This window comes from Dendrobates tinctorius, unplaced genomic scaffold (assembly GCF_039654945.1).
Source record: "Dendrobates tinctorius isolate UK_male_01 unplaced genomic scaffold, ASM3965494v1 ptg000103l, whole genome shotgun sequence".
In the NCBI taxonomy this organism is placed as follows: Eukaryota; Metazoa; Chordata; class Amphibia; order Anura; family Dendrobatidae; genus Dendrobates; species Dendrobates tinctorius.
The window spans coordinates 6,613,689-6,757,867 of record NW_027361771.1 but is presented as its reverse complement, the minus strand read 5'-3'; the positions used below and the strand labels follow the sequence as shown (position 1 = coordinate 6,757,867).

General features: G+C 44.6%; 1 protein-coding gene across 2 annotated transcripts; it reads right to left on the bottom strand.

Moving 5' to 3' along the window:
• Positions 1–25,341: 25,341 nt before the first annotated feature.
• CASKIN2 (CASK interacting protein 2) lies at positions 25,342–95,640 on the bottom strand. 2 transcript variants are annotated; one of them, XM_073587999.1, is made up of 21 exons: positions 95,407–95,640; positions 91,703–92,329; positions 60,195–60,246; positions 47,991–48,088; positions 47,766–47,911; positions 46,030–46,125; positions 44,316–44,446; positions 44,097–44,205; positions 42,723–42,831; positions 42,528–42,622; positions 42,327–42,444; positions 42,111–42,230; positions 41,904–42,022; positions 41,768–41,813; positions 41,525–41,598; positions 39,492–39,602; positions 39,304–39,405; positions 38,758–38,896; positions 37,174–38,658; positions 28,787–29,030; positions 25,342–25,985 (listed from the first exon to the last, which is right to left on the bottom strand). In XM_073587999.1, the coding sequence occupies exons 2-21, from the start codon at positions 91,794–91,796 to the stop codon at positions 25,895–25,897; spliced, it is 3,579 nt and encodes a 1,192-aa protein (XP_073444100.1). In that variant the 5' UTR covers positions 91,797–92,329; positions 95,407–95,640; the 3' UTR covers positions 25,342–25,894. The 2 variants fall into 2 exon arrangements, with proteins under 2 accessions (XP_073444100.1, XP_073444101.1); XM_073588000.1 differs by having other exon boundaries at positions 91,977–92,329.
• Positions 95,641–144,179: the final 48,539 nt, after the last annotated feature.

Below are 144,179 nucleotides of genomic sequence, written 5' to 3'. Positions count from 1 at the left end.
AACACCCAGACAGCGTGCCTGCTGCCGGGGTGTTATTGTGGTACCATCCATGGAGAGGGAAATGTCAGATTTAGGGAGGTTAGTAGACGGCGGGAGCAGAAGAAGTTCAGTTTTAGAGAGGTTGAGTTTCAGATAGAGAGTGGACATGATATTGGAGACTGCGGACAGACAGTCACTGGCGTTCTGAAGTACAGCGGGGGTGAGGTCGGGGGAAGATGTGTATAGTTGTGTGTCATCAGCATGAAGATGGTACTGAAAGCCAAATCTGCTGATGGTCTGTCCAATTGGGGCCGTGTAAAAATGAAAAGGACTCAGATATAGAACTATTTACAATGACACGAGCCTTAGGTTTCATATATAATGTACTAACCCATTTTAGAAACCTGTCGCCAAACCCATATTTCTGTAAACATGAACATAGGAAGGGCCACTCAAGGGAGTCGAAAGCCTTGGCCGCATCCAGCGATGCCAATGCCCATTGATTATCTGGTACCAGGGAGCTATATTGGACCACCGACTGGACTCGTCTAATATTAATAGAAGTGCTTTTACCAGGCATGAAGCCAGTTTGATCAGGATGTATAAGTTCTAATATAATCGGATTCAACCTGGTAGCTAAAATTTTCGTAAAAATCTTATAGTCCACATTCACTAATGATATGGGGCGATAAGATCCACAGTCTAATGGGTCCTTCCCCTCTTTTTTAAGTACTATTATGTTAGCTTCATAGAAGGACTCTGGCATAGACCCTCCCTCCCAAATCCCTTGGAACACCATCAACAACAGTGGCGCTAATATCTCCCGGTATTTCCTATATAATTCAATGGAAAACCCATCAGGTCCAGGGGCCTTCCCAGACGCCATGCCCATTATGGCATTCTCCATCTCCTCCAGAGTAAATTTAGCATCCTTAAAGGTCCGCTGGGATGGGCTTAGACTGGGAAATGTGATATCCGACAGGTATTCCAAACACCCCTGACTATCAACATCACTTCTAGAGTTGTACAGTGATCTATAATAGTTATTGGAGCAGCTCAGTATTTCTTCAGTTGAAGACACCAGAGTACCATCTAAGCTACGGATCTGTAATATTGTGTTGGTAGTGTTGTGCTGACGTACCAAATAGGCCAAGAATTTACTTGCCTGGTTCCCCAGCTCAAAATAAGATTGACGGGCAAAAAATAATTTACGTTTGGACCTGGCGTCTATGTGTTGAGTATATAATCTTTGAGCAGCCAGCCACTCCACCCTATTGCCACCAGTCTGATCAGATATGTAGGTGGCCTCCGAGTCTCTCAATCTCTGCTCCACCTCATCATCCTCCCTCAATGTCACCTGTTTTATATAAGAGATCGTAGAGGATAAGCAGCCCCTCAAGTATGCCTTAAGGGCATCCCAAAATAAGTTAACATTCCGGGGTTCAGGGTGGGATGAAATTAAGCAATGTAATTGATCGATCGTTCTATCAGGTGATTCTATCAACTTCAGCCAAAAGGGGTTTAATTTCCATGCCATCTTGTTGCTGAGTGGTCCGTATTCAAGTTTAAGAACGACAGGGCTATGATCTGAAATCCCCCTACTGCCATGTTCTATACTATCTACCCTCATTATTAGACCACTGGATCCAAATATGTAATCTATACGTGACAAGGAGCGCTTGGTGGATGAATGGCAAGAATATTCCCTCTTCTCAGGATGTCGCGTTCTCCATAGATCCAGCCATCCACTGCCCTCCATGAATTGTGATAGTTGGGATATAACCGTTGGGATATAACCTGTGGGAGAGACTCCCCCTGCCCTTCATCACTCAATCTCAGCCTGTCAAGACGATTATTCATGACCTGGTTAAAATCCCGGTTCCAGCGAGTGATCAACTAGCTCAAAATATAAGTATAAGTATAGCAGCGGACCAGTCATGTATAAACTAGAAAGATAAAACTAATCTACTTTATTTCAAACTTATTAAAAAGGACTATAGTCCCTATTAAAAATGCACATGTACAAAGACACAAACAACAACAAGACACAAAAAAAACGCTCTTAGAGATGCGGACAATAAGATACCCAAACTTTAGTCGGATTTTCTAGTCTAAATGTCTTCATAGAAATCTCCTATTCAAAGACAATTAAGCTGAATCTCTCCTTTATATAGCTTTTTCCGTTTGAAATAGTTTGGGACTGACAACAACACTCCTCTGTAAGTTCTGTGATGTTGTAAACTGTCTATGGTCTGTCTAGTGTCCAGAAATCATTATGGTAATTGAAAATCCACATCTACCGTTATTGCTCGTAATGATCATAGACAAGTTATAATAGTGACAACCTGTAAAGTATAAGTGGCATAACGTGCAATCTGAGATTCTTAACTCTATGTAAACATATTCATTGCTCATATAGCATGCACTTCATCACTTTTTTCATAGTCTCAGAATTTGCATATATATCACATATCATGGAGAGGTCTCACCCATAACCATTTCAGTGATGAGTTCCTCCATGCACATAACGCTCCCTTCTCCCGTCACTGTTCTCCAGATCATCAGGGGAGTTTCTGGGTAAGGCTCAATGCCTCCATATTCAAAAAAAATGCCATCACTGAGGCTGCTCACTTGTTTGCTTTTTATATCATGCGCTCCTTTGAACATCCCTGCCTCCTGCAGGTGGGCGGATAATTGTCAGTGACCACTTCCTGTTTTTCGGTTTCTATGGGGAAGTATCCAGCGCTTGCGCGCTTCCTACATACCTCTCATTCAATCCTACTACGCAAGTGCGCCCAGTACTTCCTGTAATCGGGCTGTCACACAAAAACATCCACACATCGAGGTCGCGCACCGCGCATGTGCGCTCCCTAAGTAGCGTTCAGCTAATCAAATAGGTTGCGTAGTAACGCACGGCATCCACATACCAAAGGTGCGCACCACGCCTGCGCGCCTCCAGTATAACATCTCCTATGCAAAGTTCACTTTGCTCCACTGCGCAAGTGCGCCCAGTACCTCCCATCATCGGGTCATCATGCCTGAGCACCCATGCATCGGGGGAGTATCGCGCATGCGCGCTCCCTATGAAACATTCCAAAGACCATATTTAGTTAGATAGCGTAGTCACTCCTCTCGCGCTCTCATGTCCATATATCAATGGTATATACTGCGCCTACGCACTCCCCACATAACGTTCAGCAGCTCTTATTCAATCAAGTCAATTATATGGTATCTGTTTCTTTTTCCCGCAATCTTATATTCACATATTCTTATATTTACAGCTTTTATTCAATCAGGTCAATTATATGGTATCTGTTTCTTTTTCCCGCAATCTTATATTCACATGGTTAGCGTAGTTTGACATTGTATGGCGCGCATATGTACAATACAGTTTAACAATAACCATTACACCCGCGCCCACTCTACATCTCTAAGGGATCCCAGAGAGAAATAAAATAAATTATGCGGAGCATATTTTCACAAAACTGCATATTTTCTTTAAAGTAGGATACTTCTTGGATCACCGAGTGGCCACCCCATACTTGATTTCCATATTTTTATATACGGTTAGCAGTCAGCTTAGACAATCATGAATATCCCCCCAGATATTGTTCATTTATTTTTCAATCTATTAGAGTATATCAGGAGTATTAAACTTTATCATAACCTCCTTTTTTTTAACAACCAACATAGATCACCTGGGACAATGTACAGTACTTGACATAATTTTGACACATTCAACTTGATTCAGAAAAGAACTTCTTGCCTTCTCCTTTTTCCTTTATTTAGTAGTCTTTGTTTAAAAAAAAAAAAAAAAAAATGGTTATTCAATTTCTAACTGCATCATGGAGGGATAAAGTATGTATCATTTTTCTCAAAACCCCTATACAGGGATCTGGTTTTATGTGGAGCACAATGGAGAGTAACCTCTGGGTAAACACTCGAGTCACATGGTAGAAAAAAATCATGTCGGAGAAAGGGGGGGGGTCTACAAATAAGCCGCGAAGGATAGTTGGTCATTTAGGCCTGTTGGTTGGAGAGTCTTCAGCCAAAAGATCCATTTACATTCCTTCTGGAGAATTAATTTATCCCAATCTCCTCCTCTACAGGGATAAGGGACTTTTTCAATCCCCATAAATTGAATTTTCTTATAATATCCTTGGTGTACCCTATTAATGTGGTTCGCTATTGCTGTATCTCTTCGATTCACCACATCCCCAATGTGTTCACGGATCCTTTTCCTGAACTCCCTCCTTGTTTTCCCCACATACTCCATCCCACATGTGCATGTTGCCTTATAAATCACCCCCGTAGTGCGGCAATTGATGAACTGTTGTGTCGTTATTCGTACTCCTAAAGATCTTCCCTTGTGTTACTGACTGACATGCTAAGCAACTCCCGCATTTATAGCACCCTTTGACCTCCCTTTCCAACCATGTATGTGCCGAGGCCTCTCTAAAGTGACTATGCACTAGACTAGTCTGTCTTTCAAGGATCTGTTCTTTTTGTATGTCACTTGAGGTCTAGGGCCTAGAGTCTTCTCAATATCAGCATCCATTTTAATGACTGGCCAATGTCTTTCTAGGATTTCTTTAAATTTCGCCGACCCGGTTGAAAATTTAGTGATAAATCGTGTGACCTCTTTATCTTCATTTTTTTCTACAGTACCTTCCTTAATAGCGGTGCGCACCCTCGATGTGTGGATGTTTTTGTTTGACAGCCCGATTACAGGAAGTACTGGGCGCACTTGCGTAGTAGGATTGAATGAGGGGCATGTAGGAAGCGCGCAAGCGCTGTATACTTCCCCATAGAAACCGAAAAACAGGAAGTGGTCACTGACAATTATCCGCCCACCTGCAGGAGGCAGGGATATTCAAAGGAGCGCATGATAGAAAAAGCAAACAAGTTAGCAGCCTCAGTGATGGCATTTTTTTGAATATGGAGGCATTGAGCCTTACCCAGAAACTCCCCTGATGATCTGGAGAACAGTCAAACGCGTAGGGAGAAGGGAGCGTTATGTGCATGGAGGAACTCATCACTGAAATGGTTATGGGTGAGACGTCGTAGGTAAGTATCACACATAGCGATATCGCTAGCAATATCGCTATAACCTCACAAGTTATAGCGATATTGCTAGAGATATCACTTACTGTGACATGCCCTTAAGAGCGTTTTTTTGTGTCTTGTTGTTTGTGTCTTTGTACATGTGCATTTTTAATAGGGACTATAGTCCTTTTTAATAAGTTTTGAAATAAAGTAGATTAGTTTTATCCTTCTAGTTTATACATGACTGGTCCGCTGCTATACTTATACTGGTTGAAATCCCCCATGCATATGACATCTGCGTCTGGATAGTTCAGGGCGAAACCCATCACCTTCTGGAGAATAGACATATTGGCTGGAGGGGGATTGTAAATACATAGAATAACATATTGTCTGGAACTAATAAGTGCATGCACAAATACAAAACGTCCCTCAGGATCCCTTCGGGCCTCCCTGGCCTCCCATCTAATGTCCTTATGTATCAATAGCGAGACCCCCCTTGAATAACTGGTATGAAATGAGTGGATATACCATTGTGCCCACGGTTTCTGCACACACCGAGCAGTATCCCTGGTCAGGTGCGTCTCCACCAAGGCCACAATGTGCGGACGGCATTGCCTAATCTGCGAGAATACCTTGATTTTCTTTCGGGGGGGGTCTTAATGCCCCTCACATTCCAGGTCATACATATTATTTCAGACCCCATTTTTGTCTCTCTGAATATGGTGTATGCTAGTACCCGAGCAGAGATTGGAAACATCACATAAAAAACAGGGTTGCCACTGACTGCGACTACTACCTAAAAAACTATTAAAAGTGAGACTATTAAAAGGAAAAAACCAAAACATTAGTCTACTAATATAGGAGCAGAGTCCCACGCCCCTATTAAAAAAGAATAAGGGGATACCATCACTGAACTCAGTGTCCGGTATTGTTGTTGAACTGGATACCCGCCGATGAAGCCCCAACTGGGCCTCTAATTGAAGGATTCAAATTGGCAGCGAGTACATCAGGATTCCTTTGCAGGGGATCCCCCATGGGACCGCAGTCACTCAGTCGCTTCCGCTGGATCCATAAAAAACATAGATGAGCCCCCGTGTACAACCAGGTAGATCATGGAATACACGATGTTCCTCTCTCTGAGCCGCCTCTTAATTTCGATGAATTGTGCCCGCTGCTTCTGAAGTTCCATGGAGAAATCCGGGAAAATGGAAATCACAGCATTATCAAATTTGATGGGGCTTTTTTTCCGTGCGAGACGCAGAATGGTGTCTCTGTCTTTACAGTTGAGGAGACGTGCCAAGAAGGGTCTAGGTGGGGCTCCCGGAGGAAGGGGTTTTGTAGGGACCCTATGCGCTCTTTCGACGGCGAATACTGGAGAAAATTCATCCCCCAGAGAGGCCTTAAGCCAGCCTTCCAGAAATTGCTCAGGATGTTGACCCTCTGAACGCTCCGGAAGTCCAATGACACGGATGTTATTTCGACGCATCCTGTTCTTCAGATAGTCCGCTTTTTGCTTCCAGGCGTTCATAGAGCCTGCCACCTTTGTCAACTTGACCTCCATAGAGGCGATGGTGTCTTCTACCTGGGATACTCTCGTCTCCACTTCCGTAACACATCCCCGCATAGCTTGCATGTCCTGTCGAAGTCGCAACACCTCAGTGTACACGTCTTCTATCTTCTCCGTCAGAGAAGTCCTAGTTAAGGAGATGACTTGCATTAGCTGTTCAGACGCCTGTTTGAGGGTCAGTTCTTCCTGCTCATTCTCCTCCTCGCCCCCAGGGGGACGGCTTTTTCGCTGAGCTTGTGAAGGGTTATTTTTGGGAACCCGTACATTTTCAGAGGGGTCGGGTCTGGCATATTCTTTTAATTTTTCTGCTGCTGCTGATCCTTTAGATCGACTCATAATCAGTGAAAGTGCAGCGGAACAGGACAACAAGAGGTGCAGGCTCTGGGGACTTTCACCCAATTATATGCACAGCAGGGCTTGTAAAAAGAGATATATCTCAGAAGCAACTCCTATGTAGGGGGAGTCACATGGATCAGGAAGGGCAGTGTCTGGTGCTGCAGCAGCAGCAAGGTTTGTCACAGCCAGGGGGGGATAGAGACCACAGCCCCCGCAGAGACAGCAGTAGTGGGGGGTACAGAAGTCCCCACAGAAGTGGCGCCAGCAGAACAGTGAATCTATTAATGAAAGGGAGGAACGCAGGGCCCAATTTTTCGAGGCACTCACCGCGAGTCCCTTGTGTCCTCAGGATGTGAGTCACTGTCCGGTAGCACTGTGGCAATGGAAGCTGGACACCGCAGCTCTTACTGATAGAGCGCGCTCTAAGATGGCTGCCGCCTCGTGCAGGCCCTGCCGCCCGCTCCGGCCCCCCCCGGCTTTCAGCTCACCAGAGCTACCTCACGTCTCCCAGCGGGGTCCACCGGGGTCCCTGGCATCCAGATGTCACGAATGCTGACAGGTGTGTTGCAATTATGAGACCACAGACGCAGGATGGAAGCAGGATTTTCAGGAGCTGTCTGTGTGCCTCCTTCTTCCTCGGCTACATAGCCACGCCCCCTCACTCAAATGCACATTTGATGGAAGGAAATGGCTGTGATGTTTGTTCAGGTTAACCAAAATTAACTTTATAATAAATCAATACATTAATAGTTAGAATATCAATAAATAAACCCCAAATCAACCAATCCACCCAGAAAACTGGGCGATTTTCCCAAATGCCATGACTCAGCCGAGACATGCCCCCCCGCAAAAAAAAAACAAAAAAACCACAGCACAGCCATTTCTCAATCATTGACTGGAAATCCAAATTAAAAATGTCCAACTCAATATCTGAAAAATGGACCATATCACGCCTGTAAAACCTTCTAGATCCACATGTCAGAAAGAAAAACCATTAACCAAAGACCTAAAACTCTCCATTCCTATGTTCACTCTTCTCTGAATCTTCTAGAAAAAATAGTTTAGGCCAGGACCAGATTAATCTAGGAATGATCTTGGAGACAAAAAAACAAGCATGAGGGAACTCTAGCTTTAGGCAGGAAAGATCCTTCCTCATTAAAGATAAAAGATCCAAGGTTTTAATTTTTCCAAGATCATTCCCACTCAAATGAAAAATATTAAGGAAAATGAATAGATAATTTCTTGAGTTCCAAAACTAAAATTTATCCACGTCATTCCCTTCATACTGTGCCCAAAAACTTGTAGCGAAGAGGAATTAAAGGACAGGTTCTCGGTATAAGACCTTTGGCTAGCTCTCTTCTGTGCACAGAATATAAAAGAATGTCCAACAATCCAAACTACCAGGGGACCTGAAAGTGAATGTTAGAATTAATAATCATAGAGATCATGGCGCACGTATAATTCAAAATTTTCGGGATTCCCATCTACCTAACTTCATAATTTTTCCAGCACAAAGCCCCAACCTTGAAGCTTCCATAGCTGCTCCAATCCGAATGGGATGTAATTTTAAGCCCGTCTTTTCCTAAACTAGATAAACATTTCTTAAGAACAGAATTAAATTGATAAATGGTAGCTGGTTCCTTACTAGCATGAATAAATAACGGGCCTATGGCATTAGGCCTCCTCCCCAACCATCTTCTTGTATTAGCAACTGGGCAAATGAGTCAGGAATAGGATCTAGCTTTATTCTTGAGCCCCTACCAATTTGATCAGTTTTAGATTTCCTTATAATAACATATGAGAATCCTTAAACAGAAACAGAACATCAGAAACCATTAACCCAGAGGTTCAGATTTTTTTTGCCGAAATTAAGTCGCCTACCCTAACTGCTGCAAAAAAGGCTAGGTAAAAAGCAAAGCTAAATAAATACGTCTCATTTAAATTAGTGCATACTGTATTTTAAGATAAACAGATCCCTCAATAAAGAAAAAGATATAGGGCATCTAGAGTCCGCTTTGTAATTGCCTCCCTTACACCCTTTTAACAACTGTTTTATCAGGAATAAACCAGTTAGAGGGGGCTTACCAATTATCTTCAAAAAGAAAGACACACCCGCCAAGGACTTCGATAAGGCTGAGTATGATAGGCCTTTATTAAGAACTCAGCAAACTTCAACGCTGTCACAGGACTAGATACCGCAAAGTCAAAATTGTTCATTAGGCAGAAATTAACCCACAGTTGCCATGCAGCCAAATAGTTGGCCCATGATCTAATCAGCTAAGGATTTTTCAATGAAATGAGGAATCAACCCCAAATTATGTCCCAAACATGAGGGGGGCAAGCTATTGCTTCGTCGTCGGCGTCTAATGCCTGTTGGTGATATACCAACCACTGGCAGTGACAAAGATATTATACTTCCAACAGTTCAAAACTATCTGATAATCCTAGATGTTTCTAGAAGAGAGGATATTTAAAAAGTAAGACCTTGGTTAGCTGAAAAAACTAAAACTCTCGCATTCTGTATTAGTGAGCCCCATAAATAAACACCCCAAAAAATTGAAAAAAAGTTCAAGGACTGAGAGATTTTTAATTACATTATTGGATACCCATTTTTCTGGCCAATGATGAACTGACCAATGAGAGGAAAACAAGATTCCATAGCTTTTGGACACATCGGTTGAAAATAAAAAAGGTAAAGGATCTACTAAAATAATGGGGCTCTGCCAGCAAGATCTACCATTGAAAAATGAGAGAAATTCAAGCCAAGTTTTAACATCCTCTTTTAAATCCGAGCAGATCCTGATACGAGAACCAGGAGACAAATCATAAAGGCGCTTAGCAAAAAAGCAACCCATTGGAATAATTCGTAGCGCAAAATTTAATAAACCTAAGAGATTGAAGTTCCTTTTCTTTGATAAAAAAACCCAATAACCCCTATTTGCGTGCAGAAGTACTAGTTTGAAAGTCATTCTTGTCCATAACCCTACTGATAAGGAACAGGATAATTGGCCTAGTTCTATTGTTCCTAAGGGCAATTACAGTTACAGGTGTGGACATTGTCCTTTTTGCACATACCATATTACAGACCGCTGTTTGCACATTGGTGCCGTAACGCATCGGGTTTGTGATTTAATTTTTTGTAAGTCTACTCCTGTGGTGTATGTTATCTTTTGTCCCTGCAGGTTTTTCTACATAGGGAAGACAATACGACCTCTCTGTTAGATTTAGGGAGCACTACAATTCGATTATTACAGGAAAAGGTGTTCCTAATTTGATTGATCACAACAGGGAGAAACATGGGGGGAACCCCAGAGTTTTGTCTTTTGCTGGCATAGAGAGGGTCGTGTTGCCACCCCAGGGGGGTGATTTGCATTAAAATCTTTTAAAGAGAGAAGCGAGGTGGATCATGCGCACCCGTGCACTTGAATCCACCGATTTAAATGAAAGAATCGATATGTCCATTTTCATAGTAACATAGTTATTAAGGTTGAAGGGAGACTTTAAGTCCATCTAGTTCAACCCATATCCTGTCCTAACCTGCCCTAACATGTTGATCCAGAGGAAGGCAAAAAAAACCCATGTGGCAAACAGTAAGCTTCACATTGGGGGAAAAAATTCCTTCCGACTCCACATACGGCAATCAGACTAGCTCCCTGGATCAACGCAATATTAAGGAAACTAGTGTATATACGCTGTAATATTATACTTTTCAAGAAAGGCATCCAGTCCCTTCTTAAATTTTATTAGGGAATCACTCATTACAACATCGTATGGCAGAGAGTTCCATAGTCTCACTGCTCTTACAGTAAAGAATCCGCGTCTGTGATTATGCTTAAACCAGAGGATGCCCCCTTGTCCACGTCACAGGTCTAAGAGTAAAAAGATCATTAGAAAGGTCTTTGTACTGTCCCCGCATATATTTATACATTGTAATAAGAGCACCTCTAAGCCTTCTATTCTCCAAACTAAACCCCAAGTGTAATAACCGGTCTTGGTATTGCAGACCCCCTAGTTCCCTAATAACCTTGGTCGCTCTTCTCTGCACCCGCTCCAGTTCAGCTATGTCTTTCTTATACACCGGAGACCAGAACTGTACACAGTATTCTAAGTGTGGTCGCACTAGTGACTTATATAGAGGTAAAATTATGTTCTCCTCATGAGCATCTATGCCTCTTTTAATGCATCCCATTATTTTATTTGCCTTTGCAGCAGCTGCCTGACACTGGCCACTAAATGCAAGTTTGTCGTCCACCCATACACCCAGGTCTTTTCAGTGACAGTTTTGCCCAGTGTTTTACAGTTAAGCACATAATTATACATCTTGTTCGTTCTACCCAAGTGCATGACCTTACATTTATCCCCATTAAAGCTCATTTGCCATTTATCAGCCCAAGCTTCTAGTTTACATAAATCCTCCTGTAATATAAAATTGTCCTCCTCTGTATTGATTACCCTGCAGAGTTGAGTGTCATCTGCAAATATTGAAATTCTACTCTCTATGCCCCCTACAAGGTCATTAATAAATATGTTAAAAAGAAGCGGGCCCAAAACTGACCCCTGTGGTACCCCACTGCTAACCGTGACCCAGTCCGAGTGTGCTCCATTAATAACCACCCTTTGTTTCCTATCCCTGAGCCAGCTCTTAACCCACCTACACAAATTTTCCCCTATCCCCATTGTTCTCATTTTATGTATCAACCTTTTGTGTGGCACCGTATCAAAAGCTTTTGAAAAGTCCATGTACACCACGTCCACTGCATTCCCTTGGTCCAGTCTGGAACTTAACTTTTCATAAAAGCTTATCAGATTAGTCGGACAGGAACGGTCCCTTGTAAACCCATGTTGATATTGGGTCATGAGGTTATTCTTCTCCAGATACTCCAGTATAGTATCTCTTAGAAAACCCTCCCGGATTTTTCCCACAGTTGAGGTTAAACTTACTGGCCTATAATTTCCGAGTTCAGTTTTTGTCCCCTTTTTGAATATTGGCACCACATTTGCTATACGCCAGTCCTGTGGTACAGACCCTGTTATTATGGAATCTTTAAAGATTAAAAATAATGGTCTATCTATGACTGTGCTTAATTCCTGCAGTACTCGGGGGTGTATCCCATCCGGGCCCGGGGATTTGTCAATTTTAGTGATTTTTAGACACCGCCGTATTTCCTGCTTGGTTAAAAAGGAGACATTTAATGGAGAATTTTCCTCTGAATCTCCGTATATACTCACGTATAAGCCGAGATTTTCAGCCCATTTTTTGGGGCTGAAAGTCCCCTTCTCGGCTTATATACGAGTCATATACACCAAGGGGTCGGCGGGGAGAGGGAGCGGGGGTATCAGATCATAATTACCCCCGGCACATCTCTGCAGCCCCCCCCGCTTCTCCCATGGTCTCCCTTCAGTGGTCACGTGCTATCGCTCATTAAACTTATGAATATGTGCATATTCATGACTTTAATGCTTTAATGAGCGGTGCCACGTGACCGCTGAAGGGAGACCGTGGGAGAAGCGGGGGGGCTCCAGAGACCGGCCCACGAGGGGGTATGTATATGCAGTATTCACCTGTCCCCGGTCCATCGCTGCTCGCCACTGTCTGCCGCGTCCTCTGTCAGTGATGTTCAGGCAGCAGAGGGCGCAATAATGTAGTTAGTGCGCGCTGTGCCCTCTGCTGCCTGAACTGTCACTGACAGAGAACGAGGCAGACAGCGGTGAGCAGCGATGGAATGGGGACAGGTGAATATCTCAGGCGCCAGGTCCTGAGCCAGCAGCAACACCAGCACCTGGCCCCCATAGCACGCTAGTGTCCCCACCTGCTCAGGACCCGACACCTGGCCCCCAGGGACAAGAGGTATGTCATTTTTTTTTTTTATTTGCAGCAGCATGAGACAATCTTTGAAGCATCTTTTGGGGCATATTCTATGGAGCATCTTATTGGGCATTTTATGGGGGCATAATCTATGGAGCATCTTATGGGGGCATAATCTATGGAGCAGCATATGGGGGGCATAATCTTTGATGCATCTTATGGGGGCATAATCTATGGAGCATTTTATGCGGCATCTTATGGGGGCATAATCTATGGGGAATCTTATGGGGGCATAATCCATGGGGCATCTTATGGGGGCATAATCTATGGGGAATCTTATGGGGGCATAATCTATGGGGAATCTTATGGGGGCATAATCCATGGGGCATCTTATGGGGGCATAATCTATGGGGCATCTTATGGGGGCATAATCTATGGGGCATCTTATGGGGGCATAATCTATGGGGAATCTTATGGGGGCATAATCTATGGGGCATCTTATGGTGGCATAATCCCCCGCAGAAGGAACAATAGTAGCGAAACCTGCAATTATTGAGCCATTTGCAAGATGTTTCGTTAAACGCAATTCAAATGCCCTTCTTATTATTAAAATTGTTGACAGGTTGTTTTACAAATGAGTGTTTCTGTTGGAGCATCAAATTGACCCAAATACCAATATCCTTAACACTCCACATAACGTTTGGATGAACGGCCAATTTTTGTCTAAAAGTCTCATCAAAACTAAGCCAGGCCATGCCTCCAAAGTTAGGATAGGCTTCCAACATAATGTTGATTTGCTGAAAAAGTCCACTACATAAATTAGGGAACTTTTCACTGAGCACAGCAGAGTAAATGGAAAATGCCTGGAGCCAATTAATAAAAGATTTCTATCATCTGAATCAGACTTATCCTCTTTCTTTTTAGATCTACCCAGCCTCTATGTAGCAGAGCCGATCGGGCTTTGGCAGCTTCTAGTCTCATATGAAGACTACTGAATCATGCCAAAAGTAAAAAAAATAAAATCTTTAAAAATATTAAAAAAATAAAAGTTCAAATCACCCCCCCTTTTGCCCCATTCAAAATAAAGCAAAAATATAATCAAACATACACATATTTGGTATTGCCGCGTTCAGAATCGCCCGATCAATAAAAAAAAAAGATTAACCTGATTGCTAAACGGTGTATTGAGAAAAAAGTCAAAACGCCAGAATTGTTTTTTTGGTCGCCGCGACATTGCATTAAGATGCAATAACGGGCGATCAAAAGATCGTGTCTGCACCAAAATGGTATAATTAAAAACGTCAGCTCGGCACGCAAAAAATAAGCTCTCACCCAACATGAGATCACGAAAAATGGAGACGCTACGGGTATCAAAAAATGGCGCAATTTTTTTTATTTTTCGCAAAGTTTGGAATTTTTTTTCACCACTTAGATAAAAAGAACCTAAACATGTTTGGTGTCTATGAACTTGTAATGACCTGGAGAATCATAATGGCAGGTCAGTTTTAGCATTTAGTGAACCTAGTAAAAAAAAGCCAAACAAAAAACAAATGTGGGATTGCACTGTTTTTTGCAATTTCACCAAACTTGGATTTTTTTTTCCTGTTTTCTAGTACACGACATGGTAAAACCAATGATGTCGTTCAAAAGTACAACTAGTCCAGCAAAAAATAAGCCCTCACATGGCCATATTGATAGAAAAAAAAAAAAGATATGGCTTTCGGCAGGAGGGGAGCGAAACCCAAAAGGGCAAAACCGAATAAAGTTCCTGGGGTTAAATATTTTCTTCTCATAAAAGTATAAAAACTGTAGGGAGAGACAAAAGGAAAAAAGGGTGAGAATCACATAGGGGTAATAAAATTTGTCAAAAATAAGACAGGAGGCATGCTGCATAGATTAGATAACAAATATATATATGCACACTATGAAATTCCAAATGAAGTATGTGAATGTAATATATATAATATATCTCATTATATACAGATAGCTAGCTGTGCAAGTGAGGCATGGAAGGTCATAGAAACTATATTGGGGCAAGCCTATAATTATATATGTATAGGTATACCACCACACAGCAAGCAAAATTGTAACAGCAATAGTGGTTTAAGACATACCAGAATAGCAGAAGAACCTCAGAAGTGATATACCCACCTCGACGCGCATTTCGGCGATGCCTTAGTCTGGGGGGTTCCATCATCGCAAGTAGAGGAGGTTTAAAAATGCAGCACAGGCCAATGTGCGATGGGCCCAGCCTTGATTGAAAAATGCGCAGTGAGATGGAGTTGGAAGTTCGCCACTGTACACGTGGTTGTCTCACACTGGTAACACCTTCATTCATTTAAAATAATCTCTGGAGGCAGATTTTCATGCAGATCACTGTCCCACCTATAGATCTTAACATATTTAAAAAAAAAATGATTTCTCTGGTCTAAAACATCGGATTGCAGCTATCAAGGCATCATTTTATTCAACTTTCTAATGACCTACATGCCCATATAGATGACCTAGGAGGGTTGATCCTACTGACCGATTCCCTGAAAGTAATCAATAGCTTGTAAAATCACCTTTATCAGTAGGAACTTGATGCATTCGTTTTCTATATTATTTTAGCACTCTCCCATTGTTGTGGAGAAATTATGGCGCACTCAGCCAGGATTTTTGGACCACTGCAACACCTCCTATCCAGTTTCATCCATTCTGAAGTAGATTTGCTAGTGTGATTGGGATTACTGTCCTGTTACATGAACCAGTTTCAGTTTTTGACTTTGGAATACTTTTGATATAGAGAGGAGTTTATCATCAACTCAATGACAAGGGGCATGGTCATGGGCTGTAAAATAACCCCAAATTATCAATTTCTTTGAGCATTGCACAGTCTGACCTTGAAATGAATTTTTTGTGACACACTCCTGGGAAAATTGTCATTTAGTGTCAAGATCCCATGTGGTCTTGGTAAGGAAGGGGGTAACATCAGTATGTCTGGTGGTGTAGGACAGATAAGTAATTTTACATATCTGGTATCCAGTTACTTTTCAACATTAAACAGGAAGATTTTAAGGGATTCAGAAAGAGAATTGGAGGGATCCAATGGCTGGATATCCTTAAGGACAAAAATGTACAGGAAGGATGGGAAATCTTGAAAAATGAAATTCTCAAAGCACAATTGTTAACAATTCCGAAAAGAGGGAAGAATAGGAAGCATTTAAGGAAACCAGGATGGATGAACACAGAACTTAAGCACATGCTAAAAAGGAAGGAAGAAATGTTTATGAAATGGAAAGAGGGAGGCACATCTAAAGAACAATATAATGCTGCCTGCAGAACTTGCAGGTCACAAATCAGATTATCTAAAGCTGACAATGAATTGAGGCTTGCAAGAGACGTCAAAAGCAATAATAAAGGATTTTGGGATATGTCAAAAGTAAGAGAAAAGTCAAAGATGCTATAAGATTTTTACAGGATGAAAATGATGAAATGGCAAGACAGGATGTTGAGAAGGCCGAACTTTTAAATTCCTATTTTGCATTTGTTTTCTCTCAGAAAGGAAATGTAACATCAACTGTTCTTCACTGTCCTATTAAGGGAATAGAAGAATCCAGGATATCTATAAACAGAAATATAGTGAGGAAACACTTAGCTAACCTAAATGAATTCAAATCTCCACGTCCAGATGAATTACACCCCAGAGTACTGAAGGAGATAGCAGAAGAAATTTTTGAACCCCTCTCCATAATCTTTGAAAATTCTTGGAGAACAGAAGTCCCAGAAGACTGGAGAAGAGCAAATGTTGTTCCGATCTTCAAAAAGGGGAAGAAGGTGGACCCAGGCAACTATAGGTCAGTGAGTCTGACTTCTATACCAGGAAAGATCTTTGAACAAAATATTAAATAGCATGTATGTAAGTACCTGGATAAGAATGAAGTGATTAAACAGAGTCAGCATGGGTTTGTAACTAATAAGTCATGTCAGACTAACTTAATTTCCTTCTATGACAGAATCACTGATTTGGTGGATCAGGGAAATGCTGTAGATATAGTATATCTTGACTTCAGCAAAGCATTTGACAAAGTATCTCACACAATCCTTATTGAAAAAAATGGCTAAGTATGGAATGGACAAGGCAACTGTGGATTCATAACTGGCTTAGTGATCGGACCCAAAGAGTGGTCATAAATGGCTGCACATCCAGTTGGAAGAATGTCTCAAGTGGGGTACCACAGGGCTCTGTCCTGGGCCCTGTATTGTTCAACATCTTTATCAACGATTTAGATGAAGGAATTGAGGGTAAACTGACTAGATTTGCTGATGACACAAAGCTTGGAGGGATAGCGAATACTAGAGAAGAGCGAGGATTCAAAAAGATATAAATAAACTGGACCAGTGCGCAGCAACTAACAGAATGGTTTGTAACAGGGAAAAATGCAAAGTACTATATCTTGGCAATAAAAATGAAAAAAGCATATACAGAATGGGAGGAATAGGGGTAAGCAACAGTAAGCAACAGTACATGTGAAAAAGACTTGGGTATACTAATAGATCACATACTGAATATGAGTCAACAGTGTGATGCAGCAGCAAAAAGTTAAATGCAATTCTAGGATGTATTAACAGAAGCATACAGTCTAGATCACGTGAAGTCATTATTGCCCTCTACTCCTCTTTGGTTAGACCTCATCTGGAATACTGTGTCTAGTTTTGGGCACCACATTTTAAAAAAGACTTCAACAAACTGGAGCAAGTTCAGAAAAGAGCGACCAGAATGGTGACCGGTCTGCAAACCCTGTCTTATGAGGAAAGGTTACAGGATTTGGGAATCTTTAGCTTGCAAAAGAGAAGACTGAAAGAAAACTTAATAGCTGTCTACAAATATCCCAAGGGCTGTCACACTGCAGAAGGATCATCTTTATTCTCATTTGCACAAGAAAAGACTAGAAGCAATGGGATGAAACTGAATGGGAGGAGACACAGATTAGATATTAGAAAATACTTTTTGACAGAGTGATCAATGATTGGAACAGGCTGCCACGAGAGGTGGTGAGTTCTCCTTCTACAGAAGTTTTCAAACAGAGGCTGGACAGACATCTACCAGATGGCCCAGGAGGTCCCTTCCAACTCTACGATTCTATGATTCTGCCAATCAAGGGGACAGGGAAGCAAGTATTTGCTAATAGAAACATGTCAGTGTTAATTGTGCCTTACAAAAGTTATATTGAATGATTTATACAAGCAAAATTAAACTAAGAGTGGCATAATACATGGATTTTATCCAGCGTCGGACTGGAACACCTTGGGCCCACCAGAGAAAATCATTCTTGGGGCCCACTATGTAGCTGCATAGAGTTAAATACCAGACCACCAATTGTGCGGTAAAACACGCTAATATCCGGGTATAATATAAGGCAGTACAGGTCTTAGTTATGTAGCAGGAGTTGGGGTAGCCCCCTCATAGAATATAAAGCAGCCCCCTCATAGAATATAATGTAGACCCCTCATAGAATATAATGCAGCCATCTCATAGAATATAATACTGCCCCCCTCATAGGGTATAATGCACCCCCTCATAGGGTATAATACTGCCCCCCTCATAGGGTATAATAATGCACCCCGTCATAGGGAATAATGCTGCCCTCCTCATAGGGTATAATGCTGCCTCCTCATAGGGTATAATGCTGCCCCCTCATAGGGTATAATACTGCCCCCCTCATAGGGAATAATGCACCCCCTCATAGGGTATAATGCTATATAGATATAGAGTTAGATAGATATAGATAGAAAGATAGATGTAGAAATAGATAGATATAGAGATAGATAGTAGATAATGGATAGAAAGTAGATAATGGATAGATATAGATAGAAAGATTCATAGAGATAGATATAAAGATAGATCTAGAAATAAATATAGATAGATAGGTAGATAGATATAGAGATAGATAGAAAATAGATAATGGATAGATAGATATAGAGATAGATAGCTATAGATAGAAAGATATAGAGATAGATAGATATATAGATAGAGATGGATAATAGATAGAGATAGATAATAGAGATATACAGATATAATAATAATAAATAATAATAATAATAATAATGTAGACATATATAGATAGATATAGAGATAAATATATATAGATAGATGGCTATAGATATAGAGATAGATATAGAGATAATAGATATAGAGATAGATAGATATAGAGATAGATATAGAGACAGATAGATATAGAAAGATAGATATAGAGATAGAGATAATAGCTAGATATAGAGATATGTATAGAGATAGATAGATATAGAGTTAGAAAGATAGATAGATACAGTATAGAGAGAGATATAGAGATAGATGGATAGATATAGATAATAGAGATAATAGATAGATATAGAGATAGATATAGAGATAGATGGATAGATCAATAGATAAATAAAGAGAGAGATAGAGATAGATAGATAATGAGATATAGAGATAGATATAGAGATATAGTGTTAGATAGAAAGATAGATATAGAGATAGATAGATATAGAGATAGATATGGATATAGAGATAACAGATAGATATAGAGATAGATAGATATAGAGATAGATAGATATAGAGATAATGTATAGATAGATAGATATAGAGATAATATATAGATAGCTATAGAGAGATAGATATAGAGAGAAACAGATATAGATATAGAGATAGATATAGAGATAGATAGGTAGATAGATATAGAGATAGATAGATAGATATAGATATAAAGATAGATAGAGATAGAGAGAGCGGTAGATAGAGAGAGATAGATAGATACAGAGATCGATAAATAGATAGATAGATATAGATAATAGATAGATAGATAAAGATAGATAATAAATATAGAGATAACAGATAGATATAGAGATAGAGTAAGATAGAAAGATATAGAGATAGGTAGATATAGATAATAGAGATAGCTAGATAGACATAATAGATAGATATAGATAGATATAGAGATGGATAGAAAGATAGATATAGAGATAGAAAGATAGATATAGAGATAGAGCGATAGATAGATAGAGATAGATAATAGATAGAGATAAATAGATAGATAGATAGAGATAGAAAGATAGATAGATATACAGAGAGATAGATATAGAGATAGAGATAAATAGATATAGAGAGAAATAGATATAGAGATAATAGATATATATAGAGATAGATAGATATAGATATAGAGAGAGATAGATACAGAGAAAAGATATAGAGATAAATAGATAGAGAAAGATAGATAGATATATAGAGATAGAAAGATAGATATAGAGATAGAGCGATAGATAGATATACAGAGATATAGATATAGAGATAGATAGAGATATATAGATAGATAGATAGATAGATATAGAGAGAAATAGATATAGATATAGAGATAGATATAGAGATAGATAGAGATAGATATAGATATAAAGATAGATATAGAGATAGAGCGATAGATAGCGAGAGATATAGATATAGAGATAGATAGATACAGAGAAAAGATATAGAGATAGATAATGGATAGATAAAGATAGGTATAGAGATAGATAGATATAGATATTAGATAGAGATATATAGATAAAGATAGATAGATAATAAATATAGAGATAATAGATAGAGATAGAGTAAGATAGATTGATATAGAGATAGACATAATAGATAGATATAGAGATATATATAGAAAGATATAGAGATAGATAGATATAGAGATAGATGTAGAGATAGAAAGATAGATATAAAGATAGAGCGATAGATAGAGATAGATATAGAAATAGATAGATATAGATAATAGATAGATATAGAGATAGATATAGATAATAGATAGAGATAGAAAGATAGATAGATATAAGAGAGATAGAGAGATAGATAGATAAATAGAAAGAGAGAGACAGATAGAGAGAGCGAGAGAGATATATAAAAAAAAAAAAAAAAACAATACTCACCTCTCCTCCTCGCTCCCACGCTGATCCCGGCTTCAGTGTCAGGAGCTGCCCCCTCTGCCAGACACACAGCGGGTGCGCGATGTAGTGACGTCATCGCGCACTGGCTGTGAGTCAGGAGCAGAGAGGACTGAGGGCGGCGCCGGCCCTGATTTACAGCTGTAGTCTGCAGAGCGGCTTACTGGGCTGGGGGCGGGGCCTCTGGGGGTGGAGACCTGAAATGATATTCACTGCTTCGCAGTGAATATTCATTTCTCTTTAGCAGCGGGGACAGGGGCTCCTGCCTCCTGACACCCGCTGCTGCTCCGCTGGCAGGGGCCCCCATAGCAGCTGCATGGTGTGCGATACACCACTGGCTGGGGGCCCCTGGAGCAGCGGGGGCCCTAGGCAACTGCTGGCCCTGTATGCCAGCAGGTGCCAGGGCCCACCAGATGCCAGGGCCCACCGGAGAATCCACCGGTTCTCCGGTGGGCCAGTCCGACGCTGATTTTATCATTATGCTGTGTTGACATTAAATTTTCCTCCCCATTCAGTCCTCTGTCAGCGGCTTTCATCTGAAAAATGGCATTTCAACAGGGGCAGGCAATTAATTTTCCATCGGGGGTCACACGAGAGACAGTGACTGTTGTGGATGCCCAAACCAATAAGCTGACATTAATTCTGATTAATATTAACTATTATTTATTTTATATTAATTGTATCACTTAATATTGAGCAGAACTAAAGGAAACCTGTCAGCAGGATTGTGCACAGTAACCTACAGACAGTGTGAGGTCAGCGCTGTTCCACTGATTACAATCATACCTAGTACAGTCCCTCCTATCGAGCTTAGACGCGGAAAAAGCATTTGACAGCTTAAATTGGTCTTTTATGTTTGAGACTTTAAGGACCTTTGGAATTTCGGGCCCCTTCATGACAGCTATTAGTGCATTATATAGTTCCCCCTCGGCTTCAATTAAATTGCCCTTTCACACTTCTCATTCGTTTACCATCTCAAATGGTACTCACCCCTGTTATATGTCCTGTGCATAGAACCCCTTGCAGAATTAATACGAAAAAACCCTAATATATCGGGAATTGATGTTGGGAACAAAGTGTTTTAAGATTTCTTTATTTGCAGATGATGTTCTTTTAACTAACTAAATTACACCTAACACTACCTAATCTCTTGAAAGATCTCAAGAAACATGGGGACCTGTCGGGCTATAAATTGAGCACATCTAAAACGGAGGCCCTGCCATTGAATATCCCTTCAGATGTATTGGGCCAATTTAAATTAAACTTCAAGTTTAGATGGAAGTCTGAGGCTATTAGATATTTAGGGGTTAATCTGTCTTCTTATAGCAATTTATATGCATGTAATTTTCCATCACTTATGGTTGAGCTGAGACTGATGGTTGGGTGGATGCCACTCTCGCGCGCATTGATAGGCCGTATAGCTTGCGTCAAAATGTCTCTCCTTCCTAAGCTGCTGTATTACTTTGAAACTCTACCACTTAAGGTTCCCATGAAAGACCCTACATGCGTCCATAATGAGGTTCATTTGGAATGATAAGCGCCATCGAATATCTAAGCGTGTCCTTGTCTCCTATAAGTCACAAGGGGGTCTTTCGGTCCCGGATGTTGTAAAATATTATTGGGTGGCCCACTTGCGTAGGATCCCCTCTTGGACTTCGTTATGGGCTTACAATGAGTGGATAGAGATAGAAAAATTATGGATGGCCCCTGTCCACCCGAATTCGTTATTGTGGTCAACTTCATCCACAAAAATAACAATTTCCTTGTTGGGCCCTATGCAGTTCACGAGGGAGGTGTGGACTGCTTGCATGAAAAAGTTCTCCCTGACCTCCCCTAATTCACCTATGATTTCTTTTATATATCAGCCTTTGGTGCCAAATAGTCTGGACTCTATAATGATCCACCCGTAGATTTCTGCAAGATTGCTCAAGTTTGCGGATTTGGTTGACGGGGACACATTGGAGCTCCTTCCATTTGATATCAAGTCTGAATTTGCGATTTGTAACAAAGAATTCTTTCAGTATCTGCAAATTAGACATTTTGCCTTATTGCCTTTTGGCGGCTTGAGTGTCTATGCCTACTGATTTTGAGAGAATCTGCAGAAAGGGCACATCAACTAGAGGATTAATTTTGGATATTTACAGAATACTGATCTCTCCTCAAGACGGCCAGCAACTTAAACACCCTTACAGGTGTAGATGGGAATCTATCTTGGGGAGAAGTATATCGTCCCAGTTTTTGCAGACCATATGGGAAAAGGCGTCCAAAACTTCTATATGTACTCTCTACAAGGAAAATCAGTATAAACCACTAATGTTTTGGTACCATACCCGATTTGCTCCACAGATTGAATCCTCAACTCTCAAATTTGTGCTGGCGTTGTGGGCACCCAATTCCACATTTTCTGGTCTTGTACCGAGATTGTGGGCTTTTGGGATGAGGTGAGAACCCTGATAAATAAGGTCCTTTATGTGGAGGTGGGGCTTGATCCGGCTATCTGCTTAATGTTCCTCCTAAAGGGATGAGGAAAAACTCAGCCTGTTTGCTACTTCATATACTTACTGCAGCTAGGTGTCCGATTGCCCTCAACAGAAAACAACCCTCTCCTCCATCTCAGCAGCACTTATTGAATAGAATAGCAGACATTCACAGAAAGGAGTACATGACGGCTTTGATGGGGGCGAGAGTGGACAGCTTCGATTCTATTTGGGCCCCTTGGGATTATTTCTGGGCTCAGAGAAATGGCTGAGGATTATCCTGCTCCCACTATTACCCTATGATGTCTGCATCCCTTCCCCTTTTCTTATGTGTATGTCTTGTGTATATATGGGATTCATTAGTATTATTGTTTTTACTGTTTTACCTTAATTTAATCCTTTAACAGGATTCTCAGTACATGCGGTGTCTCAGGCCTAGAGACTGTATTATATTATTCTTGTACAATATGCCTTCACTTTGGAGGCACCCCGGGCTTAATTTGCTTTTTTCTTTTCTTTGTATGATGGTACTATTTTCTCATTGGTTGTTCAGACTGGTGTCCAATTGTTAAACTAAAAATTTTTCTCAATAAAAATTTACAGTTAAAAAAAATGATACCTGGGTGATTAAATCTGTCTTGTGGTTGTTAAATCTTTTCAGTTTTGAGTTAATTATATGCTCGTACTCTGGGGCGGCCTGGGGGAGGTGTCTTCATGTGGTGCTCTGCTTAGAAATTCATCTGTATGGCTTCTGACAGGTCACTGACCCTTCACTAACCTGACCCCTATTTTACATACTGTATATAATATGTTTTGGGAAAAAAAAAAAAAGCTTGCGCTGTAGCATGATCACATGTTTAATGTCAATTTATTTTATTTGGTGATTTAATTCAGACAAAAAAATTTCAAAATGGCGCTGGCCACTCCTGCGCAGTAGTATCTATCGACGATACATTAGATGCTACTGTGCAGGTGGCGCCATTTTGCTAGAGGAAAAAAAATTTTTTTTGTCTCCATCAAGATGCCGATGCTACTGTGCAGCCGCCAAATTGCTTCATACAGAATTATGGGTACCACATAGTACTCCATACCGAATAATGTGCTCCATATAAAATGAGCCCCATATATTGCTCCATACAGTATTATGGGCACCACATAGTGCTCCACAGAGAATGAGCACCATATATTGTTCCATACAGAATAACGAGCCTCATATATTGCTCCATACAGAATAACGAGCCTCATATATTGCTCTATACATTATTATGGGCACCACATAGTAGTACTCCATACAGAATGAGCCTCATTTATTGCTTCATACAGAATAATGAGCCTCATATATTGCGCCATACAGTATAAGCCCTATATATTGCGACATATAGAATGTGCCCTGTATAGTTCTCTATACAGAATAATGATCCATATAGAATGGGCCCCACATATTGTTCCATACAGTATATGAATGGCACCATATAATGCTCCAGTATATGATGGGCTCCATATATTGCTCCAAACAGAAAGGGCCCTATAAAATGCTCCATATGTAATTGGCCCCATAAGATGCTCCATATGTAATTGCCTCCATAAAATGCTCCATATATAATTGGCCCTATATTCTGCTCCATACAGTAAAAAAAAAAATTAAAATTAAAAACGCACCTCTCCTTGCTGGCTACTGCTCTGCTCTGGACACCTCAGCATCTGTCTTCCAACTCTCCGCAATGTGAATGATCAGGCAGAGGACGCACAGACGTGATGTCATTGCACACTCTGACATGAATGTCACAGTTAGAGGATGCGGAAGATGCCGCAGCGGTGGAACAGGGAGAAGTGAGTATCACGTGTACCGAAGCCCAAAGTAAGTGAGAGAAGGAAAGGAGCCACTTGCAGGCGCTGGGCCCCCATAGCGTGCTGGTGTCCCCAACGGGTGCGCCGGGTGCTGGCACCGGCCCTACCTGCATCAGTATTATTTCACCACTATAGAAGAATACTTGGCCACTTTACCATTTTTGGTTCAATACATAGCACTACAATGAAATAATCCATTTGTGTATCTTATATAGAAATTCTAGTAGCAAATACAATATAATTTGATAATGATCTGCAGTCATGAGTATTTTGCACCCAATTTGTATATGTATAGTGTATTGTAAAACATTCCCAGAGGTCGCACAAACTAGATACCATATGCATCAACTGCCATAAAGATTTATCTACAACATTTCATAATAAAACATGATACAGATTTCAAAAGGTGCATCAACAGTATATAAAAAATATTATATAACAAATAGCATTAACATATTCCGGTTAGTAAATATATATTTATAGATGTTTATACATACACATATATAAAATTACTTTAAAATAGACTTTTCTTACAAAAAAAAAATCAATCATTTACAGTTTCAATTTAGCAAAAGGAGAGTAATACAGTTTCATCAAACTGAAATGGATATGGCAGTGCAGAAACAAGCTCTGGGCAGGGGCTTTACGTTGTTTGATATGGTCATTTTATAAATCTGCAGTACGGGTGATCCAGAACTAGAAAAACCTCTCATATCAAGGCCCTGCCAATAAGAAACGTGTGTAGGGGGAAATCAATGCTGCTGCAGAAGTCCAAACCAAACTCTTTGACAGTGACTGATGTGCAATAGGTGGAGCCACAGTTGATAGCCAAGGTTAGTGGAGTTGTGCCATCATGCAGTCCCAGCTAAAGTGCCAAAAATACGTGTCTAGGTCTCCTCAATCCAACATGGCTTCCAACTGCTCTGCAAGGTCATCGAACATTGTACTGATGTCATCTAAGATGTTCTTCGTCAGAGGAGCTGGGTCACTACCAGAAGTAAGACGACATCCCAGTTATGCACTGATAGTTTTAAGTTCAAAGAAACACAAATCAACTACTCACCATCTCTTTATATTGTTACATTCAATGTGCATAATAATTACTTGGTATTTAGTAGGGCAAAATGACATGATAGATCCCCTTTAAACTGTCCCCAATGCCAAAGAGATCATGTAATGTGCATCCCCATCATGTTTCTGTAAAACCAAATGCCCTTGGATATACATAAAACACACTTTTAATCTTTAATTACCTTTAATATAAATCCTCGGGTTCCAGTCACGTTCACAGGGCCACTAATGATGGCCATCTAAGTTTGATTGATGGCCTGGACTGCCCTGGTGTCATGGCCCTTTCCAAAGAAATACCACACCTGCGGGCTGACAGCAAGCTTCTTGGGTATGCGCAATGAAGCTGGGTTTGTCTCTCCAGCTTAATTTTTGATCTGCACAAGCTCCGAAAAGAGCTTGTACTCAGAGGCTTCATGCATGACTTGGGCATGCTTTGAGTGCTCACGGTAATAGCATCTTTTGGAGTGTGGACATAAAAAAATTGAAACTGGGGAGTATACCCAGGTTCAATGTGCAAGAAGAGACAGCTTTCAGAGTTCAGGCTGAATTACAAATGAATTAATAAGATAAAGGCACAATATTTAAGAGATATTAAAGCAGGACATGATGCCTCCTAAAGATAAGCCAAGGAAATCCAACTACACTTTTTGAGATGGAGAGGCAGTGGGATTGTTCTGTTAGTTATCTGGAGTAAGTCATAAAACCAGGTGTTAAATTTAATCCTGTTAAAGAATTGAGCATCTTTATCAGTTTGAATTTCCAAATGCTTCTCTCGGCTGTCCTTAAAAAAAAAAAAACGTTTAGCGTTAAGACTTTTAAATCCATCATACAGTGTCCAGGTCCAGAGAAATGTTTTCCCACGGGCGAGTCCATTTCATTCCCGATTGAGTGTCTGTGTAGATTCATCCTTTGCATGGCTTCCCTAATACAGATACCTCCAGAGCACCTTGTACATTGAGTCATGTACATTACATTGGAGGATGTACAAGAAAAGAAATCCATGACGTTACAGTCCCGATTTGTGTTTGTATGCAGATTGTATTTGTGGGTAATATAATATGTGGATACAAGTCCTGAATTTATTATTGTTACATGGGAATGTGCCCATCAATGATGGTGATGAGAGGACACTTCAGACAAGGAGATTCCTTAAGTTCGGGGGCTGTTTGTAGGAAAGAAGTGGTAGTTCTGGGAATATTTCTTTCAGTCTTTGGTCTCTGTGGAACACGGGTTGTAATATCTCTTAAATATTGTGCTCTTGTCTTATTGAAGACATTTGTAAACAAGCCTGAAGAAGGAGCCTCTGTACTCTGAAAGTCTGCAAATATATTTTTTCTGGTTAGCCAATAAAAGGTATCACTCAGAATACTTTTGTCATTTTTAGGCATAGTTTACATGGATTTTTTCTGGCTAACACGGTACAACAATATCATTTTTTATTATAAATGATTGTATAGGCCAGTGATGTTGAGGTACTCCATGCCCTTACACTGTGGTCACTACTAAGGCACGTTACATTACAAGTGCGGCATTGTGGGCAGTTTAGAAGGGCAAGTTCTTTTTAAAGATGTACTCTCAAAAAATCAAGTTATACCCTATCTGACCACTTGGACCCCCAGCGATACCATGGTTAAGCCTCTGGAGCCCAGTCTTGAAGAGAGTGGTGTGAATTGACAACCTCAGCACCATTTACTGTCTATGTGACTAAGAGAAATACCCAAGCGCTGTTCTAGGCAGTCCCATAGTGAAAGATGGGAGTATCTATTTGCAGGACTCCGGGTACACTGGCCAGGTCCGTATTTTGTGACTGCTGGACAGGAGGCTGCGCTTTTGAGTAGCCAGAACTGGTTCATCATGATCACTTGCAGCATGACACACACACGACTTTGCGCCAAATCAAAGGAGGGGTGGTGAATGATAGGAAAGGAGATTCGCAAGAGTCCTCTGGTCACAGAGTGCCGACTTGGCAGATGGACTCGAATAAATTAATACATCTCTACCCTAGATAATGAATAGAGTGGAATCAGAGAATGCACACCTCCACTGCATTCAGGACTCATTTTTGGGATAGCTGGGTGTCAGACCTCCAGCAATCAGCAAGTTATCCTCTATCCTTTTAATAGAGGATAGTTCTGTTTTTTCTTTGTGTGGTGAAAATGCTTTATAGGGAACCTGTTCTGTAAAAACAAAACAAATAAAACGTTATTAACCTGCAGATATGGGGTGAATAGTGTTTTGATGCTGCACGGCGCCCGCACTTAGAGCCCCGCTGCTAGGAGGAAATTAAATGTTTTCCTCCCAGCAGCCCCAAGCTTTCAGTCACTACTCAGTGCATAGTGAGCGGAAGCTATAGCCATGCCGCCTCTAATAATGAACTGCATGTCAGTCAGTCGGGACATGGTTACAGCCGCCGCTCACTGTGCACTGAGTGGTGACTGAAGCCACACCAGCCCACCCCTATGACTGAAATCCGGGGACACCAGGAGGAATAAAGTTAAATTTTCTGCTGGCAGCATGGCTCTTGGTGTGGGCGCCGAGCATCTTCAGAACATTATTAACCTGCAGACTAACCCCATATCTGCAGGTTAATAGCTGTTTTATACATAATTGGTTCCCTTTAAGATATGTATTAATCTGTCAATTGTGGAATTTTCTAGCAATACATTCTAACCTACAATCATGGAGACAACCCCTCATGTTCACTGTAGCATGAATTACCTGATACTTTTTTCTATAGGTTCACGCTCAGCTTGGGTTTTCTGAAGTGAGGTGGTATATCTCAATGGCACAAGCTGTGAGTGGTCCTGGTTCTGTGGAGACACCTTATTCCATTCCCTAATGACAGTGCAAGATTCGTTTGCCCACACAATGGAATTTGTATTTGGAGGTGGACCATTTTTTCCCCATGAAGGCTTCTGTAACACCTGTTCTGGCCCCGATATCACCAAGTGCGCTTGAGAACCTATAAAACATAAAAAGAGAGACAGTTCCTGAAGGTTATAATAGCAATTGGAAGCTACATATAAACAATAAAAGTCCTTAAAACATATAATCCTAAAACAAGGAGACTAATGTAACAAAACCACATGCCATATAGGTAAATCAATATAGATATTGTGCATTGGCACTATCTGGACATTTTGTAAATCATAGCTCACCGACTCATCAAGCGAGTTAAATTATGTAAAGCAAACAAAAATGGAAGCGACCCAAGATATAGATCATAAATAATAATAATAATAATAATCTTTATTTATATAGCGCCAACATATTCCGCAGCGCTTTACAGTTTAACAGTTTCAAAACACAAGTCATAAGTAACAACGTTAACAATACAACAATTAAAGCAAAATAAGAATAAGTAAGACGACCCTGCTCGTGAGAGCTTACAATCTACAATGAGGTGGAGGAGATACAAAGTACAGGTGTGTATTTACAATTGTGTATTTACAATGAAGGTCCAGCAATCTTGAGGGAGTGATAAATCATGTAAGACCATCACTGCCCACCAACATGTTGTCTACCAAATTGTATTTCCACACTGATAAAAATGCACCCAAGGTTTGTCACACGCTGGATAAAGTGACCCTCCACTTTTGGAATATTCTGACATTTCATAGAGACCCTGGCTAGGGTTCATAGCCCTGTAAAGCAGGTTAACTACAATCTCGGGTTAAAGGATTGTTCCCGTCTTCTAAGATGAGTACTTTTACAAAGTGTTAAAAAATAAACTTTGCAATTTTTTTTTTTATTATTTTTTGCTCCATTATCCCCAAATCTTTATTTTTTCTATTTAATTGTTTACTGCTCATTTTTTAGGAAATTGGCTGCCGCAGTAGCCAAACATGCGCAGCGCCTACAAGCGCTTTCATAGTAAGCCTTTAAGCACTGCACACATTTTCTCTATTTTTTCGAGCCAAACAGGACTAAGAATTTGGGAAATGAACAATGTATGTATGTGGAAGACAGGATTTAAAAAAATAAATAAATTACCGTATTTTTCGGACTATATGACGCACTTTTTTTCCCGCCACAAATAGTCCAGATTTACTGGCTGTGACGGTGATGCGGAGGTGGGGGAGCGGCATCGGCCGAGCAGCGGGCCACAGAGGCAGGAGCCGGCGTGGAGAGAGGTGAATATTCATTTCTCTTAAGTGGCGGCACACATGACCGTCCGGCAGGAAGGCTCCAGCTGATGCCGTTACGGAAGAGCAATGAATACTCAACTGCTCTCTGCGCAGACAGTCCTGGCGTGTAGAGAAGTGTATTACGGCAGCTGCCCTTTGGCTTGCAAGCTTCTCTGCCATGCTCTGCTTACAAGCATAAAACAGCTGATGGCACCAGAACAAGATGCTGCAAGTCAGCGCCGGGAAGGTAAGTGGAATGGCTTGTTTTTTTTTCTGATGGGGCCATGCATACCAGGATGGGGGTGGGGGCAATGCATACCAGGACCGGATGGGGGTCAATCATACCAGGTTAAGGATGAGGCCCTGCATACCAGGATAGGGATGGGGCCAAGCAAACTAGGATGAGATGGGGGCCCTGCATACCAGGATAGGGATGAGGGCGATCATTCCTGCCAGGATATGGATGAGGGGGGCCATGCACACCAGGAAAGAGATGAGGGGGGCCATGCATACCAGGAAAGTGATGAGGGGGCCAAGTGTATCATGATGGGTATGAGGGGGCCATATATACCATGATAGGGATATTAAGTACAGAACTGACCACATTTTTTGCTTCAATTTTCTTTCCTAATTTCCTCCTCTATAACCTAGTAGCATCTTAGGGTCCGGAGCGTCTTATAGTCCGAAAATTACGGTAAATCAGTTGTCTCACAAAAAAGAAATGGTACATAAACAAAATTGCACTCGGTCTTTATAAAACAAAAACAGCAAGGTTCAAAGATGGCAATGAGGGTTGCGCCGTCCGATGCATACAGTAAAGGGAAGGTAGTGCTTTTTGACTGGGGATTTACCATTTAACTCAATAGGAACGTATTACAATGTGGTAAAAAATAATTTTCATAATCAAAAGCCTTAAAGAGGTAGTCACACAAGCAAATTACATTTTAATCACTAGATCGTGGAATAAAAATAAGTTCCACAGTTGAATGTGCTAAAAAAAAACAATGCTGAGATAATCTTATAAATGTGCCCCTGCTGTGTACTATGTAATGTGTCTCACTGTACAGGAACATGATCTGATCATACCACAGCTCCTGGGCAGGGGAGGAAGCAAAAACAGCAAAAACAGGATTTTGGATGCTTACCGTAAAATCTGTTTCTCGGAGCCTTCATTGGGGGACACAGGAACCATGGGGTGTATGTTGCTGCCACTAGAAGGCTGACACTATGCACATAAAAAAGTTAGCTCCTCCTCCGCAGTATACACCCCACCGATTGCCGATTTAATTCAGCGAGCAATAGTCGCCTTGAAGGCCGGCAGGCCCTTTCGTGCACCATCTGGAATGACGAAAAGGGAGTCCATCTTCCGGAACGCATCCGTTCTAGCCAAATAGACCCTTGTCGCCCTGACCAGGTCTAAACTTGTTCAAAGAGCATTACCGGGGATGAATTGGAGCCAGGCAAAATGAAGGTAGAATGATGTCTTCATTCAGGTGGAAAGTAGACACCACCTTCTGAAGGAAGGAAGGCGGAGGCCGCAGTACCACCTTATCCTGGTGAATCACCAAGAAAGTGGGTCGACAAGAAAGGACCGCCAATTCCAAGATGGGCCGGATGGAAGTAATGGCCACGAGAAAGGCCACTTTCCAGGAAAGAAAAGATAGAGAGACTTCCCTGAGAGGCTCAAAAGGTGGACCTTGTAGGGCTTCTAGGACTAGATTGAGATCCCAGGGATCCACGGGAGCTCGATACGGCAGTGTTGCATGAGCTGCCCCCTGCAGAAAAGTTCTGACCTGCGGGCGAGAGGATAAGGTCTTTTGGAAAAGAATGGAAAGTGCCGAAACTTGACCCTTTAGAGAACTAAGGGCAAGACCAGCGTCCAGACTCGCCTGGAGAAATGCCAGAACCGAAGGAAGCGAAAATGACATAGGCGGAATCTGATTGGACTCGCACCAACCAAAATAAAACAATAGAGAATAGAAAAGCCGATGTTTGTCCGCGCTAGACCACAAGGAACCAACCGAAAATGCAAGCAAACCTTTATTCACATTCAAGCCACTGCATCCCGGGATCTGCAGCAGCCTAAACTTCCTTAGGTGGTTGTGACCCTTCACAACCACATCAGGTGAGTGGATTACCTTTGTTAAACACGCTGGTGTCCCTCATTTACCGCCTGAGTGCGCTCTTTTTATTTTTTCCAACCAAAATAGGCCTTCCATGTTCGATATTATATTCTAGAAGACGATGGCTTCCTTGCACAGATCATGGTGAGTAACCCGATCTGAAAAGCCTGACCCCTTCAGAACTGAGGTCTCAACGGCCACGCCGTCAAATTGAGCGACTGAGAATTGGGGTGGCAAATCGGACCCTGGGACAACAGATCTGGTCTGTCTGGAAGCCTTCAGGGAGCGTCCGTGAGAAGGTTGACGATGTCTGTGAACCAAGACCTTCTGGGCCAATCGGGCACGATTAGGATGACTGGCACCCCTTCTGCCTTGATCTTCTTCAACACTTTGGGGAGAAGAGGAAGGGGAGGGAACAGATAGGGGAGCACGAACTGTGACCAAGGAATGGTCAGAGCATCGGCACCCACCGCGAGGGGATCGCGGGCCCTGGCTGAGAAAGTCGGTGGCCCTGCTCTCCACGCCGGGAATATGTACCGCGGATATTGCTGGAACTGACATCTCTGCCCAGTGCAGGATTTTGGACACCTCGACCAACGCGTCCCTCCCTGGTGGTTGACATATGCCACTGCTGTGGCATTGTCCGTCTGAATCCGATCTGGCAGACCCTTGAGCAGTTTGTCTCATGGACAGAAAAATTGCCTGTATATCTAGGACGTTGATCGGGAGAGCAGCATCCTGCGTCGACCAACGACCCTGGACGGTCAGATGGCGAAACACCGCACACCAGCTGAGAAGGCTGGCGTCAGTTGTCACCACTTGCCAATGTACCGGAAGGAAGGACCGTCCCTGGGAGATGAGAGGTGATGTTAGCCACCAATTGAGGGACAGCTTGACCCGAAAGGAGAGTCGAATTGGGCGATCAAGGGAGGAGACAGATCTGTTCCACTGCGACAGAATGGCCTGCTGAAGTGGTCTTGAATGAAATTGGGCGAAGGGAATCGCTTCCGACATCGCCACAATCCTCCCTAGGACCCTCACGGCTGATCGGAGAGAAGTGAGCCGGGGGCCCTGAAGCAAGCGAATCTCCCACCGAAGAGTTACTCTCTTCTCCTTGGGAAGGAAAACTCTTGCGTGACGGGTGTCGAAAAGTATGCCTAGGAACACATGACGTTGTGTTGGGACCAGGCAGGACTTCTTTCTGTTGATGATCCACCCGAATCGGGAAAGGGTGTCGCGAACGATGTTCAGACTTTCGTGAGCCTGGGGCAAGGACGGAGCTTTGATGAGGATGTTGTCGAGGTACGGAAAGAGCACAAGACCTCTGATCCTCAAGATGGCCATCAACGCTGCCATGATTTTTGTAAAAACCCTGGGAGCGGTAGCGAGACCGAAAGGCAGGGCGATAAACTGGAAATGCTCCTGATGTATCACGAAGCGCAGGAATCTCCGATGTCCCGGGAAGATAGGGACATGTCTATGGAGCACAGAAATTCCTGTGCCTCCATGGAAGCGATTACTGAACGAAGGGACTCCATCCTGAAATGTCGCAAACGGACCCTTTTGTTCAGTAATTTTAGATCCAGAATGGGCTGAACCGTACCGCCTTTTTTCGGCACTACAAACAGATTGGAGTAGAAACCTGTGAAGCGCTCCTCTTCTGGTACGGGAACAATCATCCCCGAACTGAGGAGAGAGGAGATGGCTGCAAAGAAACCTGGAACCAAGGCAGGGTCTCTCGGAGGTCGGGATTCGAAGAAAGGATCCCGAGGGCGCGAAACAAATTCTATCTTGTATCCTGAGGATACAACTTCCCTGACCCAGGCGTCTTCCACCGAGGCGAGCCAGACATCCCTGAAGGCAAGAAGGCGGAAGCCCAGCCGGAGGGATGCACCGGGATTCTAATGATCGTCATGCAGAGGAAGATCTTCCAGGTCTGGACCTGGTGGATCTACCTTGGGAGGAATTGGAGCGCCAGGAAGGAGTGGGCCTAAAGGAAACTTTTCCTCTCTTGGCGCGCTTGTGGTCTCTGCTGTTAAGAAGGCGCCTCTGTTGTTGTGAAATGACGAAAAGGCCGAAATGCCCGAAACTGACGTTTCGGAGGAGGCCGACGAGGTTTGGACTGGGGAAGAAGGGAGCTTGTGCACCGAATTGCCACTACGTTGCTAGACGCCTGGGCTGCGCAAGATACGGCATCTAGGGAGGCAGAGACCAAATGTTCGCCTGCGTGAGAAATCTGGTCGGCGAGATCCGCCAGCTGCTCTGGCTGGACTCCGGCCAGAATGCCCTGACGGAGATCCTTAGCCCATTTGGCTATGGCCTTTGAAACCCAAGTAGAAGTAGAAGCAAAAGCCGGGCTTAGAGCAGATGCCACCACTTCGAAAGCTGACTTCGCAAAAGATTCTATGATTCTGTCATTAGGATCTCCCAAGGATGCACCACCAGAAATCGGAAGGACCGTGTTGTGAGATAGTCTGGAAACCGGCGGATTCATGGAAGAAGTTGACCATTCTGCGGTGAGCTCCGGCGAGAAAGGATATAAACACGCCAAGGTGTTTTCCTCTTTGAAAGCACCTGGTTGGATTTTCTCTTTTCCTGGTCAGAAGTTTCTGGACTTCCGAATGAGGAGCGAAGACCTTGGAAGGAGGTTTAGACAGTCTGAACGAAACCCCCTGATCTGCGCGTTCCGCGGAAGAATCTTTGATATTGAATGTCTGGTTGATATCTCCAATGAGGCTCTGGACCATATCCCTCATGTCAGCAATTTGGTCCAAGTCCAGTTCCAAAGCATCCTCAGAGGGCGCATCCGAAAAAACTTTGCCTGGCTCAGGAGAGGAAGATCGGGAAGAGGGCCGCTGGAGCGGGCTATGGGGCGAAACGCAATGGGAAGAGGAACCGGACTGGTGCTCCTGTCTGGATCTTTTGCAGCTAATATTGGCAGGCTCAGACGGAGCTTCCTGTGACCTGCTGGGTCCTGCGGGAGCCTGCAGGGGCAACTTATCATGTACGGACGCCAGGGTCTGACACCCCCTGGTGAGATCCGCCACAGATTGTGACAGAGAGGAAGCCCACCCAGGGATAGGGGCCTCACTCTCGCTTGGAACAACAGGGGGATCCTGGGCGGTGGGTTCAATGGGGTTGCTGCATTCCTGAAAGAGGGGAGAGGACTGACCTGATGGAAATTTGCGATTACAAGAAGAACATGCAAAGTGACTGACCACCGCAGAGGAAGAGGAGGTGGTAGGAGGGCGAGAACAAAGAGGTTTAGAAATAGACATGGTGAGCTAACCCACTAACAGTGCCAGACGGTTAGGGGACACAAGAGCCGTGGAGGGTGTCAGTCTGCAGAGCAGAGCTACTCACGGAATCGGTGTCCTGAAGCGACTTCCAGCTATGGTGCTGCGCAGCTTGCTTTGGTCTGCGAGTCCTACAGGCAGGAAAAAGGTGACCGGCTCACAGGCTGAGGAAAAATGGCGGCAGCCTGAGGAAAAACGCTCCCTCCTGAAGCAGTGGGCGGTCATTAGCTCACTGTGGGTTTGGAAAGGAGGGGGGGGGGAGCGAACCGTTCTTTCAGGGGTACCAAGATGGCGCTGTCAAACTCCTATAGGAGGTTTTGGCGGGGCCATGCACCGCCTCCCGTCTCTGAATGGAGCGGTGGGCGGCGCAGGACGGGCGGGAAAAAGCCCGCCCGAAGAAAGGGGGCGTGGCCACGCATCAGGACAAGGCCCGAATAGAAGCCGGGGCCTGGATTAGAGCCGGCGGCCGCCGGAGGGCGCAGGGCGGCCTCACTGGAAACGCAAAATCGCGGCGGTAAGCCCCAGCTCGACCCCAGGAAGAGGATTTGCTCCGCACAGCAAAAACAGGAAGCCCTACACGTATTTTCCTGCACTCCTTTCCACCACAGTGGGGGGAAGAACTACTAAGGGCCCAGCCTGAGGAGTCGGGGAGGGGTATACTTACCCTCCGTAGTCTTCTCCTAAAGGGGTACCTGAGGAAGAAATGAGGTACCTCTTATCCCGGGGAAAAATCAGGACGTCCATGTGAAAAAGACTTCCTTGTGGACGTCCGTGTCTCCATTGATCAACAGGCTCTGGTGGGCGAGTGGGTAGGAGACGGGGCTAGGATCGGTCTGGGGTGCCTGGACACGCATCCGTGTTAGGGCTCTTGATCCTGCTGTGTAGACGTATGAGGATACGGGGTGGCAGTACATGCTGTACTCAGTCTCTTTGTGGGAGTACAGATGTGACTATTCACTCTGTATCCCTCCGGAAAACCTGAAAGGGAACGACGCACACTGAGGTAGATAAGGGTCTAATGAAAGACCCGTGTCCACCTCCTACTGACACTAAGCTAAACTGATTAATTGAGCGCCAGTCGGTGGGGTGTATACTGCGGAGAAGGAGCTAACTTTATGTGCATAGTGTCAGCCTTCTAGCGGAAGCAGCGTACACCCCATGGTTCCTGTGTACCCCAATGAAGCGATGGAGAAAAAGTATATAGGCATTACAGCACGGGATCACAGCAGATTCTTTTTGTGAGGTAAATCATTTCACTTTCTTCTAGGTAAAGCGTTTAAAAAACAGAAAATCAGCTGTGATCCCAGGTTGTCCTGTCTGTATACCCTCTTTTTTCCCCTGCCCAGGAGCTGTGGTATGATCAGACAATGTCAATGTACGGTCAGACACAGCCATTACACAGTACATAGCAGGGGCACAATTCAGCACAGGATTTTTTTTTTTTTTAACATATCTTATTGTGGAACTTATTACTATTCCAAGATTTATTAAAATGAATTTTGTATGTTGGAAAACTCCATTAAATCTTATTAAGCATTTCATAGCATTTCTGACATTACCTATTTTTTCTACTATTTCCCTTTCCTTCTCAATTTCTTCTTGAGGTTTGTCTCTTCTTTCCAAGCCTAGAGAACCTTTCTCAATCTTGGCTACTCTGTTCACAACAGAATCTGGCGCTGGAGGACCACATAAAGTGCTTGCTTTGGCTGGTACAGGGGAAGTTGGACTCTTGAGATCTGCTTCTTCATGGCTGCCTGTTTCTTTGTCTTTGATCTTTGGCCTTCTCTTCACTGTATCTGATTCAGTGAGGTTGAATTCCAGCTCCACATTTACTTTGGAGCCATGAGTCTCAGTAAGAAATTTAGCATCAAGATTTGGCTTAGGACTGATAAGGGGTTTGACTCCTATAGAAACCTCTTTTTTTGTGTCAGGAATCGGAGATACTTCACAGTTGGCTTGTGAATGCACAGGAGTTTGTGACTGTACCGCTGAGAACAGTTCTGCTGCTGTAACAAACTCTGCCTTGGTTGATGGTGGTTTAGGCCTTTGTTTGATGGTAAGGTTTCCCTCCTCAGCAAAAGGAATGCTCTCACTTGAGCTATGCTGTGATGAGATAGTTTCCTCTTTTCTCTCATCTTCTTGTCTTACTGCAAGTGGCAACGATAATCTCCCCTCCACTCCGGCGGCTGATTCACTCACTGTTCTTCTTCGAGCCCCAGAATTCTCCAAGACTTCAGTTTTAGAAAACTCTGTTGGTTTAAATTCCAGCTGTCCCTCCAAACTTGCCGCTATGCTTTTCACAGAGTTATTTCCAATAGTAGTGCCGCCATCCACACTAGACATGGAACTTAGTCTCTTAGGAGGTGGTGGAGGTGGTCCCTTCCTGCGTGCCCGTACAGCAAAGGATTGACTCCGCAGGACTTTCTTTACTGGCTGCCCATTTGTGAGGGAGCTACGACCTGGACGACGAGTAAGTGTAGCATAAGAACTCAGCGTTGCTGATCCTGAAGTTGTTGTCTTCTCATCCTCCTCTGGTTCTCCATCTGACAAAGCATAGCGGCATTCGCTCAATGAACGTTTTTTCATAGAGGGCTTGGGAGGAGGCACAGGAGGCTCTGGACGGACAGAGCAACCATTTGCAATACTTTGTAATTGGTCCATTCCCTCTGGCAAGTTCCTTTCCGGTAAATTAGAGTCCAAAACTTTAAAGTTAGTGAGTACTGGAGCTTGGAGAGTCATAGAGTCTTGAGAGTGACCTGAGCCCTGCGAACGAGAACTAATACTCTCCTGACTATATGAACGCCTTCCCGTACACAGCATCTCTCCGCCATGAGTTAATGCATTTTGGAGTTCCTGGCTTAACTCCACATTTTTAAAGGTCTGTAGCTTTGGGGTAACTGTTGGTTCTCCATTTTCAAGTTGCTCTACAACAGGAACAGATGGCAATGAACCTGATATTCTAGACCTCAACGTGCCCCCACTTATGTATCCCTTTTGGATATCAAGCAAGCGTTTGACTCCCAGAAGCAACTTCTTTTGGTGACCTGAGAAATATAATAAAAATAATTTTAGTAATGCATCCGTTACTGTATGAACACAGAACCAGCGTGAGCCAACTAAAAATAACGTCATGTTTCTTTTACCTAGTCTATGAATTCCAATCTCCTGCAGGTCCTCCCATGTCAGTTCTGTCACACTAGTCAGAGATTCGTATCCATTCTCTGACAGCTGCTTGTGGTACTCAGGAAGTCCCAACTGAGAAAGCCAATCCCACAGGTCTACCTAAATAACAAAATGAGAAGAGATACTTCCATTACATAGAACAAGCAGTACGTCTTAAAATGATGGTTTGAGTGGGTATGGGCCCTTCTGCATCATAGGCTGCCCTTGTTTTTCCAGCCTTTATTTAAATATTTGATGTCTTCTGACAGATAGTTTGGAAATAAGTTGGGTTACGCCGCAGATTGGGCACCCCTAATCTAAATTAATTCCATGCATTTGTTTTGAACATTCCTAAGGCCCAGTTTCAAAAATGCTAATGGGGTTCTCGCCCCCAGGGCCTGTAAAAGGCTTTTTGTGGCTTTGGTATAGCTCACGATTTAAAATCTAATTTCTGTAAAAATGATTGTTGTTACAAAACAAAGTTTAAATAAAAAGTGGTGACTAGGAAGACTACAGGGAATTCTCACTGGTGTTTTTTGAGAAAGTCCATCTGCAACGCTCAGTCTGCTGATCTCAGTAGAAATTTTCTTTCTGTGCCCAGGTTTTGTTACACCAATTGCGGTGAGATCCTATAGGATAAAAGGACATCATGAAGTATTTAAAGAATGATGGCTGTGTTTTGTATGTGAACCTATTAGTGCTTAATCGCCCTCACCTCTGGGGTCATGCGACTGATTGTCGAAAGATCATAGCCTGCGGACAAAAAGTTCCCTACATACATGTCCAGCTGGAAGCTGCGAAGCCAGCAATATATAAGCTCTGCGTCCTACAGAATAATCAGACAAAAGGGTTATAATGTATATAGTATGCGTAGCAAAACGGTCTATCATCTAATAAAACTCACAACTGGCAATAAGAGGTTTCTCAGAACTAATTTCTGAATATTTTAAACTTTGTCCCATATATAATTTTTATATAGGTTGGGTAACTTTGCAAATACATTAACCCCTTAATGACAGCCAATACGTCTTTTAACTGACCTCATATATAAGAGAATAGCATCTCCATACAGGTGACAATCCAGCAGCTGTCCGCTGTACACTATAGCTGACAACTTGCTGAATCACAAAAAAAATCAGTGTTGACGCCGTCCATATCTGCTTAACCCCTTAGCTGCTGCTGTCAAAAGTGACTACATCAAATAAATGGATAATAGATTGTGGGGGCTTCCGCATTAATCTAATTGACACACCGAGATCATGATTGTGTGGTCCTGATGTTTGCCATAGCAGTTCATGGCCAAATAGCGGCCCTAGAGTCTCCCAGCTATAGCGGCCAGTTCAGAAGTTAGTGACACTTAGGTGGTAAACAAACACTTTTTCACTCCGGCTATACCACTTTGCATTAATTCCTGAAAATCACCTCAAGGTTTATCTATCTGACAGCAGTTTTCAATGTGTCGGGGGTGCTGTTTTTAAAATGGTATGTTTGGGGTTTCCCAATATATAGCACCCCTAAAGTCACTTCAAACATTGATAGGTTCCTCAAAAAAATAAATTTTGTAAATTTCCTTGAAAAAATGTAAAATTATTGCTACATTTTTAAACCTCCTAAAAGGCTAACAAAATAAATTAGCGTTTTAAAAATGGTGCTGATGTAAGGCAGACATGTGGGAAATTATTAGTTATTTCTTAATGTTTTTGTGTGGTATGACCATCTGGATTAAAGTGATAATCATTCAAAGTTTGAAAATTGCAATTTTTTTACATTTGTCAAATTTCTGATTTTTTTTTTATAAATAAGCACAAAACACATCAATTTAAATTTACTATTATCAAATTTGCCACAAAAAAACAGTCTCAAAATCACTGGGATTTGTTGAAGCGTTCCAGAGTTATCACCATATAAACTGACAATGGTCAGAATTTAAAAAATTGGCCCCGTCACTAAGGGGTTAAATGACCCATCTGATTCTAATCCTGAGTGACAGCCTGTATAATAGCCCAGAGCAGCATTCTCATCTTCCTTGTTGCTTCTGGAATCAGACACCACACCGCCAAACAACTAAAGCAGTTCAGCTTAACTTCCCAGTGCAAAGGATTCTGGGAGAAATAGATTTTCTGTGTCACACCGTATGGAGCTTCATTTAAAGACTACACTTCCCTAAGGGCTGGGCATCCGAACAAGCTCTGGACAGTAGTGATGAGAGAGTATACTCATTGCTCGGGTTTTCCTGGTCATGTTCGGGTCTCCACAGAGTATTTTGGCGTGCTCAGAGATTTAGTTTTCCTCGTTTCAGCGGCATGATTTGCGACTTGCAGACAGGCTGAATACATGTGGGAATTCCCTAACAAACAGACATTCCTCACATGTATTCAAGCTGTCTAGCAGCCACAAATCATGCAGCTGAGACACGAAATCTAAGTCTCCAAGCACGCCAAAATACAAGTATACTCGCTCATCTCTACTGGACAGCAATGAACGTGAAGGGAATGCCAGGAGGTTTTAAACATAAAGCCTGAAAATGTGAGAAAAATCATAATGCAAATTTTGTGGGAGGACTAAATAATACGTAAAGCAATGCGTTTACCAATTACTAATTGTTTCATTTTTATTTTTTTTTTTTAAGATAATTTCAAAACGGATATTGCAAAATTGCAGTAAACATTTAAATAAAATAAAACACATTGTTTACTGTAATGTGAGCTTTTGACATAAAAATACTATACTTTTACCACGACCACATACCTTTCCTTGCAAGTATGATCCTGGCTCTTTCTCCGCCACATGAACAGAATGCATCTTATGACTTGGAGTGGTGCCTGAAATTCAAGAGGTGCCATTTAATATATTAAGGGCATGATGCTTAGATAAAAAAAAATATATATAATGATGATGATAATTTGTATTATTTATTATTATTATTATTATTATTATGATTCTGAATATTATATACAACCTCAAAACACTTAAGATCAAGCTGATCCTCACCAACAAGTACTCTGTTATGGTGATCGTCGTAGCCATGATGTAGGTTCTGAAAAGAAGACAACCCAAGTGTCTAATGAATAGGAGGAAGAAACGAAGCAACAGAAATTTAAAAGCAAATATTGTTCATAAGAGTTACCTGGGCATTCTCTATGAGAAGAGTGGAGCTCAGACCACTGCTTTCACAGCTCTGGCCACTTCCAGCACTGCGTACGCTGCCCAGACTACCCTCACTGCCCACACTGTGACGGTCACCAGCTAGAATTGCACAAGGAAGAAAAATGATCAACATCATTTAATATGAACATGATGAAAAGAACAAAATTCTACTGACACCATTACTTACCTCCACTGTAATCGGAGGTCATACCAATGCTGGTTATTGTACTGTACTGACTGTGCTGGTGTAGTAGTGGCTTTGCTAAACGCTGCTGAGAAGTTGTGGTATTACGAGAAATAGTGGAGCCTAATAAAGACAAATTAGGAACATAGAATAAAGAAATCTAGAAAAAGTCTAATTCCTTCTAAAATATTTCTTCTGTAGATTGTTGTGATTTCTCACCAAGCCTCTTAGTGATGACCTCGACAATTGCTGGAGGAAAGAATCCCACTCTATCGGTTCCCTTCTGTGCGTCATGAATGTGACCTTTCCATCTGCCATCTGGATGTTGCTCCAATACCTGGAGTCAAAATACGTTGTTACAAAAACTAAAAGGAATATATTTACTATTAAAAAACAACAATACAAAAATGTAGTCACTACCGTAATGAGGTCTCCAGCCCGGATATTCAGAGCAGTTGGATCATGAGCATTCCAGAAATCCTTCAGGGCCCGAACTTTAAGTATCCCAGATGCCTCTGAAATGAAGAGTGTACATTGTTTTATGACACTCAATTATTTAAATGATTCCTCTAGTTTAATTCCACCATGTCACACGCTTATGACTTGCACAATTACCTCGAAGAAGCTGTTTTATGTCTGTACTTGCATGAGTGGTGGTGAATTGATTTACAATGTCCAAAGCAGTCTGATTGTACGTGTTTCGGATATTTACATCAATGCCGTTCTAGAAAGGAAAGATATAGAGGAGCTTACTCATTAAAAACAAATTATAACCCTGCAATGGGCAGTCTGGTGGATCAGTTGGCACTGCAGCCTTGCAGCACTCAGGTCCTGGGTTCAAATCCGACCAAGGGCAACAAGGTGCGCAATGCAAGATGTTTTTATGTTCTCCCATGTTTCCTCTGGGTTCTCCAATTTCCTCCCACGTTCCAAAGACACACTGATAGGGAATTTAGACTGTGAGCCCCAATAGGGACATAATGAGAATATCTGTAGAGCACTGTGGAATTAATGGTGCTACCTAAGAGAGTAAAATAAACAAATACAGGTGTTGGGTTAGGCTAAGTTCACACGTAGCGGAATTCCCGCGAGAATTCCGGAATTCCATTCCGCGGGAAAATCGCATTTTAAATTCCCGCGATTTTCCAGTGGAAAAACTAGCGTTTTGCAAGAGTAATTAGCTTGCAGAATGCTAGCATTTTCCAAGCGATCTGTAGCATCACTTGAAGAACTGATAGACAGGTTGGTCACACTCGTCAACCAAAGTGTTTGACGAGTGTAACCAACTTTTTACTATTGAGGCTGCCTATGCAGCATCAGTAGTAAAAATATCTAATGATAAATTTAAAAAAATCGGGTAATATTCACCTTCCGACGTCCCACGGCCTCCGCAATGCTCCAACAGGTCCCGTTCCCAGTGATGCATTGCGGCAATGACCTTTGATGACGTCGCTGTCTCGCGAGATCGCTACATGATCGCGAGACGCGACGTCAGCAAAGGTCATCGCAATGCATTACTGGGAACGGGAGCTGCCGCGTGTATCGCTGAAGCCTGGGGATGCTGCGCGGGACGTCGGAAGGTGAATATAACCCGATTTTTTTATTTTAATTCTATTTTTACAGGCATATGGTACACACAGCCCGGAGGACAGTCTCCTCTCCTCCGGACCGTGGCTACCATCTTCAAATGTTCTGCTTACTTTTCGCATGGTGGGCACAGTCACATGTGGAAAGTAAGCAGAACAATGCATTCCTATGTGGGCGGAATCACCGCGATTTAGCAAATTAATGAACATGCTGCGGATTTTTCCACGAAGCGATTACACTGCGGGAAAATCCGCAGCATTAGCACAGCATTGCGGAATCCCATAGGATTGCATGGGATGCTGGGTTTTTTTTTGCGTTTTCGCGGCAAAATCGTGCGGTAAAAACCGACGCGAAAAAACCTGAACGTGTGAACGCAGCCTTAAACTTCCCAACATTTCCTACCTCTATAAGCAGCTTCACAACTTCAGTCTTTCCACATAGTGATGCCTCATGTAGAGCACTGCCCATCTTTGTCACTTTGTTAACCTCAATGCCAGATTTAAGGAGCAATCTGAAAAAAATTGTCAATATATGGTTAATATTCAGGCCAACAATAAGAAGCGGTTTGCTAAATCATTTTGTGCCTACCATTGCAACTAACAAATTCACCAATCAACCCACCTGATGACTTCCCGGTGGCCATTTTTTGCTGCCAAGTGCAGCGGTGTGGTAAAATTAGGGTCTGTGGGATCTTTGGATATGCCCTCCAACAAAGAGACACACAGATGGCTATTCAGGAGCAGCTGTACCACCTAAGGAATCAATTAAAGGAGACAATACATTAACTACAGTTGAAAGTGAGATGTAGGCTGTGTGCCCACGTAGCGATTTTTAAGCGCTTTTGCCGCGATTTTCGGCAACGCGAGACCAACGTTATCACAGGTCTCGCAAGGCATTACTGGAAACGCTGAGGCCGGGAATGCAGCGCGGGACGCCGGAAGGTAAATATACCCCGATTTTTTAATTTTTTTTAGCATTTTAACCAGGGCTGTGGAGTCGGAGTCGTGGAGTCGGTGCTCATTTTGGTGGAGTCGGAGTCGGTGTAAAATGGACCGACTCCAACTCCTAAAATATATAATAAATTGGGTACAGTAATTCAATGCAGGATGTGCTGAATATTTTTTCATAGGAGTTTGGGAAAGTTATGAAATGTCCTATAAATGGCTGTTATATTCCTGATCTAAGGCTACATTCACACACAGCGTTTTTCCTGTGTTTTTTGAGGATACGTTTTTCAGCTGCAAAAGCTGATCATCTTTTTAAAAAACTGCATCACCTGAAAGGTTTTTGAGCTCATAGATAATGTTTTCAATAGCAAAAGCAGATTAGAAATCTGCTCTATCCATTTATCCATATCTGTCTATCCATATCGTATCTGTACCAAAAAGAATGAAAACCGGGTAGTACACCAATATATATTCTGTTCTATCTAAATATCTTGATTATTGGATCATAAAAATGATTAAATGTCTGAGGTTCACATTGTACTACAATAAATTTTTCACTTAAATATAAGCAATATGTGTCGGAGTCGGAGTCGTGGAGTCGGAGTTGGAGTCAGAGTCGGTGTAAGGGAAATTGAGGAGTCGGAGTCGGAGTCACAGGTTTGGCTTACCGACTCCACAGCCCTGATTTTAACATTCTATCTTTTACTATTGATGCCGCATAGGCGGCCTCAATAGTAAAAAGCTGCTCACACTCGTCAAACACTATGTTTGACGAGTGTGACCAACCTGTCAATCACTTTCCAAGCGATGCTTCAAATCGCTTGGAAAGTGCTTGAGAAAATCGCAACAAAATCGCGAACAGAATCGCGGTAAAATCGGGTTGAAATCGAGCGGGAAAAAAATGCACGATTTCTGGGAAGGAGTCCGGTTTTTAGTGTGTGTTTTAACACGCAACGTGGGCACATAGCCTAAAGGAATGGAGGATAATGTAGTGATTCTCAGACTAGTTTCTGAGGAACTCCACTGTTCCACCAAATCGAACTCAACAATTTCTGGAAATATCTTGCAGCCAGGCTAATCTTCACAGAGAAACAGCTAGGTTCTGTAGATAGAGAACCCAATGGACAGCCCTAACCCAATATTACACTTAGTGAAGAACCCTAGAGTTGGTTGATATTTCTATACTATAAAAATGTATCTTGGATACTATACTATAAGAAGGGGGGATTGATTGATCATTCTGCATAAACCATCACCCAACTCAAAGCCTGACAAAACTTTACCGTATTGTCTAAAGTTTTAGGTGTTAAAATCACAGCTTTAAAAGGAAGCACAGACATAGAAATGAAAAAAGAGAGAAAATAAACAATTGCTATGAACGGTCATACCTTTACTCTCCCAAATTCACAAGCCAGATCCAACGGTGTCTTCTTGGATTTATTGACATGGCATGGATTTGACTGGTGCTGCAAAAGGGTTTCAGACTGGTAGCAAAGAAATAAAAAAAAAACGTAAAAGCACAATGCTACTAAAAATCCTGAAAATTAAAAAAAGTGTTTGCATTTATATCATTTATATTCAAAAGCCAACTCAACATCATTCAGAAGCAGGGTGTGATATGGGGCACCAACACAGGGATTTCAAAAATTCTCTTTCCTAAAAAGTGGCTACTCTGTTGCTTACCAAGATTAAAGGGGAACTCACTAACTAGGCTGCCTGCTGCAGTTTTGATTAAAAAAATGCAAACAAAAAAAAACACTTTCATCTGCTGCAGATCCAGCAGTTCCCTAAATGCTGAGCTCCATAAAACCCCGCCCACACCACTGATTGGCAGCTTTCTGTGTACACACTGACAACTTATTTGGAAAAGTGCATGTTACATTTTAAGAAGCATTTCCCTTCCCTCTCTTAATGATACCATTGGAACACTAATTATTTCTTGTAATAATTAGCATGTTGTACATACATGTAAAAAAAAGCAATAACAGTGGTCACCACCACCTATAATACAGACAGATTCCTAAAAAATCCTGTAATATTAAAGGGGTGAACTAAAATACAAATTAATTTTCACCCTAAATGCCTATATATTTAATACCATAATCTAAACCATTTGCTAATATACATTAATTACAAATTTCCTATCCGTCCCTAACTACACTATGTAACAAATTTTCTTCCCCGCCTCCCCCACTTCCTTTTTTAGGATGCTTTTATTTGAGAATCCCAGTGCATGCTTGGATACTGAAATGGAGCGTCATCAAGAGACAGAAGCTGCGGTCCCCTCCCTGAAACGAAGCGCCATCAAAGACTTTTGCTTCATTTGCTGGGATAGTCCCTGATGTGTACAATGACAACGTGCTCTCTCACCGGCTCAGATCAGCAGTAATGAACCAGCAACAGAGCGCACTGTCAGTGTGGGTTGTCAGAATACCCGGCATGCGGAGACCAGCGCTGACCCCACAGGCGATGTCACTGGTCTCTGCACACCGGGTATTCTGACAATGCATTGAGAGTGTGCTCTGTTGCCAGCTTGTAACTGCTGATCTGAGCCAGCAAGAGAGCTCTCATTGTGCACATTACACATCGGCCAGCGGCTAGCCTGCCCCTGAAACAAAGGTCCCTGATGATGCTTCATTTCAGGGAGGGGTCAGAAGTTGAGGAAGTGACCATAGCCTCTGTCCCCCTGGTGATGCTTTGTTTGAATATCCCAGCATGCACTGAGATTCTTAAATAAAGAGTCATCAATTAGAAAAAAAAGAAAAGCAGTTAGATAGTGTAGTTAGGGAAGAATAGGACATTATTAATGTATATTATAAAATAGTTCAGACTGGGGCATTAAAAAGGGACTTGGGATGAAAATTAATTTGTATTTCAGACCACCTCTTTAAAGCTTGGAGGAAATACATGGAAGACTGGGAGAAAAGGTACCATACATCAGTTATACATTATAGACTAATTATAGTCACTTTACAGGAGATTGCTACAATTGCCTGCAATATAGCATAGTCCTTTTTGCGCAGCTGACCCAAGTTACACTTTAATAAACCTCTGGAATATTTATAATAAAAGAGCCAAGGGAATTTAGCTGACATTTTGATGGAGAAGAATGAGTGTGACTTACTACTTCATAGTGTCCATACTGAGCAGCCAAGTGCAAGGGAATCTGTCCATCATTGGAAGCAGCATTGACGCTGGCAGCTGCTCGGAGAAGGAGCCGCACCGGCTCAGGCTGGCCCTGCCATGCCGCGTAGTGTAAGGGACGCATTCCTGGAGAGAAATGAATGCCTTTATTAGAAGGGCAGCCGGCTTTCAAATATCGCAGAAGATACACTTGCTTCACACTCACCATTGCCATCCTTGATGTCCACAGCTGCCTGTGTTTCTAGAAGTAGCAGCAATAACTCAGAGTTGCCACTAAGAGCTGCATGATGCAAAGCGGAAAACCTGGCGACACAAAAGAGGCCGGCAGCTGACTAAAAATGGAGCATTACCAATCAGCAAAATATGAGCCTTTACTGGCATTTCCCTAAACGAGGACAGAAAAGTTCATTCTATACAGACTTAGTTGCCACAAAGAAGGTTCCACAACTGAGTTACTCTACTGTTTCTTTAGAAAGGGTCAACGGCTTTACTATCCTTGTAGTCCCTGGGATACAAACTAAATAGGTTCTGTAGGTTTGTTCATAACAAACATTTAAATGCAAGTTGGAACAGGAGCAACAAAAAATAAAAAATAATACCCCTTCACAGACCTCTCCGGCCACCCAGTCTGGTCCTCTTCTGTTTGCCCTTAGCGCACTGCATCTACAGCCTCTTCACTATTTTCCCACACTTCTGTGTTCAAGCCTCGAAGGTCACTGCATGTTGTAACTGTGACGCGCAGTGACTTCCAACACCTGGAAGTCCTGACCTATAGTGAAGAGACCAGAGATGCAGAGCGCCAAGGTGGAAAGAAGATGACAACACCAGGCAGTGAGCAAAGGGATGGCCCAAGAGGTGAGTGATTAGACATTTTTTCCTTTTACATCCAACAATGGTAGCTATGAAGGGAAATATTGTATTTATTATTCATGTATATTCTATTGAATTCTAATTTAGGAGGTCTAACCTGACCATTTTTACCCTACAATATTTCTCATTCACATACTCATACCCAAGTTGTTCTAACCCACTTTTCAGTCTCAACACTTGTTTCGGCTTAAAATGCCCAATAGATGGGCAGGTGAGGTCATTGTTCAGCCCCATCAGCCATGGCAACTCATCAGGACCATCTTCCTTCAGAAAACACTCATATGACGTGGCTGCTTTTTGACCTTGGTATATAAGGTGCTAGACTGCCAGGTCAGAGTTGCTCGAGCAAGAGTTCAGGTGTCATCAGACACAAGAACATCTATTCTAACATCTAATGCTACAGCGCAGGTGTCATGAGGAAGCCACAGAGATTCCTGGGGAAGCCACAGATAAGTTGGCAAAACACACGGGGTTCTTTTTCCCCCTCATCACATTACTGCCTCTCACATGTTCATTATACATTTCATTTAATGTGGATTCTTTCATGACGACCATACGAGTGACGCTCACCCTTGCCATCTCTTGTAGACTTTTTTTTGGGCGTTACGAATGTCTCCTTACGGGCATGTTGGGCCATATGACTATGCACACTTGTTATTTTGCATTTATCCTGGTTTCCCTGTGATTTTCAACTTTCAGGTGAATGAGGGTAGGAGTCAGCCTTATTTTGCCACGCTAGGTATATAGTTTGCTTTCCAGCTTTAAGTGTTTTTAATTCAGCGTGTATGGTAAATGTAATAAAACTCATTTTTACGCTGATCCCTAAGTATCCGCATATTTCTTTTCCTTCAGTACTTTGAAGAATAATCTCAGGTATTGTAAGATTTGGTTTGGATGTGCTGGTTTCCTTTCTGGACCGACATCTCTCGTAAGATGCAATGGTACAATAGTAATCTTATGACTAGACATGTTGGGTAAAAGTGGTGATAACAGTAGATCCTCAAAAATAAAAGTGTGTAACTTGAGCTCTCATTCAATTTTAGAAGAAAACCACATTCACATTTTCCCTTATTCTTCCAGCTTTACATCAAATATACCATATGAACAATTACCGTATATACTCGTGTATAAGCCGAGATTTTCAGACCATTTTTTTGGGCTAAAAGTCCCCCCCCCCCTCCTCTCGGCTTATACACGGGTCATAGATCATACTTACCTGTCCTGCCACAGTCTCTGCAGCCTTGCTCGCTTAAAACTCATGAATATGTGCATATTCTTGAGTGTAATGAGCGGAACCACGTGACCGCTGAAGACAGGAAGGGAGACAGTGGAGAAGCGAGCGAGGCTGCAGAGACCGCGGCAGGATGGGTGAGTATAGCGATATTCTCCTGTCCCCCGGTCCATCGCTGCTCACCGCTGTCTCTGCTGCATCCTGTGTCAGTGACGTTTAGGCAGCAGGGGGCGCGGTGACGTGGTTAGTGCGCGCCGCCCCTCTGCTGGCTGAACAGTCACTGACACAAGAAGCGGCAGACAGCGGCGATGGACCCAGGAGACGCGAGTATGGCTTCTTTTTTTTTTGCAGCATATGGGGGCATATTCTATGGAGCAGCATATGGGGACATAGTCTATGGGGCAGCATATAGGGGCATAGTCTATGGGGCAGCATATTCTATCGGGCAGCATATGGGGGCATAGTCTATAGGGCAGCATATGGAGGCATATTCTATGGAGCAGCATATGGGGGCATATTCTATGGAGCAGCATATGGGGGCATAGTCAATGGATTTCACCCTCGGCTTATACACGAGTCAATAAGTTTTCCCAGTTTTTTGTGGCAAAATTAGGGGGTCGGCTTATACATGGGTCGGCTTATACACGAGTATATACAGTATATACATTTTCACCTTTTGCGTAAAATACTTTTTTCCCCACGATTTTGTTACGTATTTTCCCCATTAGTACGGGTGAAATAGGCTGCAAGAATTGACATTATGCAGATTTTAACCCCTTTATGACCGGAGCTTTTTTTACTTTTTCGTTTTTCGCTCCCCTTCTTCCCAGAGCCATAACTTTTTTATTTTTCCATCAATATGGCCATGTGAGCGCTTACTTTTTGCGGGACGAGTTGTACTTTTGAACGACACCATTGGTTTTACCATGTAGTATAAAACCTGCTGCAAATCTGTAAGGAAAAAATAAGCAGCGTGTGCATGAGACCACAGATCTCATTCACTTTGCTTGTGCAGTAAAACCTTGCATATATTTTGTGTACACATAGTAACTGGGGAGAGTCACAGACTGAATAATTTATATTATTGGGAGTCAGAGATTATAGGTAATGGGAGACACAGTGCTGCTTATCACGTTATATTTTTAATAGTGTGTGGCTAATAGTATATTAACCCCTTTACCCCCGAGGGTGGTTTGCACGTTCATGGCCGGGCCAATTTTTACAATTCTGACCACTGTCCCTTTATGAGGTAATAACTCTGGAACGCTTCCACGGATCCCGGTGATTCTGTCATTGTTTTCTTGTGATATATTGTACTTCATGATAGTGGTAGAATTTCTTTGATATGAGTTGCGTTTATTTGTGAAAAAAAACGGAAATTTGGTGAAAATTTTCAAAATTTCGCAGTTTTACAACTTTGAATTTTTATGCCCTTAAATCACACAGATCTTTCGCACATGTTTACTTTACATCAGCACAATTTTGGAACAAATTTTTTTTTTTTTTTGTTAGGAAGTTATAATTAAAAGTTGACCAGCAATTTCACATTCAAGAAGTTTATTAACCCTTCTGGCGCTTCACAGGAATTTTTGTAATGTTTTTTAAAAAAAATGAACATAACTTTTTTTCACAAAAAATTTACTTCAGATCCAAATTTTTTTTTTCTCCCAAGGGTAACAGGAGAAACTGGACCCCAAAAGTTATTGTGCAATTTGTCCTGAGTACTCTGATATGTGGGGAGAACCACTGTTTGGGCGCATGGCAGAGCTCAGAAGGGAAGGAGCGCCGTTTGACTTTTCAATGCAAAATTGGCTGGAATTAAGATCGGACGCCACGTTGTGTTTGGAGAGCCCCTTATGTGTCTAAACAGTGGAAATCCCCAACAAATGACACCATTTTGGAAACTAGACCCCCCAAGGAACTTATCTAGATGTGTGGTGAGAACTTTGAACCCCCAAGTGTTTCACTAAAGTTTATAATGCCTGGCCGTGAAAAAAAAACAATTTTTCCACAAAAATTTTTTTCTTTAGGCCCCAATTTTTTATTTTCCCAAGGGTAACAGAAGAAATTGGACCCCAAAAGTTGTTTTCCAAATTGTCCTGAGTACGTTGGTACCCAATTTGTGGGAGAAAACTACTGTTTGGGCACATGTCGGGGCTCAGAAGGGAAGTAGTGACGTTTTGCAATGCAGACTTTGATGGCATGGTCTGCGGGCGTCATGTCGTGACTGCAGAGCCCCTGATGTAGAAACCCCTCACAAGTGACCCCATTTTAGAAACTAGACCCCCCCCAAGAAACTTATCTAGATGTGCCAATGCTACTTTTTGGAACTAATCTACTGTTTTCTGGTATGTGAATTTTATAAGTGACCCCGAATCTCACTGCAGCTCAGCCTGGCTGGGAACAGAGCCCAGTGACCGGATGTAACTGCGGTGATTTCAGTGAGATTCCCGCTAGCACAGTGAACGCTCACAGTGTTAGCAGGGACCTCACCGGATCTCACCGCAGCTCAGCCTGGCTGGGAACAGTGAGCCCAGTGACCGAAGGTAACCTCTATGACGTCACTCCTGGTTACTGATGCGGCGTTCCCAGCAGCACATTCACCAGTGGTTCTCCGCGTGGACGGTTGCATCTAGTCACTGTCCAGGTTGAAAACTAAATGTTTTTATGTTTGGCAGCTGTCACAAAAGACGCTTTTCATTGCAAAACAATAGTTTTTGCATCACCACGTCTTGAGAGCTTTAATTTTTCCATATTTTGGCCCAAAGAGTCATGTGAGGTCTTGTTTTTTTGCAGGACGAGCTGACTCTTTTTATTGGTACCATTTTCGGGCACATGATAATCTTTTGATTGCTTTCTATTACGATTTCGGTTTCTATTCCGATTTTTGGGAGACAGAATGAGCAAAAACCTGCAATTCATGAATTTTTTTTTTGGGGGGGAGGTGTTAATACCGTTCCATGTATGGTAAAATTGATAAGACAGTTTTATTCTTCGGGTCAGTACGATTACAGCGATAAATCATTTACATCATTTTTGTATGTTTTGGCGCTTTTATACAATAAAAACTTTATAGAAAAAAATTATTTTTGCATCGCTTTATTCTGAGAGCTATAACTTTTTTATTTTTCCGTTGATGGAGCTGTATGGGGGCTTGTTTTTGGCGGGACAAGATGATGTTTTCAACAATACCATGTTTATTTATATCTGTCTTTTTGATTGTGTGTTATTCCGCTTTTTGTTCGGCGGTATGATGGTAAAGCATTGTTTTTTGCCTTTTGTTAATGGTGTTCACTAACGGGGTTAACTAATGGGACAGTTTAAAAGGTCGGGTCGTTACCGATGTGGCAATACCAAATATGTGTAGTTTTCTTTTTTGTTTCATTCAAATATTTATTTTGAGCTAGAATATATATTGATTTTTTTTATTATTTTAGATTTTTTTTTTAATATTTTTACAATTATTTAAAAAAAAATTTTTTTTCACTTTATCCTAACTTTTTTTACTTTGTCCCACTATGGGACAATCATTTTTTGCAGGATGATCAATTCTATAGCATATAGATGAAGCAGCATCTGCATGCCATATAAGCTGTCAACGCTGCACTGACAGAGAAACTTGTTGATCATGCACTGCGCATGATCAGCAAGTTTTCTTAGCTCTGGTGACCCGGCTCACCATGGCAACGATCGGGACCCTGCATCACGCCGCAGGGTCTCCGATCCAAAGGCAGAGGGGCTCTCAGTCCCTGTACCGGCTCCCAAATGCTGCCATCTTGTTAGATCGCAGTATTTCGGGGCTTAAAGTGCCGGGAGCGATCCCCCTCGTGAGCATGCCCGATCTCTTAGACGTACTATTCCGTCCATGGTCAAATTGTGCCAGGTCACATGGACGGAACAGTACGACTGATGTCAGAATGGGGTTAATGGTGGGGTACATATCTGTATTTGGGGGGAGACACATGTATGTATACAATGTATGTGACTTTGTTATTTTCAGGGCCATGAAGATCATCGTGACAAGACGTGACGTGGCTGGGAGATGTCGACATGAAGGTCTGGCCAGATGGAGAAACAAGAGAAAACGGCTCTAAATAGACAAGGCATCAGCGTTAAGTGCTTGGATGGAGATATTATTCTGTATCTGTTCTTTGTGTTTTGGAGTGATAATGTTATCTGTAAAATCCCTTATTCTACATTCTCACATTGGTGTGAAATATCCATGTGCTTCCAGGTTCTTTTATCGGATGGCACACGGGCTTGTAGAGTTTTATAGGTTTATTCAGATACATGAAAATCACGGCTCTGAGAAGGACATCCGTGTGGGTCAGAGAATATTCTGTTCTGATACGATTTTGAGCATCAGAATAGGACATGCTCAAATGTCTGTAAAAGCGGGCAGCACACCAACACTGCACACATATACAGGCATGTAGCCTTATTAAGAATAGCACAGTCTCTTAGTATATAGTGTACTCACTTATTAAGCATAGCACAGTCCTTTAATATATAGTGTACTCACTTATTATGTATAGCACTGTCTTTTAGTATATAGTGTACTCACACAGTCACTTAGTATACAGTGTACTCACTTATAATTATATATAACACTGTCCTTAGGTACATAGTTTCCTCTTTTATTATGTATCACACCTTCCCTTATTGCGTACCATCCTCTCTCGTTATATATGGTGCTGTCCCTTATTATATAGCTTCCTCTGCTGTTATGTACAGTGCTGTCTCTTACATAGCTTATTCTTGTTATTTTTGTTATTCACAGTGCCCTCTCTTATTGCATAGTTCCCTCTCTTGTTAGATATAAAATGACTGCGGATAGAGCAGTCGGTGACCAGACGACCAGTTCAGCAGCCTCCTCCATTAGAAAAGAAGCTTTCCCATGCTCCATCAGCCGTCATTGCATTATATATCTAACAAGACAGGATGATCTATTTAATCTGATACGTAAGGGAGATATATATATATATATTTTTTTCTCTTTGTTGCCATAAAAAGTGGGGGGTCCCAGACACATTTCTTGCACAGGGGCCCCAAGCTGTCAGTGTCCGCCCCTGACTTTGGTTGATCATCATAGGTTGCAGTAAAGCCAGTTATAGGCGGTTTTAGGGTATGTGCACACGTTGCGGATTTTCATGCGGATCCGCAGCATTTTTGGAGATGCCGAATTGCATCAAATCCGCAGTGTAGTGCACAATCAATGCAAGTGAATTGTAAAATAAGAATTGCTGTGCACATGCTGCGGAAAAATCCACACAGATTTGCAGCAGGTTTTTTTCTGCAGCATGTCAACTTTCTTTGCGGATCCGCAGCAGCGTTTTCCAGTCTGGCATATAGTCTCTCTCTCCTCCAGAAACACAAGAAAGAAATTTCAACCAAATCCGCACAGCACAAATGCATTAACCCCTTCCCGACATCCGACGGTATATCCCGTCCATGGGACCTGGGCCCCTATGCCCATGGACGGGATAGTACGTCGGGCGCGCTCAGCGGCGCCCACGTGGTGAGCGCCGCTGATCGCGGCCGGGTGTCAGCTGATTATCACAGCTGACACCCGGCACAATGTGTCAGGGGCGGTCACGGACCGCCCCCGACACGTTAACCCCTTGCACACCGCGATCAAACATGATCGCGGTGTACCGGGAGTTAAAGGGAAGCATCGGCAGGGAGGGGGCTCCCTCCGTGCTTCCCTGAGCCCCCCACGGCAGCGCAATGTGCAGCGCTGCTGCGGGGGGCTCCTTTCCTCCAGGCCCCCGAATCCAAGATAGCGACGGGGGCCTTCGGGGGCCTGAGGAAGCTGGCTTCCTCAGTGCCTGCAAAGCGCAGGCATGAGGAAGCCTTCTGCAGTGCCTGTGTCAGATCGCTGATCTGTCACAGTGATCTGTGATGTGACAGATCAGCGATCTGTCACAGGACAGTGATGTCCCACCTGGGACTATTTAATAAAGTAAAAAAAAAAAAAAAAAAAGTGTAAAAATAATTTAAAAAAAAAAAAAAAAAAAAAAAAAAAAAAAAAAAAAAAATCGCCAAATAAATTAGAAAAAAAAATAAAAAATATTCCCCCAATAAATCCATTGTTTGGAAATAATAAAAAAAAACAAACAATAAAAGTACACATATTAGGTATCGCCGCGTCCGTAACGACCCGCCCTATAAAACTGTCCCATTAGTTAACCCCTTTAGCGAACCCCTTAAAAAATAAAAATAAAAAACAAAGCAAAAAATAATGATTTATTATCATACTGCCAAACAAAAAGTGTAATAACGCGCGATCAAAAAGACGCATATAAATATCCATGGTACCGCTGAAAACGTCATCTTGTCCCACAAAAAACGAGCCGCCACACAGCATCATCAGCGAAAAAATAAAAAAGTTATAGCTCGCAGAATAAAGCGATGCAAAAATAATTATTTTTTATATAAAATAGTTTTCATTGCATAATACCGACAAAAACATAAAAAAACGACCTAAATGAGGTATCGCTGTAACCGTACTGGCCCGAAGAATAAAACCGCTTTATCAATTTTACCGCACGCGGAACGGTGTAAACGCACCCCCCCAAAAGAAATTCATGAAACGCTGGTTTTTCTTCATTCTCCGTCCCAAAAATCGGAATAAAAAGCGATCAAAAAATTTCACGTGCCCGAAAATGGTACCAATAAAAACGTCAACTCGTCCCGCAAAAAATAAGACCTCACATGACCCGGTGGGTCAAAATACGGAAAAATTATAGCTCTCAATATGTGGTGATGCAAAAACTATTTTTACAATAAAAAGCGTCTTTTAGCGTGCGACAGCTGCCAAAAATAAAAACCGCCATAAATAGTAAATCAAACCCCCCGTTATCACCCCCTTAGTTAGGGAAAAATAATAAAATAAAAAAAATGTATTTATTTCAATTTTTCCATTAGGGTTAGGGCTAGGGTTAGGGCTAGGGGTGTGTTGGGGTAGGGTTAGGGCTAGGGTTAGGGTAGGGTTAGGGCTAGGGTTAGGGGCATGTTGGGGTTCGGGTTGGAGTTAGAATTGGGGGTTTCCACTGTTTGGGCACATCAGGGGCTCTCCAAATGCAACATGGCGTCTGATCTCAATTCCAGCCAATTCTGAGTTGAAAAAGTCAAATGGTGCTCCTTCCCTTCCAAGCTCTGCCATGCGCCCAAACAGTGTTTTACCCCCACATGTAGGGTATCAGCCTACTCAGGACAAATTGCAAAACAATTTTTGGGGTCCAATTTCTCCTGTTACCCTTAGGAAAATAAAAAATTGGGGGCAAAAATATCATTTTTGTGGAAAAAAATGATTTTTTTATTTTCACGTCCGAGTGTTATAAACTTCTGTGAAGCACTTGGGGGTTCAAAGTGCTCACCACACATCTAGATAAGTTCCGTGGGGGGTCTAGTGTCCAAAATGGGGTCACTTGTGGGGAGTTTCAATAGTTTAGGTACATCAGGGGCTCTCCAAACGCACATGACACCCGCAGACCATTCCATCAAAGTCTGCATTCCAAAACGTCACTACTTCCCTTCCGAGCCCCGACGTGTGCCCATACAGTAGTTTTATCCCACTTATGGGGTATCAGCATACTCAGGACAAATTGGACAACAACTTTTAAGGTCCAATTTCTCCTGGTACCTTCGGGAAAATAAAAAAATGGTGACTAAAAGATCACGTTTGTGGAAAAAATACGAATTTTTTATTTTCACGCCCGGGCGTTATAAACTTCTGTGAAGCACTGGGGGGTTCAAAGTGCTCACCACACATCTAGATAAGTTCCTTGGGGGGGTCTAGTTTACAAAATGGTGTCATTTGTGGGGGGTTTCCACTGTTTAGGTACATTAGGGGCTCTCCAAAGGCAACATGACACCCGCAGACCATTCCATCAAAGTCTGCATTCCAAAACGTCACTACTTCCCTTCCGAGCCCCGACGTGTGCCCATACAGTAGTTTTCTCCCACATATGGGGTATCAGCATACTCAGGACAAATTGGACAACAACTTTTGGGGTCCAATTTCTCCTGGTACCCTTGGGAAAATAAAAAAATGGTGACTAAAAGATCATGTTTGTGGAAAAAATACGAATTTTTTATTTTCACGCCCGGGCGTTATAAACTTCTGTGAAGCACTGGGGGGGTCAAAGTGCTCACCACACATCTAGATAAGTTCCTTAGGGGGTCTAGTTTCCAAAATGGTGTCATTTGTGGGGGGTTTCCACTGTTTTGGTACATCAGGAGTTTTCCAAACGCGACATGGTGTCCGATCTCAATTCCAGCCAAAAACGTCAAATGGCGCTGCTTCCCTTCCGAGCTCTGCCATGCGCCCAAATAGTGGTTTACCCCCACATGTCGGGTATCAGTGTACTCAGGACAAATTGCACAATAATTTTTAGGGTCCTGTTACCCTTGGAAAAATAAGAAATGAGGGTGAAAAGATCATTTTTGTGGAAAAAATATGATTTTTTAATTGTATGGCTTTATGTTATAAACTTCTGTGAAGCCCATGGGGGTTCAAAGTTGTCACCACACATCTAGATAAGTTCCTTAGGGGGTCTAGTTTCCAAAATGGTGTCATTTGTGGGGGGTTTCCACTGTTTTGGTACATCAGGGGTTTTCCAAACGCGACATGGTGTCCGATCTCAATTCCAGCCAAAAACGTCAAATGGCGCTGCTTCCCTTCCGAGCTCTGCCATGCGCCCAAATAGTGGTTTACCCCCACATGTGGGGTATCAGCGTACTCAGGACAAATTGCACAATAACTTTTAGGGCCCTGTTACCCTTGGGAAAATAAAAATTGGGGTGAAAAGATCATTTTTGTGGAAAAAATATGATTTTTTAATTGTACCGCTGTACGTTATAAACTTTTGTAAAGCCCTTGTGGGTTCAAAGTTCTCACCACATATCTAGATAAGTTCCTTGGGGGGGTCTAGTTTCCAAAATGGTGTCACTTGTAGGGGGTTTCCACTGTTTAGGTACATCAGGGACTCTCCAAATGTGACATGGCGTCCGATCTGAATTCCAGCCAATTTTGCATTGAAAAAGTCAAACGGCGCTCCTTCCATTCTGAGCTCTGCCATGCGCCGAAACAGTCGTTCCCCCCCACATATCAGGTATCTGCGTACTCAGGACAAATTGCACAATAACTTTTGCAGTCCAATTTCTCCTGTTACCCTTGGTAAAATAAAAAAAATTGAACCTGAATTATTTTTTTTATGAAAAAAAGTTAGATGTTCATTTTTTTTTAAATATTCAAAAAAATTCCTGTGACGCACCTAAAGGGTTAATAAACTTCTTGAATGTGGTTTTGAGCACCTTAAGGGGTGCAGTTTTTAGAATGGTGTCACTTTTGGGTATTTTCTATCATATAGACCCCTCAAAGTGGCTTCAAATGTGATGTGGTCCTAAAAATAAAATGGTGTTGTAAAAATGAGAAATCGCTGGTCAACTTTTAACCCTTATAACTTCCTAACAAAAAAAAATTTTGGTTCCAAAATTGTGCTGATGTAAAGTAAACATGTGGGAAATGTTAGTTATCAAGTTTTTTGTGTGCCGTATCTCTGTGATTTAAGGGCATAAAAATTCAAGGTTGGAAAATTGCAAAATTTTCTAAATTTTCGCCAAATTTCCGTTTTTCTCACAAATAAACGCAAGTTATTTGAATGAAATTTTACCACTAACATGAAGTACAATATGTCACGAGAAAACAATGTCAGAATCACCGGGATCCATGGAAGCGTTTCAGAGTTATTACCTCATAAAGGTACAGTGGTCAGAATTGTAAAAATTGGCCCGGTCATGAACGTGCAAACCACCCTTGGGGGTGAAGGGGTTAAAATCCGCAAGAAATCCGCATCAATTCCACATGAAAACCGCAAGAGATTTTCCCTGCGTTTTCTGCCAAGAGATGTGGATTCTCTGCAGAAAATTCCGCAGGCTAATCCGCAACGTGTGCACATACCCTTACACTTCAAACTTTTATGTGCTTACTTTATACTGTCAGACTCTCTTTAATCTGATAAGTTGGGACCCCCATTCGGTGACATTCCAAGCAACGGGACCCCCAGTGATAAGCAACTTATCGGCCCTCCTGTGGATAAGTAATCAATTGTGATAGATATGCTGTAAATGGGTTTTTGCTACTGAGAAAAGGTCCATCAAGGTTCTCCTAGGCAGAAATATGAACAAAATTTACAGCCCCCACCTTAATAGAATTGAAAGCATTCTTGTAATGAATCTGTGCAGGTCCAGACACACTGACATGACAACCCAAGACAGAGGAAAGTAACAGAAGTGTATACTCACCCATCACTGTCCTGATAATTGATGTTTAACCTCTTGGTCGATCCGAGAAGTTCTGTAAGAAAAGGCCAACTGGTTATTATCTATTGCTCAATGAAACTGCGCACACACATAATTAAGAAAGTAGGTCAGCCTAGAAACCACTGCAGTTTGGAGAAGAGGCCCTGGACAGACACCAAGTCCTAAAATCCTCTAATAGGATAACTTACTAGGTCTGGAAGAAGCAGCGCAGAGCAGGACTTGTCCCATATGGCTTCCTCCAGAGGCCTGATCTTCTATAGGATTATTCTATAATGTCTATAGTGTCTCTGCTCTATTACAGGCTGCGACGTCTTACATATTCTTACAGACTATTTTCTCTCTGTTCCAGTTCTCTCTAATTCTGCCTGGGTTTTAGAGAGAAGGGATTTTTGTTCTTGTTCACAACCCACAGAAATCACTGACATTTTGCACACACAGACTGAATTGTATCTGCTGTTTGCAGACAAGAATGAAGGTCTATTGCCATGCTCTGCATGCTTGTGGTCAATCGCACAAACACTGCGGCCATGCATAGCTATGTCCTGCAGGGTCTGGTTGGAAAAGTGGGGTTTGGGAAAAAAAAGAAAAAATGATGGGGCTCACTGGCTCTACTGTGGATGATTCATTCAGTAAAAGCGTGTCACGCAGCTATTAAATGACTCCAGGGCTGGGACCGGAAAGAGTTCATAGAGCTGCGCTGTGCAGGAATTGTGGTCACACCAAGAGTTTTCCATCTCTATAGCAGGATGTGATCTAAAAGCTGCTGCTAAGACAATTGAAAAGGAGAGGTGTCACTTCCACAGGCCCCTGTAATGTCACACTAAAGTCAATGTCCGGGACATTTTTGGTGAAGGGCGCTACCCTGGCTTCATAAGCGTACAAGGGTTTAAAAGTGCATGTACACAGATTACCGTGAACGAACATTACTAGCAAACGATAATCTAGTAGTGTAAAGTCTGCCGATCACCAGAGGAATGAGCAAAATGTTTGTTCGTTGAGTGAAATTATTTTTAAGCTTGCTTAAAGAGGTTGTCCACTACTTGGACAACAACTTCTGAATCCCTAGGTTTTCCACTAGTAAAATAATACTTAAGCCACATTCACACTGAGTATTTGGTAAATAATTTTTCTCCGTATTTGTTAGCCAACACTAACAACGCATGAGCCGACTATGGCAACACACTTGTATCATATGCGCAAGCGGCGCTGAAATTCGACCTCTAGTGACCACAATATCACTGACAGGTGGAATGGGGATGCAGCTGCTTGCACCTATGTGCAATGTGTTCTTTTGTGGCGCTTGCTTTCAATGAGACCATTTATCTAGTAACCGGATACTTGGTGATGTCAGATAAAATGGATCCTTTATATAGTGGGTGTTTTGCCTAAATGTAACCACCACCAGCAGGATATTCTTTATGGATCCTTGAATCCCAGAACTCCTGCGGAACCATCATCCAGAGAGGATACAAGATTGACATGTGGATTGCCAAGTACCTTGGCACAGGTTACACATTTCAGTGAAGGGTATTTAGATATTAGATTGATATGTGGGTTAAAAAGCATATTGACACATGCATGTTAGTATGCTGCTTTGTGTTTATACTATGCCAACTACCCATTACAATTTGTATATAGAATATTTATCTATCCTGCAAAATTATAGTGATTTTATATAGTTGATTCATTGGAATCCCTATTCCATTTGTCCCTTTAATTGTTGGTTACTATTTGATACTACATATAAGGCCGGGGTCAGACTCAGAAATACATAAAAATACATGCAGCCGCACACTCTGCTCCCGAGCGCCGGCCATTAACGTGCGAGACTCATCCGAGTTTCTCACGTGTGATCCCGGCATTATGGTCCTATTCATCTCTCCCATTACTTGTCTCTCTAAGTAATTCTTGACTATTGATGGTACATCTGGTACTATCAGTATTCTTTTAATTTTTGGTACTGGTTCCTCCCAACACCCTATACTTTCCATTTGTATCATCTGATAATATACACTGCTCAAAAAAATAAAGGGAACACTTAAACAACAGAATATAACTCCAAGTAAATCAAACTTCTGTGAAATCAAACTGTCCACTTAGGAAGCAACACTGCCTGACAATCAATTTCACATGCTGTTGTGCAAATGGAAATTATTGGCAATTGTCAAGACACCCTCAATAAAGGAGTGGTTCTGCAGGTGGGGACCACAGACCACATCTCAGTACCAATGCTTTCTGGCTGATGTTTTGGTCACTTTTGAATGTTGGTTGTGCTTTCACACTCGTGGTAGCTTAAGACGGACTCTACAACCCACACAAGTGGCTCAGGTAGTGCAGCTCATCCAAGATGGCACATCAATGCGAGCTGTGGCAAGAAGGTTTGCTGTGTCTGTCAGCGTAGTTTCCAGAGGCTGGAGGCGCTACCAGGAGACAGGCCAGTACACTAGGAGATGTGGAGAGGGCTGTAGGAGGGCAACAACCCAACAGCAGGACCACTACCTCCACCTTTGTGCAAGGAGGAACAGGAGGAGCACTGCCAAAGCCCTGCAAAATGACCTCCAGCAGGCCACAAATGTGCATGTGACTGCACAAACTGTTAGAAACAGTGAGCAGTGTGTAAGGCCTTCTAGGGTCTGTTATTAGTGGCAGCAGGCGTCGGCTGATGGGAGCAGTAGTCCCATCAGCCGACCCCAGTGACCTGAGGTAAACTTTTTACCTCTGATTACAGCTGCAGGCTCACGCTGTTATTTGACAGCGTGGTAATCATGGCTGCCTGACCGTGTGACAAACACTGGATGTTCAAGCCACCCATTCAAGTGAATGGTGTTCGGGTTCGGATCTGGGTGCAGTTCTGGTACCCAAACTTCTTTTAACTGTTCAGCCGAACGCGAACATCCAGGGGTCCACCCCTCTCTAGTAATGACATAAGAGGCACGTGGGTCATCAGAAGTCCTCCGATAGGCCGGGTGAAATAGGCGCTTCTGGTTGAAACGTTAAATCCCACTGTCAGTGATTGACAGCGGGATCTAACTAGTTAACACCCCAGGCGGAGCGGTGCTAATTAAATTAGTCATCATATGCGGGGGGGGGGGGGGGGGGGGGGGGAGATGTAGGCTTAGCATGCAAGCCAGCATCAAAGTCAGGGACATGACATGTAAATATACATCATATGTCATGAAGAGGTTAAACTTATAACATCCTAACAAAATAAAAACATTTTACAGATGGAGCTGATGTAAAGCAAACATGAGGGAGATGTTATTAACTATTTTGTGTAGTATGATATTCTGGAATAAAGGGATAATCAGAATTGCTAATTTTTAAACATTGTCAAAGTTGTGATATTTTTACAATAAATGCAAAACATATTGACCTAAATTTTAGCATTATCATAACATACAATGTGTCACACACACAAAAAAAAAAAAAAAAAAAAAAAACAACACTCTCAGAATCACTGGGATATGTTAAAACATTCCAGAGTTATTGCCACATAAAGGGACATGTCAGATTTGAAAAAATTAGTCTGGTCATTAAAATAGGATTATATCTGTGTCAGTTTCACCATTCCCAGTCAAAGGCCGAACATCAGCACATTTGTCAAGCAAGCCTATTTTGAATATTTCAAAATAAAACTTGGTGATCAAGATAAGTCTTGGCTCCCTCACAATGTGAACAAGCAGGGTGACGAGGGTTTACGGATGTAGATGAAGGGAACACGTGATAAGACGCCATTTGGTATACCTATGGTTTGTCGAGAGCCAAGAGATCATTCTAGTGACATTTTTGTAAAGTAAAAACTTCAGGATATAACAAGAAAAAACAAAATAGAGTTTCTTAGCCAACCATCAGCTATACGTCCAGAGACTCGTTCAGCTGAAAACCCAGTGCCAGTTTTCCTTGAACTACTCTCTCTTTTAAAGAACAGCATTATGGTGAAGAACAAAGTAATAGCAGTGATGAACATTTTCAAAATTGAAGATGTCTCAGTTCGTAAGGGATTTGACCAGCATAAGTTGAACGATTTGGACTGCATGAGAAAAAGCAGCAAAAGGTATGCTACTTTCCATCCAGAGAAAGTGCATTTCTGCAACACTTTAGAAGTGACAGTGGCTTTGTTTAATGCCATAACATATATGATATAATTTAAGAATTGGGAATTCTGATCTATAACTCAGATGAATGGCGACTGTTCATCGATCGTGCAAAGCGGAGCTTAAAAAGTGTGTCCTCCTCCACAATGGCAATTAATTTGATGCAGTCCCAATTGGCAATTCAGTTTCTCTTTATGAAGAATACAGAGACCTAAAGAGAGTCATTGAGTTGTTGCACTACCACAAGCACAATTGGATCATCTGTGTTGACCTTTAAATGGATACATCAAATATCCTTAGTTTCTGTGCATGTGGCACAGCAGAACTCGTGAGAAACCTTGGGGTGGAGATGAATTGGCCTTGAAGATCTGACCTCAAACCTGGTGAATCCAAACATTTTACATAAGCCACTTGTTGACTGAAAGAACATTATATTCCCACCTCTCCACATGAAATTGGCTCTCATGAAGCAATTTGTTAAAGCTTTTCCACTGACAAAGACTGTTTCGAGTACCTAAGTTTGGCATTTCCAGGTCTATGATTTGCAAAAATAAAGGACAGTGTGTTATGTGTTAGATGCTCCACAGATTCGACAGCTCATCAAAGATGAACATCAGGACAATGTCAGCACTCCAACAGAATGAATGATAACCATGCAAAGACTTTCTTGGAAATACACGAGCATACAATTACACTGAAATTGTCCAGAAACTGGAGAGCTACAAAATGCTTTGTTACAACATGAGTATCACGGTGCATTTTGTGCATAGCCATCTTGAAAACTTTCCTGAAAAGCTTTGTGGTCAGTGAGGAGCAAGTTGAATAATTCCACAAAGATTTGAAGGTCACTCCGGGAGGTTATAAGCGTCAATTTTTACTTTACTACTACCTAACTTTACTACTTGCACACAATTTGACTTACAGTAACAATATACCCTTTGTATGAACAAAATAGCTTTAAACAAACATTCCGTTCAGGTTATTTTCTGCATCATTTTCCATTGTATGTAGGTTGGAGACAAAGAGTGTATCCCGTAGCTTAAAACGTTGTGAGAAAAACTTGGGTCACTTTTGGATTCAGAAGCCAAAAGTTAGTCAAAAACAAGTGGCAGATCTAACTCAACAAAAATGATGTTCCCCGATGTAATAAATTTCACAGTAGCATTTGCAATATGAACGATGAACAATATGACACAAATATGTACTCAACCCAAATGACCCAACTGCTACTGAACAATCGCCTCAAAACACAGTTAACCAATCACTGAAAGCCATAACTATTTAGGACTTGACTTTCACTCCTCCTCTTCCTGGTCTAATTGTTGAACAAGCGAACAATCTCCATTTACATTACACAGTTTTCAAAAGATGAACAAGAATTTTTTTCTGCTCCCATGAATAATTTCATGCACAATGAACGAGCATTTTTGGATACATTGTCAAGTCACTCCACCCATTGGAATTACACAATTATCGCGAACGATGGTTTGGTACAGTTAGAATCTGACAGTTATTGGGCAGTGTAAATGGTCAATACATAGTTCTGGGCTGCACATTATCCAGAGTAACCAGGACTATGCACACATTATAGATCATCCAGTGGGCATCGCTTAGTGCGGTTGGACTGTGCAAACATTTGAGATGGTGTATCTAGCACTAATGTATATTCAATACGGGAAATTCCCCTAATTAAATGGTTAATGATTTCTCTTCTGCTTCATTCACACAAAAACCACCATGGTTACTTACCGGTAGCCGGTTTTTCTGGTTCCCATGACAGCACCACATGAGAGAGGGATCCGCCCCGCCAGGACAGGAATCTACTGAAACATAAGGGGCGGCACCTCTCCCCCGATTCAGTTGGATTACAGAGCATTGAGAGGACTTCCTGGTTAGTTACATGTTTATCCATCACCACATCACACAAATGCACCCGACTATTGTGCACACACATATGGTGAAAGGGGGGGGGAATATACGGGTGCTGTCATGGGTTCCGGAAAAAACGGCTACCGGTAAGTAACCATGGTGGTTTTCCCTTCACCCAAGACAGCACCACATGAGAGATTTTTGGAGACTTCGAAACACCTTAGGGAGGGACCACCGCTTGCAGCACCCTTCTACCAAAGGTTAAGTCAGCAGAGGAGGATAGATTTAATCTATAGTGTTTAAAGAAGGTTGAGGGTGAGGCCCAGGTAGCGGCCTTACAAATTTGCTCAATTGATACTTTTTCAGCCCAGGAGATCACCACGGCTCTGGTGGAATGAGCCTTGATGCCGTCAGGAATCAGAACGCCACTAGCTGAGTAGGCTACACTAATGGCCTCCCTAATCCATCTGGCAATAGTCCCTTTTGATACTCCGTAACCCTTCCTGGCACCCTGGAAATCTACAAATAGGGACTGGGACTTCCTCCACTGGCTAGTCACTGATATGTACTCTAAGAGGGCTCTTTTGACGTCTAGATTATGGAATTTCTCCTCTCCTGGGTTTTTTGGATTCTCACAGAAGGAGGGGAGGACAATTTCCTGGCTACGATGTAAATCTGATACAACTTTCGGTAAATAAGCAGGGCCTGGTTTTAGGACAACCCTGTCTTGGTACACCTGGGTATAAGGTGGGTTAACTGAGAGGGCCTGAAAGTCAGTCACTCTACGTGCCAATGTAAGGGCCACTAAAATAATGGTTTTTAGGGTAAGGTATTTCACTGGTATTTGTTGCACAGGTTCAAATGACTCCTTCGTGAGCGCTTCTAACACCAGGTTTTGATCCCAGGGAGCTATTTTTGTCAAGGGGATTGGTCTAGACCTGTGGCAGGATTTAATGAATCTAGCTACCCATCTGTTTGCTGCTATATTACAGTTATACAGAGCGCCTAGTGCTGAAACTTGTACTTTAAGTGTATTTATCGCTAGGCCTAGTTGTAGTTCTGCCTGCAGGAACTCTAAGATAGCCTTGATCGGGGGTTCTTGATCTAACGGTTTTCTAGGAACTGCAGAAACATTCCATGTCCTACCGTATATATTGGTTGTTACTGGCTTTCTACTTTTCATCAGTGTAGCCACCAACCCCGGGGAGAACCCTCTATCTTTTAAAAGTGACCTCTCAAATTCCACACCGTCAGATGGAACCCCTTGGCTTGCTTGTGGAATACCGGACCCTGAGCTAGCAGGTCTGGAATCTCTGGCAGCACCCATGGGTCTGAGAGGGACATCTGTAGTAGCGAAAACCAGGGCCTTTTTGGCCAGAACGGGGCTATCAAGATCACTCTGGCCTGATCCTCTCTTATTTTCTTCACTACCGCCGGGATTAGAGCTACCGGGGGAAAGGCGTAACTCAGTTTGGAGTTCCACGGAATTTGCAATGCGTCTACTGCCCATGGGTCTTCTTTTGGGTTCAATGAACAGAATCTCTTTATCTGCCTGTTGCTTTTGTTGGCAAAGAGGTCTATTACTGGCTCTCCCCAGAGTTGTACTATCTTTTGGAACACTAAGTGATTTAGGGCCCATTCTCCCTGTCTTAACGTGTTGCGGCTTAGAAAATCAGCCTGTATGTTCTCTGCCCCTCTGATGTGTAAGGCCGTTAGAGAGTGTAGGTGTCGTTCTGCTCTGTGAAAGATCTCACTGGTTTCGCTCATTAGGGAGTGTGACCTTGTCCCTCCCTGGCGGTTGATATAAGCCACTGTCACTCTGTTGTCCGACATGATCCGGACATTGCGACCTTCTAGACTGGGGATGAATGTCCTTAGGGCTTTGTTTACAGCCCTTAATTCTCTTAGGTTGGAGGATGCGTTTGGTTCTTGGCGTCCCCAGGACCCCTGGGCTGCCTGTCCTGTCAGGTATGCTCCCCACCCCGAGGAGCTTGCGTCCGTTAGAATCACGTCGGATACTGGCCTGTGCCACAATGTACCTGCTGCTGCTGCTAGGTTTGTTCTGTCCAGCCACCATCTGAGAGAGTTTTTGACTTTCCTGGAAAGTTCCAGCCTTCCTTCTAAATGCCCTCTTAGCAATTTCTGTGCTGATAGGATCTCTGCTTGCAGTTGACGGGTATGAAATTTTGCCCAACTGACCGCTGGGATACAGGCTGTCAGAGTGCCTAGTAAGGACATTGCCCCTCTCAGGGTCGTGTGTGGTTGGTCTATTGCTGCCAAGGTCATATTCCTCACCTTTTCCACCTTTGCCTCTGGTAAGAGATAAATTTGCTGTTCCGAATCCCAAAAATGTTTGTCTTTTTAGGGGTTGTAGCCTTGACTTTTTGATATTTACCATCCAGCCCAGTCTCTGCAGGGTCTCTGTTACCCTTTCCACTTGGTTTACGCAGTGACGTTCCGAGTTGCCCACAATTAGAAAATCGTTTAAGTAGGGTATTATAATTGTGTTGTGGATTCGGAGGAAGGCTGTCATCTCTGCTACTACCTTCGTAAACACTCTCGGGGCTATGGATATGCTGAATGGAAGGGCTCTGAACTGAAAATGTCTGAGGTTGCCCTGGATGTAGAGAGCTACCATTAAGTACTTCTGATACTCGGGATGGATCAGGATGTGGCAATAGGCATCCTTTAAGTCGACTACGGCCATAAAGCAATTGTGGTGTAACAGCTTTCTGGCCGAAGTGACTGACTCCATTTTGAAAGTCTGGTTTTCTATCCATTGGTTGAGGCCTCTGAGATTTATAATTGTTCTGAATGAATGATCCGGTTTTTTTATTAGGAAGAGGGGTGAGTAGAAACCCCTCCTTTCCTGTTCACTTGGAACCTCGATCAGAACGTGTTTGTCCAGCAGACCTAGGATCTCTGCTTCTAGGGCCGACTGCTCTTCCAACCCTTTCCTGACGGGGGTCACCACAAACGATGTTCTCGGCCGTTGAAAAAAGGAAATTTTAGGCATTTTTTGATGATGTTTAAAATCCAAGTGTTGGAAGATATATTTTCCCATTCCTGATAAAAGAGCATCCGTCTCCCCCCTACAGGGACATTGGCGTCATTGAGGGGACTTTTTCGCGGATGAAGTGGCTCCTCCAAACATGAATCCGGATTCTTTCTTTCTTTTGTCCTCCCATCTTTCCCGATCCCCCGGGGGACGGCCTCTATTTAATTTTCCCCTCCGAAAGGGCGGTTTTCTTTGATCTCCCATAAATATGGGGAAGCCCTTCTTCCTATCCCCAGCTTTTTCGAGGATGTCGTCTAAATTTTTTCCGAAAAGAAATTGTCCATCACACGGCAGAGAGCATAATTTAGCTTTTGACTGTATATCTCCTGGACAGCCTTTAAGCCATAATGCCCGCCTTGCGGCGTTTGATAACCCCGCTGCCCTCGCCGTCAACCTCATGGAATCGGCAGAGGTGTCAGCCAAAAAGGCGGCTGCTCCGTGTAGCAGATGCATCTCTCCCAAAAATTTTTCCCTTGACACCTTGGATGCGAGTTTTTCTTCCAGCTGCTGTTTTCAAACATTTTTATTGGATTTTAGTAAATAAAAAGGGTTGGGAAAAGGGGAGGGAAAGAAGGGAAAGAAAGGGAATTAACAAAGGGAAAAGGGTGGGAAAGAGGATTAAGGGAATAAAAAGTAGAGAACTCAAGTCTTTTTAACAATGCCATACAAGTACATGAATATACATAAGTTATGTATCAAAACCCATACAATGCACATATATATGAAGCCAAGTTAGCGAATTCAAACCGCACCAAGTATAATTAAGTGTTACAGAATTTAGTGTTCCAAACCTTCTTCTTCCAGCTGCTGTAACCAGATCATTAAGGATCGGGCTGTGCAGGTGCCGGCTATTGCCGGTTTCAGGCCCCCTGCCGCTGCTTCCCATGTATGTCTTAGGTAGGAGTCTGCTTTCTTATCTAGCGGATCTCTCAACACTCCTGAGTCTTCTAGGGGCAGGGCCGACTTTTTTGATGATCTGGATACTGCCGCATCAATTTTTGGGACCTTGTCCCAGATGTCTGTATCTTTAGGCTCAAAGGGATATCTCCTTTTGGAGGAGGAGGGAAGGCTACCCGATCTTTCAGGCTTCCTCCACTCTCAATGAGTGCTTGGATTTTGTCGTTGACTGGAAAGGTGCGCTTTTTCCTCTCCTGCAATCCCCCAAACATTACGCCTTCTAGGGACTTAGTTACTTTCTCCTCCTGTAGGCCCATGGTTGTCCTAATGGCCTTAAGGAGAGCGTCTGTATCCTCTACAGGGAAACACGGCCTGCCCCCCGTATCACTATCCGAGGAGGAGGAGGAGGAACTGTGTTCAATCTGATATTCAGACGAGGAAGAGCCTGATGAAGAACTTGGGGAGACTCTCCTACTTTTTTCTTTTTCTTTAATAATATTTTAAGTGAGCCTTCTACCTCGGACCTTATGACCGATCTGAGGTTAGTTGCCAGGCTCGGCACCTCCTCCGCCATAGTCCGCTGGATACAGCTGGCGCAAAGGTCCTTTTGCCAATCTTTTGCTAGGGGGCTCTGGCATATAGCACACTCTCTATTATTTCTTTTGCTCACTGCTTTTTTGCCTTTTCCCTAAGGAAAAAATAAAACACAAGAGGGACCCTATTAATATTGGTCTAACATTCACAGAGATCACTCACCACCCAAAAGTCGGATACCGGACTCGGAGGCTGTGTTGGAGCATGCGGCCTGCGATCTCTTGACCTCGAGGAATCCCTCGATCTATGGCTCGGGCGGCTGCTGGTCTTGCCGCTTGAACGGCTCCCATGTTTGCGTGCAGAGGTCTACGACGGAGGCAGAGACAATGGAGACGGTGAATGCTCCTCCTGAGACCCCTTTGTCACACCTGGCCGTCCTGCTCACTGCTCTCTCTTTTGTTGATGCCTCCGGTGAGTGATCCAGTGAGCGGTACCCCTCCCCCCTGCAACTGCCGGCTGTTCTCCATCTTCTTTGGCCGGCGCCGCACCAGGCGCCATGTTCGTCGCATCTGTGACGTCAGCGGGCGCATTCCCAAGGTGCACCGCGCCGCTGACGTCAGACGCCGGAAACCGCCCCCAGCTTCCCCTGACGCCCAGGGAGAAGGATCGGGCACGCGCAGGGGGAGGGAGGCACGGAGGAGAGCCCCGCACTGAGGTCGCCATACCGCACCCGCACGAACCCAGGGCCTGCAGGAGGAACCCCGGGGACTGCGCTTCCAGGACACCGACGGCCGGCGCTGCAGGTAAGCTGAACCTGCTCTTCCCGCACCGGGACGGCCCTGGGTCCATCTTCATCCATGACAGGCACCGCCGCTGTCAGACTGGGATCCCGTTCCAGGACAGGAACCCAACTGAAGCGGGGGAGAGGTGCCGCCCCTTATGTTTCAGTAGGTTCCTGTCCTGGCGGGGCGGATCCCTCTCTCATGTGGTGCTGTCATGGGTGAAGGGAAAATAAAATATATTAAAAATGCATACATTCTGTAATAAATCTCAAAATTGTACAGTTTAGCTGATGGCCAGATATAATTGTGTCCATTTCTCTATGGACGCCATAAAGGTCCTACATAATGTTCCACCATAGCAGTAGTGTAGGTGTACCCATGAGGAGATTTTTCTTAACTTTATAAACTATTTTTCAGTCTTCTATGGGGAGAAATTCAAATAAACAGTCATATGGCAACTGAAGGAGTGGACGTGTGATGGTATGCATAGATTATAATGGTAAACTGGATAACAAAACTCCCGGCAACCCCAAAGCTTATATTAGTCAGACAGAGGAGGATCAATGGAAAGAAAACCTGTGAATTAAAGTGATGCATATGTCTCACTGTATAGTGCTTATATGTGCATTACTAATATTATAGCCGCAATAAAAATAAGTGTCAAAACTACCATGTCCATGTTTCACCGCTGTCATTCAGTGAAGTCTGGTCCATGAATGATTAATCATATTAGAGCATTTTTTTTGTAATGGTATCAAAGTCTTGTCCCATATTAAACAACATTTTGGGAAGTAAGAAAGAAGGTAAAGGTTCATAACGCAGCTTAATAATAGTATAAGAAGCCCGCCGGTCCTGCTCAGACACGCACCTCACTGGAACCAGTTCTTGTGCATTCCTCTACAAGCAGCATCCTGCATCAAGAGGACCAGAAGAGGAAAATATGAATTGTGCTATAAATCAGGACCCCGAGGGAGCAGATTAGAAAAAAAGAAACCCAAGGGGAAAGACATGCCCAGAATTTTCACAATCCTATATTTGTAGATAATACACAAAAACAAAGTCTACCTTACTGATAGCAGAACAGATTGTTTCATGACTTACCGTATTTTTCTGACTATAAGATGCACTTTTCCCCCCAAAAAATGGGGGTGCATCTTATGGTCGGAATATACTTACAAGTAGTGTGGAGGCAGCAGAAGTCGGGCGATTTTGGGGCAGTCCCGTCCGACAATGCAGGGCAATGATCACACTCCCTTCCTAGGCTGGTGCGGCAGTGCTCTGTGGTACGGGAGGACTCCACCGGCATTTTGTGAAAGCCCGGAGGCCCCCGCACATCCATTGCTGTGATACAGTGGCTTCCAGGAATATGACTGCCGGGGGTGGCGCATGCTCAGATTGAGATCTCGGCAACGAGATCTCGTTCCAAGATCTCAATCTAAGCATGCACCGCTCCCGGCGGCCATTTTCCCGAAGGCCACCGCATGGCAGCAATGGATGTACAGGCGACCTCCGGGCTTTCACAAAATGCAGGTGGAGCCCCCCTGCAACACAGAGCACTGCCAAACCACAGAGCACTGGCGAACCTGCCACACCAGCCTGGGATGGGATCTCCCGGAGGCCACCGCATTACAGCAATGGATGTGCGGGGGCTCCGGGCTTTCAGAAAATGTCAGCGGAGCCCTCACACCCATATGGAATGGGAGTCCTATCACTGGACCACCGAACGCCCCCTGTGACCACACTCCACCAGCGCTGTCAATCCCCTCGGTAAGCTGAATTTGGACTGTAGGATGGACACCCGTTTGACACATTAATTTTTTTTCCTTATTTTCCTTCTGAAAATTTGTGGTGTGCCTTATGGTCCGGTGTGTCTTATAGTCCGAAAGAGATGGTAACTTCACATCAGGCAGTAAATTATTAATAGTATGACACTGGAAGTAAGAAAACTGAATGGTCTTAATTAGTGATGAGTGAGTATACTCGTTGCTCGGGTCTCCCCGAGCATGCTCGGTGATCTCCGAGTATTTTGGCGTGCTCAGAGATTTCGTTTTCGTCGCCTCAGCTGCATGATTTGCGACTTGCTAGACAGTTCGAACATGTGTGTGGAATGACTGTTTGCTAAGGAATACCCACATGTATTCAGCCTGTCTACAAGTCGCAAATCATGCAGCTGAAACAACGAAAACTAAATCTCCGAGCACGCCAAAATACTCGGAGGTCACCCGAGCAACGATGCTACTCGCCCATCACTAGTCTTAATAATTAGTCTGTAGTGTCATGGCTGGGAGACATCTTGAATTAATTTTTTATTATTTATAAATATATTTTTTATACACACACACACCCCTTTTAAAATGTCAGGTGTTTGTTAAAGAAAATAAAACCAAGAAAAGTAATTTCATACCTTTTTCCATCTTCAAAAGTCACCTATAATCTGTACAATTCAACTGAAAAACAAAACATATCTTTTCAAGTGGAAAAAGAAAAATAAATATCTAAAATAATGTGGTAAACTAATACTTTGTTGAAGTACTCTTTGAATTTGTGACTGCATTCAGTCTTTTTTGGGAGGAATTTATCAGAATGGCACTGTTATACCGCTCCGCCATACTCACCCGACCTCCGCTCCCACGCCGCAGCCTCCCTCCAACCAACGGCCGCGGCGGTCACCTGAGACGGGCTCGCGACCGATGCCTTCCCTGCATACGCCATGGGCCGCGGCCACGCCTCCTTCCTGCTTCTTATGCTCCGGCTGTGCCCTGACCCGGAAGCACCTTTGGACCAATGGCTGACCAGACGGGGCCATATCAGGCCGCTTCCCCCTGAGGGAGGCGCCCGATCGTTGTGTTTCCTAGCACTCTGGCCTCGCTTCATCGTGTGCTCTCTGCTCCTGCAGTTCCGTTCTCGGCTGCTCCCCGCAGCAGCCTCTCAGTTCTGCTACCTGTGTTCCTTGTTCCTGCCGTCCTACTCCAGTCCTGTCTCCAGTGTTCCTGCCGTCCTACTCCAGTCCTGTCTCCAGTGTTCCTGCCGTCCTACTCCAGTCCTGACTACAGCTGAAGTACTGCAGTTTGAAGCTGCTTAAAAACAGACGCAAAGTATATATTGCTGCCTCCATCATGCTCGACTGTGGGTAATGCGTTCTTTTGGTGATGCGCAGTGTTGGCTTTGCACCAAATATAACTTTTGGAATTATGTCCAAATATTCAACCTTTGTCTCCTTAGACCAGTGGTCTTCAACCTTTCTGATCTTGAGAGCCACATTCAGTTCAGTGAGAAGGCCGCGATCCACATACAGCTTAGAGAGTGGGTTACGAACTACATCCGGCTCCTGTCCTAATCACAGTAATGCAACCAAAGCCCTCATTATGGGAATAATGAAAATAACCAAAGCTTTTCAACAGAAATCACCCTGAAGCAGTATACCAAGATTCAGGGGTTCCCACAATACCCCAATTCAGCACCCTCACATCAAGCGCACTCAGCATAATGTCACATCCAGCTTCAAGCACCTCCTCTGACCGGTAGTATCATCCTGTCTACAAAGTACCATACCTAAATTTTCTCTAAACGCCCCAAGACCAGTATATGCGCATCCAGGTCTGCTCTTCTGTGCAGGGCTACTCACAAAATTCATCATTTTCAGATGTGCTCTTCATATCTGCTTGCTAGGCCTGGAACTAATGCACCAAGCTGGCAGGCAGCTGTGAGCCACAATTGATGGGATCGAGAGCTACATGTGGCTCCCGAGCTACAGGTTGGGGACCCCTAGCTTAGACCATAACATTTTCGCACATGCTTTTGGCAAACGGGATTTAGGTTTCGACAAAATAGAGCCGACCTTTAATGTTCTTCTTTGTAGCCCACAGGCCAGACATGAAGAATATGGGTTATGGGTGATTATTGTCACATACACAACCAGTACTTGCTAGAAATTCTGCAACTTCTTTAATGTTGCTGTAAGCATCTTGGAAGCCTGCCAGGCCACATTTCTTCTTGTATTTTCGTCAGTTTTTGAGGGACGTCTAGGTAATGTCATGGTTGTGCCAAATTTAAAAGGGAACCAGACAGCTGACACATGTTGCCAAAATTAGACGCTGGTTGTATGATTTCAAGCAGGTATATTGGACTCTAAAGCACTGCGTCGTTTCAGAGAAAAAAAGCGGCCAGAGACAGAGCCGCACAGGAGACTAGTCAAACAGGCAGATCCCTGACACCTTCTACCTGCCCACTGCACTGGAATGACATATGTCTTCTTATACAAGCACATAGGTAGAGACTCGTCACTGCATGTCAGCAGCTGCAGACTGGAGAAGCTGGCACTTAATGGAAAAGAAGACCATAAGGCTGTGTGCACACGGTGCGGATTCTGCTGCGTTTCCGAAGTGGTTTTGCCCCTGCGGAAACGCAGCAGTTCCGCTGACCAAGTACAGTACAGTGAAACCCTATGGGGTTTCAAAAACGCTGTGCTGACGGTGCGTTTTTTTCCGCGCTGTTTTGCTGCGGTTTACAAACCACAGCATGTCAATTGTTTGTGCGGTTTCCGCAGCGGTTTCACACCTTTAACATAGTAGAGGTGTGAAACCGCAGACCAAACCGCAGGTCACTTTACCTGCGGTTTTACCTGCGTTTCCGGCGGAAAAATCCTCAGCGGCATCCGCAACGTGTGCACACAGCCTAATAATCACCACGGTGAAAAGATCCACAAGCTTCAGTGCAGTCAGTTCCCTCCGAAGCGCTAAGTATAGAAGCAGAGAGACACTGACGATCGAAAGGTCTACACCTCTGGCTATGATTCGAGGGTCCTCCCCCTTTCTCAAGCACGTCTTGATTATTATTACGGTCTATTTTTCCATGAATTAATTTGGAGCGTAATATAAAAATGTCATAACCCATTAGGTAAAATCCATTGGACAAAAGGAAATATCTATAAAACAAAAAACACAATATGTTTGTATGCAGTATTTTGAAATTCGCATACATGGAGGAAGGACTGCTGTATATATATTTATGATACAAGGTGAAAAGCATGAATCTGGACTTGGTAAGCCTGTTTTACTATATACAGAACAATAAGTCCAGCAGATATATATTAGAATACATAAGGCGGCCATATCTAAATCACAACAGTACTGATAAAAGTCCCATGAGCCACTCCAAAATTAATAGATTCAAGAATAAAAAAAAAAAAGAAGCTAATTAGATATAGCTACTGTGTTTATGATCAATGTACATACATAGTAACACACAAAAATAGGATGTACATAATATGAAAAGAACCAGCACACACACAGGCTACCAAATGGCAGGTGATATATATGTATACACACACATTCATACACTGTATAGCATCTGTAATAATAAATTAAGTAGTCAAAACTAAAGACTGGGCTCTCCAGTATAAAAATAGCAACATGAAAGTCAAAGAGGGAGTACACAAATCTCAAATAATCAACAATGTCGTCACTATAAATGCCTTACCCATCATGAAGCACACCCAGTCAGGTTGCCAGAAATGCAAAAAGAGACCCAACAGGCATTTGCGTGTTTGTGATGTTGCTTCCTCAGGGGTTTGGTTCTTAAACATTTTACAATATTGATGGCTGTGGGTGGTGTGGTTGGCATGCGCAGCACGGGACATATGTGGCTCCCCTGAGGCTCAGTCGCCACAGAGGTACTGCACCTCCTCCTGAGGTGTGGTACCCCACCATCCAGGTAAGGTGGAAACTCCTGACCATACTCCAACACCTGCACCCCACACCACAAAGTAGTGTATAAAAGCACCTTCGGCGGCTCCCTGCTTGGAGTATAGCAAAGCACCCATTGGTGGCTCCCTGCTTGGAACACGAAACGTGCTGGGAGGTGGGTGGAGTTAGATTACATGACAAGGAGCGGGAAAAGCTTAGGATTAGAAGTCAGTAGTTGGTTGGAAGGAGAGAGGAGAAGATCCCTAGAGAGAGGGATAGATGGATGGAAGTGCTGCAGCAGATCCCAGTGATCTGGGTCTGCTGGCACGGGAAAGAGAACGAGAGAGCAACATAGACTGAAAGCTTGACTCTCCATAGAAGGAAAGGATTAGTACGGAACGTGAGGAGTAAAAGAGAACAGAGGACGTGGGTGAGAAGAGAACCCTTCCTAGAAGTTCTAAGTGCAAGGCCGGGGCCCGGTCCCCGAGGTTGTACAGATACTAATGGTCCTGCAGCAGACACCGGAGGAATAGAAGTAGTGACCACTTTATTCCCACACAAGACTTGGGGGCACAACAGCAACTGGATAGTGAGCCCGGACTTAGTAGCAAGGAGTCCCCGAAGCAGGCTACAGCTGTCTGCCGTACAAGAAGAGTTCATAGGAACATCAAACAGGAGGAACTCCAGTGTAACTCAGCACTAGGAGTACTTCATCTAAAGGCGCTATAAGAGGAGACGTTCAGAAAGGCACAAGTTGGCGGAGTGTTGGAAAGGAGTATTCCATCTGGCCTGGTGGGGTTGACTGAGTCCCAGACCCGGAGGACACGGCACAGAAGCAGGCACCTGTTTGTGCAACAGACTGTGTAAAGCTTTGGAACTACATGCCCTGGTGTCCTCCACTTATTCCAGCATCAACCTGCCCGGCACCGCTACATCCCCTGCGCCTGACACTACACCACCTGAGTGTCACCATATCTACTCTGCCCTGGGACAACAGCCCTGCCTGTGGAGGGCTATACCATCACTGCTGCACCACACCATCTGTCCCAGAGGATCTGTCTGCAGCGTCGGCCTAACATCTACATTACTGAACACCACAGGTGGCGTCACGACTTATTCATTCACACTGAACATTTACCATGGGTGCCCAGGGCCACGGGCCGGGTCAAAGCTACCGTGACAACTCCCACTGAGATCCACCGGGCCCGGTACCGAGTACCCCACAGCCCTGGGTGTGAGGGCGTCCCAACTTGGCATCACGAACAGGATGGCGAGACTCGATGCCATCGGGTTCTCTGTGCCTACGATTTATTGAACTTAAAAGTTTGTGGAAATGTGCCGAAGACCATATTTGATAGACTGTAAAATGAACGCTAAAAATGGCCGCTGGTGCGGTGAAGAAGGGCGTGACAACATGGGTGGTCCTAAGAAAAGACCACAAACTGTTCTGGGCCTCCCCTGTCTGAACTTCTATGCAACTGCAACATGGCCCACCCCCCCGAGGGGTTCGTGTGCTGGCTTGGTAGGGAGGAGTAGTAAAAAGACGCCGCCCTGAGAAGGAGGGGCGAAGGCCAGTGGCGGGAAAAGAGCTGAGACAGGAAGAACGCGAGAACGCCATCTTGGAAGGAGAAGGGAGGAGGTCTGTAGAGCGCACGGAGGTTGAGTCGGATCTCCCCGGCGCCATGGCTGAAGGCTCCAACCCAAGTCCCGAGATGAACCGCCAGCAGCTGGAAGACGAAATAACCCAGCGGACGTGCCGTCTGCGACTGAGGCAGGAGGACTTACGAAGGTTGAGCAGGCAGCACGCCCAGGAGGGGCCTACATCGGCGGTACCCACAACACCGGTACCCGTCGCCGCTGCACCGGATCTCCCCCAGGCAGACTCCATGGAACTTGCAACCGCTGCCATACCACCGGCAGCACCTATAGCCCCCCCTCTGCCGCCACCACCGGAGTTGTTGTATGAGGCTTTGGGAGCCGAAGAGGAGCTCCCGTCTGGACCTGACGCAGCCGCGCAGGTCCCACCGGAGACCCCCGCGGACAGGGAGTCACCGTCTGCTACCCACCAGGAGCCGCGTTGTGCCTGTACCGGACCCGAGGTTGCACCGCCAGGAGGTATCAGGTATATATCCCGGTCCTCTTAACGGGTTGCCCTCTGAATTCACACTGTCAGAGGCGGGTCTGCTGGAACTTGAAATGGGGATGTTGTACGAGCCGTCCGGGGGCACTGGACTGTCGGAGATGGGGAGGTGGATGAGATCCCTGCTGAAGAAGGTACGGCTGGAACAGGCACGCATGATCCGACGCCTTGAGGGCTGGGACGAGCCTAGGTCAATTAGGGATGTCGAGATCCCTTGGCTACCGAGTCCCCGTGTAGCCGCCTATCAGCGCCAACAGGCTGCGGCTTCCCCAGATGTCCGACCTCGTACCCGAGGAGCAGGACCACCCGCCAATGAGGAACGGTCTCCCTTGGTACCGGCTGCTACTTCTACTGAACAAGTGTTAGACCGTCAGCAACAGGATGAAGACACCCAGAGCATCTCATCTGGAAGCAGCAACACCAGCAACCAGTTTCCAGTACCCCAGGAGGGGACAACTAGCCAGAACCTGCAAAATATCTAACTTTGTTGCCCAGGAAGGTAATTGCACCATTGTGCCTTTTTCTAATTTTGTTCATCATGTTTTTCTGCTCGCACTTGTTGCCCAGTTTGACTGGCGCTTCTTCGTTTGGAACGGAGGTGATCATGGACGCTGAATGATCCAGAACTGTGTTTGTAAATAGTTGCACCTCTTTAGGTGTCCTCTCTTGGTTTTACATAGACACTTTGTGAAGATAACGTCTACCTCATCTGGAGCATGACTCCAATCAAAGGACACTGCAAGAGATCCCGGCTGGGAGCGGTGTCCAGCACTTACAAGAATTATTGAAAGTTTTAAATGCGAAGTATTTGATAATGTGTCTTATGATAGCTTTTATATAGGATGTAGGAATGTTTTAATAAAGAGATGAGAGATTTGAATAAAGAATGAAGATTTGGAAAATGTAGGTGATGAACCAGGTATCAGCGGTTATCACTTTAAGCTAACGACAGAAAGGTAGAAAATGTGAAAAAGGAAAGATGAAGAAATAGGTTGATGATGAAACTTGCACTTTTGAATTAAGACTTTAGATATTTAACTAAAAATTGTCAAGAATGAGTGCCTCTCACATTGAGAACATTAGATAAGAACTGTTTATTAGCAATATAAAAATTTGTATGTTCCTGTATTGTCAACTTTGTTTCCTTGCAGCCTGCGGACGTGCTGTGTTTAACGGGGGGTATGTGGCTCCCCTGAGGCTCAGTCGCCACAGAGGTACCGCACCTCCTCCTGAGGTGTGGTACCCCACCATCCAGGTAAGGTGGAAACTCCTGACCACACTCCAACACCTGCACCCCACACCACAAAGTAGTGTAGCAAAGCACCTTCGGCGGCTCCCTGCTTGGAGTATAGCAAAGCACCCATTGGTGGCTCCCTGCTTGGAACACGAAACGTGCTGGGAGGTGGGTGGAGTTAGATTACATGACAAGGAGCGGGAAGAGTTTAGGATTAGAAGTCAGTAGTTGGTTGGAGGGAGAGAGGAGAAGATCCCTAGAGAGAGGGATAGATGGATGGAAGTGCTGCAGCAGATCCCAGTGATCTGGGTCTGCTGGCACAGGAAAGAGAACTATAGAGCAACATAGACTGAAAGCTTGACTCTCCATAGAAGGAAAGGATTAGTATGGAACGTGAGGAGTAAAAGAACAGAGGACATGGGTGAGAAGAGAACCCTTCCTAGAAGCTCTAAGTGCAAGGCCGGGGCCCGGTTCCCGAGGTTGTACGGATACTAATGGTCCTGCAGCAGACACCAGAGGAATAGAAGTAGTGACCACTTTATTGCCACACAAGACTTGGGGGCACAACAGCAACTGGATAGTGAGCCGGGACTTAGTAGCAAGGAGTTCCCGAAGCAGGCTACAGCTGTCTGCCGTACAAGTAGAGTTCATAGGAACATCAGACCGGAGGAACTCCAGTGTAACTCAGTACTAGGAGTACTTCATCTAAAGGCGCTATAAGAGGAGACGTTCAGAAAGGCACAAGTTGGCGGAGTGTTGGAAAGGAGTATTCCATCTGGCCTGGGGGGTTGACAGAGTCCCAGACCCGGAGGACATGGCACAGAAGCAGGCACCTGTTTGTGCGACAGACTGTGAGTAAAGCTTTGGAACTACATGCGCTGGTGTCCTCCACCTTATTCCAGCGTCAACCTGCCCGGCACCGCTACATCCCCTGCGCCTGACACTACACCACCTAAGTGTCACCATATCTACTCTGCCTTGGGACAACAGCCCTGCCCGTGGAGGGCTATACCATCACTGCTGCACCACACCATCTGTCCCAGAGGATCTGTCTGCAGCGTCGGCCTAACATCTACAATGCCGAACACCACAGGTGGCATCACGACTTATTCATTCACACTGAACATTTACCATGGGCGCCCAGGGCTTATTCATTCACACTGAACATTTACCATGGGCACCCAGGGCCACGGGCCGGGTCACAGCTACCGTGACAACTCCAATTGCGATCCACCGGGCCCGGTACCGAGTACCCCACAGCCCTGGGTGTGAGGGCGTCCCATATGCGCCACTCTCCCAGACTTCATTGGTGGAATTGGGTCATGTGACGCCTCTTACCCAGACTTTATTGGTGGAATTGCGGTCATATGATCTTCAAAAAATATTTAAGGTCTAATTAGTGTGTACCAAACCCATGAGGAAGCAACATCACAAACACGCATTGGGACTTTTTTTTTTAAATTTCTAGCAACCTGACTGATCTCTCAGTTTTATATATATGAATTGTGAAAATCTTGAAAGGCATTTATTATGATCAGTGTGTTGATTATTTGAGATTATTGTACTCCCCCTTTGACTCACAAGCTGCTATTTTTTATAAAAAGTAAGACTCGGCTCTCCATTATGACTACTTAATATACCATTATAGATATGATACAGTATATACACCCATCTCACCTTACAACTGAGTCATTTGGTAGCCAGTGTGCTGGTTCTGGTCATCTTATATACTTCCTATCTTTGTGTATTACTATGTATGGACTATTGTAACTCTACTAATCGGTCTCCCTCTTACCAAACACTCCCCTCTCCAATCTTACCTGAATGCTGCAGCTAGGATCATATTTCTCACCAATCGCAATACCGATGCCTCTACCTTGTGCCAGTCCTTACGCTGGTTACTCATCCACTCCAGAATTCAGTATAAACTTATTACCCTCACCCACAAAGCGCTCAATGGCTCAACACCACCCTACATCTCCTCCCTCGTCTCAGCCTACCACCCTACCCATGCCATCCGTTCTGCTAATGACCTGAAGTTAACATCCTCAATAATCAGAACCTCCCACTCCCGTCTCCAAGACTTTTCACGTGCTGCGTCAATTCTTTGGAATGCACTACCCAGGTTAATACGATTAATCCCCACAGTTTTAAGCATGCCCTAAAAACGCTTTTGTTCAGACTGGCCTATCGCCTCAACGCATTAACATAAATATCCCTGTGTGGCTCATTCAAAATTTTTTACCATTACCAGGTTCCTCGCATCATGTTCTCATATGCTTTATGCTTTTAATAGCCCTCTGTGTCTGTACTGTTACATATTTAGACTGTTAACTGGTTCATGCAGCAACAGGAATACCCGATTCTTACACAATGGCTGGTCCAAACAATAAAAGCAATTGTTACCATCCAACTTTCGTGTCTCCCCTTTTCCCTTATACATTGTAAGCTTGCGAGCAGAGCCCTCACTCCTCTTGATATATGTTTTGATCTGTGTGATTATTGTTATGCTGTAATGTCTATTGTCTGTAGAAGTCCCCTATATAATGTAAAGTTCTGCGGAATATGTTGGCGCTATAGAAATACAATTATTATTATTATGCATGTACATAAATAAAATACCAACTGTTATTAGCCATTTAACTCCTTGTGTTTTTTTTTTTTGGGGGATGTTTTATCATATATGCCCATCAATAAAGACCAGATCCGTCATCGGGGAAGCATTGACGCGGCGGGCCAGATCCGTCAGCGGGGAAGCATTGACGCGGAGGGCCAGATCCGTCAGCGGGGAAACACTGACGCGGAGGGCCAGATCCGTCAGCGGGGAAACACTGACGCGGAGGGCCAGATCCGTCAGCGGGGAAACACTGACGCGGAGGGCCAGATCCGTCAGCGGGGAAACACTGACGCGGAGGGCCAGATCCGTCAGCGAAGAAGCATTGACGCAGAGGGCCAGATCCGTCAGCGGGGAAACAATGATGCAGAGGGCCAGATCCGTCAGCGGGGAAACAATGATGCAGAGGGCCAGATCCGTCAGCGGGGAAACACTGACGCAGAGGGCCAGATCCGTCAGCGGGGAAGCATTGACGCAGAGGGCCAGATCCGTCAGCGGGAAAGGACTGGAAGTATTGCTGCAGAGGGCAAGTTAAAATAATAGTGTTATATTTAACATGTGCATCCTTTTGGAATACAGAAACTTAACAGAAAACCCCTTTTATTATGTTCAATTAAATACCATACAGGCTATGTCTACACAGCAATACAACATCAATTGTCCAAAAAGTCTCACAACTAAACACATTTGTACACTTGCTATCCCACAACTATTTTAAATCAGTTTTGTTGTTTGAAGAAAAGAAAAAAAAAAAAAAAAAAAAAAGCAGCACAGCCAAAAAGCAGATAAAACGCTTGTGACTTGCATTGAAGTTTCTGGCAAGTGAATAACATGACATTTGTGGCCGGCAACAGAAGACCCGATACATTTGGTGTAGATCACAGTGACAATGTAGGAAATCATACAGTATATGGGATACAGAGTTCTGAATTTTGCTCAACACGTCACAGTGTAGCCCTAATGTACTGAAGATCTCCACCTCTATGGAGCAGCAGGCCTAAACCCCGTGTCCTGTATCTGACTAGGGTCACAATCGTCAACTATAAATTTAACTGAAGGGCTCACTCACACTTGCACAATTACAGATCTATATTAATTCTACTTGTTTTCCTTGAGGCTGTGTGCACATGCTGCGGATTGTCCTGCGGATTTTTCCTTGCAGATTTGTCAAAAACCGCAGGTAAATCCGCAGGATTTATCTGCAGTATTTCTGCGGTTTAAGCCTGCGGGTTTCTCCTGCGGTTTGACACCTGCCATGGAGCAGGTGCCAAACCGCAGCGGAATCCGCACAAAGAAGTGACATGCTGCGGTTTTGAAACCGCAGTAAATCCGCGCTGAAAAATCCGCAATGTCTGCACTGCGGTTTTCGTTTTGAACTGATTTTAATCGACCAAAACCGCTGCGGATCCACAGCAGAATCCGCAGCGTGTGCACACACCCTTAAAAAAAGAAAAAGTTAGCAAAATTTAATTAATTTCATTAACATTTTTGAGCATAGCACATTTTTTTCCTTAACTCCATATAAGGTATCGTTTTTAGATGTTGGAAAACAATGGGTTAAGACATAAAAAAAAAAAGAAAAAAAAAAAAAAAGAATCTTGTTCCGTGTTCGTGTTTAAATCACATTTTTCTTTAGGACCCTAGGGGTACGTTCACACTATAGAAATTGGGGTCAAATACTTTTGTTAGTATGCTCAGAATATACTCAGGTTATTGCATAGGTTTAAGCTCTGGTTTACAGCTGAATTATCGTAAATTTTTGCTGTTTTTATTATTTGAATGCCTACATCTAAAAGTAGGAATGTCTATGCCGAGTGCTTATCCTCCCTTAATTACATACAATAGAGCAAATCTGGATAAAATCTGTGCCCTAGGCCAGTTGCATGATCCCGGATCACAGATACTCTCCCGGATACATGCCTAAGGATCCAAACTGACAGATTCATAGTGATTCATGAAGCCTTTGGTTCGGATGCTCACGTATTCAGTCATGACAGTCCTTCTAAAACACCCAGCACACGGGGGTGGCCAGAATACGCTTGGCTGAAACTGGCTTAAGAGCTGCTGTCTTTTCCAAGAAACATATTTGTAATGCATGCCCGTCTGGCATCAGTCACAGGACTGCTGGTCTTATAATCCAATGGTAGCCCACAGAGAAGCTTTCTTCATCAGCATAGAGACACCATATATGGCTGTGTGCATTCTGTGGCCAATACGCTCAAGGTGAGCTGACTTCCTTTTCAACAGTGCACATGAGACTTCTACTCAAATACAGACCATAAACATAGCATATATCCGATTACAGTCCCTGACGAGAGACACACTTTCCCCTGCACTATTAAAAACATAAAATTGATCAAATATACGGTAATAGCCCAAAATAATACCTAAACTACAAAATTGAACCTGACAAGTGTGGTAACAGAATTTGTTTTATACCATTTTTTTTCTTTGACATTAAAAAGGTATCAACATTTTATAAATTGTATATACACTCACATCACTAGAGAGGCATGGGGCTACGGTCCAGACATCACTAGAGAGACATGGGGCTACGGTCCAGACATCACTAGAGAGACATGGGGCTACGGTCCAGACATCACTAGAGAGACATGGGGCTACGGTCCAGACATCACTAGAGAGACATGGGGCTACGGTCCAGACATCACTAGAGAGACATGAGGCTACGGTCCAGACATCACTAGAGAGACATGTGGCTACGGTCCAGACATCACTAGAGAGACATGGGGCTACGGTCCAGACATCACTAGAGAGACATGGGGCTATGGTCCAGACATCACTAGACAGACATGGGGCTACGGTCCAGACATCACTAGACAGACATGGGGCTACGGTATATACAACAAAGAAAACACTTTGGGGCTGCAGTATTGACATCATAGCCACTACTGTCTTCAGCTACGGGACGGGAGCGCATTTCGTGCCAGCTCTGCCCACAAAGTACATCCTGACACTGATACTGACCAGCAAGAGGACAGAATCTTTCATTGCTTGCGCGGCAGCATTCAGTAGTGAATGCTGTGTGCGCGTGCTTGCAGAGCAAGACGAAATTAGAGCCAGCGGCTGGCAAACAGCGTACTACGCAAATTGAGGCGGGTTTAACAGCACACTAACCACTTTGTCTAAGCCAAGATGTACCAAAGCTTCCTCATTTACATGTAACTTTATGCCAACTAAAACAATACTATAAGAATTATTTTATTGGGGCCAATTCTACATACTATCTCCCCTACATACCTGTATAATTGGATTAGTTTGCACTTTTTTTTTTTTAGGGTGACAGACTCCCTTTAAGTGTACAGACATCATAACTCACCGGTGCCTAGTGTAACCCTACAATGGCATTACCTAATATTTTGCACTGGCTGACTTCGTGGTGCCGCCTAAAGTGCCCCATTTCTAAATCTAGAATGGAGGTCAGTACAGAATATTCCACTGAACCCGGTCTAGCCTACTAACACTATCGAGCTTTCTATGTTTATTACTATACCTTCCAAAAACACACAAGCTACATAATGGAGGAGATATAATAGAGGCACTGGAGCAGAGAATAACAGAATAGGTGACACACGCTAGTTCCCTTCTTGGACTCCGTTCATGGCACGCACATTCTAGTAAATGTTTAACTCTCTGCGATGTGAGCTGCCATAGAGAGGTCAGTGTGTGACAAGAGGGCGACGCGGTGTACGTGTGACACTGGCGCTCTCTGTATAAAAGTCATTGGCATCAGTGCATCTCCACACGCAGCCCCTCATTTATCAATGTCACCAAGCTAGAGTCGTTACACAAAGCAGACAAGCTCATTCAATGTCTCACTACAATGTCACGCTTGCGACCACTTGACGGGTACAAGCCTCTATTGACCATCATACACTGGAGGCAATGGAACAGCACCACTACTTTTGGAAATTGCAGTTTTCCATGAGAGTGAATTTAAATGGGTTGTCAGAGAAATTAAAAAAAAAAAATTTAGCTAACAACAAGAAATCATGCAAAATAAAAATATAACACTGTTAAATCCCCTACTGCTCCTGCACTAATGCAGCAGTGGCACCTGTCAGTCTGTACTCATTTCCCTGCACGTCACCACTGCAGCCAATATCAGGCCCCGGCGGTAATGAGGTCATATATAGCTCATGACCACTGCAACCAGGCACATAAGGCTAAGTGCACACGTACCGGAACTCTCGCGGAAATTACCGCGAGAATTCCGGAATTCCAGTCCGCGGGAAAAATCGCATTTTAAATTCCCGCGATTTTCCCGCGGAAAAACTAGCATTTTGCAAGCGTATTTAGCTTGCAAAATGCTAGCGTTTTCCAAGCGATCTGTAGCATCGCTTGGAGAACTGTGACAGGTTGGTCACACTCGTGAAACAGTGTTTGACGAGTGTGACCAACTTTTTACTACTGAGGTCGCCTATGCAGCAGTAAAAGATAGAATGTAAAAAAAAAAAAATGGTGTTATTCTTACCTTCCGACGTCCCGCGCATCCGTTCCCAGTAATCCTTTGCGAAAATGCCCGCGATGGCGTCCGTTCTCGCGGTAATTCGCGATGACGTCGCGCGACTTCGCGATCCCGCGAGAATGCCCGCGATGGCGTCCGTTCTCGCGAGATAGCGATGTCTCGCGGTTATTCGCGATGACGTCGCGCGAATAACCGCGAGACTTCTCGATCCCGTGAGAACGGACGCCATCGCGGGCATTTTCGCAAAGGACTACTGGGAACGAGAGCGTGAAGAGAAGCGGGAAGGCTGCGCGGGATGCCGGAAGGTAAGAATAACAATATTTTTTTATTTTTAAATTCTATTTTTTACAGGTATATGGTACCCAAAGCCCGGAGGACAGTCTCCTCTCCTCCGGACCGTGGGTACCATCCGCAAATGTTCTGCTTACTTTCCGCATGGTGTGCACAGCCACAAGCGGGAAGTAAGCGGAACAATGCATTCCTATGGGTGCGGGATCGCCGCAATTCCGCAAATTAATGAGCATGCTGCGGTTTTTACCGCGAAGCGATTCCGCCGCGGTAAAAGCCGCAGCATTAGCACAGCATAGCGGAATCCCATAGGAATGCATGGGATGCTTATTTTTCGCGGCAAAATCGCACAGTTAAAACCGCCGCGGAAACGCGAAAAAAACCGCCACGTGATGTGTTATACATGAGAAAAAAAAAATAAAAAAAAGATAGATAGATAGATAGATAGATAGATAGATAGATAGATAGATAGATAGATAGATAGATAGATAGATAGATAGATAGATAGATAGATAGATAGATAGATAGGCTACAAGCCCCAGCCACCTCACCGACAACCTGTGGTGCTTGGAACTCCGTCTAGACAGGACGTGTGGTATCCAATGGAAGAAAAAAGGGAAAAATGTTCCAGCTCCTTAAAATTTAGACATCTTTATTAATCTATAAAAATAGTGAATTCGGCAAATCCTCTACAGTGAAAGTGCACACAAGGCATATAGCGACGCGTTTCGATCTCAAGGATCTTTTTCACAGCTGCAAGATCTGAGACTGAAACACAGCAACCACCTAGAGCAAGAACCAGTCACCATTACAGAAGCAAACATCCAACAGAGAGTCAAGAACATGAAGAGCTGGAAAGCACCTGGCCCTGACATCCACACCTACTGGCTGAAGAAATTAACAGCAGTACATGAACGTGTGGCAAAGCAGATGAACCAACTGCTAGCCAAGCTCGGTGGTGGCCTGCTTCTACACAAGGAAGAACAGTGCTGCTGATAATAATAATAAATCTTTATTTATATAGCGCCAACATATTCTGCAGCGCTTATGAAGAATCATGAAGGATACTCACAAAGGAACAGTTCCATCCAACTACAGCCCAATAACCTGCCTTACAACATGGAAACTCCTGTCAGGCATCACAGCCACCAAGCTACAGAACCATATGAACCAGTACATAAATCCAGCTCAGAAAGGCATAAGGGCCAACACCAGAGGCTCTAAGCACCAGCTCCTAGTAAATAGTGCAGACTCACTTGCTTGGATTGACCACACACTGTGACTATATGCCACACACATGGATCTGTAAATGCTTGGCTCTCTACAATGTCAACAGGAAATTAAGAACCTTCCTCTGAAACTCAATGGGGCTATGGAGAACAACATTGGAAGTCAACTCAAGACAACTAGTACAAGTGACCATCAAATGCAGCATATACCAAAGGAATGCACTGTCCCCATTGCTGTTCTGCATAGGCTTGATCCCCCCTCAGTTAGATAATTACAGTCTGGCTATGGATACAAGTTCAAGTTCAAGAGTGGAAGCACCATCAGCCACCTCCTCTACATGGATGACATCAAGCTGTGTGCAAAAAACGAACGAGACATCAATTCACTGATCCACCAGACAAGGATCTACAGTGAAGACATCAGGATGTCCTTCAGACATGAGAAGGTTGTCAGGTTTGTAATAAAGAGAGGCAAGGTAGTCAAGACTGATGAAGTGGAATTACCAGCAGGGCACATAGCAGATGTACAGACATGCTAAAACTACATCAGCATCCCACAGGGATACAGTAACCATGATGAGGAGGCAAGGAAAGCAGCAACATCCAAATACCATCAGAGGGTAAAACAGGTTCTGAAGAGCCAGCTCAATGGCAAGAATAAAATCTGCACCATCAATACATGTGCCCTGCCAGTTATCAGATACCCTGCTGGCCAAAAGACGAGATAGAAGCTGCAGATGTGAAGACAAGAAAGCTCCTCACAATGCATGGAGGTCTCTACCCTAAGTGCCCCGTTACACTAAACAACACACCAGCGATCCCGAAAACTATATGACCTGGTCAGGATCACTGGTGCGTCGCTACATGATCGCTGGTGAGCTCTCAAACAGGCAGACTCACCTGCGATCAGGACCAGCGAGGACGCTGGTAACCAGGGTAAATAGCGAGTAACTAAGCGCGTGCGTCTCTTAGTTACCCGCAGTTTACCCTGGATACCAGCGTGCTCGCGCTGGGAGCTGGTATCCAAGGTAAACAGCTGGTAAATAAGCGACACGTGCGCTTAGTTACCCGCTATTTACCCTGGATACCTGCTCCCAGCGTCTGCTTACAGCGCTGGGAGCTCGATGATCGTTGGTCTCCCGCTGCCACACGCAGCGATGCGTGCTGGCCAGCCGGAGACCAAAGATCAAAAAATGGCCCAGGTTATTCCTGCACGATCAGCGATACCCAGTGAGATCGCTGGTGCGTCATAAAATCGGTGATGTATTAGCGATCTCGATTAGTGTGAAGGACCCCTTAGTCTAGCACCCAAAGATTGCATACCAACAAGAAGGAGGGTGGTTGAGGCTTGATAAGCATTCAAGCCACCATCATGGATGAAACGAGGAGTATCCAGGAAAACATCAGAAAAATAGGACTAAAAGATGTGATGCTGAGAGAATGTCCAAGACAGCAACAACAGATCTGGAAGGAAGAACAGGAACATGAAGCGCCATGGCAAGACAAGCCGCTGCATGGGATGTACCATCGACAGACAATGGAGGTGGCTGACATGCAGAAATCCTACAAATGGCTGGAGAAAGCTGGACTCCGAGACAGCACAGAGGCACTAATCATAGCAGCACAACAGCAAGCAATAAGTACCAGATCCATAGAAGCAGGAATATACCACACAAGACAAGCCCCAAGGTGCAGACTATGCAAAGAAACCTCAGAAACAGTCCAACACATAGTGGCAGGATGCAAAATCCAAGCAGGAACAGCGTATACCAACGCCACAACCAAGTAGCGGGAATTGTATACAGGAACATCTGCGCAGCATATGGGCTAAGTCCTCCTAAGTCCAGGTGGGAGACCCCAGAGAAATTGGTGGAGAATGAAAGGGCTAAAATCCTGTGGGACTTCAAGATCCAGACAGATAAGCAGGTGCTGGCTAACCAACCAGACATTGTGATAGTAGACATGAGAAGCTGGAGAAATACCAGGGCCTCCTAGGAGAAGTGAACTGGAGAAGATGTGGAAGGTGAAGGCAATAGTGATTCCAGTGGTGATAGGAGCACTTGGATCAGTGACCCTTAAGTTGGAATAATGGCTACAACAGATCCCAGGAGCAACAACTGAGCTGTCTGTCCAGAAAAGCGCAATACTGGGAACAACAATGGTCCTGCGCAGGACCCTCAAACTCCCAGGACTCTGGTAGAGGACCCAAGGACACTGAAAAAAAAAAAATGACCACCCCATTGGGGGGTGAAAAGGAAGTTTATGTATTTTTTATGTATGAATATGTGTGGGATGTATGTCTGTATATAGGGAGGCTGTGTGTGGGATGATACTGTATATACAACGTGCTGTGAGTGGAATCATATTGTATATAGATGGACAGTGTGGGGACTCCTACTGTATATAGGGGTGGTAGCATACTTAGTTCTGCTGAGTATTAAGCAATACAAAAATATATAATATGAATAAGTTAATATTGAGCAGCGTTAATTTAAGCCTGTTGGTTCGGACCTCCACAGCTGTAGTGGTCTCTCGTATGGCCCCTTGAGAAAATTAATTGCCCACCTCTGCTGTAACTTACTGTTTTTTGAAGTCCGAACTTTTGCCAGCAGCTTCTGCACAGTGACAACATCTCCGCTCTTCACAGCCTGGATCAGTTCATTCTCCCGACCCATCGCCAGACAAACTATAAAGTCATCTCCTGACCTCTGCCCATATATTTACAAAAATTCCCAGGTTGTATCCTCTCAAAGTATTGTCCACGTTCACAAACGTGCCATCTCCAAGATTACAGAGCGTGAAGCCTTTTTATTTGAGTCAATACTAGCTTAGAAATTCTGGAAAGAAATATTAACCTTGGGGGGGAAATGTTGAGGTTTCCGGAGCTGAATTCCCTCTTCTGATCTGCGGTCACTTGGATACCTCCCATATCACGTGCAGACAAAAAGAAACACCATCTCCAGCCCAAGGTCCACGTGCCACGGCAAGCTGCAAAGTTATGGAGCGCTCCATCAGATAAGCCTCAAGTCTTGGAAGTACAAAATCACTCTTGCATTAGCGCTCAAAGTTCCTTCGTATTGTTTATGGAAAGCTCTTTGACCCTTCGTCACTCCATTATACTTTCTCTTTACGTAAGATCCCAGGGACTATGTGTTTTGTACTTGAGGGAAGACGACGCTCATTCTTCTTTGGGCGGGAAATGATGTCACTGTATGGGAAAAAAAGCAAATATTGGCGTTACGGTTACAGACTTACACCTAGTAACCCCTTTGAGAAACACGCATAGACCTGCTCCCTTCCTTATGTGCTTGTGAATTATGGAGGTGTGTACTGTATCAACCTGTCATGTATGCCAAGCGTGCTTGCCGTCAGTAAAAGTGGCCACCCATTATGACATCAGCATAGTACAAGGCTGTTCCTAATAATACTCCAATGCATTACGCAAATACCTAACCTTTTGCCGCTGCCTATTATGTATGCACACACCTGTCGACAGGAAGGGGTTAAAATTAACCCATAGAGGCCCTTTCTTCCTGCGCTACTTCCAGGCAGCTGGATCCCATTCATAAAGCCGGAGACAGGAAGCTCTGGGACCCCCCTCTGTACCCACACCATCCCACCCCGCTGACTGCAAGTGAATGTAAGGAAGCTGCGGCGCAACTTGTTGAGAACCACCTTACAGCACCAGTGAGAAGCGGTCCGAAAATACTCAGGGCTGTGCCCATCCCATTCTTTTAGCAGGGCTGAGACAAAGCAGTCTACCAAGCCATGGGCATGAAAGCTGATATTTCCCCCCCTCTGGCTTTTATCGGAGACACTGAAAATCTGCTTATGATTCAGCCCCATGCTTTGCGTGCCCTGTGCTGGGCAGGGACAAGGTTACATCAGACCAAACATATTAATGTAACAGGCATACATAAAACCAGAGACATGAAAGAGACAAGTGCGGCCGGGTTTATATTTGCAGAAATTGGCCTCGCTCAGACAGCCGTGATGATTTATTACTGGCATAATGGTGTCAACTGGACATTTACAGGAATTTTTCTATCCTACATAGCAAAATTATTATTGCCCACTATCCCGTAGTTATTACATTTAGAAAAATAGCAGAAAGGAAAAAAATCAAGCCATAGGGAACCTGGGTCTTGCAGACATAATACGGTAAAGTGCTATCATAATATAGCGGTCCATAAACAAGCTACGGCTGGGTTCACATTGCGTTTTAGGGGTGTGCTTAATGCATCCGTTACATAGCGGCACTAGCACTATGTAACGGATGCGTTAACGCACCCATAGATGGCCATAAGATAGCGCATCGCTAACACACGTCATAATCGGCATGCGTTAGCGATGTGCCGTCATTCTGTGACGGACCCTCGGACGCGGTCTGCAGCTTTCGAGAGTCCGTCACTGCTAGCGCAGATGGAGCAGTTGCGCCAGCGCGATTGCATAACGCATAAGGGAGTAGCGTCTTTTGACCTGCGGTTTCACCTACGGATTTTACAGAATCCGCACCCCAATCTGCAGCGTGTGCACACAGCCTTATAGTATCCTTGGCCACCTTTTCATAATGTCGGCCGAGTAATCAGAAATCTGAGTGCGGAAAAGCTAAAATTCACACAGCCAGTAACGCTAATCAATATGGCCACTTGGCACACGTAACGCGGCCACTGGGCAGACGGAACGGTACAACGTCACTGTCACCTAGAATCGCAACATATTGATAGTCGCAGACAACTTGCTTGAGGTTTAATTATTTTTTAACAGGCCAACTGCAGCTCCACCATGGCCAAAGATGGCGCTCACAGGTTTGGGTGTCACTCGACACTGCACAGCAATTTATCTTCGCAGATGAGGCCATTATCTAACCCACCGGATCCGATCATTTGATTCGGTTCCACGCAGACTTCGGCACAATCGGCTATTTGGTAGCGGAATTTGTAAAGTAAGCGCACCTTTAGTAGTAAAGGGAACAGCAAACACAACTATGAAGAACTATGAGCCTACAAAAGGAGGAGGAGGGGAGTGCAGAGAGGCACAAAACAAACATTCCTAAAAGGACCGGGACCATTAACCATTCCTCTGCCAAACACAAAGAAATAAACTCATGTTGCAGAGCAAAAAAAAATATCATAATCTATATATAATTCTATCTCTGGTAAGTTTTTCTATAAACCTGTAAAATCTGTGAACTATTAGTGGCCTTGTTGTGGGACTACATTGTGGCGGTCATATGTCATTATCATTAACCAATCACATCACAGCTGTCACTATTAAAATGCAAGCCTGACAGAAATGGCTTGTCGCTATGGGTAACTGCAGCACCCTTGCTCTGCTCCGGTCGCTATGGGTAACTGCAGCACCCTTGCTCTGCTCCAGTCGCTATGGGTAACTGCAGCACCCTTGCTCTGCACCGGTCGCTATGGGTAACCGCAGCACCCTTGTCCTGCACCGGTCGCTATGGGTAACCGCAGCACCCTTGCCCTGCACTGGTTACTATGGGTAACCGCAGCACCCTTGCCCTGCACTGGTTACTATGGGTAACTGCAGCACCCTTGCCCTGCACCGGTTACTATGGGTAACTGCAGCACCCTTGCCCTGCACCGGTCACTATGGGTAACCGCAGCACCCTTGCCCTGCACCGGTCGCTATGGGTAACCGCAGCACCCTTGCCCTGCACCGGTAGCTATGGGTAACTGCAGCACCCTTGCCCTGCACCGGTAGCTATGGGTAACTGCAGCACCCTTGCCCTGCACCGGTAGCTATGGGTAACCGCAGCACCCTTGCCCTGCACCGGTCGCTATGGGTAACCGCAGCACCCTTGCCCTGCACTGGTTACTATGGGTAACTGCAGCACCCTTGCCCTGCACTGTTGCTATGGGTAACTGCAGCACCCTGGCCCTGCACTGTTGCTATGGGTAACTGCAGCACCCTTGCCCTGCACTGGTTGCTATGGGTAACTGCAGCACCCTTGCCCTGCACTGTTGCTATGGGTAACTGCAGCACCCTTGCTCTGCACTGGTTGCTATGGGTAACTGCAGCACCCTTGCCCTGCACTGTTGCTATGGGTAACTGCAGCACCCTTGCCCTGCACCCTTCTAGCACTTCCATATACACCCAGGCAGCAGACCTGGAGCACAATGGGGCAGTGCCCACTACAGCCAGCTCTGCGCACTGCGCCCCCTTCTCCCCCTCTGCCAGGTCTTAGATGTCTCCCACATATAACAACACTCAGCGGCCAGAAAGAGCCCACGGAGCAGTCGGGAGGAGGCGCGGAGAACTCACCCGCCGCCCGGGGCAGAGCCGGAGCCTTTGTGCTGAGCCCGCAGTGACTTTGTGGGAAGTTTCCGTCGGAGTGAGGCAGCAGCTCCGCTCTGTCCCAGCAGGAAATCCCGCCCTTTCCTTGCGCTGTCGGCCGCCTTCCTCCAGGCCTGCTCCTCCCTCTGCTGCTCACGAAGAGGAGGTGTGAGGTCGGTGCTGGCAGCGGCTGCTCTCCAGCCCTGGGGAAGAGGAGGAAGAGGAGGGCTGCGGCGCAGGCAGGGAGCGGCTCCTAGCTATGGAAGCTGAGCCGCTTGGGAGACTGTGGGGCACAGGTAGCCCTTCAGTACGCACTCCAGGTAGAGACCAAGTGCAAGCTCCTGCTCTGTGCTGCTCCTACCTCACATAGTTCACTTCTCCGGTTTTGCAGGAAAAACTATTAGCAAATTCTTCAAAATTAGCTGCACGCCATTTTCTGACAAACATTTTTCAGTGTCACATTGTATTTTGCTTATAAAGCGTAATTAATTCCACAGCAGTTTACAGACATCATCACCACTGTCTCCATCGGGGCTCACACTATAGATGTCCTATCAGTATGTCTTTGCAATGTGGGAGGAAAGCGGAGATGAAGTGACGTAGTGATGTCGCATCTCCAGATATCTGCCAGCTCACCATGTGCACAAGCAGCAGGTGTCCTGGCTGCAACTCTATGGCTAGGACAGGTGTGTTATTGGGAGGTTGCTGTAGATGTGAAGTCACCGGTCCCGCTCACCTCCCAACTTAGATGTGAGGGAGCCGGATTCCTAAGGGTCACATTCACACATGAGTACTTGGTCAGTATTTTACCTCAGTATCTGTAAGCCAAACCCAGGAGTGGGACAGAGGAAAAGTAGAATAGAAACACCTGCACCATTTCTGAATTTATCACCCACTCCTGGGTTTGGCTTACACAGTTTATATATTTAATTTTTCATACTAGAAAATCACAGATGAAAATCTGATTAAAAAGTATTTGCTTTTACATATGAGAAAAATCATTGTCTCATTAGATCCCTTCAACCCAAATAGACAAATTGTATCTCAGGATGACCCTACTCCTCATTTTCAGGAAAACTCTTAATTCTGATCTATGGGAAAACAACTTCATTTGCTTGTTTTCAAATGATAGATGGCTGATGACTGATCTGATAGAGTTCCACAACTATGAGGTCATATGTCAAATCCCTCTTGTCACTCAGAGACCACCCTGACCAGCTGGCAGGCAGGAAAGCAGCAATCTGCACTCATTGTCCAGCCCTGGCAGATTGGAGGCAGCAGGAGGAATAATACAGTGAAGTTATGTGTGATGCATTCATCCATAGAGAGATGCTGGAAATGACAAATGGCCTGACATCTTCACTGATCACCACATTAATTGTAATAATGTAAATGATTTTAAATAATGAAAAAAACAGAAGAACACACGCAGATAAGAGTGATGGCTACGTTATCCCACCGAACCCCCACTGTCCTTTTACCGGGGGGGGGTTATACTACTCTGACAAGACGAGGGTGAAACAGTGTAGAAATACTTTGAACTACAGGCAAATAAGACATAGAACAGTCCCAGCAAAATACCCAAGATCATGCAAATTACAGAGTCCCACCCTTCCTCTGACTCGCCAGGATATGAGCAGCTGGGACTTCGAGCTTCCAGGGCCTACTAACCCCACCAGTGGCATGCACAGGGAGGAGGTAACAACAAGCTTAGGAAGCTGACAGTCCATTGAGGTACAATGCCAGGTGACTTAAGGGTCACATCCTGGCTTCTCCGAACATGTCCATGGATCCAGGTGACCAGTGGGTCTCAATTCTGGCTTTCTCAAACATATTCATAGGGCACAGATAATCGGTGGGTCCAAATCCTGACTACCCCAAACATATCCATGGTTCAGTGGTGGTCAATGGAGTAGATCTGAATTCTTTCACCCGGGGAAGTGATCCCTTAAGCTGACATCCTGTAGAATATCAAATCTGTGTCCCTCGTGATGGAGCCATGATGTCTTGGCTGCTGTCTTGTAAAGAGTCTCTGGTTCTTTGGATTATCTATGTTACAGGGGCATATAGACCTTTTTTTATAGTTGACAAGTGTTGTCCTTAAAGCCAACATCCAGAGGAAGATGTGTTGAAGTTAACTCACATTTGTTTGACTCTTTAATCAATTTGCATAGTTATTACTATGGAATGGACAATGTGTAATCAACATATCAGCAAACATCATTGTTCAATTACCCTGTCTGTCGTCCAGGATAACCGCACAATATGTTACAACAAATGACAACATCAATATTACAAGCTTATACAAACAAATGTCTGTGTTTCTTGACCAAAGAACAAACACATAAATTCAAAAGTCAACCTATAGATAATATATCCCTCCTGGCTTACTGAAAATAGACATCTGGTTATTTAAGAGAAAATGCTGTGTCGTCACATATATATATACTCCTCAACAATGAAATTGTCACATGAAAAACGAAAATTAAAAAAATTATGGAAATCTCAGGATTGATAAGTGTTACTGTTATTCAAATGATGAAAAAAATGGAATCATTTTCAAAATATCTTTTTATTCAATATCAAATTTGAAATATCCACACTTACATTTCTTGGCATATTATCAATGAGAACATTAATGATGGTCTGAAGAAGGTTCTGTCAAAAAAGGGCATACAAATCATCAAGATCCTTTGCTGGCAGCTCCCTTTGCAATTGCCAACCAATGATGTCCCAGATGTGCTCGATAGGAGAAAAATCTGGAGATCCTACAGGCAAGAGTAGATTTAGGCTACACAAGCTGCTCTCAGTTGCACAAGCATCATGCAGCCTGGCATTTTTGAATAGAAAAACGTCTCCATGGACACGTTTGAAAAATGGCTGTACCACTGGTTCCACGAAATCAATGTTAAACCAAGATGTAATTGCACCAAGGATGAAAGGTAAAGGGATCCTGCTACCCCACACCATAATCCTGGGAGTAGGACAGTGTGAAATTCCCTACATAAAGCCTCTTCATGGCGTTGCCCATATGGTCTCCAGAACAATCTCCAGCTATGATTGTGTTTAAAACAAAAGCGGGAGTCATCACTCATAGACCTTCATTACAGCCTCAATTCTCCATCTGTAGACCATGTAGCCAACACCATGAACTGGCCTTCATAGTGGTACGAAAGAGAGAGAGGAAATTTCATAACCACTAGCCAGAATCTTTGAAATATCCAGAAGAACAGAAGATTAGAGAAGGGAAAATGTTGTCCCTATCTTCAAAAAAGGAAACAAGATAGAGCCAGGAAATTACAGGCCAGTGTGCCTTACTTCTGTACCAGGAAAGATCTTTGAGCAAATTATTAAACAGCATGTAAGTACTTGGATATGAAAATAGTAATTAACCAGAGACAGCATGTGTTTGTAGCAAATAAGTCACGCCAGACTAATCTAATTTCCTTGTAAGATGGAATCACTGACTGGGTGGATCAGGGAAATACAGTACTGTATAGTATATCTTGATTTAAGCAAAGCATTTGATAAAGTATATCATAATATCCTACTTGAAAAAATTAGCAAGAATGGAATTGACAAGGCTACGGTTATTTGGAGTAATTGATCATATCCAAAGTGTGGTAATAAATGGTTGAATATCCAATTGGAAGAGCATTTCAAGTGGGGTACCATGAGGCTCTGTCCTTGCCCCAGTGTTCAACATTTTTATAAATGATCTAGATAATGAAACTGAAGGAAAACCATTCAAATTTGCAGACTATGCAAAGCTAGGAGGGATAGCTAACACTAGAGAAGACAGAGAAAGGATTCAGAAGGATCTGGATTAGCTTGAAAAATGTGCAGCCGTTAATAGAATGGTATTTAACAGGGATAAATGCAAGATTCTACAGCTGGGCAAGAAAAACAAAAATTACATCTACAGAATGGAAGGAATACAACTAAGCAGCAGCACTTGTGAAATAAGACTTGGGTATACTAATAGATCACAGACTGCACAGGAGGTCCAGTGTGATGCAGCAGCAAAAAAAGACAAAAACAGTTCTAGGCTGTATTGAGAAGCATAGAATTTAGATTATGTAAAATAAGTATCCCCCTCTACTCCTTCTTGGTCAGACATCATCTGGAATACTGCGTCCAGTTCTGAACACAAAATTTAAAAAAAGACACTGAAAAACTGGAGCAAGTTCAGAGAATAGCTACCAGGATGGTGAGTGGACTGCAAAATATGTCCTATGAGGAACGGTGAAAGGATCTGGGAATGTTTAGCTTGCAAAAAAGGCTAAGAGAAGGCATAATGGCTGTCTACAAACATCTGAAGGGATGTCAGTGTAGAGAGATCATCTTTATTCTCATTCGCACATGGAAACACAAGAAGCAATGGAATGACACTGAAAGGGAGAAGATACAGATTAGATCTTAGATAAAACTTTTTGACAGTGAGGGTGATCAATGAGAGATGGTGAGTTCTCCTCCAATGGAAGTCTCCTATCAGAGGCTCGAAAGACATTTGTCTGAGATGGTTTAGTGAATTCTGAAATGAGCAGGGGGTTGGACACATGAACCTGGAAGTCTCTTCCAACTCTAATGTTCTATGATTCTATGTTTTATATAGGCAAATTTGGAAATAAATAGTCCAGGGCAATGATCAACATAGAACAAGAAAGTCCTCAGTAAGGGTGCTTTCACATTGGGTTTTGGCACGTGTTTCTTGGTCCCGTCGGGACGAACATTCAAACCCTCTGCAAAACGGTATTTGGGCGTAAGGGCTGATGGGGCCGTAGACTATGATGATGCCGACAGAAAGTACATGTGCCCTGTTGTGCATCATTTTCACGCATGAATGCCTACTGGAGGCGGAGACTCAGATGTAGTATGCCCGAAAACGATGCCCGACAGAGCACACATTCACTGTCAGCAACATTATGGTCAATGGCCCTGTCAGTGCATACGCAAGAATCCCGGTTCACAGGGGATTTGGACTTAAGCCCTGATGGGACTAACAGTTGCCAAAATGCAATGTGAGAGCTCCCTAAAACGTGATCCTAGACTATGGCCTAGAGTAGCAGGCCTTATCAGTATTTAGTATCTGTAACTAAGCCAAACCCAGGAGTGGGTGATAAATTCAGAAATGGTGCAGGTGTTTCTATTCTACTTTTCCTCTGTCCCACTCCTGGGTTTGGCTTACAGATACTGAGGTAAAATACTGACCAAATACTGAATGTGTGAATGTGACCCTTAGGAATCCGGCTCCCTCACATCTAAGTTGGGAGGTGAGCGGGACCGGTGACTTCACATCTACAGCAACCTCCCAATAACACACCTGTCCTAGCCATAGAGTTGCAGCCAGGACACCTGCTGCTTGTGCACATGGTGAGCTGGCAGATATCTGGAGATGCGACATCACTACGTCACTTCATCTCCGCTTTCCTCCCACACTGCAAAGACATACTGATAGGACATCTATAGTGTGAGCCCCGATGGGGACAGTGGTGATGATGTCTGTAAACTGCTGTGGAATTAATTACGCTTTATAAGCAAAATACAATGTGACACTGAAAAATGTTTGTCAGAAAATGGCGTGCAGCTAATTTTGAAGAATTTGCTAATAGTTTTTCCTGCAAAACCGGAGAAGTGAACTATGTGAGGTAGGAGCAGCACAGAGCAGGAGCTTGCACTTGGTCTCTACCTGGAGTGCGTACTGAAGGGCTACCTGTGCCCCACAGTCTCCCAAGCGGCTCAGCCAGCGTCGGACTGGAACACCTTGGGCCCACCAGAGAAAATCATTCTTGGGGCCCACTATGTAGCTGCATAGAGTTAAATACCAGACCACCAATTGTGCGGTAAAACACGCTAATATCCGGGTATAATATAAGGCAGTACAGGTCTTAGTTATGTAGCAGGAGTTGGGGTAGCCCCCTCATAGAATATAAAGCAGCCCCCTCATAGAATATAATGTAGACCCCTCATAGAATATAATGCAGCCATCTCATAGAATATAATACTGCCCCCCTCATAGGGTATAATGCACCCCCTCATAGGGTATAATACTGCCCCCCTCATAGGGTATAATAATGCTGCCCTCCTCATAGGGTATAATACTGCCCCCCTCATAGGGTATAATAATGCACCCCGTCATAGGGAATAATGCTGCCCTCCTCATAGGGTATAATGCTGCCTCCTCATAGGGTATAATGCTGCCTCCTCATAGGGTATAATGCTGCCTCCTCATAGGGTATAATGCTGCCCCCCTCATAGGGTATAATACTGCCCCCTCATAGGGTATAATACTGCCCCCCTCATAGGGAATAATGCACCCCCTCATAGGGTATAATGCTATATAGATATATAGATATAGAGTTAGATAGATATAGATAGAAAGATAGATGTAGAAATAGATAGATATAGAGATAGATAGTAGATAATGGATAGAAAGTAGATAATGGATAGATATAGATAGAAAGATTCATAGAGATAGATAGAGATAGATATAAAGATAGATATAGAAATAAATATAGATAGATAGGTAGATAGATATAGAGATAGATAGAAAATAGATAATGGATAGATAGATAGATATAGAGATAGATAGCTATAGATAGAAAGATATAGAGATAGATAGATATATAGATAGAGATAGATAATAGATAGAGATAGATAATAGAGATATACAGATATAATAATAATAAATAATAATATAGATATAGATAGATATAGAGATAAATATATATAGATAGATGGCTATAAATAAAAATAGATATAGAGATATATAGAGATAGATATAGAGATAATAGATATAGAGATAGATAGATAGATATAGAGATAGATATAGAGACAGATAGATATAGAAAGATAGATATAGAGATAGAGATAATAGCTAGATATAGAGATATGTATAGAGATAGATAGATATAGAGTTAGAAAGATAGATAGATACAGTATAGAGAGAGATATAGAGATAGAGATAGATGGATAGATAGATAATAGAGATAATAGATAGATATAATAGATAGATATAGAGATAGATGGATAGATCAATAGATAGATAAATAAAGAGAGAGAGAGAGATAGATAATGAGATATAGAGATAGATATAGAGATATAGTGTTAGATAGAAAGATAGATATAGAGATAGATATAGAGATAGATATGGATATAGAGATAACAGATAGATATAGAGATAGATAGATATAGAGATAGATAGATATAGAGATAATATATAGATAGATAGATATAGAGATAATATATAGATAGCTATAGAGAGAGAGATAGAGATAGATATAGAGAGAAACAGATATAGATATAGAGATAGATATAGAGATAGATAGGTAGATAGATATAGAGATAGATAGATATAGATATAAAGATAGATAGAGATAGAGAGAGCGGTAGATAGAGATAGATAGATACAGAGATCGATAAATAGATAGATATAGATATAGATAATAGATAGAGATAGATAGATAAAGATAGATAATAAATATAGAGATAACAGATAGATATAGAGATAGAGTAAGATAGAAAGATATAGAGATAGGTAGATATAGATAATAGAGATAGCTAGATAGACATAATAGATATAGATATAGATAGATATAGAGATGGATAGAAAGATAGATATAGAGATAGATGTAGAGATAGAAAGATAGATATAGAGATAGAGCGATAGATAGATAGATAATAGATAGAGATAAATAGATAGATAGATAGAGATAGATATAGAGATAGAGATAAATAGATAGATATAGAGAGAAATAGATATAGAGATAATAGATATATATAGAGATAGATAGATATAGATATAGAGAGAGATAGATACAGAGAAAAGATATAGAGATAAATAGATAGAGAAAGATAGATATATAGAGATAGAAAGATAGATATAGAGATAGAGCGATAGATAGATATACAGAGAGATAGATATAGAGATAGAGATATATAGATAGATATAGAGAGAAATAGATATAGATATAGAGATAGATATAGAGATAGATAGAGATAGATATATAGATATAGATATAAAGATAGATATAGAGATAGATCGATAGATAGCGAGAGATATAGATATAGAGATAGATAGATACAGAGAAAAGATATAGAGATAGATAATGGATAGATAAATAGATAGATAGGTATAGAGATAGATAGATATAGATATTAGATAGAGATATATATATATATATATAGATAAAGATAGATAATAAATATAGAGATAATAGATATAGAGATAGATAGAGTAAGATAGATTGATATAGAGATAGATAGACATAATAGATAGATATAGAGATATATATAGAAAGATATAGAGATAGATAGATATAGAGATAGATGTAGAGATAGAAAGATAGATATAAAGATAGAGCGATAGATAGAGATAGATATAGAAATAGATAGATATAGATAATAGATAGAGATAGATATAGAGAGATAGATATAGATAATAGATAGATATAAGAGAGCTAGAGAGATAGATAGATAGATAAATAGAAAGAGATAGACAGATAGAGAGAGCGAGAGAGATATAAAAAAAAAAAAAAAAACACAATACTCACCTCTCCTCCTCGCTCCCACGCTGATGCCTGCTTGAGACTCAGGAGCTGCCCCCTCTGCCAGACACACAGCGGGTGCGCGATGTAGTGACGTCATCGCGCACTGGCTGTGAGTCAGGAGCAGAGGGCGGCGCCGGCCCTGATTTACAGCTGTAGTCTGCAGAGCGGCTTACTGGGCTGGGGGCGGGGCCTCTGGGGGTGGAGACCTGAAATGATATTCACTGCTTCGCAGTGAATATTCATTTCTCTTTAGCAGCGGGGACAGGGGCTCCTGCCTCCTGACACCCGCTGCTGCTCCGCTGGCAGGGGCCCCCATAGCAGCTGCATGGTGTGCGATACACCACTGGCTGGGGGCCCCTGGAGCAGCGGGGGCCCTAGGCAACTGCTGGCCCTGTATGCCAGCAGGTGCCAGGGCCCACCAGATGCCAGGGCCCACCGGAGAATCCACTGGTTCTCCGGTGGGCCAGTCCGACGCTGACTGTAAGGGTATGTTTCCATTGTCAGTATTGGCAGCGCTTTGGACACAGCTCCGTCCAAAGCGCTGCTGGCTTTTGTTCGCGTGGTGATTCCGCATGTGTTCATTGAACTATGCGAAATCACTGCGTCCTATACATAGGATGGTGATCTTTACAGGGGCGGACACTGACAGCTTGGGGCCCCTGTGCAAGAAATGTGTCTGGGCCCCCTTCCTTTTATGGCGACAAAGCTATATATATATATATATATATAGTGCCACACCCATACATGTATATATTACATAGTCTCCTTTATTATATATATTGCCGTCCCTTATTATGTAGTGCCCTCCCTTGCTATGTACAGCACCGTTCCCTACATATTCGATTATATAGAGCCCTGCTTTTTATTACATACCGTCCCGTCTTGTAAGGCTGAGTTCACACGTGGCGTTTTTTTCGCGTTTCCGCGGCGGTTTTAACCGCGCGATTTTGCCGCGAAAAATAAGCATCCCATGCATTCCTATGGGATTCCGCAATGCTGTGCTAATGCTGCGGTTTTTAACGAGGCGGAATCGCTTCACGGTAAAAAACGCAGCATGCTCATTAATTTGCGGAATCGCGGCGATCCCGCACCCATAGGAATGCATTGTTCCGCTTACTTCCCGCATGTGGCTGTGCACACCATGCGGAAAGTAAGCAGAACATTTGCGGATGGTACCCACGGTCCGGAGGAGAGGAGACTGTCCTCCGGGCTTTGGGTACCATATCCCTGTAAAAAATAGAATTTAAAATAAAAAATATTGTTATTCTCACCCTCCGACGTCCCGCGCAGCCTTCCCGCTTCTCTTCACGCTCTCGTTCCCAGTAGTCCTTTGCGAAAATGCCCGCGATGGCGTCCGTTCTCGCGGGATCGCGAAGTCGCGATCCCGCGAGAACGGACATCATCGCGGGCATTTTCGCAAAGGACTACTGGGAACGGATGCGCAGGACGTCGGAGGGTGAGAATAACACCATTTTTTATTTTTTTTTTTTACATTCTATCTTTTACTACTGATGCTGCATAGGCGGCCTCAGTAGTAAAAAGTTGGTCACACTCGTCAAACACTGTTTGACGAGTGTGACCAACCTGTCAATCAGTTCTCCAAGCGATGCTACAGATCGCTTGGAAAACGCTAGCATTTTGCAAGCTAAATACGCTTGCAAAATGCTAGTTTTTCCGCGGGAATTTAAAATGCGATTTTCCTGCGGAATGGAATTCCGGAATTCTCGCGGTAATTTCCGCGAGAGTTCCGGTACGTGTGCACTTAGCCTTAGCTGTATAATGCAATGATGGCTAGGAAAGCTTCCTTTCTAATGGAGGAGATAATGGACTGGTCGTCTGGTCACCGGCTCCTCCATCAGCAGTCATTTTATATCTAAAAAGAAAGGGGAATTTGTAATAAAAGAGGGCACTATTAATAACAAAATTAAAAAGAATACACTATGTAAGAGACAGCACTATACATAACAGCAGAGGAAGCTATATAATAAGGGACGGCACCATATGTAACTAGAGAGGATGGTAGGTAATAAGGGACGGTGTTATACATAATAAAAGAGGAAACTATGTAACTAAGAATGGTGTTATACAGAATTAGTGAGTACACTAAGGGACTGTGTTATACCTAATAAGTACGTACACTATATGCTAAGGGACTGTGTTAGACATAATAAGTGAGTACACTATATACTAAGGGACTGTGTTAGACATAATAAGCGATAATAATGTCTTCCTCCACCTCCCCCTGTTCCTGAGTCCATTATAAGTCCCCCTTCCTCCCATCCCAATCCCCTACACCCCTCATTGTCCTCCTCTCCCCGCATCCCATTATTGTCCTCTCCCCCACCCCATCATTGCCCTCTTTCCCACCTATATCATTGCCTTTTCCCCCCACCCCATCATTGCCCCTTTCCCCACCATCCCCATCATGGCCTCCACCTCATCACCTCCATCATGGCCTTCTCCCCATCATCCCATCATGGCCTCCACCTACACATCGATCCACACATACACTCCACACACATACTACATCACTGCCTTCTCCCCATCACTCCTATCATCATACTACATACATACACACACACACACAGCAGCAGTGACAGGCAGGACAGTACCTCACATGATGTCCGCTCCACAGCATCGCTGCCTCCGCCCTCCGGCTGCTTCCTGTGTCTCTGGCACAGCAGCCACGCCGCTGAATGATGACGTCATTCAGCGGCGCGCTCCTCTCTGTGTCAGAGAGACACAGGAAGCGCTGGCGCCGGGCAGGAAGGATCCTTGCAGCTCCGCTCCTGCCGTTTTCTCTTGCAGGCAGCAGAGCTGTTGGGAGCTCTCCCTGGCCACCACTACACATGAGGGCAATCTGGCCAGGGGGCCCCCGGAGCCTTGGGCCCGGATAAACCGGCCAGATTGCCCTCATCATTAGCCGCCCTGCAGGGGCCCCCTGGAGCCTCCGGGCCCCGATGCAATGCACCGGTTGAACCGGCGGTATGTCCGCCCGTGGATATTTTTCTTGCGGAGACTGAACGTCTCCACAAGATAAATAGACATGCTGCTGTCTATAAAGACGTGCTGGATGTCTGGTTACGCAGGGACAGAGGCGTCCCTGCACGCATAGTGGAGATGGGATTTCATAAAATCCCATCCAATATGCTGTAACATCTGGCCGATTACAATAGGAAAATTGGGATAGCACATAGATAGCAATGTGTGCTGTTCATGATTTTTCACAGACATGTAGACTTGTAAGGCTAATTTTGATTCAAGACTTGGATCAAAAACATACATATCTCCTTGATTTTTTTGCAGAGACATGGTCCGCAAAATAACCTAGATGTGAATCGAATTATGGATTTTAAAGTTTCTTTCATCAAATGTCCATGGAACATGGTTCGAGTAAAGACTGCGATGCATTGACTGCCCGCCAGGTCTCTAAACTAATGAGGCTCTTGAGTTCTCGTCAGGAGGTCCTCAGCCAGTCCGTAAATCATGGACCGTCTTTCATTGAGATATATATATATATATATATATATATATATATAGTGAGGTAGCGCTGTCATTCAAGCTTGGGGGACACTCGCTTGGCAGCAAATAAATCACATCCGATACGGGTTTCCCATAAAACCATATCAGTCCGTGAGGTTTATTATTCAGCATAAACCAAAGGAAGCACCACAAAGTTCATATCAGCATAGCGTCCATTCTACAGGCTATTCAGCCTCATCATTATCTCACCCGTCAGGGTTCCTTATGCGGCTTCACCATCGCATACGTTAGTTCCCTCCAGGGAGCTCTCAGGCACACATCGCCAATGCTCACACAGCCGCTCCACAGGCTGTTAGCCAGGAGATCCTTCTCCTCACAGGATCTTCCAAACTGGACCAATCAGGTCCCAGCATTCACCGCTTGTGACCTACCTTGGCCACCTTATATGGCCCATAGCCACGCCCACTGGGTCACATGGCTATGACCTCATCACAGGTCCTTCACACACTTGCAAAGCCTTTTACTATAGGCGTTTTCAGACACCCCCCTGGGTGGGTTTGTAGGTAACCAGAACCCGCCCATCTCTCTAGTTACCTGAAGACTTCTCCCTTACACTTAGAAACAACACCTCAGCAATGATATTGCTGATCACACATACACAAGTCTCCATCTCAAAGCCACCCACTTTGAGATACATAACTATCCTTCAGGATTCTGCCACTCATCCGTTCTCTTGGGACATCCACACAGCGCCCCCTAGTGGACACAGTGGTCATTACACCACAATATATATATGTATAAAGGGTCAACATTGACTTTTAGGATTGCTACTTCCAATAGGTGGCACTAGAGTTCTAGTCCTCTTCCTCTCTGAAGAGACAATTTGCATAATTAGCATTGATATGTTCTAAAACCTGCGGATTTCATGGCTAAAGCTGTAGTCACACATAGCGACTCACCAGCTATCCCGACAACGATATCAACGTGTCAGGATCGCTGGTGAGTCGTTACATGATCGCTGGTGAGCTGTCAAACAGACAGCTTCACAGCGATCAACACAGCGACGCCGAGCGCGCGACGTCGCTGTGTACGTTAGTTACCAGCACGCTGATGCAGGGAGCTGGTAACTAACGTACACATCGGGTATCCAAGGGACGTGCGTCCCTTAGATACCCGATGTGTACGCTAGTTACCAGCTCCCTGCATCAGCGCGCTGGTAACTAACGTACACATTGGGCTTCTAAGGGACGCACGTCCCTTGGATACCCAATGTGTACGTTAGTTACCAGCTGATCGCTGGTCTCCCGCCTGTCACACACAGCGATGCATGCTGGCCAGTGGGAGACCAGCGATAGAAGAAATATCCAGAGGTTTCCAAGAGCGATCAGCGATACCGGCAGGGGGGGCCGATCGCTGATCGCTGTCACACACAGCGATCTCGCTGGTGAGATCGCTGTTGTGTCACAAAACTTGTGATTCAGCAGCGATCTCGCTAGCGAGATTGCTATGTGTGACGGGGCCTTAACACAATTGCCCATTGCAATATATTAAGTTGTTGACATGTCCCTGTTTTTTATGTGGACCGCGTTCCAACAAAATAAAAATAACAGACCTTCATTTTTAAAACAAGTCATGGAATTAAATTACCCACATAAGCATGACATTGGCGTTCTGTGCGTGATTAACATTGTAGTGGAATAGGAGAAGCTTTGCAATTTTTTTTTTTTTTTCATGAGTGAAGATCTCTGATTAAGGCTGGTTTCACATTTGCGTTAAAACAACGCTGCGCCCTGCGTCGTTAAGCCCCGCCCCGAGCCGGCTCCCTGCCCGCCCCATCCGGGATCACCGCCTACTTTCGCAGCATGTTGCATTTCGGCGCGCACGGCGCACCGTCAAAAGTGCGCAACACCTACTTTCACACTGGCAGCGCATGATCTGCGCACCCTATGCTAAAGATAGGGTGCGCCGATCGCATGCGTGCAAATGCGAAAGTAGGCGGTGATCCCGGATGGGGCGGGCAGAGAGCCGGCTCGGGGCGGGGCTTAACGACGCAGGGCGCAGCGTTGTTTTAACGCAAATGTGAAACCAGCCTAACCCCTTCACCCCCAAGGGTGGTTTCCACGTTCATGACCGGGCCAATTTATACAATTCTGACCACTGTCCCTTTATGAGGTAATAACTCTGAAACGCTTTCATGGATCCCACTGATTCTGACATTGTTTCCGTGTGACATATTGTAATTCATGTTAGTGGTAAAATTTCATTCAAATAACTTGTGTTTATTTGTGAAAAAAATTGAAATTTGGCGAAAATTTTGAAAATTTTGCAATTTTCCAACTTTGAATTTTTATGCCCTTAAATCACAGAGATATGGCACACAAAAAACTTAATAAGTAACATTTCACATATGTTTACTTTACATCAGCACAATTTTGGAACCAAATTTTTTTTTGCTAGTAGGTTATAAGGGTTAAAAGTTGACCAGCGATTTCTCATTTTTGCAACACCATTTTATTTTCACATTTGAAGTCACTTTGAGGGGTCTATATGATAGAAAATACCCAAAAGTGACACCATTCTAAAATCTCCACCCCTCAAGGTGCTCAAAACCACATTCAAGAAGTTTATTAGCCCTTCAGGTGCTTCACAGGAATTTTTTGAATGTTTAAAAAAAATGAACATTTAACTTTTTTTCACAAAAAAATTACTTCAGGTCCAATTTTTTTTATTTTACCAAGGGTAACAGGAGAAATTGGACTGCAAAAGTTATTGTGCAATTTGTCCGGAGTACGCTGATACCTGATATGTGGGGGGAACGACTGTTTCGTCGCATGGCAGTGCTCAGAAGGGAAGGAGCGCCGTTTGACTTTTTCAATGCAAAATTGGCTGGAATTCAGATCGGACGCCATCTCACGTTTGGAGAGCCCCTGATGTGCCTAAACAGTGGAAACCCCACACAAGTGACCCCATTTTGGAAACTACACCCCCCAAGGAACTTATCTAGATATGTAGTGAGAACTTTCAACCCACAAGGGCTTCACATAAGTTTATAACGTCCAGCCGTACAATTTAAAAATCATATTTTTTCCACAAAAATAATTTTTTCACCCCCAATTTTTATTTTCCCAAGGTAACAGGACCCTAAAAGTTATTGTGCAATTTGTCCTGAGTACGATGATACCCCATATGTGGGTGTAAACGACTATTTGGGCGCATGGCAGAGCTCGGAAGGGAAGCAGCGCCATTTGACTTTTTTGGCTGGAATTGAGATCGGACACCATGTCGTGTTTTGTAATCCCCTGATGTGCAAAAACAGTGGAAACCCCCCACAAATGACACCATTTTGGAAACTAGACCCCCCAAGTAACTTATCTAGGTGTGTGGTGAGAACTTTGAACCTCCCAGGGCTTCACAGAAGTTTATAACGTACAGTCGTAAAATTAAAAAATCACATTTTTTCAACAAAAATGATCTTTTCACCCCCAATTTTTCTTTTCCCAAGGGTAACAGGACCCTAAAAGTTATTGTGCAATTTGTTCTGAGTACGCTGATACCCCATATGTGGGGGTAAACCACAATTTGGGCGCATGGCAGCGCTCGGAAGGGAAGCAGCGTCATTTTAGTTTTTTGGCTGGAATTGGGATTGGACACCATGCCGTGTTTGGAAAGCCCCTGATGTGCCTAAACAGTGGAAAGTGGACCCCAAAAGTTGTTGTCCAATTTGTCCTGAGTACGCTGATACCCCATATGTAGGAGAAAACTACTGTATGAGCACACGTTGGGGCTCAGAAGGGAAGTAGTGACGTTTTGGAATGCAGACTTTGATGGAATGGTCTGTGGGTGTCATTTTGCCTTTGGAAAGCCCCTGATGTACCTAAACAGTGGAAACCCCCCACATGTGACCCCATTTTGGAAACTAGACCCCCACGGAACTTATCTAGATGTGTGGTGAGCACTTTGAACCCCCAAGTGGTTCACAGAAGTTTATAACGCCCAGACGTGAAAATAAAAAAATCATATTTTTTTCCACAAAATTTATATATATATGCCACCAATTTTTTATTTGCCTAAGGGTAACAGGAGAAATAGGACCCCAAAAGTTGTTTTGCAATTTGTCCAGAGTAGGCTGATACCCCATATGTGGGGGTAAAACACTGTTTGGGCGCATGGCAGAGCTTGGAAGGGAAGGAGCACCATTTGACTTTTTCAACGCAGAATTGGCTGGAATTGAGATCAGACGCCATGTTGAGTTTGGAGAGCACCTGATGTGCCCAAACAGTGGAAACTCCCCAATTCTAACTCTAACCCTAACCCCAACACACCCCTAACCCTAATCGCAGCCCTAACCCTAGCCCTAACCCTAACCCTAATGGGAAAATGGAAATAAATGCATTTTTTTAATTTTATTATTTTTCCCTAACTAAGGGGGTGATAAAGGGGGTTTGATTTACTATTTATGGTGGGTTTTTATGTTTGACAGCTGTCATACGCTAAAAGACACTTTTTATTGTAAAAATAGTTTTTGCATCACCACATTTTGAGAGCTATAATTTTTCCATATTTTGACCCACCAAGTCATGTGAGGTCTTAATTTTTGCAGGACGAGTTGATGTTTTTATTGAAACCATTTTTGGGCACGTGACATTTTTTGATCGCTTTTTATTCCGATTTTTGGGATGCTGAATGAACAAAAACCAACATTTCAAGAATTTCTTTTGGGGGTGTGTTTACACCGTTCCGCATGCGGTAAAATTGATAAGGCGGTTTTATTCTTCAGGTCAGTACGATTACAGCGATACCTCATTTATGGTTTTTTTATGTTTTGGCACTTTTATGCAATGAAAACAATTTTATATAAAAAATAATTATTTTTTCATCTCTTTATTCTGCGAGATATAACTTTTTAATTTTTTCGCTGATGATGCTGTGTGGCGGCTCGTTTTTTGCGGGACAAGATTACGTTTTCAGCAGTACCATGGTTATTTATATCCATCTTTTTTTGATTGCGCGTTATTGCACTTTTTGTTCGGCGATGTGATAATAAAGCATTATTTCTTGCTTTGTTTTTTATTTTTATGTTTTAAGGGGTTCACTAAAGGGGTTAACTAATGGGACAGTATTATAGATCGGGTCGTTACGGATGCGGCGATACTAAATATGTGTACTTTTAGTTTTTTTTTTATTTCCAAAAAATGAATTTATTAGGGAATATTTTTTTTTTAATATATTTAGCAATTTTGTTCTAAATTATTTTTACAGTTTTTTTTTTTACTTTATTATACTGTCATGTGTGAGATCGCTGATCTGACACATCACAGATCGCTGTGACAGATCAGCGATCTCACACAGGCAGTGCAGAAGGCTTCCTCATGCCTGCGCTTTTCAGGCATTGAGGAAGCCGGCTCCCTACAGGCCCCCGAAGGTCCCCGCCGCCATATTGGATCCGGGGACCTGCAGGGAAGGAGACCCCCAGAGCAACACAGCACATCGCGCTGCTGTGGGGGGCTCAGGGAAGCACGGAGGAAGCCCCCTCCCTGCCGATGCTCCCCTAAACCCCTGGTACACTGCGATCGTGTTTGATCGCAGTGTGCCAGGGGTTAATGTGTCGGGGCGGTCCGTGACCGCCCCTGACACATAGTGCAGGGTGTCAGCTGTGATAATCAGCTGACACCCGGCCACTGATCGCTATGACGTACTATCCCGTCCTTGGGAATTAAGTCAGGATAGTACGTCATATGGCAGAAAGGGGTTAAATACTGATGGTGAATTTAAGACCCTGATCAAAAAATTGTACTAATGGGCATGTGTTCTATCTGTAAAAATCACGACTAGAACATGTATATGACTCTCACTGGTACAGTATGAATGAAGCCATAGAAATATATTGAAAGGTGAAATTCAGTCCATTTAATATTCTGATATTTCATAGTTACATGTGAGATCACATTGATGATGCATCACAGACCACCACTGATATCCAGAATTCTGTACACAATATCCTGGTTCAAGGATTGGTGTTACTAATAATCTGAGATTTTTACAATTTAAAAGGATTTTCTGGTTCCAATTTTATTTTATGGCAATCAGCTTGCAATAGGGGAAAAATTATAATCTGAGTTACTCACACTCCATTGCTCCAGTGATGACACTTCTACTCTGCATCAATCCTCTGTTGACAGACTGCAGTGGTGATGTCACAACTACAGCTCACTGACCGCTGCAGTCAGTAAGCCCATGGTGATAGCAATAGAGTACCACCATGGCTGCAGGTAATTACTGTTTTGTGGGGGTTTTTTTCTAGTGAGATTAGCGGGGAGTAAGGAGGTGATGCCCTGTTTCCTTTAAAGATAAAAACCCTTAGGCTGGAGTCACACTAACCTGCACAAAATACGGTCCGTAGTTTACATGCGTAATACGGATGAATGACCACTAAATAGTGCTCCGTAGGTCATCCGTAAGCAAGGTGAGGTCGCGTATTTTGCGCATGTCTGCATCCGTATGTAATCCGTGTGGCATCCGTATGCAATCCGTATGGCGAGATTTTCTCGCAGCATTGCAAAATGGACATTTAACGGTTTTGAGGCCTGCAAACAATTTAAATCATTAGCCTGCACCCTATTTAGACACTCAGAAACAGGTGGATGCCTACATTCTGTACATTTGTCACCTTGCTTTCACGAGGTGTTTTGGTGTTCTTTGTGCAGCATGGCAGAGGGTCTGCGATTCAATACAACTGAGCAGGTTCTCTTTACCTGGCTTTTGTCACATCGCTTTGGGCAACCATATCCTGTGATAGTGGATCCGCGGAGGAGGAGACGCATGTGGGTCCATCCACTTTTGAGGCAACGACTCACAAGAGGGCATTTTCACCGCCTCTATTCTTCTCTGCGGGAGCATCCGGAGAAATTTTACCAGTACTGTCGCATGAGCATTGCCACATTTGATCGACTCTTGGACACAGTGCGCCCTGGGATAACCTTTCAGGACACAAGGATGCGCAAAGCCATATCTGCAGAGGAGCGACTTCTACTCACAATATGGTATGTACTACACAACCACATTCTCTTCTTGGACAAAGTTCAATGCCATCATCTTACTCCAAATATGAAGCACCTGACACAGCAGAATCTTACATCTAATATGTCCAGCATATCACTTAGTCATTGTGCCACCAAATATGTGTGTGTTCTCTATCATTTCCTAACAAGTTTGGTTGGCATGTAAATGATTTTTTTTTACTTTAGCCATTCTAAACTTTACTATTTCTGTTGTTCTACAGCTTCCTGTCCACTGGCCTGTCTTATGCCGCTCTCCACCATGAGTTTCTCATTGGAAAATCAACCATTTCAGGCATAGTGAGGTCTACATGTGCACAAATCTGGACAAGACTCCATCATGTGGTCATGCCCGAGCCCAGGATGGAAGACTAGTTAAGGATATCAAGGGAGTTTGAGGAGGACTGCCAGTTTCCAAATTGTATTGGGGCCCTGGATGGCAAACATATCAGGGTGCGTAAGCCGCCGAACTCTGGCTCCCAATTCTTCAATTATAAACAATACTTTTCTGTTGTATTGTTGGCTCTGGTAGACCCTCAATACAAGTTTATAATTGTTGACATTGGGGCCTATGGAAGGACGGGAGACTCTAGAGTCTTCAATACTTCCATAATGGCTCGGCGGCTACGCAACAACCAGTTGGATCTACCACCACCACGCCAGCTACCAGGCTCCCCCGAACAATCTGTCCCTTATGTCCTTGTGGCAGATGAGGCCTTTCAGTTATCGCGCAATGTCATGAGGCCATATCCCCGGCGCAACCTTGACCACAGGCGCAGAATTTTTAACTTGCGCCTATCACGTGCTAGGCGACTGGTGGAGTGTTCCTTTGGGATTCTTTGTGCCAAATGGCGAGTACTCCAGTCTGCCATTCAGTTGAGTGAGCAAAATGTGAATGAAGTTGTGAAAGCCTGTGTTGTTCTGCATAACTTCACCAGGATACATGATTGCTCCTCCTCTGATGGTGTTGTGCGTAGGCCGGACAATGTGCGCAGGGTGAGACCACCTATGAACCCTCAACGTAGACTGCTCTCTGGCCTCAAAGTGCGTGATATTTTCACTAATTACTTTATCTCACCTGAGGGGGCAACTTCTTGGCAAGAGCATGCTGTGTGTCACGCCACCCGCTGCCACGCGCCCCGCTGCTTCTGTCGCGCCGCCCGCAGCTGCGTCCTCTGCCCCTCCTCCCGAGCATCGGCGCACTCACCTCACCCGGCGCGCTCCCGAGGTGCGCACGCGCCGTCCTGCTCCTTCTCTGCCGCCACTGCAGCCGGCCTTCCATGCCCGCCGGGTGCGCCTGCGCACTGCACGACAGTGATCCTGCCACTCATCTGCTGCTGCTGCTCCACCTCCTGGCCGACCCTGACCCGGAAGCGCTGCCTGCAGTCCTATATAAGGTAGCCTCGCCTCCTGCCCAGTGCCTGACTATCAATTGTGTCTAGCACTGCTGATTCAGGTCCACGCGTCCCTGCGCTTTCCCAGCCTAGCACTCTGTCCTGCGCGCTGTGTCCCTGTGTCTTCTTGTAATCTCTCCCTGTGTTCTCTCCTAGTGCCTGCCTCGTCCGTCCCCGGCCTCAAGTCCTCTCCTGCAGCATCTACCTTCGTCAGCCTAATCCGTTCCTGTCTACAAACCCTTCCCTGCTGGTCTTTCCGCAACCCTTGTGGTCACCTCTGGGTTTCCTCCTGCTGTTGTCCCCGGGTATCAACTTCCGCGGCGATAGTCTCCCCGAGGCTTGCCCCAGACGCTCCCTGTATAGGGGGTGGTCCACTTGGCCAGCTCGCCCCGAGGAGGTTCATCGTCGCGGTCCTGCGGATTCACTTCTGGTTTTCCTTAGCCCTACACTGTGTCTATGTTATAATTTGTTTCTTTAAGTGTGTCAAAATATATATTACTCAAGCCTTTATGATTCTATGAGTGTTTCAGTGCATTGGTTGGTGTCTGTTAGTATGTTGTGAGGGATTGTGAAAAATCACACAGAGACGTTAAGTAGAGTAGACAAATATTTAGTTTTGCCTTTTTTTTTTTTTTCGCTTAAAGGCAAACATAATTTTGCCATAACACAAATTTGGCAATGGCCAAAATGACCCTTTTTGCCTTCTTTAACTTGTTGTAAAATCAACATAACAGAACAAAACAGCCACAAACATTAGGCCAAAAAAACATTGCTGCATCACTAGATTAACATAGATTTGCCAACAAAAGGTGAGCTCCATCACCAAAATAAAGGCAACGAGATAACACTCACATTTCCACATAATGTTAGCCAAACATAGACAGATTCAACCATGACAGGCAAGGCTACCTCACAGCTTTCACACAGATATTACCTGTCTGTACACCAGACAATATTTAAGCATGCTATACCGGAAAGGATGAAAATACAAAACTCACTTGTTAATACATAGAGAAAGCGGGTTATTCTGAATACTTGTCACCTAGAATTTTTGTCCTAGAGCTTGCTAACAAAAAAGGTGACTACTTAACTAAGGCGAGCACGCCTTTCCTATGCGTTTGCAAGTGTGTAGTGTATTTTCATCCTTTCAGTTTACAGCATAGCGCATTTAAAGATTCTCTTTTCTACACACATGTAATATCTGTCTGAAAGGCGTGAGGTAGCGTTGCCTGTCATGATGGATTGTTTCATATGTTTGGAAAACATTGTTTAAAAATGTGAATGTTACATTATGTTATAAATGTTGGTGAAGGAGAACACCTGTTTTTACATTTAGATTAGGAGCACCAGTTACATCTGACTGGACATCTCCAACCATCAGAATCATAAATCCTCATATGTTGGGGAAGGGGAACGTGGATCACCAGCCTGTGGGTGCTGCTGGACATTGTGGCCAACATCGCCCTGTGTGGGGCCATACTGGTGCCCATGATGCTGGAATTGTCCAGCCTCCTGGGACTGTTGGGGATACTGGCCAGAGTACTGATGATGGTGAGGGGCATCTTGTTGGCTCTGGTAGGCCCGTGGCTCATACCCACCAAGATAGCCAGATCGTCCCCAACCAGGTTGGGACCAGCCTCCAACACTGGGTGGGTACAAGTGGCCATATTGGTGGGGTTGGCTTGAGGAAGACATTTGGTGCTGCGGTATAGACAGTTGGGTAGGGGGATGAAGGGGTTGAGGTGTTGGCCCACGTATTAGGGGCTGTTCAGACCCTGCTTGAGCAAGCATCTGTGTAGATGGTCTCATACGCATTAAATTTCGTGGTGAGAGCTGCCACCTCTCCAGAAATTCAAAAACCTCATATGGGGTATTGGGGGGGTGCTTGCATCAAGCAGGATCTGAATACATCCCCTAATACGGAGCCTGACCTCACGGGTAAGGGCACGGAGATAAAGGGTGAGGCTACGTGTATAGGCCTCCTCACCATCATCTGTTGTAACTCTGGACAAATAATTTAGCACCCCTGTGTCCACATTGGTCCTACTCTCTTGAAGAGTGACCTGGCGCCTTCTTCTTGTTCGCCGTGATACTACAGCAGCCTTTGGGAGGACCTGATCTGGGCAGTTGGGCTGCTGCTCAAGTTGCCCGGGTCTTCCAGGATGGGTGAGGTGGCAGCAGCAGACCGTCCTGGTGGGGTGGTGTGTAGGGCAGCCATTGTGTGGTCTTGTGATGCCTCATCTTCAGCCATCCTTCTTGTAGGGGGAGAAGATGGGCCAGCCACCTCATCCCCTACAGGATCTATAATTGGCTCTGCCTCTGAGGCCGTTCCTCGATCCGTAAGGTTGGATTGAGTTCTGTTATGAAATAGAACAGAGGCAAAAATACATCAATATTTTTGTCCCTGTAAAGTATTTGTGTAATGTATTTGTGTAATGTGGTGTGAGCTATGTACTTACGGTCTCAGATCCAGAATTGGGGCGAGGAAGTTCAGCCGGTCATAGTAGATATATTTTTTCTTCACATGCCCAGCATCACCACTCCTGGACCGCTGCTGGCGTTCCCGGCGGAACTGGTCCCGGATGCTTCGCCAGCGTTTCATCACATCTTCCACTGCAATGTGACAGGAAAGATTGTCAAAATCACATATTTGAGAGGTCACATTTTCTAACAGTAGTCTAGGCATGTGGCCTTCTGGGGTGTGCGTTCTACCCATGGTGGCATATGTAATTGGGCCGATACACAGGGTCTCATTAGCTACACTGAAACTAATATTATTGGCTAGGAGGATGAGGAGCTTGTGGCCTAACCCCTAATTATGGCCGTGTGAAGCCACGTGTGACATCCAAATGTAACGGCCTCATGAGGCTAATAAAATTACATGCCCAGGAAGGGGGGTGCTGATTGTAGAATCATTTTGAAGCGTGCGCTAAGGTTAATGATGTTTTTATGGTTGCACTTACGAATTTTATGCTGCTCATCACGTGGTCTGTCACCAAAGTCATGGTACATCTGGCGACAGATGCGCCTCCATGACGCCTCCTTAATTGTCCGGTTCGCATAATTAGCATCGCGTGGGTCCCATATTTCGGGACGCTCCTGCACCAGCACAAAGAGCATCTCAACATTAATATATGTGGACGCCATGCTGCTGCTGTACTCCGTGGAGGCGTACTTCCTGGATGTCTGGAGCGCTTTTTGAGCTCATTTGCATGTCTAGGCTTCCTGATGATGGATTGGCCCATTTCCTGTCACCAGCTAAAAGACCTGCGTATTGCTCGCAGGTCACATGTGTGTTCCGAGTGTAATCCGTATTTTTGGCGCACCCATTGACTTGCATTGGCGTAATACGGGCGTAGTACGCTGACAAATGCAGCATGCTGCGATTGGCACGGAGCGCAGGATACGGAAGAGAAAAATACGCCTGGTGCGAGTGACCCCATAGAAAATCATTTGTCCATGTGTAATGCGTGTTTTTTGCGCCTCTCACGCGCCCGTATTCCTCGCCAGTGTGACTCCGGCCTTAAAGTAACAGGGTTACAGATTAAAGTAACCCTTAAAGTAATTAGCAGTGATTTGAGATAGCTTGTATGTATCAGAAAGTCATATAGTCTGGATTTTCTAGGGCTTCTTTGGTTAAAGTTTTGTCCACTAATTCTCATAATCAAAAATGTGTAAAATTGCAAAGTACATGTAAATGGAATAAACTTTTAAAGTTATACTATTAGGCTGAGTTCACACGTGGCGTTTTTTTCGCGTTTCCGCGGCGGTTTTAACCGTGCGATTTTGCCGCGAAAACGCGAAAAATAAGCATCCCATGCATTCCTATGGGATTCCGCAATGCTGTGCTAATGCTGCGGTTTTTACCGCGGCGGAATCGCTTCGCGGTAAAAACCGCAGCATGCTCATTAATTTTGCGGAATCGCGGAGATCCCACACCCATAGGAATGCATTGTTCCGCTTACTTCCCGCATGTGACTGTGCACACCATGGGGAAAGTAAGCAGAACATTTGCGGATGGTACCCACGGTCCGGAGGAGAGGAGACTGTCCTCCGGGCTTTGGCCACCATATCCCTGTAAAAAATAGAATTTAAAATAAAAAATATTGTTATTCTTACCTTCCGGCGTCCCGCGCAACCTTCCCGCCTCTCTCCACGCTCTCGTTCCCAGTAATCCTTTGCGAAAATGCCCGCGATGCCGTCCGTTCTCGCGGGATCGCTAAGTCTCGCGGTCATTCGCGCGACGTCATCGCGAATTACCGCGAGACATCGCGATCCCGCGAGAACGGACGTCATCGCGGGCATTTTCGCAAAGGATTACTGGGAACGGCTGCGCGGGACGTCGGAAGGTAAGAATAACACCATTTTTTATTTTTTTTACATTTTATCTTTTACTACTGATGCTGCATAGGCGGCCTCAGTAGTAAAAAGTTGGTCACACTTGCCAAACACTGTGTTTGACGAGTGTGACCAACCTGTCAATCAGTTCTCCAAGCGATGCTACAGATCGCTTGGAAAACGCTAGCATTTTGCAAGCTAAATACGCTTGCAAAATGCTAGTTTTTCCGCGGGAAAATCGCGGAAATTTAAAATGCGATTTTCCCGCGGAATGGAATTCCGGAATTCTCGCGGTAATTTCCACGAGAGTTCCGATACGAGTGAACGTAGCCTTAACAATCATGTTTGTTCTGCCTATATTACCAGCAATCGCTGCAGCTATCAGAGATGCCCAGTTTCATGGGAAAGGAGTGCAGCGCTTACAAGTTTTGTGCTATAGAGCTTGCAAGCACTGTACTGATGCCTGCAAGATCTCTGGATATCTGGATATCGCCGGCTTCAGTGGCCCTGTGCTCCTCCTATACTGCAGAATGGCGGCACCGCATTGCCACCAACCCAAACTGTTATTCAATATCCCAATGACCGTGGTAAGGAGGAAGCTCCTGCAGACTTTAAAACAACTCATTAAAGGGGATATCCTCACTAACTGTTATGACCATCGGTTCGAGAAAACCAGCTGAATCCTACCCTGTGTGTGTCTGACCATTTCTTAAAAAGGACATCTGGGACTTTGTAAAAAAAAACAAAAAGTGCCTAAACACCAATAGGTAGATAGTTGCTAACTATTTTTGTTGTGCTTGCTCCTACCAGTGATTCAGCTGCTTCCTGTCAACAAAGCAGCTCTTCTTCTGGGCTGCTCTGTCAGTTGGGCATGACTGCCAACATTACGCTGATTGACAGCTGACATCATGCTGATTGACAGCCAGCTCCCCCAGTTAGGCAGTGGGGAGCTACTGTCAATCAGAATGACAACAGCAGTCCCACCCTGTCAACAGAGCAGAGCAGAAAAGAAGTCAATGCTCTGACGTGACGTCAGCAGAGGCAGATGAATCACCTGCAGGAATACTCCGTATGGGCACCAAGCACAACAAGCAGGTAGTTAGTGCATAGGCTTTTTTTTTTTTACAATGTCCCGGCCATCCCCTTTAAGAAATGGTCAGACGCAGGGTAGCATTCAGGTGGTTTTCTCTAACAGATGGTAATAACTGTCAGTTAGGGAAACCAGGAACAGATTCCTTAACTCTCAACCCCTAGTTTGAGTTGTATCCCTGTCTTTAGAACTCAGATTTAGGGCTCATACTCACTTGCGAGAGACTCTCACGATTCTCGTGTGAGTCTCTTACATGAAAACCTGGCACTGCCGCCGGCACTTGGACCGGAGCGTGCGGCTACATGTATTTATATGCATGTATTTCTATTCAGCCGCACGCTCCGGTCCCAGTGGCGACGGCAGTACCTGGTTTTCATGCCAGTGACTCGCACGAGAATCTTGCCCTTAGTTTGTGAAACCGGGGCCTGCTGCATTTTGACAATAAAAACATGCTGAATTAAGCGCTATAAAAAATTTTTTAATGCCCTTTAGCGCTAGTGCCCCATTTTCTATTTTTTGTTTTACATTTTTTATCTTCTGGAAATTCAACGTTCTGAATAGTGGTTGGACATACATATTCTGATGGTCAAGGAGACACCTGCAGCTGACTACAATGCACAATATTGGAATCTAAACACCTGTAAAGGTGTGACTATTCACAACACAAGGTGAGGACCTTTTATACCCCTACTTCCTTTTTTCTTTGTTGAAACAATATTGCGCTATGTTCCGCTCTCTGTGGATTTATTATTTGTTTTTGCTTCAATGTTGAATTCAATGTTGAATTTAGGAAATGTGCACAACAACAAGCTTTTTTCTAGTGAAAACCGCTGTAGTAAACAGTACTCCGTTTGAGGGTTTTTTTGAGGAGTTTTTCTTTTTTTCGTGAAGCAGTCTTGAATAAGAATATAATATATTATGTTTTGGGTTTTTTTTTGCATAAAGTATTGGATTTTTTTTCAACCTTTTGACAATGCTTAGTTTGGAGCGGATTCCGTCAAGAGCTGCTTCAAACAAGTGAAAAGCACACTATTTATTCTCATCAGGCATTTTTCAAATCTTGAAGTGGAAAAAACACACTCAAAAGACTGAACATATGAACAGTAAAGTGGTTTTAGATTAGAATTGAACGGGAAGAGTCTTTCAAGAGTTAGTGATTTTTTATGCTTTTTTTTTTTTAACAGACCCTTTTCAGAAACTGCATGTGCACAAATAAGTATTTGATAATAGAAAGTGCTTTTAGTGGTTGTCATTTGCAAGCTGTGACTCCTCGGCATGGCTTAAGAGCCTTTCACACATAGAGAGATCGCTAGCGATATCGCTAAAGCGACACCGATTTTATGACGCAACAGCGATCTCGCTAGCGATCTCGCCTTGTGTGACACATACCTGCGACCGCCCCCCTCCCCCGCTGAATATCGCTGATCGTGCGCGAAGGACCTGGGCCATTTTTTCCTAGTTGGCGTCCCGCTGGCGCTGACTAGCGACGCATGAACGCAGGCGGAAGTCGTCATCATCGCTGCGGTGTGACAGGTAAGAGCGACCGCCGACAGATCGCTTATCGCTGCTGCGTCGCTGGTGAGATCTGCCTGTTTGGCAGCTCACTATCGACCATTTAGGCCTGTTTCACACATCCGTTTTTCAGCTCAGTCGAAATCCGCTAAAATAACGGAAAACGGATCCGTAGCCGGATTGAATGAAACGGGTGGCACCGGACAGTTGTTTTGACGGATCCGTGTAAGGCTGAACCTTAAAGGAACCCGCCCCTGGAAAAGGAGAGAGAGAGAGAGAGAGATTTTTTTTCAGCCGCCAGAACTGGGTTTAGGGTTAACTTTCTGTCAAAGGTAATTCTTCTGGGCATGCGCAGTGAAAAATGCGGATCCGGCCAGCCAAAAAAAATGTTTCATTGTCCGTCCAGTCAGCAGACGCCAAAATTTTGGCGGATCCGTAAAAAAATGGATCCAACGAATGACCATCCGTCAAGATCCGCCGATAATGCAAATCATGGGAAAAAAAACGGTTCCGCCAAGAAAAATGGCGGATCCGTTTTTTTTGCAAAATGGAGGATTTTGACTGATGGAGACAAACGGATGTGTGAAAGAGGCTTTAGCGATGCACCAGCGATCCTGACCGGGTCGTATCGTTGTCGGGATCGCTGGTGCATCGCTAAATGTAACGGGACCCTTAGGTTGCAAATTGTGACTGCAGCCACATTCCACGTGCAAATATAGGGAATCTGTTATTTACTAAAACGTAAATCCCATTCCTGCTTAGATACACTTTTTCTATTCTTGCAGTTGGTGGGGGTTACTGGACTCTTACGTGTATTAAAAAAAAGCTGAGTAAATTATATTGTACTGGTGCAATGTTCAATTTAATAGTGCTGGTCATAAAAGCCAACTGCCTGTTATATAATCCTGATTCAGGAGACAAATTATATGGTTTATACCTCGGTGTTAACTCTTCTAGTCTAGACCTGGTGTTATATTTTAGTAATTCTTTGACATCTTTGTACCTCAAACTCCTAACCTTTGGGGAACCATGTATTGTCGGAGACCTTTGTTAGAGAGCAATAGATTAGAGGAGACCTGGGCAAACTGCGGCCCATGGGCTACATCCGGCCCTCTGACTGTTGCAGTCTGGCCCACGGACCGAACCAATTGAAGAGCTGAAACAATGGCCAATGGGCTGCACCGTGCCCTCCCCTGTCCACCATTCATTTGCCGCCGCCTGCTGTCACCCCAGTCTCATCCTCAGGATGCAGACAGCTGTGAATACATTGGTGGGTGATGGGGCTGCGGCTCTATCTTCCACCAATCAGCATGTCTGACAGCAGACGTGAAGACGTCATTTCATCGCGCTGCTACTGAGACCTGGTGGACCGGAGAGAGGGGCACAACAGGAGTGAGGTGAGTATGTGGTCTTGTTCTTATTCATGTGTATGGGAAATTTGTATGTATATAGGGGGCTCTGTAAGGCTCATAGTGTATATATGGAGGCTATGTTGTGCTCACAGCGTATATATGGAGGCTATGTTGTGCTCACAGTGTATATATGGAGGCTATGTTGTGCTCACAGCGTATATATGGAGGCTATGTAGTGCTAACACTGTATATATGGAGGCTATGTAGTGCTCACAATGTATATATGGAGGCTATGTAGTGCTAACACTGTATATATGGAGGCTATATAGTGCTTATAATGTATAAATGGTGGCTATGTACTGCTCACGCTGTATATATGGAAGCTATGTTGTGCCCACAGTGTAAATATGGAGGCTATGTAGTGCTCACACTGCATATATGGAGGCTATGTAGTGCTCACACTGCATATATGGAGGCTATGTGGTGCTCACAGTGTATATATGGAGGCTATATGGGGCTCACAGTGTATGTATATGGAGGCTATGTTATGCTCACATTGTATTAATGGAGGCTAGGTAATGCTCTCCAAGTGCGGACATACTGCCAGTGCAGTTGCATTGGGGCACGGAGGTGGCAGGGTGGGGGTGCCTGCAGGGCGGCTAATAATGAAGGCAATCTGGCCTTTTTCTCCAGCCCCGAGTCTGCCGGGGGGCTTTGCCAGATTGCCCTAATGTGCAGCGGACAGGGAGCGATCTCTGCAGCTCCGCTGTCTACAGGAGAAAATGGCAGCGGAGAGGAGCTTCTGGTGCTTCCTGTCTGACACAGATGTGCGGCTGGATTACATCAGCATTCAGCGCTCGCCTGTGTCAGACCGAGCTGTTGGCAATGATGATGCTGCGACTTTTTTAACAATACATTGGGGGGGTGGAGAGGGCAATGATGAAGGTGGTGAAGAGGGCAATGGTGGGGTAGAGGGCAATGATGGAGGTGGTGGAGAGGACAATGATGGAGGTGGTGGAGAGGGCAATGATGGGGGTGGTGGGGAAGAGCAATGATTGGAGTGTTGGAGAGGGCAATGATTGAGGTGGGGATGAAGGCAATGGTGGAGAGGGCAATGACAGAGGTGATGGGGAGAGTAATGATTGGGGTGGTGGAGAGGGCAATGATTGAGGTGGGGATGAAGGCAATGGTGGAGAGGGCAATGATAGAGGTGATGGGGAGAGTAATGATTGGGGTGGTGGAGAGGGCAATGATTGGGGTGGTGACAGAGAGGGCTATGATGGCAGTGGTGGAGCGAGCAATGATGGGCTGGTGGAGAGGACAATGATGGGGATGGTGGGGGAGAACAATGATTGGGGTGATGTAGATGGCAATGATGGAGGTGCTGGAGAAGGCAATAATGGAGGTGGTGGAGAGGGCAATGATGGATGTGGGGGAGAGGGTAATGATGGGGGTGGAGGGGGAGAAGGGAACGATGGGGGTGGTGGGGGAGAAGGCAATGATGAGTGTGGTGGAGAGGGTAATGATGAGGTGGTGGAGAGGGCATGGATGGGGTGGTGTAGAGAGCAATGATGGCAGTGGTGGAGAAAGGCAATGATGGCGGTGGTGGAGAGGGCAATGATGGAGGTGGGAGAGAAGGCAATGATGGGGTGATGGAGAGAGCAATGATGGAGGTGGTGGACAGGGCAATGATGGAGGTGAGGGAGAGGACAATGATGAGATGGGGAGGAAGACAATGAGGGATATGGGGGATTGGGATGGGAGTAAGGGGGACTTATAATGGATGGAGGGGGCGCAGGAAATGGCTAAGGCTATGTGCACACGTTCAGGTTTTGCAGGAAAACATTCTGCTGAATATCCTAATAGGTTGTGGGTAAAACACATTTATTTTTTTCAACATTTTTTCCATGCTTTACGTATTTTCCCCCCTTATTAGTACCGGTGAAACACGCGGCAAAGAATTTACATTGTGCAGATTTCAATCTGCTGCAAATCTGCAAGGAAAAAATATGCAACGTGTGCATGAGTCTTCTAATTCACTTTGCGAGTACTGTAAAATATTGCATATTTTTGGCGTGCACATAGCCTTACAGTTAATAGGGGAGAGTCACAGAGACTGAATAATTTATATTATTGGGAGGCAGAGATTATAGTTAATGGAGGGCACAGTGCTGCTTATCACTTTATATTTTTAATGGTGGGGTATATATCTGTATTCAGAGGGGAGGCACACGTATGTATACAATATATGTGGCCTTGTTATTTTCAGGGATGGGACGATCATCATGACAAGACAAGTCGTGGCTGGGAGATGTCGACATGAAGGTCTGACCAGATGGAGAACAAACAGGAAAAAACGGCTCTTATTAGACGAGACGTCAGCGGGAAGTGTCTGTATGTAAATATTGATCTGAATCTGACTTGGAGTGATAATGTTATCTGTAAAATCCCTTATTCTACATTCTCACATTTGTATGACATATCCGTGTGCTTCCAGTTTTGTTTTTTTATCAGACCGTACATCGACTTGTAGAGTTTTATTGGTCCATTCACACATCCGTGAAAATCATGGATCTGAGAATGAAATACATATGGGTCAGAGAATGTCCTGTTCTGATCCGATTTTGAGGGTCAGAATAGGACATGTTCAATGCATGTGTAAAAGCGGACAGCACACCGACACTGTACACAGATACAGGAATGTAGACTTATTATGTATTGCAGTTCAATAGTATATAGTGTACTCACTTATTATGTATAGCACAGTCCCTTTGTATATAGTGTATTCACTTATTATGTATAGCAGAGTCCCTTAGTATACAGTGAACTCACTTATTATGTATAGCACAGTCCCTTAGTATATAGTATACTCACTTATTATGCATAGCACAGTCCTTTAGTATATAGTGTACTCACTTATTCTATATACCACAGTCCGTAGTTACATAGTTTCCTCTTTTATTATGTAAACACCGTCCCTTATTATGTACCATCCTCTCTTGTTATATATGGTGCCGTCCCTTATTATATAGCTTCTTCTGCTGTTATGTACAGCACTGTCTCTTACATGGCGTATTCTTGATATTTTCGTTATTCACAGTGCTCTCTTATTACACAGTCCTCTCTCTTGTTAGAATATAAAATGACTGTTGGTGTAGGAGCCTGTGACCAGAAGACCAGTCCATCAGCTCTTCCATTAGAAAATAAGGTTTCCCATTCTCCATCAACTGTCATTGCATTATACAGCTAACAAGAGAAAACGGTAAGTAATAAAAAACAGGGCTCTATATAATGCGATATGTAAGAGACGGAGCTGTACACAAGAGAGGTCACTGTGTTATAATGGACGGCAATATACATAATAAATGAGACTATGTAAGATATATCTATCTATATCTGTAGCTTTGTCACCATAGCTGTCAGTGTCCGCCCCTGGTGCTCACACTGTATATATGGAGACTATGTAGTGCTCATGTGGCGCCCCTGAGGGTTCAGTCGCCACAGAGGTACTGCACCTCCTCCAGAGGTGTGGTACCCCACTATCTAAGTAAGGTGGAGACACCTGACCACACCCCAACACTCACATCCCACATGCACACCAGTAGTGTAGCAGAGCAACCTTGGTGGCTCCCTGCTTGGAACACGAAGAGTGCTGGGAGGTGGGTGGAACTTAGACTGCACAAGAGAGCAGGAGAATATTAAGAAAAGGTCAGTCTGTGAGAGAAGATCCCCTGAGAGGGAAGCAGTGAAGGAAGTGCTGCAGCAGACTCCTGTGACCTGGCGCTGCTGGCACAGGAAAAAGTCATAGAAAGCCTGATTCTTCAGAAGGAAGATAGGTTAGTACGGAATATAAGGAGAAGAGAACTAAGGACTAGGGTCAGAGCAGAGCCCTTCCTCCAGTTTGAAGCGCATGGCCGGGGTTCGGTCCCCGAGGTTGTATGGATACTGATGTTCCTGCAGCAGAAACCGGAGGAATAGAAGTCGTCACCACTTTATTCCCATCTAAGACTTGGGTGCACAACAGCAACGTGGGTGAGCCGGGACATGATAGCAAGGAGTCCCCGAAGCAGGCTACAGCTGTCTGCCGTACAAGTAGAGTTCTAAGTAACATCAAGAAGGAGAAACTTGAGTTTAATACGCAACTACAAGTACTTCAGATTAGGCGCTAGTGTGGAGACGTTCAGAGAAGGCACATGTTGGAGGAGTGCTGGAAAGGTGTAGTTTACCTTGCCTGGGAGTTGGCTGAGCCCCTGAACTGGAGGACACGGCACCAAAGCGGGCATCTGTGTGCACCAGACTGTGATTAAAACCTTGGAACGACATGCCCTTGTGTCCTCCACTTATTCTTGCGCCTAACACCCGGCTCTGCTACATCTACTTCTTTACACCATCTCCCCACTTGCCAACCTCATCTACTCTGCCCTGGGACTACAGCTCCACCTGTGAGGAGCTTCAGCATCATTGCTGCACCATACCATCTATCCCAGAGAAGCAACCCTGCAGAGCTGGTCAAACTGACCAGAAACCACAGGTGGCGTCACAAATCATCTCAATAACTTTATCCCCATCACTCTACCCTTTTTACATTGACCGCCTGAGGCCACGGACCGGGTCACTGCCACTGTGACATCTCCCATTGAAATCAACGGGCCCGGCACCAAGTACCCCACGGCCTCTGGGGGCGAGTCACTCACAATGTATATAAGGAGGCTATGTGGTGCTCACAGTGTGTATATGGAGGCTATGTGGGGGTTGATACTCTATATACAGTGGGGGAAATAAGTATTTGATACACTGCAGATTTTGCAAGTTTTCTCACATACAAAGAATGGAGAGGTCTGTAATTTCTATCGTTGGTAGACTTCAATCGCTAGAGACAGAATCTAAAAATAAAAATCCAGAAAATCATACTGTATTATTTTTAAATAATTAAATTGCAATGCATGAAATAAGTATTTGATCACCTAACAATCAGCAATAATTATGGCTCTCACAGATCCTGGTCAATGACCTGAAGAAAGCTGGGGCCACAGTCTCAAACATTACCATTTGTAACACACTACACCGGCACGGATTAAAATCCTGCAGGGCACGCAAGGTCCTGCTGCTCACACCAGCACATGTCCATGCTCGTTTGAAGCTCACCAATGACTATCTGGTTGATCCAGAGGAGAAATGGGAGAAGGTCATGTGATCAGATGGGACCAAAATAGAACTTTTTGGCATCAACTCCACTCGTCATGTTTGGAGGAAGAAGGATGAGTACAACCTCAAGAACATTGTCCGAACCATGAAGCATGGTGCGGGGAACATCATATTTTGAGGGTGCTTTTCTGCAAGGGGAAAGTATAACTGCAAAGTATTGAACGGAGGATGGCTGGGGTCATGTATCACAAGATTTTGGCCAACAACCTCCTTCCTTCAGCAAGAGCATTGAAGATGGGTCATGTCTGGATCTCCCAGCATGACAATGACCCGAAACACACAGCCAGGACAACTAAGGAGTGGCTCCGTAAGAAGCATTTCAAGGTCCTAGAGTGGCCTAGCCAGTCTCCAGACCTGAGCCCAATAGAAAATCTTTGGAGGGAGCTGAAACTCAATATTGCCCAGCGGGAACCCCGAAACCTGAAAGATCTAGAGAAAATCTGTATGGAGGAGTGGGCCAAAATCCCTGCTGCAGTGTGTGCAAACTTGGTCAAGAACTACAGGAAACATCTGACCTCTGTAATTGCAGGAAAGGTTTCTGCACCAAATATTAAGTTCTGTTTTTCTGTTGTATCAAATACTTATTTCATTCAATAAGAGGCAAACTAATTACGTAAAAATCATACAATGTGATTTTCTTGATTTTTTTTTTAAGATTCTGTCTCTCACACTTGAAGTGTGCCTAACAAAAATTACAGACCTCTGTATTCTTTGTACGTGGGGAAACTTGCAAAAATCGGCAGTGAGTCAAATACTTATTTTCCCCAATGTAGGAAGCTATGTGGGGGCTCATACTGTATATAGGGGGCTGTGTGTGGGCTCATACTGTATATAGGGAGGTGTCAGCCTACTTAATTTGTCTCAATATTAAGTGATACAATTAATATTATATAAAATAATTACTTTATTAATATTGAGCAGAATTAATTTCAGCCTTTTGATTTGTTTCTCAACAACAATCATGGTCTCTCATGTAGCCCCTCGGGAAAATTAATTGCCCACCCCTGGATTAGAGCAACATTTCTCCAGGAGACACAGCAAGCAATGACATTTATACTGAAGGAACAGGTAGAAACTCTTGTGATTGGTGGATCCTGTGTTGTCAGCTGTGTACAGAGGTGTTAACTGTCATTGTCATCCTGCCTCTGATAATAAGGAAACTGCTGTAAATTCAGGAAGTATGAGTCTAAAATAACTCTAGTGGCCATTGCAAAAATGGCGAGATTTGTAATTTTGAGTTTAAAAAAAAAATTGTTACATGTAAAAAAGAAAATATTGCCAAGATTCAAAAAATATATTTTATTTATTTTACTCACTTATATAGCGCCATTAATTCCACAGCACTGTACAGACATTATTGGCACTGATGGGGCTCACAATCTAAATTCCCTATCAGTATGTCTTTGGAATGTGGGAGGAAACTGGAGTACCCAGAGGAAACCCACGCAAGCACGGGGAGAACATACAAACTCCTTGCAGATGTTGTCCTTGGTGGGATTTGAACCCAGGACCGCAGCTCAGTGAGGTTGCAGTGCTAACCACTGAGCCACCATTGTGTAAAAAATACATGTAAGGCTGGTTTTACTTTAGCGTTTTTTTATTGCAGTGCATCATGCGCACCCTATGTTTAACATGGCGGGCGCATGGTCTTGCACTTACACGCGTTCGTCTACGTTATCATGCGCATGCGCTTTTTCCAGATGTTCGCCTAGACGCGCTAGATGCAACATGTTGCATTTTTTGTTTCGCCCAACATCGTTAAAAAACCGCATGGGAACGCATGCGTTTTTTGCGTAAACATGTCTAGACACTGGTTTAAACCACCCTCTACACAAATAAACATTGTTTGGGGGTAGCGTATATAATAAAAGAAGGTGTTGGTACTGGCAGACCACTAGTCTACAGACAGCCTTGAAGAGACAAGCAGCGTTTTGAAATTTGGAGAGAAGCAGTAACTTCAATAATCTGAGTATTCTAAACCTAATGTCTGCCTGTCCTTTTTTCTTAATTTATTATGTACTAATGTCTCTTTTTTTTTATTGCAGCTTGTCTTCTGGAGAGGAAAACAGACCGGCCCGTGGTGAACTGGCCCAAGCAGAGCGTGAAGTGAGTACCTTCCTGCCCTACCTTTTGGGTAAGTATTTGCTGTCACATCTACACATGTACCAAATTAATTTGTTTTCTTTTTCAGACATCATCGTCCACGGTTTCTGAGGAGGAACAGCAGGAGCAGCCAGTCCAAGTGCCGGTGGGGAGACGGCCTGTAAGTATAGACTGACTGTGATTGTACTTTTTTTTTTTTCCCCTGACTTTTTTTCTGGCCTGTTTTTCATCTTCAATCTTGCTTCTTTTCTGTATTTTTTTTCTATCTTTTTCATGTCCAAATCTTTTCAAGGTTAATGTTTTTCTTTCTTTTCTAGGCTCCACAACGGGACGAAGAAATGGCCCTGGACAACGATGCCCTCATCAACTTAGTCCAGGAGCGAGTCTCGTTGTGGAACAGCCGTGATCCGCGGCACGCGGATAACGTGGTGATCCGGCGGCTCTGGAATGAGGTGGCCGCAGCGATGTTGGATGACTGGGACAACGCCTCTCCCCGGGTCCGCAAGGATTTTCTTAAGTATTTCAATGCTGTGTGATGTGGCAGTGACCTTGGACGGGATCACACAAGTGTGTGTGATGCTAGTATCTCCTGCGAGTTTCTAGCATCACACACATTTGTGTTATCCTGGCCTACAGTGCATTGTCTAATTTTTTTACTTTTTTTTTCCCACAGTGAACAAAGTCAGAACCCGTTGGCGCTCGATGAAGGACCGCTTCAACAGGGATATCCGTCAGAAGGGCCAGGGTTGCAGTGGTGCTACAGCAAGGACCAGAACTAAATACAGCTACCATCCGGTGTTGGCGTTCCTAAGACCGGTCCTTGCCACTAGAGCGTAAGTATTTTGCTGTATTGTATTGTTTTTTACTCTGTGCTTTTATATTCCACAGGAGTTGGTGCTTTAACTATTGTAAATGCATGATAGTAATGTTTTTCTTCTCTTTTCACAGCACCTGGAGCAGCAACCTGTCCCTGGAGCGGTCCTTCATCAAATGACCTCGAACCCGTCCCAGCCATCTGACAGCCAGGAAGCAGCTTGTGGGTCAGCAACACAGACAGCTGGAGACCAGGAAGTTGGTATGTCAGGTGTTCCCCTGTCCCAGGTCTCTGCCACTGGTTTTGTGGGCACTTCCCGCCAGTGGCAGAAGGCCTCGGACAGGACTGTCATGCCCGGGTTCCTTCACTTGAGCTCGGCCTTTCAGAATGGCCTCAAGGCGCTGTCGGACAGAGTGGAAAGTGGTTTTACCCTAATGGAAAATCGCTTCCAGTCTGTCGACCGTCGCCTTGACCGTCTGGAAGCCAACCTCAACAGACCAGCGCACCATTTTTTCAACCAAATTGAACGGGGCATGGCGGAACACCTTAGTTCAGATCTCCAGCTGAATGTGATGCAGGCCTTCAACACTGCTCTCATGCAGGCTATGCAGCAGAGTCAGTACGTGCAGCAGTCAGTGGTGTCATTTCCAACTGTGCCACCACTCGCTTCACCTCTCTACCAACTTCTGCTGCATACCACTGCACGGCCACGTACATTCCAAGCCATGCTGGACACATGTACACCACCCCAAGGCTGAGTGCTGCTGGACACTTCACCGCCACCACCATGGCAAGCGCTGCTCCTGTCTGAACCACCACCGACGCCACCACTCAAGCCTGGACTACCACCACCACTCCTCCTGCTTTGAGCACCACTGCCGCCACCACTCCTCCTGCTTGGAGCACACCCGCTGCCCCCACTCCTCCTGCTTGGAGCACACCCGCTGCCCCCACTCCTCCTGCTTGGAACACCACCGCTGCCCCCACTCCTCCTGCTTGGACCACCACCGCCGCCCCCACTCCTCCTGCTTGGAGCACCACCGCCGCCCCCACTCCTCCTGCTTGGAGCACCACCGCCGCCACCACTCCTTGTGCCTGGACCAGCACTGCCACCACCACCACCGAGCAGCAGCAGCAGAGGGGTGACCCCCATTCAATTTTTGCCAAAACACTACAAAAGTCCCCCAGCTCCAGGCGGTCACCCAGGTCAAGGCGGTCACACAGTTCCAGGAGGTCCAGGCAGGACACACCAGGACACAGGAGACCCAAAAAGAAAAAAACTCTGTCCGTCCCTCCCACTCACACTGTCTCTCACCCTGCCTCCAGTTCCATCCCTGAGCTCCCTTCTCCCACTACTTTTGTCGCCCCTTCCCCTAGAACCCCTTCCTCCCCTTTAAGCCATTCCTCGTCTCTCCACACCCCCAACTTGCCACCATCTTCCCCCAAATGTCGTTCCCAGTAAAAAATGTTTTTTTTTTTGTACAATAAATTTAAAATTCTGGTTCCCCTAATACTGTTTGGTTATTGTGTCTTTCGCCGCCTACACACACTGCGCCGTACACACACAGCGCCATACACTTTGTGTTTTTGCCACCATATAGCTCCATTACTGACACGTTTCTTGTGTCAGTCCTGGAGATATGTGTTGTCAAAAACACAAATACATGACTTGTATGACTTGTATTTTCACCACCAGTCTCTTCAGTCTGCTAGTATTGCACAGACTGAATAGAGGATGGTGTTAAGTGCAAGGCGTATCTATTGTTACCTTGCCAGGTATCATAAAGAGTGAATTGAGGATGGTGTGTTATGACCATCATCATTTCACTCTTTGTGACACAAGGCCAGGGGATTCTAGATATACTTTGTAATTAACCACATCTGTTGTGAGTTCATTTTCTGGTCTACCAGTTGTGAGTTCTCCTTCCAGGCTCCCTCTGGTGGTAACAGGAGGTAGTGAGGCTGATTTAATCAGTAGAGATTTGCCACCTGATAAGGAGGATGACGATTGGACCTCAGGAATCTCAGACTGGATTTAAGACAGCCGACTGTCATGATCTGACAGTTTTAAATTGCACTGGGTGAACTTTTTTTACTTTGGAAAGTTCCAAGGTGTCTTGACTGTCCCCGGTGGTGGTTAGTGGTATTGCACTTTAGGGTTTTGTGCACTTAATTATGGATCAGGTGTGACACCCTATAAAGGTGTGCTAGGGGTGTGCAATCACTGCCTGTGATATTGTGAGTTTGTTTTCACTCTGGGTGGGAGAGCCTGGAGGAAGGATGGAGCTGGTGAGGAGTCCTGTGCAGCTTAGCCAGGGGGGACGTGTTTCAGCTATGGTGTCTGGACGAAGGGCTGGCATGGCGTGGTGGGGTCGCAGTGATGGTGTCAGCGGGAAGTGTCTGCATGGTCTGGTGGAGTGGCTACTATGGAGAGTGGCACTCACCATGTGGGACTTGGCCGCTGAGCTGGACTCAAGCATGCTTGACTTCGTGGCAGAAGCTGAACTCATCCTTGGGACTCTGTTACTAAGCTGCAGCAACTGGTGGTGGACTCTGCTCCAAGGCAGCACTAAGGTGAAGGATCTTGTTATGGTGTTGGATCCAGGTGGAGGAGAAGATACACGCAGGTGGTGGGCTCTGTTGCTAGGAGCGTACGCAACAGAGCAAAGCTAAGTGGTGTTTCCCCTGTATTGTCTCTTTCCTCATGTGTGTTGTTAGTGCAGTGGTGGGATTAGTTTCCGCACCGCCCAATTCCCTAGTGAGGGTTTAGGGTCAGGGCGAGCAAGGGCGTTGAGGTACGCGTGCGGCGCCCGGTGCGAAACCGGCATAGGGAACGTTAGGAGTGCAGGGACACTGGCTCAGGGGAGCTCAGGAGGTCTCCAATTCCCTTTTCCCTATCGCAGGGCCCACCACTGTTAATGTTTCCCAGGTCCCCCTTATTATTTAAATTCGCCGTACTGGAGGCGGGGTTTCCAGATTTTATGTATAACGTGTAATTCCCAAATTCGCCGGGTGGAGGCGGCGTATCCACCTGCACGTTTTATTATTTAAATGCGCCCCACTGGAGGCGGTGTATCCAGGGTCACGTGTGTCACATGGGTTCGCCTTGCAGAAACATCTGCGTCCAGACACACGTGACCATGACATTATCACAGGCCCTACCTTTTTTCTGGTGAGCCTTGGCCATGTGGAGACCTGTGGTAATTGCTGCTGGACCTCACTGAGGTGAGTGCGGAGCGGCAAGGTGTGTTAGTGCCGCTGCAGCAGCATTTATCAGGGTCTGGGGCCTCTGCTCAGCTAACCAGAAAATTAAAAAAAAAAAAATGGCGGCTGCGGTCTGGCTAAAAGCCCCTAGAGTCGCTGCTGGGGAGCGGGACTGGTTCATGCATGCGGGCGCACCCAGGCAGGTGGGAGGAATGGTGCCCCACGGAGCTGCCTGGTATTCCCCGAGGTGAAGGGGTACGCCCCTGTGGTGAGCTGACTGTTGTGATGGTCCGTGGGGTTTACGCCAAATCTTCTATACCATCGAAGAAGCCGCCCCTCCTGGTCGTATGGAGGCGACCAGTGAGTGTATATATTTTCCTCCATATTCCTGCGGCTCTGGTACTAAAGCCCCCTAGAGTCGCTGCTGGGGAGCGGGACTGGTTCATGCATGCGGGCGCACCCAGGCAGGTGGGAGGAATGGTGCCCCACGGAGCTGCCTGGTATTCCCCGAGGTGAAGGGGTACGCCCCTGTGGTGAGCTGACTGGTGTGATAGTCCGCGGGGTTTACGCCAAATCTTCTATACCACCGAAGAAGCCGCCCTCCTGGTTGTGTGGAGGCGACCAGCGAGTGTATATTTCCTCCATTTCCCGTCCCCTTCTCCTCCTGGTGTGTGCAGCAGGTGTGCTGCGGGGGAGTAGGGACAAATCTCAACCCTCGCCATTAACCAACCCTGGAGGCCCAGACCTCATGGTGAAAGGGTTGGAGGGTGGTGTCCCCTGATGAATAGCGGGGGTGTGAGTGTGGTGACTCAGGGGGACGCCTCTGTTAGAGTCCAGAATGAGTTCACCAAATTTATGACAAACGAATGTGTGCATTAAACGTTCAGGTCCGGACCTGTGTGTGAACGAGCATGTATGTGTGCCACCAAAAAACATCCTGTGGAAGTGTGTTGTGGAGCCTGATCAGCTCATAACAAACAAACATACACATACATAAACTCGTTCCCCAGGTCGGCGCTGTGGAGATGAGTGGTGCCTCCAAAATGAACTTTTGCCAATACCAGCGGTGCGTTTGTCATAAACCTGAAGTGTCAGGTAATGGTGGGGTGAACTCAGGGTCTGGGCATCCCCGCTGTAGGTGTTTCCCTAATGAGGGGTGGTCTTGAGGGTCCAGAAGCCCCTCATTAAGGAGGGGGTACTGTCATGATCTGACAGTTTTAAATTGCACTGGGTGAACTTTTTTTACTTTGGAAAGTTCCAAGGTGTCTTGACTGTCCCCGGTGGTGGTTAGTGGTATTGCACTTTAGGGTTTTGTGCACTTAATTATGGATCAGGTGTGACACCCTATAAAGGTGTGCTAGGGGTGTGCAATCACTGCCTGTGATATTGTGAGTTTGTTTTCACTCTGGGTGGGAGAGCCTGGAGGAAGGATGGAGCTGGTGAGGAGTCCTGCGCAGCTTAGCCAGGGGGGACGTGTTTCAGCTATGGTGTCTGGACGAAGGGCTGGCATGGCGTGGTGGGGTCGCAGTGATGGTGTCAGCGGGAAGTGTCTGCATGGTCTGGTGGAGTGGCTACTATGGAGAGTGGCACTCACCATGTGGGACTTGGCCGCTGAGCTGGACTCAAGCAAGCTTGACTTCGTGGCAGAAGCTGAACTCATGCTTGGGACTCTGTTACTAAGCTGCAGCAACTGGTGGTGGACTCTGCTCCAAGGCAGCACTAAGGTGAAGGATCCTGTTATGGTGATGGATCCAGGTGGAGGAGAAGATACATGCAGGTGGTGGGCTCTGTTGCTAGGAGCGTACGCAACAGAGCAAAGCTAAGTGGTGTTTCCCCTGTATTGTCTCTTTCCTCATGTGTGTTGTTAGTGCAGTGGTGGGATTAGTTTCCGCACCGCCCAATTCCCTAGTGAGGGTTTAGGGTCAGGGCGAGCAAGGGCGTTGAGGTACACGTGCGGCGCCCGGTGCGAAACCGGCATAGGGAACGTTAGGAGTGCAGGGACACTGGCTCAGGGGAGCTCAGGAGGTCTCCAATTCCCTTTTCCCTATCGCAGGGCCCACCACTGTTAATGTTTCCCAGGTCCCCCTTATTATTTAAATTCGCCGTACTGGAGGCGGGGTTTCCAGATTTTATGTATAACGTGTAATTCCCAAATTCGCCAGGTGGAGGCGGCGTATCCACCTGCACGTTTTATTATTTAAATGCGCCCCACTGGAGGCGGTGTATCCAGGGTCACGTGTGTCACATGGGTTCGCCTTGCGGAAACATCTGCGTCCAGAAACACGTGACCATGACACCGACGCCCTATTCTGGTGCTGGTGATTCCTTCTGGCTTGTCAAGTCTTGGTTCTCAGCTCTGTTCCAGTCAGCTCAAGCTAAGTTTTTCTGCTAATGTTCACACTTGATTTTGTTTGTCTATTCAGTTTTTTGTGTGGTCAGCCAGCCCCGGCTGGGGCTGTGCTGCAATTCCACTCTTACTTATCTGTATTTGCCAATTTGCTTTTTGTCCCTTATTAGATTGGCCTCTTTTTGCTCTGCCTCAGAATATTTCAGAGTGCTGATATAGTAGGAGAAGTTTAGTGACTTCAGGGTTAATTTTGTTATCAGAAGTGTTAGACATTATTTTTGTAGGGTTTTTGGCAGATTGCAGACAGTGTCTTTCCTTTCCTATCCTTTCTAGTTAGTTTGGGCCCCATCGTTTGCTCAGCCTATTTTCCTGCCTATGTTTGTGTTTTCATCTTGTTTCACCGTCAATACATGTGTGGGGGCTGTATATTCCTTTGGGGTCTGCTCTGGGGCAGTTAGTTTTCCCCTTTTCTTGCTTTAGGCTTATTTAGTCCTCCGGCCGTGACGAGGCGTCTAGGTTCATCGTAGGTACGCTCCACGGCTGCTGCTAGTTGTGTGGTTAGGATCAGGGATCTGCAATCTGCATAGTTACCAACCTCTCTGGTTTTTCTGGGGCTTAGCTTGGTTAGGTTTTTCCTCCACGGTGATCCATTCATAACACACATCTATTCAGTGTGTGGTGAATAAACTGAAGAGATGATGGAGAAAATACAAGTCATATCTACAATACCCTGGCCTGTTATCATAACTATTTATCACACCTGGCCAGGTGACTATGCCTATGAGTTGTCATCTGCAGCATCGCTTCAGTCTGCATTATTTATTGCACGCAGACTGGAGAGATACTGGAGGTTCACTCATATGTGTATTCACCTGCCCAGGTGTGATAACCTTCTGAAATCAGGATTCATTTTTTGGGCATCCTCACTTCAGCATGACACCAGGCCTGGGGATTGTAGAAGTTGTATAAACTTTATAATCTCTCCAGTCTGCGTGCATACTAAAGCCATGGTCAGGTGTCATAAAGAGTGAAGGATGCTATTGCATCCCAAAATCACTATTTGTAACATCAGGACAGGTGATATAAATATTAGCTGTATTATCTCCACCGTCGCTGCAATCTGCATTATTGAACACAAACTGGAGAGATTATAAAGGTCATACAACTTGTGTGTATGTAGAGTCACCTGGTCAGGAGTCCTAGTAAATTCATGATGCACAAAACACAGCATCCTCAATTCACTGGGACACCTGGGCAGGTGATTATTGTAGTGGAGTGTATAAAAACAGAGTGCACTCGTTACAGGTATCAAAACAGTTTTTTTATTTACATACACACAAGATAACAATTTTACACCATTTGATCTTGCCATTCCACACGTCCTACATCAGAGATAAAGTAGCCCGCAAATTGGTCCCTCATTTGGCCAACTTCAACTGATGACCTGAGAGGGTGCTGAGTGAAATCAGGCAATGGGTTGGCATCTGGTTCATCTAGTTCAAAGTTAGGGCGCTCTTTAACCATAACAAAATTGTGAAGAACCACACAGGTTTTCACCACCTCATCCACTGTTTCCAGTTTAAGATTAATGGCTGTGCCAAGAATGCGCCATCTGGACACAAGAATCCCAAAGGCACACTCTACAGTTCTTTGTGCCCTGGTCAGTCTGTAATTTTTTTTTTCCTGTGGTCCAAGTCCCACCTGGAGTAGGATTTCAGCAGGTTTTGGCACATTTGAAAGGCCTCATCCATTTCAAATGGCTGTGGCGGACCTTCGGTGTGGGGAAGAGGGCGTGGCATGGGGAAATTAAAATGGTTGCCATACAACCTACGGCCCATGTCAGAGTTCTTAAAAGCCTGGGAGTCATTCCCCCTGCCAAATGCCCCAATGTCCACTGCAACAGACAGTCTGCATCTGCAATGACCATGAGTACTGTAGAAAAGTACTTTTTGTAGTTATAGTACTCAGATCCACTTCTTGCGGGTTTGGTTATTCTTATGTGTTTCCCATCAACCGCGGCCAAACAGTTGGGTAAATTGCAGACTGTCCAGAATTTTTCAGCAATATCAATCCACTCTTCCGCGGTGGGCAGGGGCATAAATTCTGGACAGAGAACGTTCCACAAATCCCGGCAGGTGTCCGCAACTATTCCCGACAAGGTGGAGATTCCAAGCCAGTACTGGAAGTGGAGTGAAGATATGGTCTCTCCAGTAGCCAGGAATCTGCCAAACAGAGAAAGAACCAAAATTAATATTTATGTCTAGTGTTTTGTGTGACGGACGCAGCTCCTGCTGAGCCCATTTTTTGAGTGGACCCTCTGGGTCATGGCACCCACCCGCCGAGGGCGAGCTTACCTTGTGAGAATCCACCCCCTGTACAGGGAGTGTCAGGGGCAAGACCAAGGGGGTGAGCCACCACGACTGCTGGGACCAGACGGCCGGCTCAGGGGACACTAGACGAGTGTCTGACGACAAGGACGAGCAGGAAGCAAGACGAGACAAGACGTAGGTGCAAGGTAACTTCATTAGGATAACATACAGTGTAAACAAGCAAACGTGCAAGGTGCGCGCGTGGGCACGCCAAGGTCCATAGAATGGTACGTGCCAGGTGGCACGCCTAGGTACAGGTATCGGCACGATGGCATCGGACTCCGGACTGCTGGCAACGATCGACATCATCAAGGCATCAGGCTGCGGACATCAGCTCCGGACGTCAGGCCGCAGTCATCCAACTCATGATCTCTGGCAGTGATCGGCAGGTTCCGGGCATCCGGCAGGCAAAACAGGTTCCAGGCAAGGAGGCACGACAGATATCCGGGCATGGTGCGTGATAGGGAACACGCCGAGGTCCAAGGCTAGGTGCGTGTGTAGGGGACACGCCAGGGTTCAAAGCTAGGTGCAAGGCAAGGGGCGTGTGTAGGGGACACGCCAGGGTTCACAGACGAGACAGGGTGCGTGTGTGGAGACACGCCAAGGCATGAGACAGAGCGCGAGTGTAGACACACGCCAAGGCACAAGGTACGAGACAGAGTGCGTGTGTAGAGACACGCCAAGGCATGAGACAGAGTGCGTGTGTAGAGACACGCCAAGGCACAAGGTACGAGACAGAGTCCTGGGCGTGCAGAGAGGCACGCCAGGAACAGGGTTCAAGGACCAGGCAAGACAGGAATCAGAGCAGAGCAAAGTTAACAAAGAGTTGTGCAAGAGTAGCACGAAAAGGCACAGTGCGAGAACCAGCGTGAGTGCAAGGGAGCACGGAGACCACGGCTGGGAGCGCCGGCAGGTGGTACTGACGATGGCAGTTCCAGGCGGGCACGACTAGAGGCGGCACCGCCGCGGGGCCACGCAGCCAGACCACTATAGCACTGGACGGGGCACGGCTGAGGCACACAGGCGAGCACGGCTAGAGGCGGCACGGCTGAGGCACACCAGGCAGGCACAGACGACCAGGCACGTGCAAGGAGGCACGGAGCCACAAGGCAGGGCTAGGCAAAGACACAGGACAGAGACACGTACAGACAGTACGGCAAAGCCTAGTGCGAAAAGTGCAAGGGTGCACGAAACATCAGGGACAATGCAAAGAACAAGGCAGAGACCTGCGCATGCAAAGAGCATGCCAGGGACAGGGACAGTCTAGCAGCGGAGCGTAGGCCGAAGCCCAGAGCCAGGCCAAGGAAGGACCTTGGGACTAGACAGAGCGAGGCCTGCACGTGTAGAGACACGCCAGGGACAGGGTACACAGGCGAGGCAGAGTCCTGCGCGTGCAGAGAGGCACGCCAGAGACAGGCGAGGCAGAGTCCTTCGCGAGCAGAGAGGCACGCCAGAGACAGGCGAGGCAGAGTCCTGCGCGTGCAGAGAGGCACGCCAGGGACAGAGACACGGAACAGAAGCAGACAAGGACTACAAGGCAAAGCAGAGCAGGGACAGAACATGGCACAAAGGACAACACAAGACATGGCACAAGACAAGAGACGGAATACGAGCACGGAGCGTGTGCAGAGATGCACGACAGAGCAGAGTGCAAGGGCACAGAATAGAGGGAGTGCCCCACAGACCAAGCAGCCATGCAGGGACACCACACAATACTCAGGCCCAGAGCATAGGAAGGGGCGGCCTGATATAGGGCATAGTACCTCCTCCTCCAGGTCAGGACCAGGGGACCACTTCCGGGTTCAGATCCACAGGATAACAGAGCACAGTCACATGATCAGAGTTCCAGACATGACGAGACGACTGCAGATCCAGTGCTGAAACCTAGACAGGTCACATGATCAGAGTTCTAGACATGGCGAGATGATTGCTGAACCAGACAGTGCAGGATCCTAGGAAAGGTCACATGATCAACGTTTCAGACATGACGAGATGATTGCAGAACCAGACAGTGCAGGATCCAGACAGGAACACATGATCAGGAATCCTAGACATGACGAGAAGATCACAGAAGGCAGAGCAGAAACGCAGGCATCCTGCAGCTCAGACATGAGGTGAGTGTGCACACTGCTCTAGTGAACATGCAGGACAGCAGACAAGATATGCACATGCACATCGCTCCAGGAGTTCTTGAGACAAAACAGACATGGCAGACATGACAAACATGGCGGACATGACAGTTTGCAAAACACTGAAATGAAAAAATATAAGTACATGGCATAACAATAATTCTGCAGCCTTTTGTTTACTACATAGCAGAACAATAATTCTGCAGGCTTTGGAATAGTCCATGGCAGAACAAAAACAGTGATGCAGGCATTGGTTTTTAAATATTACGTACCGTAATGTGACCAGGAGCCGTTCCTCAGGAGGAATAGCACGACGGAGCTGTGCGTCCTGTCTCCGGATGGATCCTTGAACACGAGCAAGCAAATCCATGAAGCTTTCTTGGGACATCCGGGTATAGTCACTAAATTTCACCGGGTTTCCCTGGAGCTCACTGTAGAGGGTGTTACGTCCCGGGTGACGAGGCCAAGAGTGGACCCACTGGACCGTGACGCCGAACCCTCCAGACCGAGCACGCCAGTTTGGACCAACCCCTATACAGGGACTGTTAGGGAGCAGGCACAGGGAGTTCAAGCGCCACAGCAGCCAGGACCAGGGGTCGGCTCGAGAAGATGGCTAGACGATGCAGAGCAGCTGAGGATCCGGAGAGGGGTCCGGGATAACCAGAGTCTGGAGGGAGGAGCTAGTAGGGTGCAGGATGGTGGAGAAAAGCGGAAGGCCAGAAGGAGACGGGGCTGGAGCAGGAGCTGAAAAGCAAAGGAAAAACAGCCGTTAGCAGGAACCAGTGACGGGAAACAACGGAGACCAGGGGAAGCGAGCGGGAGCAAGCGAGGCTAGCGGGAGCGAGCAGGGCCTGGACACAAAGAGAACTAACTCAATAGTTAGGTACCTCCACTGAGGGAGGGCGGCCTGAAATACCTGGTGGCTGCCTCCGATTGGTCAGAGGGGGCTTCCGGGTCAGGTCACATCAGCGGGCACACGAGCGGCAGGGACGCGCGGCCAGGCCCTCCGGCGCATGCGCAGAGGCACAGTGCGCGTGGCCAACGGCAGAGGAGGAGGAGCGTGTTGGGGAGCTGACTGCCGGAAAGCAGGAGGACAGGAGGCGCACGCCGGAGCGGACGGCGGGACAGACCCAGGGCGGACGGAGGTGCGAGGAGAGCCCCCAACAGAAGAACCCGGACCGGTGGCGGTGAGTATCGGGACCAGGGGCAGCGCTGACAGAGGGTGTGGTACGTGCCACGGATCTCACGGACTTCAATAATCGGATGTCTCCAAAAACGCTGCTGCTGCCGTCTTCACTGTCTCTCTCTCTCCCTTTGTTGCTGGCAAGTAAATGCAAAAGCCTGAGACAGCGCGATGTCCAGATCCAAGTTGAAGCGAAAACTCTTCCACTGCAGATCCATGTTGACAAAGAAAAAAGCAACTATATCTGAAGAATTCAGCTGTAAACAGGGTATATATAAAGAATTCCCATGACACACGCCCACTGGTGTCCCATTGGTGGAGTATGTTTCAAGGATTTTCCTCCTATGAAATGTGACACCTAGAGAACGCATGCGCATAAAAAACGCAAATGCATGCAAAAACGCATGAAAACACAGACAAACGCTGCGTTTTTTTGTCGTCATGTGCTCGCTGATGCATCTAAAAATCGCTGCATTTACATGCGTTTGCAAGTGTTTTTTGCTTGCGTTTCAAGTGCGCACGAAACGCTGAGCAAAAAGGCGCAAATGTGAAATTAGCCTAACAAAACATTAGGTAATTTTCTAACGACACATTCCCTTTAAAACAAAGTACAAGTTCTGTGTTATTTTTTTTT

Coding starts and splice junctions, on each gene's coding strand:
- CASKIN2 (XM_073587999.1), bottom strand. CDS start 91,796: ATGGGTCGGGAGAATGAACTGATCCAGGCTGTGAAGAGCGGAGATGTT. Junction 39,406..39,491: donor TCAGTCGCATGACCCCAGAG/GTGAGGGCGATT, acceptor TTTATCCTATAG/GATCTCACCGCAATTGGTGT. Junction 25,986..28,786: donor CCTATAGAAAAAAGTATCAG/GTAATTCATGCT, acceptor TACTTCTGGTAG/TGACCCAGCTCCTCTGACGA.